This window comes from Stegostoma tigrinum, chromosome 10, assembly GCF_030684315.1.
Source record: "Stegostoma tigrinum isolate sSteTig4 chromosome 10, sSteTig4.hap1, whole genome shotgun sequence".
NCBI classification, from domain to species: Eukaryota; Metazoa; Chordata; class Chondrichthyes; order Orectolobiformes; family Stegostomatidae; genus Stegostoma; species Stegostoma tigrinum.
In genome coordinates, this window is record NC_081363.1 from 17,648,136 (window position 1) to 17,792,314 (window position 144,179).

Here is a 144,179-nt window from a genome sequence, read left to right on the forward strand (position 1 = left end):
TGGACATGTCATCTAAGGAATGTGAGGGGGAATTGAAATGGTTCATGACTGGGAGGCGCAGTTGTTTATTGCGAACCAAGTGTAGGTGTTCTACAAAGCGGTTCCCAAGCCTCTGTTTGGTTTCCCCGATGTAGAGGAGGCCACAATGGGAACAGCAGATACAGTATATAAGAGTATAAAAGTATAAAAGAGCATACAGTATAAAAGAAGACATCTGAGATGTTCGGAAGTGGAATGCCTCATCTTGGGAGTAGATGCGGCGGCAGCGAAGGAATTGGGAATAGGCAATGGCATTTTTACAGGAAGGTGGGTGAGAGGAGGAATATTCCAGGTAGTTGTGAAGAGTCAGTAGATTTAAATGGATATTGGTTTCCAGGTGGATGCCAGATTGGAAACAGAGATGGTCCAGGTAAACTTAAGGTTGGGGGTGGAAGGTGTTAGTGAAGTGAATGAACTGTTCGAGCTCCTCATGAGAACATAAGGCGGCGCCGAAACAGTCATCGATGTAACGGATGAAGAGATGGGGGATAGGGCCAGTGTAGCTTTGGAAGAGGGATTGTTCCACGTACCCTACAAAGAGGCAGGCATAGTTTGGGTCCATGCAGGTACCCATGGCCACCCACTTATTTATAAGCCTTGTCGTCACTGGACCCCGCAACTGAGACTTTTACAATTATGCAAAAATGGACAATTCATGCCACTTGTAGCAGCACTAGCTAGAGGAAATAACCTTGTACCTAACCTGTAAATGATTCATAACTCTTTAAATAACGTTAGTTGGGGAGTGTTGGTTCCTTTAGGCTGACAGAAGTTGAATTAAAGCATAGTATTGATAGCGAAGCTCTAACATAGTATTATTAGTGCATCATGATCTGTTTGTACGGTCTTCCAGGACATTATGTATGTATAAAAATTCCTCTTCACAAATATGGTTTCTGGTGCACTCTTATTGAAACTGAGTGTCCAAAAGTGTCTGGTGCAGAAAGTAGCGGGTCTCCCTTGTCTATTTTTATTTATTAAAAGATCTTGCTAATTCTGTAATTTTTTTTGTAATTTTCAAAGGGTTTAAGTAAAAAATTACTTATATCTTTCAGGAAGTCATCTGTAATTTATACCACGTAAATGATGTTCATGAAGGCGTTATGAACATACTTTCTCCTTTATATACCAGTGTGGGCCTGACTCCAAGTTTAGAGATATTTAACAGAACTTCCTTAGTTGCATTCAAGTTTGAAAGAATCTTGGTAAGACCCTATTTTGCATATAAATGTACAATTACGATCTTAATTATATTGGACAATGTAATGAAGGAAATTTGATCTTTAAGAACTAGCCAAATTACTCATATCAAAACTAATACAAACTTTATACAGTGGTATAATTGACTTGGGTCGGAATGGGGAAGTCCTGAAAGAAGATTTTGGGACATTGGTAGGAAATTGAAAGGCACAACCGCTAAAGCAGTAATCGTGGATTATACCTGGTTCCCTGTGTATTTGAATATAGAAATAGGAGAATTGAGCAACTAAACACGGGGGTGAAAATCTGGTGTATGAGCGTGCATCTGATTTCTGGGGTATTGTAATCACTTCTGGGCAGGTATATAGATCAGACTGTCTACATCCGAAGAGAATTGAGATACAAATGAGGCCATATGGTTCTGAATCAGAAAAGAACAAGTTAATTAGAAGAGACAGACAAAAGCAAGTCAGAGAACAAAGTAACTGAAAAATTAAACTGTGTTTATTTTCAATGTAAGGGGTCTTACACGTAAACCTAATGAATACAGGGCATGTATGGGAACATGGGACTGGCATATCTAGCTATTACAGAAACTTTGCTGATGGAAGGACAGGGCTGGCAAATGACTGCTCCAGGTTTTACATGTTATAGGTAAGATAGAAAGAGAGGCAAGAGAGAAGGAGTAGTGGCATATTTGATTAAGGAAAACATTACTATTGTAATTAGAGGAGATATTTCTGAGGAATCATTTCGTAAAAATATATGGATGAAATTAGAAATAAGGAAGGGATGTTCACTTTGATGGGATTACACTATAGGCCCCTAACAGTCAAGAGGGAAATTGAGAAGCAAATGTGGAGAGACATTTCCAATATATGTCAGAATAATAACATTGTAATAGTAGGGGATTTAAATTTCCAAACATTGAATGGGATTACCGTAGTGTTAAAGATTTGGATGGTGAAGCATTTGTTAAATGTGTTCAAGAAAATTTTCTTTATCAAGATGTAAAAACTTGATCTTCTCTTGGAAAGTAAAGCAGTAAAAGTTACTGAAGTGTTAGAAACAGAACACTTTAGGATTAGTGATCATAAGACTATTAGTTTTAAAATAGTTACGGAAAAGAATAAGTCTTCCATAAAAATTGAAGTTCTTAATTGGAGTAAGGCAAATTTTAAGGGTATGAAACAAGAACTTTCAAAATATGATGACAGTAGACTATTTGCAGGTAAAGGGATGACTGATAAGTGGGAGGCCTTCAAAATTGTGATAACGGGAATTCAGAAGCATTATGTTCCTGTTAGAGTGAAAGGTAACGCTGGTTAGAATAGGAAACAATAGATGAATAAAGATATTGAAGTTTTAGTCAAGAATAAAAAGAATCATATATAAGAGATCAACATCTGGGATCAACTGAACCTCTTGAAAAATATAAAGAGTATTGGGGCATTCTTAAGGAAATCAGGAAAGCAAGAATGGGATATGAAATTGGCTTGGTAGACAAGCTTAAAGGTAATCTAAACAATTCCACAAATACATTAAGCAAACAAAGGGACCAACTAGAAAAAGAGTAGGACCCCTTAAAGATCAATGAAGTTATCTTTGTGTTGAGCCTCAGAAGATAGGAGAGATATTAAATTAATATTTCATGTCTGTTTTTACTATTGAGTGGCTAGAGAACTCAGGTAAATAAATAATGATGTTTTGAAAACAGTTCACATTACAGAAAAGGAAGTGTTGGAGGTCTTAGTAAACTTGAAGTAAGATAAATCTCCTGGACCTGATCAAATGTATCCCATGTTGTTGTAGGAAGCTGGGGAGGAAATTTCAGGGTCCCTAGCGGAAACATTTTAATCATCTGTAACCATGGGTGACTTACTGGAAGACTGGAGGTTGGCTAATGTTGTTTCATTTTTTAGGAAACGCTGTAAGGAGAAGCCTGGAAATTATGAACGTGTGAGTCTGACTTCAGTGGTGGGTAAATTGTTGGAGGTGATTCTGAAAGATAGGATTTATATGCATTTAGCAGGGCAAGGATTGATTAGGGATGGTCAGTATAGTGTATCTCACAAACTTGATTGAGTTTTTAAATAACTAAAAATATTGATGAGGGCAGAATGGTAAACATTGTTTACAAAGACTTTACTAAAGCCTTTGACAAGGCTCTGCATGGTAGACTAATTAGCAAAGTTAGATCACATGGGAATCAGGGTGAGCTTGCCAATTGGATACAAAATTGGCTTTATGAAAGGAGTCAGAGGGTGGTGGTAGAGAGCTATTCTTTGGACTGGAAGCTTGTTCCACAGGGATCAATACTGGGTCCACTTTGGTTTGTTATTTGTATGAATGATTTGGATGAAAATATGAAGCATGGTTAGTAAGTTTGCAAATGACACCAAAATTGGTGGTACAGCAGACAATCAAGAAGGCTATCTAAAATTACAAATAGATCTTGATCAGTTTGGTCATTGGGCTGAGGATGGTCCAAGGGGGTTTAATTTGGATAAATGTGAGGTATTACATTTTGGTAATACAAACAAGGATAAGATTTATACAATTAATGGTTGGGCCTGGGTACTGTAGTTGAACAGAGATACCTAGGAGTTCAGGTACATAATTCTTTGACATTTGTGTCACAATTAGACAGGGTGGCTAAGAAAGCGTTTAGCATGCTTATCTTCATTGCTCAGACCTTTGACTGTAGGAGTTGGGGCATCATGTTAAGGTTGTGCACAACATTAGTGAGGCCTCTTCTGGAGTCCCGTGTGCTGTTCTGATCACTCTGTATTGGAAGGATAATATTGAACTGGAGAAGGTTCAGAACAGATTTACCAGGATGTTGCTAGGAATGGAGGGTTTGAGATATAAAAATAGACTGGAAAGACTGGGACTTTTTTTCACTGGAGTGAAGGAGGTTGAGGGGTGATCTTAATTAGGTTTATAAAATCATGAGGGGCATAAATAAGGTGAATGTCAAGGGTGTTTTTCCTAGTGTGGGGGAGTTCAAGATTAGGAGGGATATTTTTAATGAGAGAGGAGAAAGATTTAAAAATGACATGGGGGACAACTTTTTTTACACAGAGAGTGTTTGTGTGTGGAATGAACTGCCAGAGAAAGTGGTGGATTAGGTACAGTTAGAATGTTCAAAAGACGTTTGGCCAAGTTCATGAATAGAAAAGATTTGGAGGGATATGGGCTAAATGCAGGCAGTTGGGACAAGTTTAATTTGGGAACATAGTTGGCTTGGACTGATTGGACCAAAGGAACTGTTTCCATGGTGTATGACTATGACTCTATTTGGGTTGAATGCAGAAAACAAAGGGGCAGCTGCACTACTGTACTTTGAACTCCCAATAGAGAGAGAGAAGCAAACATGTAGCCAGATCCTTTTAGCCCTAATAACTAAATTTAATCCCTTTTTGAAAACATTTAATGTTTTGGCCTGAACTGCTGTGCAGAAAATTCTACAGGCCCACCATTGTCTGGATGAAGAAATTTCTCTTCATTTCAGTCTTAAATGGCTTTACCCCATATCTTCAAATTGTGACCCTGGTTCTGGACTTGCAGGTCATGGGGAGCAACTTGCCAGTGCTTATATTGTTTAATCATATTAGAATTTTAGAAACTTCTGTGAGATTCTCCTTCTTTCTTCTAAACTCCAGTGAATATCGTCCTAAGAAATATAATCTCTTCATAAGTCAGTCCTGCCAAACCAGGAATGAGTCTGATTGCAGCGCCATCATAACCTCCTGACAAAGACCAATATTCTGTTTGACTTCTTAGCTACCTATCTACCTGCCCTACTGCCTTAAAATATCAATGAACATGTACATCAAGATCCCTCTGATCCTCAGTACTTCCTAGGATCCTACAACTCATCATGTGCTCCCTTGCTTTGCTGGTCCCCCCAAAAGCATCACCTCACACTTTTCAGGATTAACTTCTATTTCCCACCATCAGGCCATCTGACCAGCCCGGCTATATTGTATTGATATCTAGGGCTTACCTCTTGCTATATGTCACACCACCAATTTTCCTCTAGGGTCTTACTGAACATATTTGCAACATACGCTAACATACAAAACAAATAGCAAGGGAACCAGCACCAAACCATGTGGTGTGCCACTGGACATGGGCTCCAGTCACAAAAACAGTCACCCTCTGCTTCCTGCCACTAGCCAATTTTGGATCCAATTTGATCACATTGTCCTTGATCATGTGGGCTCTTAGTTTCTTAGCTACTCTACCATGCAAGTTCTTGTCAAAAAGCTGCTGAAGTCCATGTAAACTACATCAATTGCAACACCTTCATCTCCACACTAAGTCACCTCTTTAAAAAATTCGATCAAGGTATTAGACTTGATCTCCCTTAGAAAGCAATGCTGACTATTGTTGATTAATGCTGCAAATGGAGGTTAATTTTGGCTCTCAGAATATTTTTCAATATTTCCCTATCACTGATGTTATAGAACATAGAACAGTACAGCATAGTACAGGTCCGTCGGCCCACGATGTTGTGCCAACCTATTATCCTATTCTAAGATCAAACTACCCTGCATACCCTACATTTGACAATCATCCATGTGCCTATCCAAGATTCGCTTAAATATCCCTGAAGTATCTGGCTCTATTACCACTGCTGGCAGTACATTCCACACACTCACCACTCTCTGTGTAAAGAACCTATCTCTGACATCTCATACTCCACATCTTGTACATCTTATACTCACTGGCCTTTAGTTTCCTGATTTATTCTTACCACCCTTCTTGAATAATGGAACCACATTAGCTGTTCTTTGACAAATAAATAAATAAACCAAATAAATAAATCTTTAGTGTTCTGGCATCCTTCCTATGCCAGAGTGAATTTGAAAATTAATTTCAGAGTCCCTGCAATGTCTTCCCTTGTATCCCAAAGTAGCCTGAGATACATTTAATCTGGTTTGGGAATTATCCACTTTCAAGCCTCTTAAAACTGCTAATACGTCCTTTTTCTTAATGTTTTCAATACATGATTCAAGTATATTTCAGTCCCCCTCCCTGATTATTTAGATGGAAATAATATGCAAGGGTATGGGAAAATAGGGAATTTGAACTTGGGAATTATATTATTTTAATGAAACTGTGCAGGCATGATAAACCAAATGACTTCCTTCTACACAGTAACAATTTTGTGATTATATAATTATGATTATTATGGAATTATCAAGGGTATTGTGGGACAAGGAGAACATTGCTGCATGGTATGTAATGTAAATATGATGAAGGACTTTAATGAATGTAAAGGAAGGTACAATGTTGATGTGGGTTTGGGATGGCAACAGGTTCAGAGAACAAACAACACTTCCTTTTGAATATAAAGTGCTATTCCCTTATCCAGTGCTGCACCTTCACATTGCTGCACATGCTGCAACCAGGGCTGTGGTGGAGCAGATGATAAGGCTGCCAATGGTATGCTTCTGTAACTTGGAGTGATATTGGAGGGACTTGGAATACTGCCCAGATTGAGTATGCCACACCATCCCAGTATTGCTGTGCTCAGGCACAATTGAAGCAGGAAACACGACAACGTGATAGATGCTGGGGAGCCAGGGGTACAGGAGCAGTCATCTAGGGATAAGGATGAAGAATTCAAGTTAGAGTAAGCTCTGCTTGGAAGATGTCAGACCTTAGCTACATCAGGTTCAACAAGGCAAACAGAACCTGATTGACTCTCAGTTCAGTAGACATTAGCTGGATGCAGAGAGGAACATGGACTGTGAAAGTCAAGAAGTCAACATTTGGTTTGCATTGTGGGTGTAAACTGTATCTTCAGATAGTAAGAACTGCAGATGCCGGAGTCAGAGATAACACAATGTAGAGCTGGAGGAACATGGCAGCCCAGGCAGCATCAGAGGAGCAGGAAAGTTGACGTTTCACGTTGAAACCCTTCTTCTTCAACTTTCCGCTCCTCTGATGCTGCCTGGCCTGTTGTGTTCCTCCAGCTCCACACTGTGTTATCTCATGCTTGGAATTATCTGAATTGTTGCTTGTCTGTAATGTTCCTTGACTGGACAATTACAGGATATTGGTAACCCTTGGGCATCGGGAATGAGTTGTGGATGTCGGAGAGGGTCTACAGATTGAATGTATCAAAGACCAGGCAAAGCATGTGACCTGGTGGCTTAGTGGTAGCTAGGGTTATCAAATATGCAAGGTAGCATTAGTCATTCCAGCGGTGTGCTGTTGTGTCATTAAGGGACAATGATGGATTGCTAATGCTTGTCTTAAAGCTTCTCAATGAAGGCCTGGGCACAAGGACACTGGTCATTCAGTGAATATTGATTGGGTGAGTGGCACACTGTTCTGGAACTGGTGCACGGTAAGATGGGGATAGAATTAACCTTAATGAGATATCATAGAAATGCCCAGGTAGTTAATAAGGCACATTTGATACGATAACAATAGAAATCTCACTGGACGTCATCGTGTGATTTCCTCCAAATACCATATTGCAACTTACATTTAGCCAACATTTTAAGGCCTGTATGTCTGTGTATCAGTGTGTGTTTGTAAATAAGGTATAAAGAAACTCTTAACCATGAGAGTTGAAACTATTTTGTCAGAATTGTTACTAAAATTTGTTGGACGAGTTTGTATTTATTTTAAATCTAATTTTACCTAGGTACAGAATATGGCTGCATGGCATCTGACTGTCCCTCGAGAAAAGATTATAATTCCTACAGGTGATTTTTGGGGATGATGCATTAATCTCAGGACAAGGACAAATTAGAAATTGAAATCACCTTTTACTTTTCGGAAACAACGCCTCTTAGTCCCTCCATTAAGGTTTTGGAGTATATTTGTAGCTCGGGTTGTGGGTGCTAAGGTTGGTTGGCTCGCTGACCTGGTTTGTTGTTCCTCAGACGTTTCGTTACCGTGCTTGTTAACATCCTCAGTGCAGCCTCCGATGAAGCATTGGTGTGTTTTCCCACCTGGTTTTTAAACTCTGGGGTCTGTTGCAATGGATTGCCTCACTTCCAGGTTTCCTCACTAGTGGAATGTATATGGGGTCGAGTTAAATGTGTTTATTAATAGCATACTTCACGGAGTACCATGCTTCCAGGAATTCTCGTGCTTGTCTCTGCCTAGCCTGTCCCAGGATCTTGGTGTTGTCCCAGTTGAAGTCATGGTTCTTCTTGTCCATGTGAATTGAGATGAGTGAGTATTGGTCATGTCTTTTTGTAGTCATTTGGTGTTCATGTACTCTTGTTAGTTTCCTTCCTGTTTGTCCGATGTAGTGTTTCTCACAGTCACTGCAGGCGATCTTGTAGATGACATTGGTCCTGCCCATGGTGGGGAGTGGGTCTTTAGTTTGGGTGAGCACTTGTCGTAGGGTTGATGTGGGCTTGTGTACCACTCTGATGCCCAGCGGTTGTAAAAGTCTTGTGGTGAGTTCTGACGCATTCCTGATGTAGGGTAGTGTGATGAGTGTGTTGGGGCATGTAGAATCTTTCTGATGCTGTTCCTTTAGGCATCTCCTTTGGATACCCATTATCCTTGAACACCTGAAAGAGACATTCCTCCTCCTCTTGGCATAGTTCCATGTTGCTGCAATGTGTTGTTGCCCTTTTAAATAGTGTTTGCACGCAGCTTTGTTTGTGTGTGCTGGGGCAGTTACTACTAAAGTTCAATACCTGGTCTGTGTGTGTGGCTTTTTGGTGTACTTTCATTTGCAGTTCCCCATTTGTCTTGCACTCTGCCATGAAGTCCAGGAATGGGAGTTGTTTGTCCTCTTCCTTTATTCTGATGAGGTTGTTGTTTATGAGTTAGCGTGTCTCTTCTAATTTGGTCCATTTAATGATGACAAAGGTGTCATCTACGTAGCGTATCCATAGTTTAGGTTGGATTTGCAGAAGAACAGTCCTTTTCAGTCTTTGCATCACTGCATCTGCGATGATTCTGGACATAGGTGATCCCATGGGTGTCCCATTGATTTGCTCGTATGTTTGGCTGTTGAAGGTGAAGTGGGCGGCCAGGCATAGGCCCAGTAGTTTAGGCATGTTGTCCTTGGAGATGGTTTCATTGGGGCTGTGTTCTTGTTCAAGTAGTGTTGTCATTGATTAGATTAGATTCCCTACAGTGTGGAAACAGGCCCTTCGGCCCAACGAGTCCACACCGCCCATTGAAGCATCCCACCCAGACCCATCTCTCTATAACCCACACACCCCTGAACACTATGGGCAATTTAGCATGGCCGATCCACCTAAACTGCACATGTTTGGACTGTGGGAGGAAACCGGAGCACCCGGAGGAAACCCACACAGACACGGGGAGAACATGCAAACTCCACACAAACAGTCGCCCAAGGCTGGAATTGAACCTGGGTCCCTGGCGCTGTGAGGCTGCAGTGCTAACCACTGAGCCACTGTGCTATTGTTTCCCTTGCTAGTGGTATGTCTATTGATGTGAATAGGGTGGTGACATCAAACGATATCATGGTCTCTTGAAAGATTTTACATGCCCCTACACACTTGTCTCACTACCCCACATCAGGAGCACTTCAGAACTCACCACAAGACTTCTATGACCGCTGGACATTAGAGTGGCACACAAGCCCACGTCAACCCTACAAAGAGTGCTCACCCGAACTAAAGACCCACTCCCCTCCATGGACAGGACCAATGTCATCTACAAGATCCCATGCAGTGACTGTGAGAAACACTACATCGGACAACAGGAAGGAAACTCACAACAAGAGTCCATGGACACCAACTGGCTACAAAAAGCCACAACCAATATTCACTCATCTCAATTCACATGGACAAGGAGAACCACGATTTCGACTGGGACAACACCAAGATCTTGGGACAGGCTAGGCAAAGACAAGCATGAGAATTCCTGGAAACATAGCGCTCCATGAAACATGCTATTAATAGACACATTGAATGCGACCCCATATACATTCCACTACAGAGGAAGCCTGGAAATGAGGCAATCCATCGCAACCGACCCCAGAGTTTAAAAACCAGGTGGAAAAACACACTGACACTTCTGCAGAGGCTACACTGAGGATGTTACCCAGCATGGTAACGAAATGTCTGCCAAACAACAAACCAGTTCGACGAGCCAACCAACCTCATCAAATCTCTTCATTATTTACAAATTAAGGAAAAATTCATCTCCTGCATTGTTATTTGAATCATTAGTTTGTAAACTGTGACATTGCATGCGATTGTGAACTTGAGAATGTGTGCAATTTTCCCCTATTGCAATCCCAATTGATAGCATTAAATGCCTCAGGCATAGGAAGATAAGCTGGCCATTCATCTCACTGAGTCTGTGTGCCAGGCAGTTATACCTTGGCTGATCTACATCTCAACTTCATCTGTATCCTTTAATGCTATTGCCTGTTAATATAAACATCAGTTTTCAAATTTAGTTGATCTAGAGAGGGAGTTCATGCCTCCATTAGGCTTTGTGTGAAAAAATGCTTTCTGATATCACCCATATGAATGGTCCAGCCGTAATGTTTGTCCTACAGAGGAAGTATGGCATCGTGATAACATTGCTAGCCTGGTATTTCAAAAACTGAAGCTAATACCCTGGATAACTCTGCTTAAACCTCATGACATATCGTGAAATTTGAATTAGATTAATATATTTGAAATTAAAAGCGAGTCTAATGGTGACAATAAATCCATTATCAATTGATGTAAGATCCTATCTCATTCATGAATGCTTTTTCATATTCATTAGTGGGATGTGGATGCTTCTGGCTGGGCCAACATTTATTATTTGTCCCTAATTGTTCTTGAGAAGGTGGTGATGAGCTGCCTTCTTGAACTGCTGCAGCCCATCTGCTGTAAGTTGACCCACAATGCTGTTAGTGGGGGAATTCCAATACTTTGACCCAGCAACAATGATGGAAAGGCGATATGTTTCCAAGTCAGGATGGTGATTGGCTTTGAGGGGAACTTTCAGTTAGTGGTATTCCCATGTATCTGCTCCCCTTGTTCTTCTAGATGGAAGTAGTTGTGGGTATGGAAGATACTGTCTAAGAATCTTTGGTGAATTTCTGCAGTGCATCTTGTGGATAGCACACACTGTCGCTGCTGAGTGTCAGGGTTGGAGGAAATGGATAGTCATGAATGTGGTGCCAATCAAGAGAACTTTCTTGGATGATGTTAAGCTTCTAGCGTGTTATTGGAGCTGCGCTCATCCAGGCCAGTGGGAGTTTTCCATTACACTGCTGATTTGTGATTTGTAGATGATAGACAGGTTTTAGGAATGAGGAGGTGTGTTACTCACCTCAAGCTTCCTAGCCTCTGATCTGTTGTAGCTACTGTTTTTAGATGGTGAGTCCAGTTGAGTTTTTGGACAATGGTAACCCCCAGGATGTTGATAGTGAGGAATTCAACTATGGTAACACCATTGGATGTCAAGGGATGGTGATTAGACTGTGTCTTACTAGAGATGGACATTGCCTAGCATTTGTTACTTGCCTTTTGTTGGCCCAAACCTGGATATTGTCTGGGTGTTGTTGCATTTGAACATGTACTGCTTCAGTATCTGAGGAGTTGCAAATGGTACTGAACATTTTGCAATCATCAGTGAATGTTCCTACTCCTGACTTTATGATGGAGGAATGATCAGTGATAAATCAGCTGAAGATAGTTAAGCCTAGGACACTATCCTTAGGAATCCCAGCAGACGTGCCCTCGAGCTGAGATGGCTGATCTCCAATAACCACAACCATTTTCCTCTATGCCAGTTGTGATTCCAACCAGTGAAAAGTTTGCCCCCGATATATGTTGATTCTAGTTTTGCCAAGTCCTGTTTTTTTGCCTGTATTTGAATCAAGGCTGTAATGTGTTCAGGAGCTGTGTGGCCCTGGCAGCCACAAACTGGGTGTCTCTGACAGGTTATTGTTGAGCAGGTGCTGCTTGAGAGCACTATTGATGATATTTTCCATCACTTTACTCATGATTAACAGTAGATTAATGGGGTAGCAATTGTCCAGATTGGATTTGGCCTGCTTTTTGTGTACAAAATTTACTTGGGAAATTTTCCACGTTGTTGCAGAGATGCATGTTGTAACTGTATTTGAACTACTTGGCTAAGGAAATTTAAAATTCTGGAGCGCAAATTTTCAGTACTGTTGCTAGAATGTTGTAAGAACCCATAGTCTTACAGTATCCAGTGCCTCCAACTGTTTCTTGATGTCATGTGGAGAGAATCAAATTGGCTGAAGTTGGTATCTGTAATGCTGTGAATCACTGGGGGAGGCCAAGATGGCTCATCCACTTGGCACTTCTGGCTGAAGATTGCTACGAATATTTCAACGTTATTATTTGCACTAATATGTTTGACTCTTCAATGATTGAGGATGGGGATATTTATGGAGCCTCCTCATCTAGTGAGTTGTTCATTTGTCCACCACAATTCTAGACTGAATGTGGCTGGACTATGAAGCTTAGATCTGATCCATTGGTTATGGGATCGCTTAACTGTGTCTGTCACTTGCTGCTTATTGCTGTTTGACACACAAGTAGTTCCATTTGGTTGCTTCACCAGGTTGACACCTTATTTTTAGGCATGCCTATTACTGCTCCTCGCATGCCCTCCTGCACTCTCCAGTGAATCAGGGTTCATCTCTTGGCTTGATGGTAATGGCTGAGTAAGGAATATGCCAGGTCATGAGCTCGTAGGATAGCAAAGTGTAGGGCTGGATGAACACAGCAGGCCAAGCAGCATCTTAGGAGCACAAAAGCTGACGTTTTGGACCTAGATCCTTGGTGTATAATTCTTCTGTTATTGGTGGCCTTCAGTGCCTCATGGATGCCCAGACTTGAGTTGCTTGATCTGTCTGAAGCGTTTCCTATTTAACAAGTTGGTAGTGCCACACAACCCGATGGCAGGTATTCTCACTGTGAAGGCAAGACTTTATCCCTACAAGGACTGTGCAGTGGACCATCTTACAAATATTATCATGGACAGAAGCATCTGCAGTCAACAGATTAGTAAGGAAAAGGTCAAGTATGTTTTTCCCTCATCACCTGCCACAGGTCCAGTGTAGCAACTATGTTCTTTTGGACCCAATGAGTTGAATTAGTAGTGCTGCTATTGAACCACCCTTGGTGGTGGACATTGAAATCTCCCACCCAGAGTACCTTTTGCATTCTTGCTATCCTCAGTACTTCTTCTCAGCACGATATTCAGGCAGGAGGTTTCCTTACTCATTTCTAACGTGACTCCATAAGACTTCATAGTAGTCATTGTTGAGGACTTCCAGGGCACCTCCTTCCTGAATGTATACCACTTTGCGGCCACATTTTGCTCTGTACTGCTGGTGGACTTGTTTCATTTCTTTGTTGAATCATATTGAGTAATACAACTGAGTGGCTTGCTAGGCCAGTTAGAGGGCAATTGAGAGTCCACCACATTGCTATGGCTCTGCAATCAGATGTATGTCAGATAGGGTGGAGATGGAAGTTTTCCTTCCATGAGGGACATTAGTGATCCAGATGTATTTTCCAATATTCAGCAATTATTTCATGATCATTAGTAGATTCTTAATTCCAGACTTTTTTATTGAATTCAAATTCCACCATCTGCTGTGGTGGGATTTGGATCCAAGTCCCCAGAATGTTAACTGAGTTTCCAGATTAATTAGCTAATGATAATACTACTTGATCATCACATCCCTGAAGGTCTACAAAGGAAGTAGTCACAGAGATTTTCCAGTTTGAGTTGGGTGAGGAGAATCCACTCAGTAGCTATGCAGGTCATGGTCACTGTTACATTCTTTATTTTAGAAAAGTCCTGTGGTAGATTTATCACTTTACCATTTAAAGTAGCTTCTGGGCAGTTAGAGAGGAACACTACAAAAGAAAATATTTCATCCTATTGTGTCCCAGGATGTTACAAAAGCATTTGTATTCAATAAGATAGTGGGATTTAAATGGATGTGACTCTGCCTCCCCTACCAACATCAGTAGGAAGTTGCTGCTGGGCCTGCTGTGTTCATCCAGCCTCACATTTCATTATCTTGGATTCTCCAGCAGCTGCAGTTCCCATTATCACTCAGTAGGAAGTATTATCATTGTTGCAGGGGACACCATTGCCTTATTGTGTGCTTGATGCAAGATCACACCAAGAAGCTCAACTTCTTGAATGTCTGCTATCCTGACAGCAACCTTCATACTTTTCTATTAAATCAAACCAAAATATCACTTATTGTCTGATCTTAAAGGTACACCTAGGATGGCTGCTTGGAAGTGAGGGCCAGGCTTCTCATGCAAGGTTCATGACCCCTTCTACGACTCCCACTATTTGATCCCAGAGGGACTTCAAAGAAGGCCACAAAACCACTAACAAAATTGTGGGGCATACGGTTGGTTTCCCAAAGCAAATGTTTTTCTGCTTCGACCACTAGAGATCAACTTGCAGCAGTACATACTCAAAAGGGTCTCCTATATTTGCAGTGATGTGCTCTCCACAATATTTCAATCCCGAGAAAATACTCACTACATTCAGGGATACACAGTCCACCTCATGAAAACCTGCAACAGTAAGGACAGGGAGGAAACTACACAAAGCATGTGAATTGGATTGAAGAAGAAAAATTCTTGAGCTTTGTTTTCATTGAATAAACATCCCCATATGAGCATCAACCCACAGTCAAAACAATGCATCCTATCAGATTCCCCATCAGAAAGTTGGCTCACATCACTCAATAGAGCCAACATTAAATATCTTTACTCAACAACTTTACCTCAAACCACAGAGTATGATGTCTAAAATTGGACAAAATACATCAATTGCAGTTTTATTCAACTAATTTTGATGTTTTATAAAGTGGCTAAATGGATAACAAGGAAAAAGGAATAAATGTTTTCATATAGTGTTCTTAATATGTGAAATGTTTTCAGACAAATTGGTTTTTCAGGCAGAGACCAATAAAATTAGATAAACTAATTATTTGAAAAGGATTAAAGCAAAGGGCAAAGAAAGATTTCGATTTGATGGATTTTTTTTTCTGGGGAGTTTGTTCCTCACCAGTACAAAGCAGAAAAGAAAGGTGTGTCAACCTACTACAGGAATTATGGTGTGTCCAATGTGTTTTTCTGGGGCTTCTTCACTGAGTCTGCAATTCCAATATGTGCCTCCAGTTTCTATTATCTTAAAGATCTAGAAAGGAAAATTTCCGGTCTGCTCTTTCATTTGACTTTGACCTTTCTCATGCGTTATCCAGCACAACAGTTTCCTTAAAGATCTTCCCTCATTCATTGACAACACCACAAAAGAATTATCTGGTCATTATAACATTGGTCTTTGCAAATGTTTGCTTTTTGCATATTAGTTCCTGTTTTTCCAAATGTGACTTTTTCAAAAACAGTGCATAATTGTCAACAAAACATTTTGAGATTCCAGTTTCTGGGAAAAGATCTATATGAGGAGTATACTGAGATTCACTTTGCATGACTGTTATTTAAATAGAGAGAGAGTCTAAAGAAGTGCAGCACAAAGGGATGTACGTGTTCTCGTGTAGGAAACAGAAAAACATAGCAAGAAGATGCAGCAAATAATTAAGATAAATAGAATGTTGGTTTTTATTGCCAGCGAATTGGAACTTAAAAATAAGGAAGTTTTGTTACAACTGTACAAGGTGTTGGTGCACCTGGAATATTGTGTTGTTTGGTCCCTGTATTTCGTAAAGAATATACCGACATTGGAGACATTCAAAAGAGTTTTACTGTTCTGATTCCTAGATTGAAAGATTGAGTATCACTTACAAAGGACAGCTAACAAGTTAGGCCTTTATTCATGAGAGTTTCTCAGAATGAGGAGAGAACTTACTGAAATTTATAAAATTCTGAGTGGACTTGTAAGATTAATATTGGGTCAGAGCTCCCTCGGAAGCTGGAATTATAATCCAGGTAGACAAATTGTAAATTTGAGTAAATTTGAACAGGAACACTTTATTAATGTCCTCACACTGCCACAGCCAGTTCTAGAATGGACCCAAGCTCTGCCCCTCCAGGTCACTTGATCAGCTCTCTTAAAAGGTCAGCACCTTCAACTAAATACATAACAAGTAGTTATTGAAATGTTTCTACTGATGAGAGAATCTCAAGCTCAAAGAGTAGCGGTCGCCTGGAACTCTCCACCCCAGAGTGTTGAGGAGGCTAGATTATTAAAAGTATTTAAAAATGGGACAGATAGATTTTTGAAGTATTGGGAAGTTAAGGGCTATGATGAACTGGTACAAAAGTGGATTTGGGGCAAATCAGCTGTGATCTTGTTAAATGGCAGGGCAGGTTTGAGGGTCAAGTAGCCTACTTCTGTTCCTGTTTCTTATGCCTGTATGATCTTATATAAATGCAAATCTTTCTTTATTTCAATTCTGAAAACTTCTTTACTTGAAGGATAGGAGGAGACTGCATAGAGTTCTGTTTGCCACATTACCAAAAGGATGTGGATGCTTTGGAGACGGTGCAGAGGGGTGTTCACCAGGATGTTGCCTGGTATGGAGGGCACTAGCTATGAACAAAGGTTGAGTAGATTAGGATTATTTACATTAGAAAGACGGAGGTTGAGGGGGAACCTGATTGAGGTCTGCAAAATCATGAGAGGTATAGACAGCGTGGATAGCAAGAAGCTTTTTCCCCTAGGGGTCACAATTTCAAGGTGATAGCGGAAAAGTTTAAGGGAGATATGCGTAGAAAGTTCTTTACGCAGAGGGTGGTGGGTGCCTGGAAAGCGTTGCCAGCGGAGGTGGTAGAGGCGTGCACGATAGCATCATTTAAGCTGTATCTAGACAGATACATGAATGGGCAGGTAGCAGAGGGATACGGCTCCATGGAAAATAGGCAACAGGTTTAAGTAGAGGATTGGCGCAGGCTTGGAGGGCCAAAGGGTCTGTTCCTATGTTGTAATTTTCTTTGTTCCTTGTTCCTTGTTCTTGAGACTACTGGGGCATCCTGTGTGTGGAGCCAGTGGACATGGGTGAGGTCTCAAATGAATACTTTTCATCTATATTCACAGAGGGGAAAGACATTGTAGCCAAGGTTATCAGTTGGGATGGTGAGATTCTACAACATGTTATGATTAATAAGGAAGAGGTGTTAGATTATTTGGTGGACATACAAGTGCATAAATCCCCAAGGCCTGATAAGATATATCCTAGGCTGCTTTGGGAGGCAATGGCAGTGATTACTGGTGCATATATTTAACACTTTGCAGCCCCAGGCAAAGCACCAGATGACTGGAGGATAACTAATGTGATTCTTTTGTTCAAGAGTGCAGCAGGCATAATCCAGTTAATTATAGACCAGGTAGTAATATTGATGAGGGTATTGCAGTTGATGTGGTTTACATGGACCTCGGTTAAGGCCTTTAACAAGGCTGTACATGGAAGACTGGTCCAAAAGGTAACAGCCCATGGAATCCAATGCAAGTTAGCAAACTGGATCCAACATTAATTTATAAGTAGGAGGAAAAGGGTGATGGTGGAGGGTTGTTTTCATAATTGGAAGCCTGTGACCAGCAGTTTACCACAGGGATTAGTGCTGGGACCATTGCTGTTTATTGTGAGTATTAACAAGTTTGATGAGAATGTAGAAGTTTCAGTTAGTAAGTTTGTAGATAGTACAAAAATTGGTGGGGTTGTTGATAGTGAAGAAGATGGTCTCGGGCTACAGTCTGATATTGACCAGCTGGTAAACCGGGCAGAGCAATGGCAGATGGAGTTTAATCCTGATAAGTGCAAGTTTATTTATGTTGGGAGGTCTAATAAAGAAGATGTACACAATGAATGGTAGGTCCTTAGGGAGTGCTGCAAGGCAAAAGGACTTCGGTGTATGAGTCCATAGATTGCTAAAGGTGTCAGCGTAGGTAGATAGGTGGTGAAGAAGGCATGCAGGATGCTTGTCATCATTAACCAAGAAGTAGAATATAAGACCAAGGGAGAGCACAGCAGGCCAGGCAGCATCAGAGGAGCTGAAAAGTTGATGTTTTGTGTTGGGACCCTTCTTCAGAAAATTTCTGTGCTCCTCTGGCTCTACACTGTGTTATCTCTGATTCCAACTTCATCAGTTCTTATTATCTCTAAGAGCAAGGAAGTCTTGTTGCAACTTTATAAAATATTGGTTAGGCCACAGATGGAATACTATGTGCAGTTCTGGTCTCCACCCTATCAGAAAGATATGATTGCACTGGAGAAGGTGCAGAGAACATTCACCAAGATGTTGCTTGGGATTAGAAGTCTTAGTTATGAGGAGAGACTGGTTAGTCTGGGTTTGTTTTCCACGGAGTAGAGAAGGCTGAGGGGTGGATTGAGGTATACAAAATTATGAAAGGCATAGAGGGAGAAGATTGTGAAAATCTCCTCCCCATGGCAGTGAGGTCTGAGACCAAAGGATATATGCTTAAGGTGAGGAGCAAGTGGTTTAGAAGAGATCTGAAAAAAAAATGTTTCATTCAAAAGGTGGTAGATATATGGAACGTGCTGCCTGAGAAGGCGGTGGACACAGGTACTCTAGCAACATTTAAGCAGCATCTGAATGAGTACTTAAAATACCAGGCCATAGCAGGCTATGGACCAGGTGCAGGTAAATAGGATTAGTGTATTTTGATGTTCGTTGGTCAGCATAGGCACAGTGGGCTAAAGGGCCTTGTTGCTTTCCTATGTGACTCTATGATTCTACATCCACTGTACACAACTGAATGAAGTGAGAGCCTGATTTCGGTTGAACAGAAATTCTGCACCCAAGCGTGGATTGCATTTCCGAGCGCATTCATTTTAGACTCCTCATCATCAAGTTCTCTTCAATCAATAGCAATAAAGACCATAGCAAATCTGTTCACTCGAAGTCTTTGAGGTACAAATGCAGACACAATTGCACCCTATATAAACAACAAAAGGTTCAATGTAATAAAAGTCATTAGTCGAAATAATTTTTCGAGTACAAGTCTTCAGGCTATTATGATTGTCATATTTCGTTTTGATTGTTTGACCCATGGAAACTGACGTTCATTATTTTGTATGATAGATGTATTCCCTGCAGATGAATGGTATGTGAGATTAAAACTGCACTACGGGACACGTTTGTTCTCAACAGAAGGAACCTTACTCGATGTCGTGAGAGGTGAGTTGAAAACTGAACCTATTGGACATTTAGTTTACAGACATCTGAATATGCAACTATTCCCACTAAATTGATGATTCTCAAAGTCCTCTTTCTGGTCCCCAGGTTAACTAATATTGCTCCCCAGGAAATATGTTGACTGTTAGGCTAGCTTTTCACTCCATATATTTATTAGATTTAAATCTACTGTGGCGAGATTTGAACCCTTGATCAACATGGGGTTCTGGATCACTAGTCAAGTAGTAAGGCCTGTGATCACCCAGAGAATTCTGCTTTCTTTCTCTGATGTTTAAAGTAGTTAGTGGTCACCTGACCTTTGGACAGAAGTCTAAACAGCTACCTTAAGTAATGCCCGAACAGACACTGACTAGTCTTTGATTCTAGAGACACTGGTTTTACACCTTGGGTTTCTGAGGATGCCAAACCTTTAATTTTCCGTAAACAAAATGCAAAGCAGAACCACACCAAGATTCCTTTGATAGTAGCTTCCAATCGACAGTACCTTCCGAATCCATGACATATTATTATCTCAATATACAGGAATAGCAAATACAACGGAATACCACTACCTATCCCAATATGGAACTATGTTGCTGGATTTTGGATAAGCATATGGACGTACATGGAATAGTGTAGCTTAGATGGGCTTCAGATCGGTATGACAGTTCGGCACAACATCGAGGGCCGAAGGGCCTGTACTGTGCTGTAATGTTCTATGTTCTATGTTCTATTATCATTCTTGGACAGCCTTTGAAACAGTATTGTAAATGTTCCCAAATCATATGGAAGAACCATGTTTAAAAATATTGTTCAGCACCACTTTCCCGAGGGCAATTAGAAATAGACAATGAATGCTGGCCTATTTAATGATGCCCACATCCAGTGAACAATTTCATTTAACATAAGGATCTGGAATGCATTGAGTGAAAATCAATTGGAAGCAAATAATTAGAGGTGTATATTTATCCTTCTGTTTCCAACTCATGGATGGTGAAATTCTGCCTGTAGCAGTGCCTCGTAAAGTTATATCTGAGTTTTCATTCAAACAATATACCCATAAACAAGGAACAGTTATTAACAATTGTTCTAGTGTCATGACTTTTTACCATTGTGTTTTTACAGAACCTCTTTTGCAGTGGGAGCTTGGTGTACATGTTGAAGTAGCTGATATATTTCCATTTCTACAACTTGCTCATACCCTGATAATTGTAAGGCGGCTTTGTGCTTCTGACATGGCCATTATTGCACCTGTATTCAGCAGACATGAATTGCCTAATTCAGGTATATAAGTTGCAGTTTTTTCGAATCAATAAGTCATACATGTTGCACTAAAAAAAGTGGATGCTGGATGCATTTGAATGTAGTTAGACAAGACATACGAAGTTGATGCATGCCGTGCTCAAGTTCTACAAAAGCCGACAGCGTTAGCCAGTGAATGATTTTAATTCAGCAGTATTATTTTACATAGATAATATGTAGGGCTTCACTGGTGTGTCTAAGAAATGTCAAAAAATTGTGTTACAAAATAATTACATTGACATAACTTACATAGGAAATGTCCATTTCAATGACCATTTTCCCCACTCTTTCTGTTTCCTATTCACTTTAGATATGTTTCCAGAAATGAAGAAAAGTGAAACATTAACAGCTTATGTTTTGTTAAGAAAGAGAATATTCTAAATTCATTTCAGTATTTCTTGATTTGTGTTCCTATTCAGGCCTTTACTTATTGGTAACCAAGAGTGCATTTAATTCAAATAATGAGAAGTGGTATGATGTCAAACCTAAACTCTGCACTATACTCAATGGAGGTAATTTGTATTAATTTGTTAACTGAAATACTAGTTTTTACATAGAAATTTCCATGATAATTTTGTAAAATTAAGCCAAACACCTCTTAGGTTTCTTCAGAGCTTATTTGGAGTAGAAATGTTCCTGAGAATTGGCAACCATGAGATTTATAAACATGAGATCTATAAAATCTATATTAGGTAAAACATTTAGAGAAATTCTACAGAAGAAATAATGAAATACCTGCAACGACAAGTATTAGTTGAGGACAGAAATATCTCAAATTTTCAAATGAAGATGAAAAATGTAAATAGAAATAAGCAAGATAACAGATATTTTGGAAACATTTTTAACAGGAGAGGTACAAGTTGAGAAGCTGAGAGCAGAGGGAATTAGGGTCGAAATTGGAATGATAAGGATATAGGGTCTAGATTGTCGAATGTTTTACTGCTGCTGCTGTGACAGAAAAGGATGGTGGGCAATTCATAAGAGACCAGAAAAGAAGTCTAAAATGAAGTGTGCACCAATAAGGCTTGCATGATATTTTGTAAAATTAATTTATGGAATGTGGACATTGCTGGCAAGTGCTGTATTTACTGTCCTCAGGCTCCAGTCCTTCGGGCAGTCTCCTTCCCAGATGCAGGCTTGGCTTGACTATTGCATGTGATGGGATTTAATAGTAGGGAGATGGAGGGGCTGGGCACCTATAAATTGTTCTGAGAAGAATTTTCTGATGCATGAGTGTCACTCCTTTTCCCTCCTACATATACCCTGTGGCCCAGGGCAGGACTGTCAGTAGCAATGATCCTTCCAGTGGCAATACAGCCAACTACACTTCAGCAAGATAACAAAGTGTGGAGCTGGATGAACACAGCAAGCCCAGCAGCATCTTAGGAGCACAAAAGCTGACGTCAGCTTTTGTGGTCCTAAGATGCTGCTGGGCCTGCTGTGTTCATCCAGCTCCACACTTTGTTATTAACTCTGATACACTTCAGCAAGGTTTGGTTGAGTGGCACCAGCAGCTCCAAGATTGTTCTGAGGGCGCCTTTATTTGGCTTCTCCAGCCTGGGTGCAGGATTAGCAGTAGGCTAATTGGCTAGCTGCTTCTGGAAGTGGGATTTCATTCCTTTAGGGGGTGAAAGCATTAACAGCAATTTAAGAGCTGCTTGATTGCCATAGAATGTGGTTTGGGATCTTGAAACAATAAAAGCTCCTACAACGTTCAGCTCACCGTTCACAGATCACACTGGCAGCATTATGAGAGGGGACTAGCACTAGAAATGTCGGTTCCTATCCTCACATCATGCAGATGCTGAGGTGGCTAGATGAATTTTGTCTCTTATTCATCTTGATTTGCATGGGTACACTTCAAACTGTTGCATCTGCCAGAAAATTTGGGCAATTGAATTCTACTACCCTAAAGTACTTTAGCTTGGAGATGGGTTTACCTCTTATAAATTACTAGTTTGGCTGGAGGTTTGTTTTCAGTTCTGAGCATCAGATGTTGGGAAGAATTTCAAATCCCTGTATCAACTCCCTGTTGGGAGAATATTTACTGGAATGACAACAGACACGGGTTGCTTCAGCTCTGTGGAGAAACTAGAGAACTTGACTTCCTTCTCCCTTAGAGCAGAGAAGGTCAGGGAAGAATTAATAGATGTATTCGCCAATAGGATGGATTTTGATAGAGCAAATAAAGCAAAGTTGTTTCCACTGGCAGAGGAGTTTCAGAGAGGACATACTTCTGAATTTAAGATAATTGCCTAAAAGGGTGGAATGGTGTTTGGGGAATTTGAAATAAAACTAGTTTTAGATGATGAGGTTTTGTGATCTAAAGCCTTAAATTTTTTTCAGTGGGATGAGTCATTAAACAAAATGAAATGAAGCTGTCACAGAAACAAAAGTGATGAACAACTTTACATGAACCTGTAACCAGTGAGTCAAATTTGGAGGTAAGATCTCAAACTGAGATCTGGATTGCTATACCTCCTGCTAAAGTTGTGGTACATTAGGGTAAAAATAGGAATTTTGGATGCACAACACAACCGCCTGCAAATGTTAGTTTGTAGATGATGCATGAAAAATTGCAAGGGATAAAATGTTAATTGAATTTCAGGGGAAATGATTTAAACATGCACAGTCAATGATTAGACATACACAGTCAATGATTAGACATATCTACTTGAGTTTCCTGACTTGAAATTAAACCTACATTGTAAGTGTTGTAAATATTGAAGAAATGCATTCTCTATTATGTGTTATGCTTAGCAATTAGTGCCAGTAGTAAATTCAGGTGAAACTATTTTGAATGTTTATACTGATATTCTTACGCTCTTCCAATTATTTATGCACTCATGCTTTTCCTCAAATTTACGTAATTTCATTTTTTTGGGGGGAACAAAATATTTCAGGGAAATATGTTTGTTCAATTAGTCATGTAATTTGTTATATTGAATCTTTAGACTGTGAAAATATTGCTCTGAGGAATATTGTACTGACTAATCGACATGTGATACTTTTGACAACGCATGGCCTTTTTGTAAGCCACAATTTGCTCGATGTAGGAGAGAACCCAAAGGTATGTGATAGCCAAGTGAAATGTAACAAGAGTAGAAGTGCAAGTATTGTCCATTTATACAAATCTAGGAGATGTGGCTTTGACCGAAAATTTCCAGAGCGATGCAGTTGAAATGTTCTATCTGTGGCTTTGGTTTTGTTTTACATTGAAAGTTGCGTGAAATTATGTCATTAAAGATTTAGATTGCTGTTAGGTGTACCTTAATTTCTAGGGACTTTTGTGCTACTCCACCAATACTTTTACTGCAACCAAAGAAAGTTAAGTCAAAAACAGCTGGATATTTTTTGGCTTTTGCCTTTTTAATCACTGCAATCATTAACTGAAACTCTAAGGTGTATGTAAGTATATTTAAGTCTGAATTGAAAATAGTTAACTAAAGTAAATAGGCCCCTCCTGCCTTTGCGTTGATATTTTAAAAAAACTTGATTAAAATCCATCAAAACACATATGAATCATTGCATTTATTACAAGGTTTAGGGAAAATTATGTGTACAGTAAAGTGCACTAAAGTGACTGCACATGCGAATGATAAAAGTAAGAATTTGGAAGAAATTTGTTTTTTGTTCTAAAATTGTGGTTACACTCTATGTTATAGACTCTCAACTAATTCACAATTCACTACCTCATTCATTTTCTCATCAGAATAATTCTGGTGAGCTATGCAGCCTGAGACACACTGTAGGTTTCCTTTCGACCAATTTGGACTAACTGTGAGATTGTTAGTATGGTAAAATGAGATTCATGTAAATGATAACTGATTACAAGACTCCAACTTCAGTAAGAGAGAAAACATCAGCCTATAATGGGTATGTGAAAGAGATCTTAGACATTATATGAGAGAGAATTTTCGATAATCTGCTATGAAGAGATGCAAATAAAGGACTGTTATAACTACATAAGGAGTTGAAGTGCCTTACTTAGAGGTAAAGAACAAGCAGTATCAGGGACAATGAATGTGCAAACATCCACAGCTTGAGGTAATCTAGACTGGAATCTCAATGTGCAGGTAACAGTATTGTCTTACAGAAAGAGATAATATTGAAAGAGATAACAAGGTGTAGAGATGGATAAGCACAGCAGGCCAAGCAGCATCAGCGTAGCAGGAAAGCTGACGTTTCGGGATGAGACCCTTCTTCAGAAATAGAGGAGGGGAGGGGGATTCTGAAATAGAGGGGGAGGCGGATAGAAGATGGATAAGGGAGAAGATAGGTGGAGAGGAGACAGACAGGTCAAAGAGGCAGGGGTGGAGCCAGTAAAGGTGAATGTAGGTGGGGAGTTAGGGAGGGGATAGATCAGTCCAGGGAGGACGGACTCTGAGATAATGTAGGAAGTTGACTTCAGGCCTGGGATCAAAAGTGGTGAAAGTGAGGGATCAAATGCGGTCTTTCTATGGAGTCAGAAGCAGCATACTTACACTTCACTACATTAAGGCTACTTACCTTATGAAAAACCTGATTTTTTTTGGCAATCTTCAAAATTCTCTTTCAGAATGGCTAGGCCACAGAAGGAACTGGAAAAGAAAATTTTGATTTTGATTTGATTTATTATTGTCACATGTTCTGAGATACAGTAAAAAGTATTGTTTTGCCTGCTAACCAGTCAAACTTAATGTAAATACATCAGGGTAATAGAACAGAATGCAAAGTATAGTGTTAAAGCTACAGAGAAGATGCAGAGAAAGATCAGCTATAATATGAGGGATATGTTTATAAGTCTGATAACAGTGAGGAAGAAGTTGTTCTTCAAACTGTTGATACATGTTTTCAAACTTTTTATCTTCTGACTGATGAAAGATGGTGGAAGAGAATATAACCAGGGTGGCAGGGGTCTTTAATTATGAGTTTGCAGATATCTGATTTATAATGTTTTCGGAAGCTCAAATTGTCCTTCAGCTGGACATCTCAGCAGATCCAGTTGGCATCCTCCATGGATTTCTATGGTTATTTGACTTCACTTTGCATAGAAACGTGAAAAGAGTCAGTCTGCTTTTCAGTCATCATTAGACTTTTGTGATATTGGTTACCTTTCCTCAATATGGATCCAATATAGATAGTATGAAGGCCTCACTTTGTTTCTATTCCTACCCAGAATAATTGTTTAATATAAAACAAAGAACTGCGGCTGCTAAAGATTTGAAACAAACACAAAAATTGCTGGTGAAATGCAAAGTTAAAGTTTCGACTCTAAGGACACTTCGTCACATGCGGCCAGACCTGCTTAGTTTCCCAGCAATTTGGTTTTTTTTGTTTCAGAATAATCATTTACCTTTCTTTGTAAATGTCCATTTCATTAATTGACGTAATCAAAAACCGTACAGTCACATTCCACAGTCTGTCAGTGTCATTGCTTATACATTTGCAGGTTTTAGTATTTGACTAAGTCAAAATAATTGATATATCTATATATATTTTATATATATATTAGAATGAACAGTAAATCTGGACTCCTAAATGATTCAACTGCACATTTCCTCCAGTTTCATAAACAACCAGTTGCTACAATCCAACTTCCTTTCTCTTGGAAATTATTTTGTCCATGCTATTACTGCTCTTTAACCACATGGACTTTAATTTTTGTGAATAATTATGTGGGACTTAAGTCTACATATTTGATGCTGATGTTGGGCTGCGGAAGACTGGATGCAGTTGGGATGTTGGATAAAACTGGGAGATGCTCAAACCAGCTTTTACTGCTATATCTAGAGATAGGTGATTGGAAGCTCATTAGACAATAAGTTTGCAAATGGTTTAGAATAACCTTCGCAATTTGCCAGGGAAAAATTTCCTAGGATCAAACTTTCAGCTGGGGACCAAAGGATTTGAGCAAGTCTTTACAAATTCAGTAATGGATGGTGGACATGCAAATTGACAATTTAGCAGCAGCAGAGGATTCATGATAGGTGGGAATAAAGTAGAAATGGCTTCATCAGTGTAACTGTGGCAGAATCACATAGGATGCAACTTTGATAAGAAATGTTTTGATATTGTGGCTGGCTGGAAATCTGATTTGAGGGATTCAGGTTCAGGGAAAGAAGGGCATGAATTTACCAGGTGACAATGTGATCAAGGCCTTTGGTAGGAAAAGGAAATTGGAAATGAAGCTGATGTTTGCATGGACAAAACGGTGCAGTTTTTTAAGTGGGCAGTGTGTGATCATATCCCTACAATGTGAAAGCCTCTACCTATAATCTCATATTTTCCATGGATAATCTATCTTGCCTGCACATCTGTGGGCATAATGGGCAATATAGCATAGCCAATCTACCTAACGTTCACATCTTTGGACTGCAAGAGGAAACCAGAGCACTCAGAGGAAACCCACGCGGACAGGGGGAAAGTGTGCAAGCTCCATACATTGGGTGGAGCTCGCCCAAAGATGCAATTGAACCCAGGTCCCTGGTGCTGTGAGGCAGCAGTGCTAACCATTGAGCCACCATGCTGCCTTTGTTGAAAGTTGTTTTGTTGAAGAAAGGCAGTACCTGAGGGAAAGAACTATTAATAACCTCAGTTAACATGGGAGCAAGAAAAGGAATCAGATCATCAGCTCTTTAATAAGAAAAGGATTAAGGAGCAGGAGGTGGGTGACAAAATAAATTCACAGAGTAGCTAAATGGGCTCAAGGGGCAGAATGATCTTCTCTGTTTTTAATTTCCTGCTTCTATCTCTAATAATTTGCTCCTTGCCCCTTTCTGAATGTATGCAATTGAATACGCAAAAAACATAAATCCTCCCATTTGCCAGCTGAGCAGTTTTCTCCTATGAAATCAAACAGTTTACAAAATTGCATTAGTGGAATCAAATCTTCTTAATCCAAATCTTCAAAATGATCAGAGGTATAGATAGAAAGGACAGCCAGAGACTTTTTCCTAGAGTGGAGGTAGTTGTTACGAGGGGGCATAGTTTTAAAGTGAATGGAGGTAGGTTCTTTCCTTCAGAGGTAGGTTCTTTACTCAGAGATTGATAGAGGCGTGGCATGCATTGCCAGAGAGGGTAGTAGAGTCAGCCTCATTAGGGGCATTTAAGCGGCTATTAGATATGCATATGGATGATAGTATAAGGTAGGGGTGGAGGTTAGATTGACCTCAGGTTTAGGGTAAAAGTTTGGCACAACATTGTGGGCAAAGGACCTGTTCTGTGCCGTCCTTATGTTCTGTGTTCCTATTCCCATTCATAAAGATGCATAACAGGTATTACAAGGATGAGAAAAGGGACTATGCAGATGTTGATCATCAGTGAGTTCCCAGAAGTTTTTCTAGGATAGGCACATGCTGCCGAGAAAGATAGCTTCCAATAAATATATAATATAGTGTACTGGGAGCAATGGAAGAGTGGAGAGAAATGAGTAAATGATTAAAAAGGAAAACCGCAGAATAGTATTAATGGTTATGCATTTATAATGCATAAAAATGAGTTAAAACAGTGGAATGCAGATTTTTTTCATCCAATCATTTCTAATTGGAACAAAATCCTGTGCACATTGCTGTCAACAGGGATTAAACCCTCTTTTTCATGCTGTACTCATAAATGCATACTATCACTTGAGTTTTTTCGAGGAAAGCATTTATAGTACTCTTTCAGATTATTCTTCAGCTAAGGCAGAAAATGGCTAATACAACCATCCTGAACACAGGCAAAATTCTGAAACTATTTTAGTTTTACAAAGCTAATGTTTAGGAGTAGACTGCCCTATGGCAAAGTTTCCTTCATCCTTGCACTCTCCCAATTCTCTGGTTCCCCATTCCTTCTTCTTAAAATACTCTGTCCCTCTCTGCTATCCTAATCACATTGCCAATCCTCCTGTCAATTCTTACTCACTTCCTTCTTCCTTTCTGTTTTCCATTGGTCTCTCACTCCTTACCATTACATGTCTCTTAATTCCTCCCTTCTTTCATTCTCCTAATTCATATTATCCCCTTCTCACCATCACCTTTTAATTTTCTCTATCCATCCTTCTTACATTTTCCCTTTCTCTCTTTTCTTCATTTACTCTCTTACCTTTCTTATTCTACATCATTAAGCCAAGTACCTCTCTGAACTCCTAAGTCTACCCCCTCTACACTACTACTAGGCCTTTTCCCTCCGATTCTATTTGTTCTGTAAGTGACCTTGGGATTTGACTGGTTTCATGCTTGTAAATTTTGATTTTGTTGGGGGGTTCTCCTTGCTCATGCAAAAAGCTCACGAGAAGATTCGCAGGATCCATTAAAAAAATGGCTGTTCACACAATTTCTCTGCAGTTCTGAACATTTTAGCAGCAGATCTAGTGAGTCCTAAGATCTTTGATAATTTCTTTGTATATATTTATATTTTCAAAATCTACTTGCAATTTTGGCGTAACTTTGTGTCACCTAGAACATTATCCATTTTGGTGTTCACATTTAAAATGGAGATTGCCAGAATTAATTGTATATGTGCAATTTGGAACTGTAAGATCTAAAAATTCTGAATCATTTCTCCTAGCCTGGACGTCAGATTGAATACTATAGAAGCAAGTTATTGCCTTCACCAGGACAAAGTTCTTCAACCGTATGTAGTTTTTAGAATTTGAAAATATGTCTTATTACTTGTGTACAGTGTGGAGAGTGAGCGTTAATGTAAATCAAAGAGATGTAATTAATAACGTAAGTATGAGTTTAGTAGAACAATCAGAGAGGGAGTCTGAAATGGAGACTATAAGAGCAACAGTAATCCACATTATACAATAGTAACATATGTAGCATAAATAAAGAGTTGGAATTACTTTACCGTGATTATGTCTGGATCGTGGCAGAGTATAGCATATAAACCCAGCCTGTAGAACCTATAAAATCCTCCTCATAATGTTTGGGAGATTGTGCCAAAATTGACAGCACTATCCCAAAAAATAGCACAGCAACAGCCTGGCTTGATAAATCCACAGAATTACACCTTACAGTCAATGCCCCAGGCACCAGCACCATCATCCCTAAGTGTGCCCTGTTTCATTAGCAAGATGGACACAGAGGTAGCAGCATGATGGTACACAGTGAGAGTCCTCAATGTTAACATGGGAACTCATGTACCTCTCACAGCATTGACTCAAACATGAGTTGCTGATTACCACCTACAACCCCTATGCTGCATCACTGCAATGCTGCCCTCAACACCCAATCTGGTGAATTAGTATCCCTCCATTTTAAACACGAATTGGAAGAAACAGTGAGGTTAGTAAGAGCACATATTGCACTGTGGGTAAGGAACTTGAGCGTCCATTAGTAAGAGTGGGTTGGAAATATTGACGAATATTGACCTATTGACCAAGTTGTCCCAGTTCTAAAGGACATAAAAACCAGGAAGTGCTAGAGAAACTCAGCAGGTCCGGCAGCTTCTTTGGAGAAATAAACAGGTTTAATGTTTTGAATCCAATAGAACTCTTCATCAGACAAGCGAAGGCATTCACAAAGATTAAAGAAATCCTTATTTCTTCTGATGTACTAACACAGTACAGTCCAAAAGAGCTCAGAAGCCATACTCTTGCAAGTTCGAGATGATGTCAAAAGAAAAACAATTTACTTCATATCTAGATCTTTAACAGAGATAAAATCATAATATTCAACCCAAAGGAAGGAAGCTTTGGTTGTATTATGGACATGAGAAAAAAATTCTGATTGTCTTACTAAGGTGCAATTTAAGATCCAGTCAGACCACAAACCTTTGATTGTATCTAAATTTTAGAGAAATTGCCAAGATGCAACCTTGACGGAGGTTAATCAGATACAAGTCAACATTAGCGTATGTATTAGGGAAGATGCAAAAAATTGCAGGCATTCTGTCATGAACTGCAGTTGACGTAGCTGCACAGCAAGATGTCACATGCATTTCAGACATGAAGCTAATTTTTTTGCATTAGCCAAAACTGTACCAGCTTCACAGAACATGACTAGCTAAAAGTGAGAAGCGCAAATGAAGATGTTGTACAAGTCAGTACATACTGTTAGCAGCTTGCTTGAATATGTTCAAAACGACAAAGCTTCAACTAATGCAAACACTTAACACTAATGGATAACATTTTAGTTTGCTGTGAGTGGTGATCCTAAGACTTATGAGAGACAAGATCCTCCAGAGATTCAATGGCAGTCATTTGGACATCACAAATTGCGGAGTAAAAGCACAATTTTTGGTATGATAGCCTGGAGACAACCATAGAAAATTTCATTGCAGAATCATATGACTATGCCATGGATAGTACAGTACCGGCTGAACCTTTGCTGCCATTAACCCTTCCAGCTAAACTTTGGGAGAAGATGCGCCTTGATTTATTTGATTCCAGGGGAAAATCTACCTTGCTGTTTATTTTTTTCCCTTTTGATGGAGATTAGTAGACTTCATTCCACAACAGCAGATGCCATGATAAAAGCAGAATCTTTATGTGACTGAGCAGCATAGTCTATGGTAGAATTTGTCACAGAAGTGGCCCAGAAGTCCAGCAAGGTCCATCTGGATCTTGTATGCATTTGTGGAGCAGAGTGGTGAGTTTCTCACCACGTAACATGGGGTTGTCGATTAAGGTAGTTTGTGGCTTGCTAAATGCCGTATTAACTCTGCAACTCACCTTATTAATTTTCAATTCCCTGTCTTAACTAACACATTGAACAAGCTGTGTTAAAAAGAAAGACTTGACATGGAAGTCAGAGCAGTTAGCTGCAACTTCCAGTTTGTCACTAGCTGCAAGAAACCTCCACATTTCTCAGCAACAAAACGGTACTCAGGGTTTGATTCATGTCCATTGAGCACGTGTACCCCTCATCCACTTACATTGGCATCTAACAATTACCACCCCATCTATTATCATGACACCCCTCCGATCCACTTGCATGTTGTTTAGGAAGCATAGGCCTGCGTTGCAGTTTGTGCTGGCAACTAACATTGAAAGACTGCTAAGGACTTTACACTCGTGCTGAGGTATCTGTCTCATAGATTGTCTGGTGAATGGCTCACTGCAAGAACTCTGCAGGAGGAAGAAAATCCCCAGGCTGCTGGAATTTGGAGGACTGCTCAACCCCAGGCTGGTGAGGACCCAGTGGCGATAATAATCAGAGACTTCATCTAGATGCACAGTCATGAACAGGAGCAGGATGTGACATCAAGGGAGTGATAGACGTTTGGAGAATAAACGTTTGTAACACCCTGCAAGCCCTTTGAATTCAGCTGTGATGAACCAGCCTGGGCCTTTGTAGCTGCAAGCTGAGTTTTGCAGAGAGTCATATGAACTTGAATAGAATTGACCAAACATTTTCAGGCTGGGCAGGGTGGTCCCTAAGGTTTGCAAACAGACTTGTGTCAAATTGATGCCATTCACCTTCATGTGCTTTGTCATCGACTGAAAACTGATGGCATACTTGCTAATTGCCTAAGAATTCCATATTACCTATCAATATGGAACCACTTTCATGTTTTAATATATTTTATACTTTAAATCCCAGAGACGATGGACATCAGGTATAAGGGTATTGAATCTGATATTCATTGTTCTTGAATTTCAAAATCCCAAATTAGTTTTTAAGTGTATCACAGCACATCATCCAATATGTATTGGAGATGATATTAAACTCATGAGAACTCAGGCATATCACAGTTCATGATCCAGTATGACTGCAATACATGATGGTTTAGTCACAATACTGTTAGCAATTTTACCTTCCCTTTCATGTATATTTATCACTAAACCACAATACATCAATAGATTAATCATTGTACAAACATAGAAGCAGGAAAGATGAACCTAATCTCTCCTAATCATTCCGTTATATGGCGACAAGTCCGTTTAGGTTCTTCAAGACACGGATGAAAAATTGTCACATGATCTAGGCTTTGCAATGCATCTGTGTTCAGCAGAAAATTGTGTTAACTCATCATGTGCTGATCCTGCAAACAACAGAATACATGCAAAGTTTGAACATGTAGTTGTCATACTCCATCACTCCATTTGTGTTATATATTCCATCAAACTTCTTGTGCTGCTGCATCATATTCAGCACCTGAATTCTTGGCAATGAAATTTTTGTCTTACATGGCAATATGACTCCCGTGCAGTATTTTCCACCATGCTGACTGCAATGCATTTACTCGCCCTGTGTCTCACCAAGTGCAAATGTCCCTGTACTCCCACTACTATCTATATAATAAATAGTGTTGTAGAACATAGAACAATACAGCGCAGAACAGGCCTTTCGGCCCTCAGTGTTGCGCAGACCTGTGAACTAATCTAAGCCCATCCCCCTACACTATCTCATCATCATCCATATGCTTATCCAAGGACTGTTTAAATGCCGTAATGTGGCTGAGTTAACTACATTGGTAGGCAGGGCATTCCACACCTTACCACTCTCTGAGTAAGGAACCTGCCTCTGACATCTGTCTTAAATTTATTACCCCTCAATTTGCAGCTATGCCCCCTCATACAAGCCGACGTCATCATCCTAGGAAAAAGACTGTCACTGTGCACCCTATCTAGTCCTCTGATCATCTTGAATGTCTCTATTAAATCCCCTCTTAAGCCTTCTTCTCTCCAATGAGAACAGACCGAAATCCCTCAGCCCTTCCTCATAAGACCTTCACTCCAGACCAGGCAACATCCTGGTTAATCTCCTCTGCACCTTTTCCAATGCTTCCACATCCTTCCTATAATGGGGCAACCAGAACTGTACACAACATTCCATGTGAGACTGCATGAGCATTTAGTACAGTTGCAGCATGACATCATGGCTCCGGAACTCAATCCCTCTCCCAATAAAATCTAACACACCTGTGACGGATAGTAATTGTTGGTAGGTGAATGATGGGGGTGCAGTATGCAGAGTGTATGAAATTAGTGGTGCAGTTGGTGCCACAAGGAGATCCACTGATTGAACTGGACCACTTATGTGAGGAAATTGAACTTCATATGACAATGCTACTTATGCCTTGGCGTTGATGACCACAATGATATGATTGCATTACCGACAGTTTGTCTGGACAGTATTCCTTATTCCCTTTGGACAGATGACTAGTCTCTTCCTTTGCAAGTCCTCAATCTCAGTGCCCAGTGAAGTCAGAAAATTTTAGAACAGTTTTTCTTCTGTTGTGTCTTATTTATTTTTCTCCCAGACCTAACCCACTTTTACAATGGACTGGCTTTTGTTATTGCAAATTAAACACTTTGCTCTCATTCCTCATATTTATGTAAAATATGGTGTGTTTGATCAGCAATCTGATGCCATTCTGCCAATCGTTGGTAATATGGAAGGCAAACTCACCAAAATTGCAAAGTCACTCACCATTTTGAAGAAGAAATATTTAGCAGACTGATATAAAAACAAAGAACAGAAAATCAAAAGCAGGAAGTACTGGAGAGTTCAGCATATCGGACAGCATCTATAGGGAGAAAAACAGAGTTATGTTTTGAGTTTAGTGATCCTTCATGTTCTGTGCTCTGCTCAGGTGTGTTACAATTCAACAGTATGCATACTAATGACTGCAGATAACAATCATGTAAACTACCTAACAGCAAGAACTTTGCAATTGTAAAGGAAATGAAGGATTGTGATCCCCTTTTACTTTTTGGTTCTTACTCAATTTCACTTCCTTGGAATGTGATGTGCATATGTGAGCTGGATTGCATTTGGTGTTGCAGCAAAAGATGTGTAACATTATCCCTGGTTCAAAAGAAGAACAATGCATTTTGAGGTGCAAGGAGTAACATAGATTTGGATTCCCCACAATGAGAACACCAACAGCAGCAAACAAGTAAGTCTGCCAAGTACATATAAATGAGAACAAAATGATACCAAATGCTCATCATATTACAAGTGGGAAGCACAGCATGCTGGGGTTGTGTTGGGGTGATTCGCTTTGGACAAATTTAATGAACACAAAGACAAGTCTTCAGATAATTGGAATGGCACCAAATTTAAAAATAATAATCAGACAGTACTTTGAAATAGAGTAGTATGAGAGATGAAGCCTTTCTGAAGTCCTTTGTAAAATGTATCATGATCTTTCCATTCATATAATTTAATTAATGATGCATGTTGCTTTAATTACATACTTTCGAGTCCATTTGTCACCATGTATGAAGATAAATGAATGAAATTTGTATAAATTTATTGTACTATTCTGATCTGGACTTAGTTATACTGCAGTGTAAAAAAAGTTCAATGTTTTTAATTTTCAACAGTCTGGTAGTGAACGTGTACGTTTATGGTTTACTCACTATTGCTTCACAGAGAATACAGATAATCCAGGTAATCCCTTTAATTGTTTTAATTTTAGAATGGTGGGATTTTGTGATTCATGAAAATATTACAGCTTTCCAAAAATTATTCTTTGAAATTCAATAGTGAATTATATCACAAAATGTATAATTAATTTGTATTCCCTTTTGATACACTTTGTTACAGCACCAAAACAATGGATGACTTCAAACACCCATTCCTTCACCACCAATGCTAAGTAGCAGCAGTGTGCCCTGTTTACAAGATGCACTGCAGAAATTCATCAGATCGTCTTAGACAGCATTTTCCAAACCTGTGACTGCTTCCATTTTGAAGAACAAGGGCAGCAGACACATGGGAATTTGCTAGTTCCCCTCCAAGCCACTCAAAGGGCAGCAGACACATGGCAATGCCACCATTTGCTAGTTCCCCTTCAAGCCACTCACTTTCCTGACTTAGAAATGTATTGTCCTTTTCTTTCAGTGTCATTGGATCAAAATCTTGGAACTCCCTCTCCAAATGCATTGTGGCCCCTTCTACATCTCATGGACTGCAGTGGTTCAAGAAGGTAGCTCACCAGCATCTTTTTAAGGGCATCTAGGGAGGGTAATAAATGCTGGCCCAGTCAGCAAAGCCCATAATTTGTGAGTGAATAAACAAGCCCTTTCAATCAGTAGAGTGTGTTTAACTAAGTAAAATATCTCAAGACACTACACAGGTGTGTAGTCAGGCAAAAATTGATATTGAGTTAAAGGAGGAGGTCTGAGAAGTAACTGAATGTTTGTCAAAAGAATTCGTTTTAAGGAATTGAAATACGTGAATAAGAAATTTAAAATGGAAACATTGGTGGATGATGGGCCATTCCACAGACATTACAATTCAATTTCCATCCACACACTCAAACACAAGCATACTTTGATCATTTTCCTTCTAATAAACTTCATAATTTCAGGTTGCTGTTTCTTGATAGATAATATAGCACCAACTCTTGAGCAAGCCATTGTACTTCTGAAGATGCATAGGTGGAAAGTTACATTTAGTTTGCAGTATAAGTAACTGTGTTCATTGTGGTTTTCAAAACATAACTGACTATTTCAGGTAGAGTGGAGATATTGGTATTTGTATTCTTTGATTTTTATGTATTATTTTATGTCTTCATACATTAGTAAATGGGAATAAAATTTTTAAATGTTGCCGGTCTCAATGAAGTTCATAAGAGCCTAATTTTCTCCTCACTCCCCTCTGAACCTTTTAGCCTGTATCTTACATTCCTATTGGTTTGTTTGAAGGCAGGACACTTCGTAAGATCCAATAGGCATCACCCTCACCACCTAGCCACCCTTCTTTGTTGATCTTCTTGTGGCCTTATTTCTACTTTCCTGTCTGCCCCATAAACCTTGATTCCTTGTATCTCTAGAATCTGTCTAACTCAACTTTGAATTTATTTAATGATTCAGTCTCTTCCAATCTCTTTGGAAACAAATTTCAACGACTAATGACCCTTCCTTTTCATCTCTTTTCCCTTGATCAAGATTCCCATATGAGGGGAAACATCCTCTCAGCAGCTATCCTGTCAAGCCCCCTCAAAATCTTACATGTTTAAGTACGATAAAGCCTGTATATGCATACCATTTAGTGTTAATTGTATTTAAGATGAGATTTGTAGTATGCAGCAGGTATCTCCAAAAATAGAAGTTTGTAACTGAATGAAGACTGGTTCTGGAATTATTCTTTTAACACTCAGCTCTTTGAGTTTTGACATCCATCATATGCACATCAACAATCTTTAGCAAACAGCACATCTTCTCCACGTGTTTTTTGCTGCTGCAAGTCGTACTCATATCTTACAACTTGCAAATATGTTCAGCTATTCAGCTATGATAGACACATCACCCAAACACAAAGGGCGCAATTTTCCCCTTCCTAGTGATGTAAAGGAAATTGCTAAATGAGTAAATGATTGGGCAGTTTGCCCTGGAGGGAGATACTCGTCGACTTCTCACTGTCTTAGCAATGAGTGCTGGGCCAGAGGTCTATTGGGGACCATCTTGATGCGACCAATGATTATGGCCCTAAAGTGATAAATTAACAGACCCTTGAGGGCCTCAACTCGCCTAACTTGTGTGGCCTAATTACCTTCATACATGGCAAGTGAGAAAAGTGGCTAGTTTTCTGACTAGGAAACTAAGGCAACCTGCTTGCAGGTTTGAAGAAAGAACCTCTATTTGCGCAGTCTGTGGGCACAAGACACTGATAATGATGATTGCACTTTGTGAGGGGAGGCTGTGTCATTTTCATTAGTGCTTTCCTCAACTCCTTGAGGGGAGGTGATAGTGCAGAGTAATGTCACTCAGTTAGTAATGCAGATCCCCAGATCAATGTTTGAGGACGTGGGATTGGATCTTACAATGGCAGTTGGTGAAACTTGAAATCAATAAAATTTGGAATAAAAGCTAGCCCAATTATGACTGTATAACCACTGTTAATTGTCATAAAAATTCATCTGGTTCATTCATGGCAGGAACTCTTCCAACCTTAAAAATGGAGGTAGACAAAAGGTGGGCAACTATAGACCCATTAGCTTAACTTCTGTCGTGAGGGAAATACTTGAAGTTATCATCAAGGAAGAAATAGCGAGACATTTGGATAGAAATTGTCCCATTGGGTAGATGCAGCATGGGTTCAATAAAGGCAGATCATATTTAACTAATTTACTGGAATTCTTTGAGGACATTATGATTGCATGATGTCTCAACCAGTGGATGTGGTATAAGTGGATTTTCAGAAGACATTCAACAAGGTGCCACATGAAAGCCTGCTGTATAAGGTAAAGGTGCACAGTGTTATGGATAATGTATTAGCATGGATAGATGATTGGTTAACTAACAGAAAGCAAAGATTAGGGATAAATGGGTATTTTTCTGAATGGCAATCAGTGGCTAGCAGTGTTGGGACCGCAATTGTTTATAATTTGCATGGATTTTTTTTCCTGTTTATTCATTCACAGGATGAGGGCGTTGCTGGCTAGCAGTTATTACCCATCCCTAATTGAATCAACCACAGAGCCACATATAGGCCAGACCAGGTAAGGATGGCAGTTTCCTTCCCCAAAGGACACTAGTGAACCAGATGGGTTTTTCTAACATTCGACAATGGATTTATGGCCAGAATTCCAGATATTTATTGAATTCAAATTCCACCAGCTGCCATGGTGTGATTCGAACCTGAGTCTGCTGAATGTTATCTAATCACACTAGGCCATCACCTCCTCCATGTGCAGGCTAGTTGAGTAAACTACGGAAAGAGCAAGATTACAGGGATGGGGTGAATCCAGGTGGGTTGCTCTTTGGATGGTCAGTGGGCCAAATGGGCTGCTTCTACACTGTGGGGATTCTTCTATGATAAGGGTCCTCCATTTTAGTAGGAATAATAGAAAAATGGACTATTATTTAAAATGGTGAAAAATTGCAGCATGCTGCTATGCAGAGGGACCTGGGTGTCCTTGTGCATGAATTCCAAAAAGTTGGTTTGCAGGTGCAGCAGATAATTAAGAAATTAAATGGAATATTGTCTTTCATTGCTACAGGGATGGAGTTTAAAAATGGGGAGGTAATGCTGCAACTGTATTGGGTGATGGTGAGGCCACATCTGGTGAACTGTGTACAGTTTTGGTCTCCATACTTAAGAAAGGATGTACTGGCACTGGAGGGTGTGCAGTTTGAGGTTCACTAGGTTGATTCCAGATTTGAGACAGTTGGTTTAGGAGGAGAGATTGAGTAGCTTGGGTCTATACTCACTGGAATTTGGAAGAATGAGGGGGTATCTTTATAGAAACATACAAAATTATGAATGGAAATAAAATAGAAGCAAAGAGGTGTTTCCACTGGCATGTGAAACTAGAACGAGGTGGCGTAGCCTCAACGTAAGAGGGACCATATTTAGGACTGAGTTGAAGAAGAACTTCTACATCCAAAAGATTGCTAATCTGTACAATTCCCTGACCAGTCAAGCAGTTGAGGCTACCTCAATGAATGTTTTTAAGGCAAAGATAGATAGATTTTTGAACAGTAAAGGAATTACGGGTTATGGTGAGCGGGCGGGTGAGTGGAGCTGAGTCTGTCTACAAAAAGATCAGCCATAATTTCACTGATTGGTCTAACAGGCTGGACAGGCCAGATGGTCTACTCCTGCTCCTATTTCTTATGTTCAAGTATATATGTTGGTCAGCCCACAGTCCTGGACACACCTGTTCCCTCTGTCAACACTTCAGACATCAGATCGGACTTCCTGGGAGTCAACCCAAGGAAAGTGACAGGCCCAGAGGGTGTCCCTGGCCCAGCTCTCAGATCCTGAGTGGACCAACTGGTGGAGTTTTCACTGACATCTTCAACCTCTCCCTCCTACAAGCTGAAGCTCAAGAAGACCACCATCATCTATTTTTGGAGACACCTGCTGCATGCTACAAATCTCATCTTAATGCAGTTAAAGCTGCTACTGTAGTCAGTGATGACAAGTCCCTGGTATTGCACATCACATACGTTTCGTGAATGCCAATGCATCAGTTCTGCGTTCACATGGCTCCGCTTGAGGTTGGCCACTTTTCAATGGAGGAACGTAATCCATTCAATTTCCTGAAATATGTAGCACAAATGGACTGAGTGGACTCCTGTAACTTCATGCCATGATCCCATGTTGCCTCACGGAACTCAGACATGTAGGCATACAGCTGCTGAGGTGGTCCAAGTAGTGCCTCGTTTCTTGTGGCAGTTTTAGCCCTGCATATGCACCAGCCTGTGCATGGCTGTGCCTGCCTTCTCTCTACAATGGGCCCTATGAAAATGCCTGTGCAGATCCCACTGCCTAATGGTGCTGTGTTCTTTATTCAATGGAGCCATATCTAAGTGCACATGAAAACCCATTGCAGTTAGCGTGTTTCATTTTAGAATCTGAATATTCATAGGTTATTAACATCACATTCCGCACTCACTTTGCTAAGTAATTGAAGTGTTTGTGGCACTGCAACCATTCATTTGGCAGTACAGTCCTGCTGCTTCCTGTTTCAACTACCTCCTGCCATCCAGCAATGCCTGTTTCATTTGCTTTGGCAGCCTTCATCTACCACCTTCTGAAAAGAAGATTTTTCACCTCTCCACCTTCATCTCCAAGAAGACTTCGAGATCAATATCATTAAACCAATGTTCAGGCCTATATCTCGCCTCCTGTTCATCTGGTGCTCAAGTCCTGCATTCAAGTGTGCTACCTCAGCAAGGCTGCTGTCATGCCTTTATATCAGGCCTATACTTCCGGCCCTGCCTCTATTCTACACCTATCTATCACTGCAATTTGGTTGCCGAATCTGACCTGTAGCCAAATAGCAAGATCCCTTCAAAAGTTGCGGACTGTAATCATTCATTCAAAGCCACAACAAAGACCCAAACCTCACCCCCCTCCCTGCCACCCCCCCACCCCCACTCCACACCACCCCCTTCTGCTGGTAAGTGTATTAACTGACTAAGAGCTCTGGACTTTTGGGCATCAAATGAATTCAGTGAATCGAGTGTAGTGGTGGCATTCATGAAAATGTTCAGATACGGCAATATTGAATGCTGAAGCAGAGCAACGGAAGAACGGGAATAGACCATTCAACTCTTAAAAAGTCTGTTCCACTGCTTAATAAGATCATTCCCATAAGATGGAGCCTAACTCCATAAAACTCATATCCATTAATACTTCTGCTTATCAAAAATTTATCTATCCCAGATTTAAAATCAACAACTGATCCTACATCTACCACCATTTGTAGAAGAAAGTTCCAAACATCTACCTCTTTTTGTGTGCAGAAGTGCTTCCTAACATCTCTCCTGAATCATCTGGCCCTAATTCTCAGACTATATCCTACTTCTAGAAATAGTTTATCTTTGTCTAACGCGTCATCTTCTGTAAATATCTTGACGACTTCAATCAGATTCCCCCCCTTGACCATTTAAATTCTAGAGAATTCCAGGCATGTCAGAATGACCCTGACCAATGCAGGAAATCCAGATATGATCTGCACAAAGCCGTCAGGGATGCCAAGAAGCAGTATCAGACCAAGTTAGAGGCCAAAACCTACCAAACAGACTCCTACCGCCTTATGGCAAGGTCGAACTGACATTATGGGACACAAAATAAAGCAGTACAAGGTAGCAGACAAGATAGCAGATAGCATCCCTCCCTAATGTACTCAATGCCGTCTATGCTCATTTGAGCAAAGTGCCAGCAGCGTAGTCATGTCTGCCCCGACAGCCCTAGACACACCTGTTCCTTCTGTCAACGCTTCAGATGTCAGATCAGTCTTTCTGGGAGTCAACCAAAGGAAAGTGACAGGCCCAGATGGTATCTTCGGCCAAGCACTCAGATCCTGAGTGGGCCAACTGGTGGAGGTATTCACTAACATCTTCAACCTCTCCCTCCTATAAGCTGAAGACTCCACTTGCTTCAAGAAGACCACCATTATCCCTATAAGTAAGAAAGCACATACAACATGCCTTTATGACTACCGTCCATTGGCTCTGACCTCAATAATCATGAAGTGTTTTGAGAGGCTGGTCATGGCCCACATCAATGCCAGTCTTGCAGTCTGCCTCGGCCCCCTTCAATTCACCTACTGATGTATCAGGTCCACAGAGGATGCCATATCCCTCGCCTTGCACTCATCTCTGGAAAATCTGAACATCAAAAATACCTACGTCAGAATCTTAGATAATAAAATGTGAGGCTGGATGAACACAGCAGGCCAAGCAGCATCTCAGGAGCATAAAAGCTGACGTTTCGGGCCTAGACCCTTCATCAGAGAGGGGGATGGGGTGAGGGTTCTGGAATAAATAGGGACAGAGGGGGAGGCGGACCGAAGATGGAGAGAAAAGAAGATAGGTGGAGAAGACAGTATAGGTGGGGAGGTGGGGAGCGGGATGGAATTTTTGCAGGAGGGTGGGTGAGGGGAGGTGTATTCTAGGTAGCTGTGGGAGTCGGTGGGCTTGAAATGGACATCAGTTACAAGCTGGTTGCCTGAGATGGAGACTGAGAGGTCCAGGAAGGTGAGGGATGTGTTGGAGATGGCCCAGGTGAACTGAAGGTTGGGGTGGAGGGTGTTGGTGAAGTGGATGAACTGTTCGAGCTCCTCTGGGGAGCAAGAGGCGGCGCCGATACAATCATCAATGTACCGGAGGAAGAGGAAACTACAGAAGGTGGTGCACATAGCCCAGACCATTACAGAAGTCAACCTTCCATCCATGAACTCCATTTACAGGGCGCCCTGCCTTGGAAAGGCTGCCAATATCAAAGACCCATTGCACCTCAGTAGTGATCTCGTACAACCTCTTCCGTCAGGTAGAAGACACAGAAACCTGAACACATACATGAGCAGGTTCAGAAGCAGCTTCTTACTGGCTGTTATTAGACTGATGAATGGTCTCTAGCCTCAAATAATGCTGATCTTGCTAACATTGATCTCGCCTAACCCACTCCCTGTGCAATGTCACCTCCATGCCTCTGTCTAAGTTTTTTTGATCTATACATCCTTTGCCTCCTATGATCTGCCTGTACTACTCGTAAACAAAGCTCTTCACTGTATTTCAGTACATTTGACAACAAAGTCAACCAATCAATAAATCAAACATGAGGAACTGTATGTCCTAGTTATGCTCCTCTTCCTTAGGTTCATGTGGTAATTTTTCTGAAAAAGGATTTCTTGTGAATATTCTTCTGTAACTTATAAAATATTTTATTTGTTTCTTCAGCGGATTTTCTGAGCCTAACAATGACGACATTTACATTTACAAGTGAACTGAGAAAAGTAAGTTTTCTTCTTATATTAACTCATCAAAATGTGACTTGCCAAGTGGAATGTTCAGTTTGAACCTGGAGTTTGACACGCATTGTGATGGTCAGAAGGAAGATGAAATTTAAAATTCCCAGGAGTGGCAGAGAAACATTACCTTCATTACCTTCTCTGTGCTTTCCATACTTCTGGGTTTTCAGGTCACTATTAACTGTCTCTGCTCCTTCCGACCTATTGTTTTGCAGTCAAGTGTTTACTTGTGTAGAACGGAAAATGAATCATTGTAAGTAACTCAGGTTATAATTCCACACATTCTTATAATTTTTCAAGAAAAGTTATCCAGTTCTGTAACTATAATCTTCCTACTTGATTGCTAGCCCTGAGCAGTTACTCTTTCGTCTTTTATGTCTTTCAGTTATTAAGCATAAACTACTCAGTCCTATGCAACTGTGTAGCAAGAGCCATTTAATAGTTTCATCCCACTATCTCCGCATTTTATCAATGGTACAGCGCGCCTTCGCCACAAGAGGAGACTGCCCATTAAAAGCTGCCAATATTTCTGTGAGCTTTTGGTACAGCCAGCTTAATGAGGCACACTTGGCCAGTAATTGAAAACTACCACTTACTCGAACATAAACCTCTTCCCCCACTAATGTACCTGCACCTCCTCCCATCTATCAGTTCTACCTAGAGACCCCAACCCCATTCACCTGCTCCTGGGGCCTAATCCATCTTGCAACTCCAGGCTGAGTGCAGTTCCAGTAGTGGCCTCCATTCCCTCCAACAAGCAGTTCTCAGAAGCAGGGTCACTGTCCTTGACAGCATAGCAACACGAGACCGGTATTTATTTGCGTGATAGACAAAGAATTATGTTGTTGTTTGTCCATCTCTCCAGTCTATCATCAGTGCTGATTCCTGTCTCCTCCCCCAGCATTATATTAGTCTCTCTGGAAACAAATAATGAATGTTTTCCTATTTATTATCTAGATATGATCTAGTTTGTCAAATATATGTATATATATATTTATGACTGCCATTGTATGTAACTACTGATAATAAAGTGTGAAGCTGGATGAACACAGCAGGCCAAGCAGCATCTCAGGAGCACAAAAGCAAGGGTACTGTGTACAGTTGTTTTTCCCTGCCATAGGAAGAATAGTATTAAATTCCAACATCCTATATCTCCAATCATTTCTTGATATCACATGGAATGGGTCAAATTGCCTGAAGTCTGGTGTAGTGATTATAATGAGATCATCCAGGTGGATCTCATAGCATATGAGTTATCTGATTGGGATTGTTAATCTTGTCCAATTAGGGAGCCCTGGCTGACAGATAAAGACAGGGTATCAGAGATTCTAGGTACTCTGACAGCTGGCTCTGATGGAGTAGGATCTGTATCAAGTCTGCTCCGCATGTAAGTAAAGGGTGACTTGGTGGCATATAATTGGGAAAGTGTCTGGGAGACCAAGTAGGAAAGCGGAAGCATTGAGCCACCCCTTGGTGGTAAATGCACAACTGGTGGTACCATAACTTGCAGAGTCTATAATGATTTTAACTTTTCTGGATACTTTTCCTGTCACAACTGACAATTTCAGACTTTGAATGTAGAAGGATCTGGTTCTGGCAAAACTGAAACAGCTGATGGTGATGGAAGAAACCAAAGGTCCATCACAAGCAGAATTAAAGGATTTGGACTCAGAAACACAGAGCACAGTAGAGGGTGCTGTCTTTTTATGGGGACCAACAGTGATTTGTCTTGAACAAAGCTGAATTCCATCAGGATCATCCAGGGGTTTCCAGAAGAAAGAGGCTGGTGAGAAATTATGTCTGGTGGTCAGGATTGGATGCAGGTACAGCTATGTTGGTGGAACAGTGTACAGTGCAGACAAGGGCAGAAATTACTGCCAAATTTAGGGGAATGTCTGGGTAAAACTGAATTTGGTTACATGTTGACCCTGCAGGCACTTTCATGGGCCCAGTGTTCTTGGTCGTTGTGGATACCCATTCAAAATGGCCACATGTGCATGGAGTTCATTTGCCAGACATGGGGACGATGATAGAAAAACTGCATGCCTCTTTTGCAATACAAGGACTACTGAAAGTATTGGTCACAGACCAACGGGCCATCATTTATCAGCAAAGAATTTGAGCTTTTCCTGAGGTTGAATGGTATTTGACATAGATGGTATGGAGCTGTCCGTACATAATCTAATGGTCTGGCAGAAAGCTATTCAGATTTTGAAGACAGCCTTAAAGAAATATTCTACAACTTCACTATTTACCAAACTATCATTGTTCATATTTGATTTTTGGATCACCCCTCATGCACCTTTAGGGATAGTACAGGTAGGGTTGCTAATGGAGAGAATACTCTGCATTAGGTTAAATCAATCTTCCTGGACCTGGAGGGGAGGGTGAAAAAAGCATCAGGAACTCCAATGAATACATAAAAACAGGCCATTCAACACACCAGTCCCATGTCATTATGTACTGTACTCAGTATAAGCATCCTTAGGAACTGACTGCAATGATGAAGAGAAGTAAGAAGGAATGCTCCTGTCAACACTACGTTTAACCCAGTTTCTGATCAGTGTTGACCCTGACAGGTGATCTCTTGTCCACTTTTTCATGATCCATAAACTGACATCCAGTTTGACCAATACCCTATATTATATTTTCTTCACTCATCACTCTCTAGATCTGCTTAATCTGACTTTCCCTACCTTTGCAGCAATGACCTGAGTTTGGTCTACTCTTCACTGGTGAGTTATTATATCACTTTGGCTCTATATAGAATCCATACAGTGTAGAAACAGGGCCTTTGCCCCAACAAGTCCACATCAGCCCTCAGAATATCCAACCCAGGCCCAGACTCCATAACCCACCTAATCTACACAGCCTGAACACTGTGGGCAACTTAACACAGCCAATCCACCTAACCTGCACATCTTTGGATTGTGGGAGGAAACCCAAGCAGACACGGGGAGGATGTGCAAACTCCACGCAGACAGTTGTCCAAGGCTGGAATCGAACACGGGTGCCTGGTGCAGTGAGGCAGCAGTGCTAACCACTGAGCCACTATGCAACTCTAAAAATTGTTGTTCACCAGTTATTTACACTAATTCATACTAAAATATTGTACCTTCCCACTTATCCTGTCTACACTATAGAACAAAATGTGTGGTGGCATGCTTCTTCCACCATTACCTTAAATGTAAACATAGGAAACTACTGCAATTTCACTTGGTTTTCTTACAATGGGATCTAAGGACCAATATTTGGGTCAGCTTGGAGCTTGCCTTTGAGGCATAGACAAAGATAGATGTAGCCTAAATTTCTAGGTCCTGTCTTATTTAAAAGATTTAGATGTCTATGAAAATTCCATGAAATATGCTACAAGAGATAAATGACTTTTTAAATATTTAATGCATGTAAATTCTTAACATTTTACATTTTTTTTCTTAGATCAACACCTGTTTTTACGGTACTTCTCCTTTCAAAGAGTGGAAAATGTGCTCGCCACCACATACTGAATATATTCCGGATATTATCACTGCTCTGTGGGACCAACAAAGAAACACACTTATTATTCTATCTTATCTGGCATTATCTAGCAAGGTCAATGCACTGTATTGTTTTAATCACAGTTTTGCACATCTATAAGTTGTAGTGCCTGAGAAGGAAATGGGAGTTAAATGAGTTTGAGTTAAAAAGTTAGGATCAACTCAGTCATTTGAAAGTTTTCTTCAATCATTCTTAATTTTTATCTTATGCTGTTGCAGTGGAACAGTGAAGATTGAAGTTATCTCCATAGTTTAAATTTAAACTTTATAAGTGAGAAGGAATTTCATGTGCATTCTGACTGCAGTGAAATCAAAAGGACAGCCTTTATAAATTTGTTTGCAGTTTCTTTCACCTACAGAATAAAAGGCTTCTGTACTTTATCTATATCTGCAAAATTACCCAAAATGAGTCACCCAAATTATTAGCCACTACTATAAAGATAAGGTAAAAAGATTTCTTGCAACAAGATTCCACAGACAGCAATAAAATGAGGAGTAATCCCATTTTCAGTTGAAGTGTCAAATGAGTTTTGTGTGTTTGGTCTGCCATTGTTCGCTGCAATATTTTGCTCTCCAACTGATTAGCTTGGAAAGTGGGCTCTTTCTTTGGGATTTCATGGCCAGAGAGTTGGAAAATTGGTCAATGCCGAAGTCTTCCAGAATTTACAATGTTGGCACCAGATGTAAAGCCCAACTGCACCCAACTACAATTAATGCAAGCCAAGAATGATCTCATACAGAGAATTGCTTAAACTTTGACATTGCAGAAAGGCCTGGAATAAAGAAAAGCTTGTGCCTGCTTCTTGAAAGTGTCCTGGAAATCTTGGTGGATAACGTGGTGGAGAGGAGGATAGGCCTTTTTCCTATGGTCTGCCACAGGAGCTCATGCTATCAGATCAATCCAACCAGGACCCAGATTGCAGCCCACATCAGTGCTGTATCCTGGTGAAGCACAATGCCCAACAGTGCAGGAAGGACATCAATGACCTTCTGTGATCCACAAGGGTACCTGCCACTTTATTCTCTTTCCTACCTCATACTGGCAGGGTTATCACCCCCTCTACCTTTGTCATTGCATGTGCCCCTCACCAAGGTCATTGACTACAACTTTCACTTTTCCGTGCATCATCGGCCCTCATCTATTTTATTCTCCTGGACTACTAACCTTACTGCTATCTGTGCTCCGACTTATTTGCTGAGTACACTTGGCCACTTCTGCTGCTTGTGTATCACCATTAACTAATCTTCCTTCAATTTTTTTTTCAGTCAATCCCTCCCTCTGTCTTGTTGCAAGAAAACCTGGCCCAATCCCCACCAAGACTGATGTCAACCTAGTCAACATATCTGTGACCCCTGAAAGGTTCTCCATCTAACACTGCTTTTCAGCGCTTTACACCCTTGCCAAATGACCTGACCAACCTGTCCTTGGGTGTTAAAAATGATATATGGGGGGGTTTTGTTCAATTTACTTAAACTAAAATGAAATATTTTCTATTTATCCTCAGTTTCGGGCTAAAGTTACTTTACGGAAGTTCAATGAAGATTTCACTTTGCGTAAAATGAAAGCATTTCCAGAATTTTATTTCTCAGATGAGCACTTTCTTCCAAATGGAATGTTTATGTACCCAAACACATACACTGTGTATGTGTTTGGATCACAGGTAAAGAATATGTATAAATTTAGTTTTTTTTTGTTTGGAGCTCTAAAATTGACAGTTATTTTCAATAATTGATCACATTTGATAGGGGAAAGATTTGTTTCATTTACACCAGTGTATCTTCTGTGGCAACATAAATTGAATACAGTTGAGAACCTATTAAGAAACAGAGGCCATTAATAGATGAAAATAATATTTAAACAAAGTAATGGCTAGAAAATGGCTGAAAAAAATCAAAAATTAAGACAGGAAATGCTGGAATGCTAGAAATACTCAGCAAGACTGAAAGTATCTTTTGAGGGAGAAACAGTTAATATTTCAGGGTGATCATTGAAAAGTTTTCATTTTGAAGAAAAATTGAGTTGGCTTTACAGATTAAAATCTGTGTTGAAGCAACATTTTGAAACAGAATGCTGAACTGAGTTGATGGAATATAGGAAAGGAAGGTTTTAAATTCAATCGTAAGAGTACATAGGACAATTGAGCTAAGGTAGTTTTAAAGATTAGGCTTAGGTGACGGTAGATTTTCTGGGCATACAACAATTTTGTGAGTAGAAGAAGCATAAATGAAATGGCTCCACAGAGGATGGCTTCCCATCACTAACTCACCCTTTATTTACATGTGGAAAGTCCTTGTCATTGATCCAGTTCCTCAGAGCCAATTCGCAGCATGACCAGAACCTCTGACACTCCTTTTTATATCTGGCAGCCAGGGCTCCCTGATTGGACCAGATTAACAGCCCCAACCAGAGAATTCATATTCTGTGATACAATAAGAGAGTTAAACAGTTAGAGTTAGGACAATGGCTCAGAAGTTGTTGAAGTAGACTTGATAGTTTTATCGAGTGGTATTTGGGGGAGTGGTACGTCTATCTATGAACCTGCAGCTGTGTTGAAACATGAAAACAAAACTTTACAGCAAAGGAGATGGTAATTAGTTTCTTGCAAAAAAGTTTAAAATTCTTACATGGTGGCAGGAGCTGGAATGAATCCATGATGCAGGAAGTTTCAGCCTTTTGAAAGGTGAAAATGGGTAGCATTAGCAGACCCTTAGGTTTGGACATGTCAAAAAATGGAAGAGAGTGTGGTTGGAATAAATATATCTGTGAGGAGACTGAGAATTTTTTAAAAAGGGATTTAAGTCAGGCTGCGTATGTCAGGCAGAGAAGAAAAGCTTTTACCAAGTCAAGGCTAGAAACCTGTTGAATGGGAATGCTGCAAGTGTTTGTAGTTGTAAATATGATTGGAACAGCAAAGAAGTGAATATGCATGGCCTAAGTGCAGACAGTAGGAAATTAAAAGAAGCAAAATTTATTGGGCAAAGATAAGCAGGAACAGGCCTTTAGCTGACCATATCTGTGCTGACCGTGATGCCTTTCTAAACTAATTCCATCTGTCTGCACATGGTCCATTTCCCTGTATTCTGTCTGTGGATGTGTCTGTGTTAATACTTCCAAAACAATGCTATTGTATCTGCTTCTACCATCTCCCCTGGCAGTGTCTTTCAGGCAAACTGTGTAAAAATTCTGGTTCACACATCTCCTTTATACTTTTCCCTCTCACCTTAAATCTATGTCGCCTAGTATTTGACAATTCCTGCATTGTTTGTGTCATCGGCAAACTTACTAAACAGATCACCGACATTTTCATCCAAATCATTTAATATATATTACGAACAACAGATATCCCAGCACTGATCCTTGCAGAACACCACTGGTCACAGACCTCCAGCCAGGAAATAAAAATCCTCCACAAATACCTTCTGTCTTCTACGACCGAGCCAAATGATGTATCCAACTGATCAATTCACAGTGGATCCTATATGGCTTAATCTTCTGGACCAGCTTATCATGAAGGACATTGTCAAATGCTTTAGTAAAGTCCATGTAGACAACATCTGTTGACCTCCCTATATTGATCATTTTCATCACTTCCTCAAAAAAAATCAAAATTGTGAGACAAGGCTTTCCTTGCAGGAAACCATGCTGACTGTCCCCAATAAGTCTGTTCTTTTCAGACGTGAATAAATTCCATCCCAACCAATCTTCTCCAACAAATTCGTTACCACTGATGTAAGACTGATCAGCTTATAATTTCTTGGCATATACCTGTTGCCCCTCCTAAAACAAAAGAACAACATTGGCTATTCTCCAGCCTTCTGGAGTGTCACTTGTGACGCACGGTGATACAAAGGTCTCCGTCAAGGCCGAAGTAATCTTCTGTCTTGTCTCCCTCAATATTCTGGGATAGATCCAGGCCCCAGGGACCTATCTACCATAATGTTTTTCAAGTCACCTCTTCCTCAATATCTACATGCCCTGGAATATCAATATACCTCTCCCTAATTGTACCATCATCCATGTCCTTTTGCTTGGTGAATACCAATGCACAATACTCATTAAGGACCTCACATGCTTCCTTTGGGTCCATGCATAAATTCCTTACCCTTAAGTAGATTTACCCTTTCCCTAGCTACCACCTTCTTCCAAATATATATCTAAAATGCCTTTACATTCTCCTTAATCTTACTTGTTGAGGACATTTTATGTTCCCTTTTAACCCCTTTAATTTCTTGTTTAAATTCTTTCTTGCTTCCTTTATATTCCTGATTGCCTTATTACAGATTCCCAAATCTTACATATGGTTCCGTTTTTGAAATAACTGCGCGAAGGCCAGTATCATGACACCCTTTATTTTCTTAGAGTCATGGAATCATAGAGATATATAGCACAGAAAATAGACCTTTTGTTCCAACTTGTCCATGCTGATAAGATATCCTAAAAAAACTAGTCCCATTTGCCAGCAGTTGGCCCATACCCTTCTTATTCAAACACCCATCCAGTGCTTTTTTAATGTTGTAATTGTACCACCCTCCACCACTTCCTCTGGCAGCTCATTCCATACATGCACCACCCTTTGCATGAAAAACCTGCCCCTCAGGTCTCTTTTAAATCTTTCCCCTCTCTCCTTAAACTTATGCCCTCTAGTTCTGGACTCTCTCACCCCAGGGTAAAGATCTTATCTATTTATCCTATCCATGTCCCTCATGATTTTATAAAGTCACCTATCAGCCTCTGACACTCCAGGGAAAGTAGCCCGAGTCTATTCAGCATCTCCCTACAGGTCAAACCCTCTAACCCTGGCAACATTCTTGTACTTCTTTTCTGAACCCTTTCAAGTTTCACAACATCCTTCCTGTAGCTGGAGAGACCAGAATTGCACTTCTGTGCAGTACACTGCTTGTGGCTGGCCAGCCATCTCCGAGTCAATGCCCTGAACTGAGGAATTTCTGTATCTCCAGTTTATATTGATCAGCCAGGGCTTCTTGATTGGCCCAGGCTAACAACTTCATACAAGGATTTTGTAGTCAACAAGATCCACTAGTTCAAGGATGTAGGCCTGGTCTTTCTTTTGTAGCTTCTCCTACTACATTTTCTCCCCAGGTCCGGGTCCTCTGACTTCGACTCTGACACAGGTGGTCCGGAGCATCTTGGGACAGTTTCCTCCCCTTCTTCCAGAGATAATCGTATTGAAGCTGCACCCTTTTTAGACTCAGGTTTCCTTGACACTAGATGGAGGGGGAGAATCTATGGTTTCTGATAGGCCTTCTGGATGTTCTGAGGGGCCAGGTATGTTTTGCTCCGGATCCGTTTGCAGTTAACAGATTTCAGGCGATCCACATGTTGTTCAGGATTGCCTAATGTACCCAAACTTTGAAAGTTCTACCTGACCTTGCATCAACTTCGCCTCATACAGGGCTATTTCTACAATTCTGACACCAAACTTCATTCTCTGAATTAAATTATCTCTTTTGCATGTGGCCAGCATTGATGTTCCTGCTGCCATTTCAACATCTGCCACCTCCCCCACCCCACTTCCCAAGTCTGTAAATGTCAGGTTTAACCTGGTGCAGAGTCTTTTCTGTATCCTAGATAAATCTAGTCCTATTTGTCAGCATTTGGACTATATCTCTATAAACTCTTCCTATTCTTATATCCAAGCAGGTGCCTTTTAAATGTTGTACTTGTACCAGCTTCCACAACCTCTTCTGGCTTTTTTGTTTTTGAGAACTGATTGCTGACAGTTGCAAAAGGATGGAAAATTTCCAGAGCAGATTTTAAAGGGAATGTCTACTGACAGCTCCAAAATGCTCTCAATGCACCTGTCAAAAATGCATTTATAACATACCACTGCCTGTCCTTGGCAATGATGCTATTCTGCACCATTTATTCATATTGGTTGTCCTTCTTTGGGTGTTGCCATGTCTTCCTCAAAATGTGCACACACAGAATTCTGATACGCATTGTGGACCTTTTCAGCATGTCAGGAGGCACAGCTGACCACAGATTTTGATGGGCAACAGTTAGGATGTATGATATTTGAAGCATTATCAGTTTATTTTGAATCATTTAACAGTGAGAAAGTACTTTTAGGTGGTTTTGCTTTCAGGTCTGGTCTCTCCTTCACCTTTCCTTACAACCCTGTCCACAATTGCCACTTGAAAAAACCTTTAGTTCTAATGCTGTTGCTTGGCACCCTTCGCAAAGATCCAAGAGCTTTTCTAATTCTGTTTCTCCAACAGTTAACCCATTTGTTATCTCTTCCTAAAAGATTTGTTGGACACTCTTTCCACAAAGTCAGTTGACTTTTGCAAACAGTGAATAAAATGTTTTCTGTCTGACCTTTTTAAACTTTTAATTAAAAGTACAAAAAAAGCCCCTCTTCAATCCAATAATGTCAAATCAGTTCCTTATTCTAATTTCTCAAAGTCTAAAAATAAATATGTATTTCTAATATGCTTCCAACCAATGTGTTTCATTACAATGTAAACATAATACATATATAACAAAATAACAGAATATTACATTCATTCATCTTCATTCACTTCTTACACGGATGTAAATAATTTCTTGCCACCTTTTTAAATATTCAAAGTATTCTAGCATCATCACACTTTTTTGATGGAGTGTCTGCAATTATATTATGCATTCCAGTTACATAAACAATTCTTTATACTAAAGATTATATAAACAAATTCCCATGAAGTAATCTAGCAATTTGAGTTTTAAATTTCTCTATAAAGGCCCAGGGATTATGGCCTATGTAAATTAGTGTTCCTTTGTGGTTATGACGGACAAAAACTTCCAAATGTTTAATAGCCGGTAGTAATCCCAGTTCCCTTTTCCACTCTAGAGCATTTATTTTGAGACTAATTCAGTTTCTTTGAAAATGGATTGTCTTTGCTCATTCATCATCTGACAATAAGACCACATCTACCCCCAAGTTTTTAGTATCAATCGCCATTTTAAAAGCATCTGTGAAATCAAAGGTGGCTAACACTATTTCATTCTTTAGGAAGGATTTCACTTTGTCATATTGATGACCAGAGTGCTATTGCATAGTTTCATAATAATTCAATTAGAGTTACAACCACTCTGCGGTTTGTGAATTGTATACATCTCCTTCTATCTCACTCACTGCTACTGTCATCCTCCAGTATTCTTGCCACCTACTCTTTCTCATATTCCACTCTACAATGATATCATTTTAACATGTTTACAAGACATTACCTTATATGGACCATTGAATCTGATAACACTTAATATTTCATTCCATTTTGAAATGCTCTAGTTTCAGGATATTTGTCTGCCTATTTTTCCATCTTTGTCTGTGAAATTTTTAAATGCCTTGGTGTTACTTTGTGCACTCCAGTGAGTATTTCTAGAAACTTGAACTTGTAATCAACAGTGAGGATTCAACTTTCCACCTTAAAAGCCTTTCCTTGATCAATTTTGGACCAATATCATAACAGATGTCCTGCCTGGTGACCATAGATTAATTTGAATGGACTGAATCCAGTAGATTCTTCTGGGAATTACTGATAGCAAATAACAGTTAATACAAACCTTTACTCCATCCTGTTGACATCCATGAGAATATCGTATAATCATTGTCTTGAGAATCCAATGTTATGTCACTAAAGCTCCTCATGTTTCTGAACAATATGCTACGGTTTTGTCTCCACGTGTTTTGTACCTAAATTACTTGTCATACCTAAAAATATATTTCCCTTAATAATGCATAACAAGCAAAAAAATGGACTTAGTTTCTCAACCAATATTTTAACTGTAATTATTCTCAAAGGAACAGCTTCTCAAAATTGACTTGACATGTCATAATAAGATACATTCTGCCATCTCATTTTGTTTTTGGTAATACTTCTGCACAGTCCACTAATAGTCTGTTAAATGTTTCTTAAAAAAAAGATTTATTAATGACCCTGGTTTGATTATATGGAATCATGGAATCATAGAATTTTCAGTACAAAGGAAATAATTCAACCCATTACAGGCTCTTGAAAGAACTAACCAACTCATCCCATTCTGTAACTCTGTCTCTGTAGCTCTGCTGCTACTGAATTTTTTCCACTACCTTACATCTCTGGCATGTTCTAGAGATGAACATTAGATTAGGTCCTGAAACTCATCCCTTACAAGAATTGGCCAGGTAAAATACTTCTTTATCACTGCTTCATTTTTCCATTTCACTGCATGTCTTCTCACAAGAATTTCACATGCTACCTGAAACATTTCTTTATGATAAATCCACTTCCTCAGCAGAATAATATTTTTCATGTATTAACAGCTGGAAAGTCTTCAGCTTAGCTTCACTTTCAGTATGGCTTGATTATGCTAACTTTCTTAACTCCTGCTTTCTGAGTCTCAATAAAAGAAGAGTTCCAAAATTACTTCATTTTTGAATTATCCACATCTTTAAAGAAAGTCATAGCTGCTGCAACATCTGCTTGCGGTATCACTTTGACTCTGGTGATTGACTTCGTTTAGCTATTGCAATGAAAAATACCTGGAACTTGTTCTTGTAGCTATTCCTTCTCTTTAACGTCATTTCGGACTTTCTGTGATTATGGGCAAAACCGTGACCTGCACTCTTGCTCAGTCATTAGATAAAAATTCAAGTAATTTCTGAACAACATCAACTGTTACTGTTCCAGACATTAAGTCACTTCTAAATGCACTTTACACAAAAGAACTCATATATACTTTCCCCTTAGAGACATAGAATCATACCGCAAGGAAACAGACATTTCGGCCCAACAAGCCTGTGGCAAATGTAATCCCAAACTAAACAATTCCTTCTGCCCGCTCCTGCCCCATATCCCTCCAAACCTTTTCTATTCATGTACTTATCCAAATGTCTTTTAAAATGTTATAACTGTGCCCACATTCAACAGTTCAGCAGGAAGTTTATTCCAAATGCGAACCACCGTCTATGTAAAAATATAGCCCCTCATGTTTTTTAAAATCTCTCTCCTTTCACCTTAAAAATGTGACCCCCGTCTTGAAATCTGCCATCCTAGGGAAAAGACACCTACCATTAACCCTATCTTTACCCTTCATTATTTTGGAAACTTCAATAACGTCACCTCTTATGCTCCAGTGGAAAAAATCTCAGCCGATTCAGCCTTTCTTTATAACTCAAACTCTCCATACCTGGCAACATCCTGGTAAATGTCTTCAGAACCATCTCCAGCTTAATTATATTCTTTCTATGACTGCGCAACCAGACTTGGACACTGTATTCCAGAAGAGGCCTCACCAATGTCCTGTACAAACTCAACATGACTTCCCAACTCTTGCACTCAAAGAACTGAGCAATGAAGGCAAGGGTGCTAAAAGCCTTTTTTAACCATCATGTCTATATGTGACAGAAACTTCAAAGAATTATTTACTAGATACCTTTGCTCAATAATACTACTGAAGGCCCTACCGCTAATTGTATAAATCCTTCCCTCTGTCATTGTAACAAATGTAATATCTCACATTTATCCAGATAAAACTCTATCTGCCATATTTCAACCCATTGACCTATTCAATCAATATTCCTTTGTAATCTTAGAAAACCTTCTTACTGTTTACTATGCCACCAATTCTGGTGTCATCTGCAAACTTACTAACCATGCATTTTATATTCTCATCTAAATAATTTATATAAATGACAAACATAACAGAACCCAGAACGGATTCCTATGGAACACTGCTGGTGACAGGCCTCTAATCTGAATAAACAACTCTCTACCATCACTCTCTGACTCATGCCATTAAGTGAATTATGTATCCAATTGACAAGCTCACCCTGAATTCCATGTGACCTAACTTTACTAATTAGTCTACCATGTGGAATGTTGTTGAAGGTTTTACTAAAGTCCAAGTAAACAAAATCTACTGCTCTGCCCTCATCAAACTTTTTTGGTAACTTCTTCCAAAAGACTCAATCAAGTTTGTGAGATACAATTCTCCCCATACAAAACCGTACTGACTATCCCTTATCAATTTTTGCCTGTCCAAATGCCCATAAATGCTATCTTTTAAAATCACTTCCAATAATTTACACACATCCAAAATCAGACTCACAGGTCTATAGTTCCTTGGTTTTTCTTTACAACCCTTCTTTAACAAGGGTACAACCTTAGCCAACCTCCAGTCATCAGGTACCTCACCTGTAGTTGATGATGCAAATATTTCTGCCAGGGGCCTCACAATTTTCTCCCTTATTCCCCACAACACTCTGGTATACATTAGACCAAGTCCTGGAGAATTATCCACCTTTGTATTCTCTAAGAGCTCCAGAATGTCCTCTTCTGTATTGTGAACTGTTTTTAATCTTATTCCACCTTTGAAAACTTTGACTTTCATCAAAATCTTTGGAGGAAAACTTCTGAACTTTACCAGCAAAAAAGTTTGAACAGTTCCCGTAAAAACTCATCTTGAGAAAATAGGGTTCCCTTCCCTTTCACCAAAAGTTGTTTATATCTCTCATCTACCTTATTCACCTCTCTTGCACTCTCAATAATGTTTGCCTTCACTCTCTTAGTTGTGGTTAAAGCTGTGAACTGTAAGGGAAAGCCTGTCTGGTTCACTGATGTCCTTTATGGAAGGAAACTTCCATCCTTACCTGGTATGGCCTGAATGTGACTCCAGACCCACAGCAATGTGGTTGCTTCTAGGCAGTTAGGGATGGATAGCCATTATGTTGGATTAGCCATTATGACCTTCACCTTATGAATAAATAAATAAAATCAAGTAAATTAACATTATCCAGTATAAATGCACATATTGCACATTTTTTTATTCTCGCATATGCATATCAGAAAGACCAGCCATCTCTTAGTATAAAATGATCTTTGCAATTGAGCTTATCACTGCTATTGCCTAATTGATATACTGCAGTCATTTTTATCAGTAAATACCTCTACCCTCCAACAAGACTCCGTCATCATGAATGGGATGTAAGCCTCCTTTCACTGTGGGTAGGAAGGAACTAGGTTTATGCCATTTCAGCTACTTTCAAGCCTATATGAGACAAAAAGCTAAACCCAGTGCTCATATTAAACTGACTGTCTGTCATATTCAGAAATATTGTAAAATTGGTGATAATACAGGGATGCATAGTAAATCATTTCTAATGGAGTAGGTGGTGTTCTGGAAGTATTTAATATGGTGCTGCAATTTTCTTAGGATTGGATTATTCTATTTTATTACATTTGACTCCAATGACTTATATTAAGAACCTGCAATGTAATTAAAAAATCCTCAAGACACCTCACAGGAACATTATAAAACAAAATATAACACCAAAGCCTATAAAGAGTTATGAAGTACAGTTACCTAAGTGATGGTCTAATTGCTAGGTTTTAAGGAGCGTTTTAAAGAAGGAAAATGAAGTCACAAGATGAGAGGCATGTGGAAAAATCCCATACTTAGAAACTGGACTACTGAAATTCAGTCACCAAAGTGTAGTTATTAAAACCAGTGATGTTTAGGAGGCCAGATTAAACTCTTGGGGAGCTGTTGGGCTGGAAGGAATTACAGGGATAATGTGGATGGAGACCATTTATGGGACTTGAAAGGAAGGATAAGAAATTTAAAAGTTATCAGCTACTTCTTCTTTTCAGGTGTGGTTTTCAAATGATGGTGGCATTTCATTTGAATTGCTGTTGAAATTGAAGAACGATTTTGTGGAAAAGATAATTACATGTCCTCGAAATAATGCTGTGATCTTCATAACTATCTTACAGAATGTCTATTACACCAGACCAGGTAAATTTACATTTAAATGCCCTAATTTGTAACCAGTTTTGCAAGGTTAACATGTCCTCTTGACTGTTTGAGGAACATTAGGCTTTTGAATAGTGAAGGGAAAATGGAGATATAGACAGATTACATTGCACCCATAAATCCAATCCTGATGTATAACTCTCTTGGGCTCCTCAAACTTACTCTACTAGAGTTAAGACAGGCCTATCAGTTAGCTTAGTGAGGGAATGGGGATGCTTCCTGCTTTCTGCATTCCTTTCTAAATGCACTCCACTTTCATATCATAATATTTTAGGGTTTTTTTTTACATGTAAATTTTCTGCAGAACAGCATTTGTTCACACCAATGCATAGCTTTGTTGTTGTTTACATGACACTGGTTCTGCTATATTTCTGTTTTGCACCAAAGGTTTGGCCAGATATGCCTCACTGCGTATTTTTAAAGAAGGGCTGTCGACTCTGCACTGTGATCATTTGGGAATGTTAATGAAGATAACTTTATTGGAAAATAGCCCCACTGGTCTGAAAATACATTTTCTCGACCTTCTAGATTTAATATCTGTAAGTTTCCAATTCTATTATAAATGTCTTCGTTTTCATAATTTAAAAAGCACTGCAACAAAACTAGCACTATTAGGTTTCAAGTAATTGGGATTCAGATGAACATTCTGGCTTCTCTTCATTTTTATCTTCATTTCTTTGGTAATAAGCTTATGTTTTGCTAAAACCAAATAAGCAACAGTATGTGAATGACCACCTTATCAAAACCGAAAAAAAATGATCAAGCTAGGTTTCAGTCTGGGATCTGATTTATCTAGTAGTAACATCCACTGGGATCATAACACAGATGAAACCCAGCATTTCATTTCTGAGTTACTTGAGCTTATAGGCCAATCAAATGGTTGGTCCAGTGATGAGAGATCATTTCATTTCCAAATATTGACATTGCTCCTGATTTATTACACATGATGTTGTGAAGAAATGCTGTGATTTTAGAAGCTGAATTTTGGATATTTTGTTTCTGATATACACTTCTGATGTTTTGTTGTGGTGCACTTCACTTGCAAAAAGAAGACAAGGAGCAGAATGGTTAACTTCCACAAATAATATTTGGATATCCTACCATGGCAAGTCTTAAACTGTCTTTGTGTAACAGTAGACTACATCCAGTAACTCTGGCCTATCACTGTTTACTGTTTTATTTAGTTTACTTAATACACCTCCTCACCCTACCTTATCAATATCTCACTGCAACTTCCTTTGTTTCGTAATTCAGATGCAATACCACAACCCACTTCTATCTCATCGGAATAAGCCCATTTAAGTGCTAATTCCAGTTTTCTTCCTTCAAATATCTGGTTACTTAAATTTGTACCCTTCCCCTAATTTCATACTGTTCTGTAGTAATCTGTTGTGTATAATTTTGTCAAACGCTTCTCGAAATCTACTTACAATACATTTAGTGCATTGCAGTCTCCCCACCTCCTACAACCAAGTCTATTCCCACTGCAAAGCATTCTATAAGATTTATCAAGCTGAATCATCCTTTTTGAAATTCACGCTGGATACTGCAAATGTATACCTTTTTATCCGGGTGACTGGTAACTTCATCCCGAATTAAAAGTTTCAAGATTTTTCTATCGCAGCACCTCACCGCTCTCTCAGGACCCAAAGTTGTATCTCATTGGGTCCTGTTGCTTTATTCCTTTATCTTAGTGCGTCCAATTAAAAATTAATGACTATCCACTATCTGTGTCACCATTAATTTTAGTCAAAAATGGAAATATCAGATATAATATTAGTTGTATATAATTGCTTAACAAACAACAGCATATTCTAGGTGGAACATTGCCGACTTAATCTTGGTAAAGTTCGAAATTCTCTTATGAATTTGTTAGACGTAACCCATCTTGGTGCAGTTGCTAAGTTTTTTTTTGTCTTGTAGCTGCAAGCACTACTTTGACTTACAAGTGGAATATTGATTTGTCAAGACATACTCAAAACTACTGCTGCTCTCCATCCAAATTGCGAGTACCACTTATTGTTAGCAATGATGTGTGTTTTCAACTTTCACTAAATTGGCTGGCCTGGAGCAGTTACTATAATTAATCAAAATGAGCAAGATGACAATTTCCCTTCAGTGTTTCTGGTTTCATCAATCCATTTGAACAGATAATTAATAAGCAGGTATCAAGCAAATAAAGTGCACACAATCTACTCAAAGCTTATGCATGCTTGGTTTTACCTCTTAATTATTTGTCCACAAAAACCGTGTAAATATGAGTATTGTAATCACATGGTGTTAATTAGTAAAATTTCATTTATTTAATTATCCTGCCTAAACATGTTATGAGTACGTACAACTTGAACCTAGGCCTTTCAGTTCAGAGGTAGGGGCATTGCTGCTCTGCCACAAGACCCTACTCCACATTTTATTTAGTGTGTTTTAATCAGAGATATGCCCCAAATCAATTTAAAACCACAAACTTCCTTTTTTAGATGTGTTCTATCAACCTGTTCAGACATGTTATTACACACCTCAGGAGATGGACCTGAACCGAGACCTTCTTGTGCAGATGTTAGAAGACTACCAGTGTGCCACAACAGTCCTCCCCGCATTTTCTTTTATTTTTAAAATTTAACCTATTTTCCTAATCAACCTGTTCAGAGATGTTGTTACACATTTTTGGAACAGGTGGGACTTGAACCCAGACCTCCCAATCTCGGGGTAGGAGCACTCCCACTGTGCCACAAGAGGGCCCTTCCCATGTTTTCTTTAATTGAAAATTAGCCGCATTTGGATTCCCAACTGCAACGAGCTGTGGTGGGGAATAGAGGGTGCAACCAGCAAGACATGCATTACACCCTCTGATGAAGGGTCTAGGCCCGAAACGTCAGCTTTTGTGCTCCTGAGATGCTGCTTGGCCTGCTGTGTTCATCCAGCCTCACATTTTATCATCCAGACATGCATTACACATTGCCTGTGCCAGAACGTGGCGACATTGTACACTTTTTGCTGTACCTAGGCACAAGTGACAATATTAAATAAATCTAAATCTAAAAATAAATCTAAATCACATGTCTTGGAGCCAGTTATCAGACATCTATGACACCATGAAAAGCTGGTGACCTTTAGAAAGCAACACTTCTTTAAAGGCTCACACAGCCTCTAATGTCACCTCCAGACAATAGTCAGAGAACCAGGTTGCAGTATTCCCACATCTCAGTTCAATACCTTTGCTTACAGAACTGTTCAGTACGCAGCCACTTTTACCCTTGTCAGTATCACATTAAATAAAGTCATTAGAAGTCTGCACTCTGTGATAGGTTGAGAAATACAATGGTGGGATGCTAATACATTGGCTGAATTAAATTGACACAGTAAATTCAAATGTTGTTTTGTGACTTGCGATAGTGTTCGTAGTGTGTGCGAGCACTCCCTGCTGTTGTTATTGTAACAAGGTCAATCAGGTGGACATCATACAATATGTCTTAATGTTTTGGGTCCAGTGACCCTTCCTCAGAACACCAGATTTCTGAGCAAGGTTCATTAGGCCCGAAACATTAACTCTGATTTCTCCTCACAGGCCTGCTCAGCTTTTCCAGCAATTTCTGTTTTTGTTTCTAATTTCAAGCATCCTCACTTCATTTGGGTTTTTTATAGAATATGAGTTCCTGATTGGGACTGATAACCTGGTTCGATCAGGGAATCCTGCCAGACAGATAAAAATGAGCGTGTTAGAAGTTCTGCTCAGTCTGAGAGCTGGCTCTAAGGAAGCTGAATTAGGATCAAGGACTCTCTACATGTAAATAAAGGATGACTTGGTGATGGGACACCAGCCTCTGTGGAGATATTTCACCCACCCAGTCAGCTCCATTGAAATTCTGCCCAAAGGTTCAATTTTAGATCTTGAGTTAGTTTCGTGTTCAAACTTACTATCTTTCAACTAGCTGATTTGTTTAAAACAAAGTAAATATTCAGACAGATCCAGAACATTGAAGCTGCTACTTAAGGATTTGGTCATTTGTTTTTATTTTTTTTTCTAGGAGGACGATGCAAGCTTTTCTAGACCTCTTGCTCTGCAGTTTCTCACCAGCACCAAAGCAATGTTTTTTGAGTACATTTCCTGGATTGAAAATGAAGAAGGCGCTAGGCCAATGTTTTCTAATTACCACATTGGAAAAATGTTACAACAGAGGTAATTAAAGTGATTTACTTTTATATTGCAATACCTATAAAAAATATCCTTCTCTAGACATATTAGGATGGATTTTCTGACTCGCAGTATTGCTTTTATGGGCATGAACTGGGAAAGCAGGACCTTGGAATTTGGTGACTGGTGCTTTTGTTGGCCCTATGCCTAATCTACATTATTGTTATAGTTCATTTTAAAATTTTCTCTTAGACTATAATGTTAATATTTACCAATTTGTCCTTCACCATTGCCTATCCTTACCAACACCCCCATGATAGGCAGGAAGGGATTTGAGGGTGAGGTTAAGATTCATCAAATTTGTGAAGACTACCTCTAAGCACAGAGATAGCAAGAACTGCAGATGCTGGAGGCAGAGACAATACAGTGTGGAGCTGGAGGAACACAGCAAGCCAGGCTGCATCAGAGGAGCAGGAAAGTTGATGTTTGGGGTCCGAGATAATGGAATTGCAGATGCTGGAGAATCCAATATAACAGTGTGGAGCTAGATGAACACAGCAGGCCAAGCAGCATCTCAGGAGCACAAAAGCTGATGTTTCGGGCCTAGACCCTTCATCAGAAAAGCTTTTGTGCTCCTGAGATGCTGCTTGGCCTGCTGTGTTCATCTAGTTCCACACTTTGTTAAGTTGATGTTTGGGTCGGGACCCTTCTTCAGAAATGGGGAGGGGAGAAGGGAGCTGAGAAATAAATAGGAGAGGAGGTTGGGACTGGGGAATGTAGGTAGGATGGTGATAGGTAAATGCAGGTCAGGAGTGGTGGGGTTTGGTCAGTGGGATAGTGGCGTGATAGGTCCGAGAGAAGATAGGTGGGTCAAGGAGATGGGAGGAAGGATGGGTGTGGCTGGCGAAAGGTAGGTGGGGTGGTGATAGGTTTGATGTGGGTAGGGTGTATTGGGATTGGTCAGCAGAAAGGGTAGAGCGGATGGCGGGGGAAAGAAGATTGCACACATTATGTCAGGTCAAGAAGGCGGGGATGATAGGGAGGATTGGATATGGGAAGAGACCGGATGTGGGGAGACTTTAAAACTGGTGAATTCTACATTAAGGCCCTCGGGCTGTAAGCTCCCAAGGCGGAACATCAGGTTGCTCCTCCAGTTTGCGTGAGGTGTCGTTGTGGGACTGGAGGAGGTCCAGGATGGACATGTCACTCAGGAGCAGGGAGGGTGAGTTAAAATGGTTTGCGACTGGAAAGTGTTGTCGTTTGTTGCGTACAGAGTGCAAATGCTCCACAAAACGATCCCCAAGTCTATGCTTGGTCTCGCCGTTATAGAGGAGGCTACATCGGGAGCCATTGATACAGTAGGCCAAGTTGGAGGATATACAGGTGAATCCCTGTTGGATATGAAAGGTTTGTTTTGGGCCTTGGACAGAGGTGAGGGGGGAGGTGTAGGGGCAGGTGTAGAACTTCCTGCGGTTGTAGGGAAAGGTGCCGGTTGTGGTGGGGTTTGTGGGGAGTATGGAGTGCATGAGGGATTCGTGGAGTGAGTGGACCCTACAAAAGGGAGATAAGGGTGGGGAAGGAAATATCTCTTTCATCGTGGTGTCGGTTTGTAGGTGGCAGAAGTGGTGAAGAATGACCCCACCAACCTCTGCATCCAGCGTGTCATTCTCTGCCACTGACCAATCCCCACTACTCCCTACCTGCATTCACCTCTTCCCTAGCCCCACACCCCTTCTCTCTATTTATTTCTCAGCTCCCTTCCCCCTACCCATTTCTGAAGAAGATTCCTGACGCAAAGCATCAACTTTCCTGTTCCTCTGATGCTGCCTAGCCTGCTGTGCTCCTTCAACTCCACAGTGTGTTGTCTTTATACCTTGTTTTATGTTTTGACTGTGAAAGATTTTGAATGGCCCAAGAAACCAACTCTGGAAATGCAAAAGAATTTGGCAGACGCAATGTTTGCCAGAGTTATGTAAATCTTTCAATAACCAGAAGGAGCAATCACATAGATTTGGGCCACTGGCTGCCTTCCCAGGGTAACATAATGACATACATGATAATCTGAGCACTTCAGAACAATAAGGGTTATGCAAGCACAAGGAATTGATTCTGTAGTGATTATAATGAGGTCAGCCATCTCGACATCATAGAATATGAGTTTCCTGACTGGGACAGTTAATGGTCCAATCAGGGAGCCCTGTCTGACATAAAAGGATGAATGTCAGGGATATTGTGGCCCTGAATGCCATTGATAGGCAGTACAATTGTCAAACATCATGCATTTGTAAATAAAAGGTGATTGGTGATGGAATTCTAGCCTCTGAAGAGTTATTTCTGATTCTATCGATGCTAGGTTGTTGGGAAGCCATGAAACTTCTAGATCTGGGATGGGTTTCATAGGAATTTCCATTGTACATTTCATTGCAGCAGTCCCAGCATTCCTGGCTTGTTCACACTTTTCACACAGATGGGGGTAACTGGACAGCACAGAATGACTTAATCAAAATTGGCATATGATACCTCTCTGCAAAACCACCAATGGCCATTAGGAACATTATATTACAAGCCATATGATGACAATATATATATTTAAACAAACCATTGTCATGCCTGATCTCCATAATGGTGCAGGTCCTGCTACAATTGCCAGGACACACCGCCATGCAAAAAGCCCGCTCTTGCCACTGTCGCTGCCTTACCAGCTCGCTGTCACTGCCGACTGCTGCTACTTCACCAGCCTGTTCTTGTCATTGACTGCTGCTGCCTCACCAGCCTGTTTTGCTGCTGACTGCTGCTGCCTCACCAGCCCGTTCTTGTCATTAGAGATAATGGGAACTGCAGATGCTGGAGAATCCAAGATAATAAAATGTGAAGCTGGATGAACACAGCCTGGTTAGTTCTTGAGGCACCCTTCAGTACTAATCTGTAAAGGTAATTAGGATTGTGTGGTGTATGGTTCTGCACAGCATAGTACAACAGTGAGGAGTAGGGATTTGATGAAGAACAAGTTGCTCAAAACTTTATCATTTGAGGATTGTAGCAGAGAGGAGAATAGACCTCAAATGCCAGCCCAATTACAGCACACTCAATTTGCCAAGATCATTCCAACATTGAGTCAGCTACTCACACTGTACCATTTTATAATCACACCTCAAAATCCTCCGCTATCGATTGTGCAGTTAATCCTGAAACTAACCATTCATGTGTTGTTTACGCATTAATTGGTTTTACTTATTTAATGTCTTCCTAGTTTTCACCAAGCAACTGAAACTTGAGTTAACACTTACTTTGTAGGAGTAATGACATGGGAAATGGTGAAAATGAACAAATTTTATGTTTTAATAATTTGAGGAATCTGCTAAAATATTTTAATGAATACTTTCAATATGCATACATTGAATAAACTACAAAGCTTTTCTTTTTCTTTATCTAGCGCCTCTACATGGTTCAACTGCTTTATTAAAAGCATTAGCAAGCTTAATGTTTTAACTAAGAACTGTAGCTTAGGTTGTAGGGGGAGTTTTTGGTTTGTTTGCTGAGCTGGCGAGTTCTTGTGCAAACGTTTCATGTCCCTTCTAGGTGACATCATCAGTTCTCTGTAACCTCTGTCGAAATGCTATTGTTCTGTCCCGCTCTGAATTTATATGCGCCAATAGTGCTTCAGTGGAGGCTACGCAGCACTGACAATGTCACCTAGAGGGGAGTTGAAATGTTTGCATGAAGGCCAGTCAGCTCAGCGAACCAAACAACGATTCTGTTAGAAAGCTCCTTTCTTCAAGTGGCCTTCTTTAGTGATGGTGGTTGATGAGCTTTGGATGCTGGAGTCCATCAACACCTCACCCCTTCCAAAGACTGTATCACCTGTGTCTGTGCAGTGGCAGACTTGGTCAGATGAGGAGGATACAGTATGTTACACATTAGTGGGAATGGTAGGTGGCAAGAGGTGAGAGGTAGAAATAGTTTCAAGGGAGCTCCCACTTCCAATTGCTGCTCTCCTGAGTCAGTCTACCTCTCTGCAGAAGAAAAAAAGTTGGAGGATTCAGAGATACTTTTAAAGCCATGGTATTATACATGCTTTCTTGCTTACGGTGACAAAAAGTTAGCATCCATAGTTAGCACATTGGTCATCAGAGTCTGCATGATTGACTAGTGTAACTTTGTAAGAGGAAGGAAGGTGCAGAGTATTTCTTATTTGGGTAGAAATTGAAAATTATTGAGATCCAAAGGGATCCAGGTCTATTCATTCCAGTCACTGCCAGCTAGCATGTAGGCACAACTGTAATTAGGAAAGTCAGTGGTAAAATGATAGCCTTTGTAACAAAATGATTTGAGTGTTGGAGCAAAGAAGCCATACTTTAATTGTTATGAACAAAGATGAAAGAGAATATTAGGGTACACAGTCTGCCTGAAGAAGGGCAATTATACCACAAAGATAGTGCAGCAAGTATTCACCAAACTGATTTCTCAAATGAAAGGTCTGGCTTATGAAGAGTGATCCAAGAGTTTAGGCCTGTTTTCTGTGGATTATAGAAGCATGACAGGTTGTCGGTGGAGGGTGCGGTGCGTGTAGAACCAGACGTACAGAGTCTCAGAATAAAAGGCAAGCTGTTAAGGACTGAAATGAGGAGGAATCTGTTCTATCAGAGGGTGGTGTATCTTTGGAATTCTCTACCTAAGAGGGCTTTGGAAGTTTGGTTGTTGATTAAATTCAAGGCAGCAATTGAGATAGGTTTCTCAAAACTACTCAAGGGATATGGAGATAGCAAAAGACATAACATTGAGACAGATAATTTGTCAATACCTAAAGTGGCAGAACAGACTTGAGGGGCTGAACAGCCGACTTCTGCTCTCAAAAGATTCAGATTCTGCAGACATGGCAACAATTTCCGTGACTAACATCCTCGAAATGCTTGAGAAGTGACATTTCCCACAAACAGTTACATTTTGATCACATCATATCTGATGGAGGACTGCCAATGCCTTGTGCATTTGCTGCTGACTTTTTAATCATCATCCATTTCATTAGGGAGTTCTGAATTCGGCATTGCTTTCTAGGTAAGCAGAACATGGAGAGGATGGTGCTGTCCAAGGCAGATTCTCCACAATTGTTCATGACACCAGTCTCAGTTTGTGATCACTTATATTGTCCTAAGTGACCCCCTATCAAACTTTCTAATGGTGCTTACTAAAGTGTACATATCGCTGTTGGTGCTAGATTTGCCCGTGTTGATGCAACCTCAGAAGGAATCTTGTTCTTCATGTGATTATCCTGGAGGCAAGGAGAATTAAGATGTAGTCATGGAATTGTAAGAATTTTGAAATGTACATGATTTGAAGGATCCTATTTCATTTGGTTGCTAAATTGAAGTTAACTTAAAATAGGTGGAGAAATGATGGTTGTTATTTATAATTAATTTTGTTACCTTGCCGCAATGAAGTTTTAAATTTCATCATTTTTGAGTATCTAATGCTGAGGTGCTATACTCGGAATCTGGGTCAAATGGGAATTCAATTGGTATATCTTTTGCATGTTTAATTATTGAGTACAACTCAAAATGGCACAGTGCTGTAGTGGCTAACATGACTGCTTCACAGTGTCAGGGATCAGGATTCAACTCCAGCCTCGGACTAGTGCCCATGTAGTGTTTGCATGTTCCCCCTGTGTCTGTGTGGGTTTCCTCCCACAGTCCAGTGATGTGCAGGTTCGGTGGATTGCTATGATGATTGCAGTGTCCAGGAATGTAGAGGCTAGGTGGATTAGCCATGGAAATGGTTGGAGGAGGTGGGTCCAGGAGAGAGCTCTTCAGAGAGTTGGTGTAGCATTGATGGGCTGAATGGCCTGCTTCCACGCGGTAGGGATTCTGTGAGAATTAGATCTAGAAGTAATAGCCTTTAAGGAAGTTAAGATAATCCATTTAAACAGGCAGCTTCTTGATAGTGGTAATTATCTGTTGAACACCTGAAATTCTTCTGCCTGACCTAAGTGTGGATTACTGTAGCAGGAAATTAAGAATGGCAAGGAACTTGTCAGAGCCCTCCTTATAAGAAGGACTTATTCAAAGCACACAGTCAGAATCAACCACATAGCCAAAACAAGGGTTGCCTTGCTGGAGTGAGTAACTGATAATTTGGGTCATAGGAATTTGGGGCCAAGGGGGAAACTGGTGCTTTGGTTAAGATCTACTGTAAAATTAAGTCTGTAGAGCAGCAGGTGAGTGGGAGAAGAAATAAAGTATGGATATAGAGGCCTACTTGCATTGAGATTAATGGTGGCATGGCATCACAAGTGCAAGGAAAACAAGTGATTGATGAGTTGATCTGTTCACCATTTCTAATCTTTAAAGTGAATGTTGGCCATTTAATTTGTTTTAGGTTTGTAGCTTGGGTTGTGGATGTTTGATTGGTTGGCTCGCAGAGCTGGTTCATTGTTTTTCCGCAGACGTTTCATTACCCTGCTGGGTAACATCATCAGTGCAGCCTCCGATGAAGCACTGTTGTGTTTTCCCGCCTGTTATTTTAATTCTGGAATCCATTGAGCTGGATTACCTCACTTCTGCTTTTCATTTGCAGTGGACTGTAAATGTGGTCAAGCTCTGTGTTTGTTGATGGCTTTCTTCGTGGAGTACCAGGCTTCTAGGAATTCCTGTGCTTGACTCTGCTTTGCTTGTCCCAGGATCTTGGTGTTGTCCCAGTTGAATTGGTGGTTTTCCTTATCCACGTGGATAAGAAAAACAACATCTGTGGAGAAACAATGAACCAGCTCAGTGAGCCAGCCAACCAACCACAACATTTAATTTGTGTTTAAGATTCCAGACCTATTTTTTCCCTTTTCCTGAGAGGTAGCTTGCCAAGTTTTCATTGTAAGTTCATCTTTCTTCTAAAGATAACCAATAGTTTTCAGAGTTGCAGGATGGCAGGTCAGAAAAGCCAAGTTGAGTGTGAAGGCTAGGATGTACCATGTAGTGCAGGCAAACATATCTGCATGAAGTGTCACCAGCTGCACAACCTTGAGTTTTGGACTTTGGAGATTAGACAACACCTGCATTCACTGTTGCACATCCATGATGGAAAGGACAATGTGGCTAGCATAGGGAAATGCTTACACTGTAGATTACAAGCATACTGTCAGAAACAGACTGCCAAGCAATCTAAGAAAACGTAATAAGCTGTGTCGTGAAGAAGATGTAACAGCTATCAGAAGGTTTGGTGAGGCTCATGTTCTTAGCCAAGAACATGACAAAATGGAATATTACATGGAAAAGTGAGAGGTTATCTACTTTGGTAGGAGAAAGAGTTCTGCAGAGTATTTCTTAAATGATAAGTGATGGGCAAATGCAAATATTTAGATTTATTTTAGGTTTATTAATTTGTCACATGTACCAGGTATAAGAATACAAAAGTACAACGAAAAGTGCACAAAGTCACCATTTACTTATGCCCACTTGGTTACAAAACCCAGAATTAAAAGTCTTAACAAAGCCAAAGTGTGAGCAAGAAGAAAGAAGTCCAGATTTCAGAGTCACAAGTCCGATCTCCATAATGGTGCAGGTCCTGCTACAATTGCCAGGACACACCGCCGTGCAAAAAGCCCGCTCTTGCCACTGTCGCTGCCTTACCAGCTCGCTGTCACTGCTGACTGCTGCTACTTCACCAGCCTGTTCTTGTCATTGACTGCTGCTGCCTCACCAGCCTGTTTTGCCGCTGACTGCTGCTGCCTCACCAGCCCGTTCTTGTCATTAGAGATAATGGGAACTGCAGATGCTGGAGAATCCAAGATAATAAAGTGTGAAGCTGGATGAACACAGCAGGCCAAGCAGCATCTCAGGAGCACAATAGCTGACGTTTCGGGCCTAGACCCTTCATCGTTCTTGTCATTGACTGCTGCTGCCTCACCAGCCTGTCTCGTTGCTGACTGCTGCTGGCTCACCAGCCTGCTCTCGTCGTTGACTGCTGCTGCATCACCGTCCTGCTCTCACTGCTGGCTGAAGCTGCCTCAATGGTCTGCTCTTGCCACCGAAATGGCACACTCTTGATGCACCGCCGTTGCTCCGGCCCATGCTCAATCCACTGTCACTGCAGGACACGGCCCGCACGACCTAGGAGCCTTTGATGATAAGCTTCTGGAGGCTAACACATAGGTGCAGGAAGCTATTAGGAAAGCTAATAAATGCTAGCCTTTAGGATTTGACAACAGGAGAAGAAAAAAATCTTCCTTCCATGCATAACAACTTGGTTAAATCGCAATAAATACAAAATACGGCACTTCATGAAAATTTGTAGCTCAGTTTGTGGATACAGTTGTTTTTTTTTTGCTCACCAAATCGGTTGTTCAATAGTGTGCAGACTTTTCATTACCATTCTAGGCAACATCATCACTACAACCTCTGATCGAGGCGTTGGTGTTTTATTCTGTGCCAAATTTAAACGAACCTCTGGTGTGCTGGGTCTTGTCACTTCTGGGGTTCTGTTTTTTTTAGCAGGTGTCAATTTTTATGTGATAACACGGTGTGAAGCTGGATGATCCCTGCAGGCCAAGCAGCATCAGAGGAGCAGGAAAGCTTGACGTTTCGGATCGGGACTCTTCATCCAGCTTCACACCGTGTTATCTCAGATTTTCCAGCATCAGCAGTTCCTACTATCTCTATTTTTATGTGTTTGTTAATGGCAAACAAACGAACAACTGCATCCACAACCCAAACTACAAATTTTCACCAAGACCTTAAAAACCTAAGGGCACAGCACACTAAAACAGGCCCAACAATGAGAGCCTATGCCATCCAACAAAGTGCAGCCTACAAACAACTCCATTTCCTACATGAGTGCCTCAGGAACTGCCTCGCAGAATAAAATACAACCAGCACTAAACAATCCAAAAGCAAGAAGAGCAGAGCAAAATGACTGCAAAATGCTATGGGCAATGGTTACCCACTGAGAGCTACTTCCACTGATACAGGTGGGAAATTGCGTGTTAAAAATCTTTGTACCAGAACCCGACCAACCAACAGTGGACCACAATACTGGAACAAGCCGTTAACACTAAACAACAGAAAACCAGAAGAAGGAAAAGACTCAGCCTACAGGGGAGTTTAACTGGACTAATCCACTGGGATGATATGAACAAAGCAGACACATGGGTAAAGAACCTATCTGACAGATAACTCACAGACATAGAAAATGCCATCCTGATACACAAACTTAACTACAACCAGAGGAATGTAAGTAAAAAGGACTTCTTAGCAGTTTTAGAGTCAAGGCTGAAAACTAACACTCTCTGACATAATTTGACAAGCCATCAGTCAAACAATAGTCCCAGCACTTAACCATAATTACAGATCAGATACCTTGAGCACAGTGGAGAAAAAGGCCCTAGAAGGACTGAAGCAGGATAGAAGCATCACCATCCTACCAACAGAAAAAGGACGAATAGCCATGGCTCTGAACAGAACAGACTACATCGAGAAAGTGCCGGTAGTACTTGCGGATACAGCCCCATACCAACAGGTGGCATCAGACCCCAACCACAGTGAGAGAACCGGATAGCCCAGACAGTCAAGAAACTTAAATATGCCGGAGAGATCTCTAACATCAACTACATCAGAATGAAACCACTTGGCTCAAATACTTCCACTTTTTCGGACTGTCCATGATACACAAACCCGGAATCCCACGCAGGCCAATAGTTTCCTTACCATGCACACCTGCACACAAGCTAGCCAGGAAATTACAATGGAGAATCCAAGATAATAAAAAGTGAGGCTGGATGAACACAGCAGGCCAAGCAGCATCTCAGGAGCACAAAAGCTGACGTTTCGGGCCTAGACCCTTCATCAGAGAGGGGGATGGGGTGAGGGTTCTGGAATAAATAGGGAGAGAAGGGGAGGCGGACCAAAGATGGAGAGAAAAGAAGATAGGTGGAGAGAGTATAGGTGGGGAGGTAGGGAGGGGATAGGTCAGTCCAGGGAAGACGGACAGGTCAAGGAGGTGGGATGAGGTTAGTAGGTAGATGGGGGTGCGGCTTGGGGTGGGAGGAAGGGATGGGTGAGAGGAAGAACAGGTTAGGGAGGCAGAGACAGGTTGGACTGGTTTTGGGATGCAGTGGTTGGAGGGGAAGAGCTGGGCTGGTTGTGTGGTGCAGTGGGGGGAGGGGACGAACTGTGCTGGTTTAGGGATGCAGTTGGGGAAGGGGAGATTTTGAAACTGGTGAAGTCCACATTGATACCATTAGGCTGCAGGGTTCCCAGGCGGAATATGAGTTGCTGTTCCTACAACCTACGGGTGGCATCGTTGTGGCACTGCAGGAGGCCCATGATGGACATGTCATCTAAAGAATGGGAGGGGGAGTGGAAATGGTTTGCAACTGGGAGGTGCAGTTGTTTGTTGCGAACTGAGCGGAGGTGTTCTGCAAAGCAGTCTCCAAGCCTCCGTTTGGTTTCCCCAATGTAGAGGAAGCCACACCAGGTACAGTGGATGCAGTATACCACATTGGCAGATGTGCAGGTAAACCTCTGCTTAATGTGGAATGTTACCTTGGGGCCTGGGATGGGGTGAGGGAGAAGATGTGGGGGCAAGTGTAGCATTTCCTGCGGTTGCAGGGGAAGGTGCCGGGTGTGTTGGGGTTAGAGGGCAGTGTGGAGCGAACAAGGGAGTCACGGAGAGAGTGGTCTCTCCGGAAAGCAGACAGGGGTGGGGATGGAAAAATGTCTTGGGTGGTGGGGTCGGATTGTAGATGGCGGAAGTGTCGGAGGATGATGCGTTGTATCCGGAGGTTGGTGGGGTGGTGTGTGAGAACGAGGGGTATCCTCTTTGGGCGGTTGTGGCGGGGGCGGGGTGTGAGGGATGTGTTGCGGGAAATGCGGGAGACGCCTCCGCCGCATCTGCTCCCACATTAAGACATTCCACTCCCGCACATCCCAGATGTCCAAGTTCTTCAAGGACCGCAACTTTCCCCCCACAGCGATCGAGAACGCCCTTGACCACGTCTCCCGCATTTCCCGCAACACATCCCTCACACCCCGCCCCCGCCACAACCGCCCAAAGAGGATCCCCCTCGTTCTCACACAACACCCCACCAGCCTCCGGATACAACGCATCATCCTCCGACACTTCCGCCATCTACAATCCGACCCCACCACCCAAGACATTTTTCCATCCCCACCCCTGTCTGCTTTCCGGAGAGACCACTCTCTCCGTGACTCCCTTGTTCGCTCCACACTGCCCTCCAACCCCAACACACCCGGCACCTTCCCCTGCAACCGCAGGAAATGCTGCACTTGCCCCCACACCTCCTCCATCACCCCTATCGCAGGCCCCAAGATGACTTTCCACATTAAGCAGATGTTCACCTGCACATCTGCCAATGTGGTATACTGCATCCACTGTACGCGGTGTGGCTTCCTCTACATTGGGGAAACCAAGCGGAGGCTTGGGGACCGCTTTGCAGAACACCTCCGCTCGGTTCGCAATAAACAACTGCACCTCCCAGTCGCAAACCATTTCCACTCCCCCTCCCATTCTTTAGATGACATGTCCATCATGGGCCTCCTGCAGTGCCACAATGATGCCACCCGTAGGTTGCAGGAACAGCAACTCATATTCCGCTTGGGAACCCTGCAGCCTAATGGTATCAATGTGGACTTCACCAGTTTCAAAATCTCCCCTTCCCCAACTGCATCCCTAAACCAGCCCAGTTCGTCCCCTCCCCCCACTGCACCACACAACCAGCCCAGCTCATCCCCTCCACCCACTGCATCCCAAAACCAGTCCAACCTGTCTCTGCCTCCCTAACCTGTTCTTCCTCTCACCCATCCCTTCCTCCCACCCCAAGCCACACCCCCATCTACCTACTAACCTCATCCCACCTCCTTGACCTGTCCGTCTTCCCTGGACTGACCTAACCCCTTCCTACCTCCCCACCTATACTCTCTCCACCTATCTTCTTTTCTCTCCATCTTCGGTCCGCCTCCCCCTCTCTCCCTATTTATTCCAGAACCCTCACCCTATCTGCCTCTCTGATGAAGGGTCTAGGCCCAAAACGTCAGCTTTTGTGCTCCTGAGATGCTGCTTGGCCTGCTGTGTTCAGCCAGCTTCACATTTTATTATCTTGGATTCTCCAGCATCTGCAGTTCTCATTATCTCTCAATTACAATGGAGACTTAACCATCCACATTCAATCCATTCGGCCCAAGAACTTCTCACGCAGCTCAGGGACACAAAACTTGACGGGGATGAAATCACAATTTTCTTCAATGTTACAGCACCGTTTACGTCCATTAGCATACCGTTAGCCAGAGAGACACTAGCCATACTACTAGAAGGACCAGGAGCACTGACTCTGACACCAGCCACAATATTAGCAATGACATCTGACTGAAATACTAGATTTATGCCTCACAATGCACTTCATATTCGGCCAAATATACAAACAGATCAACCACACTGATGGGATCACCCGTCTCAGGTCTCATCGTGGCAGCACTGATGCAGAGGCTAGAACACACAGCCCTTCCTAGAATCCAACCAAAACTGTGGATAAGATACGTGGATGCGACCTTCGTAATAATCAAACGCACAAAAGTATAAGAAACTCTGGATGTGAGTTTGCTCGCTGAGCTGGAAGTTTAGTTTTCAGACGTTTTGTCACCATCATCAGTGAGCCTCCGACAAAGTGCTGGTGTTATGTCCCACTTTCTATTTATCTGGTTAGGTTTTCTTGGGTAGGTGATATCATTTCCTGCGTTGGTGATGTCATTTCCTGTTCTTTTTCTCAGGGGATGGTAGGTTGGCTCCAAATCAATTTGTTTGTTGATTGAGTTCTGATTGGAATGCCATGCTTCTAGGAATTCTCGTGCGTGTCTCTGTTGGCTTGTCCTAGGATGGATGTGTTGTCCCAATCAAAGTGGTGTCCTTCCTCTTCTGTATGTAAGGATACGAGTGATAGTGGGTGATGTTGTTTTGTGGCTAGTTGATGTTCATGTATTCTGGTGGCTAGCTTTCTGCCAGTTCGTCCAATGTAGTGTTTGTCACAGTTCTTGCAAGGTATTTTGTAGATGTCCGTGACACCACCCACGCCCTCCACCTCCTCCAGGACTTCCAATTCCCTGGCCCCCAACACCTCATTTTCACCATGGACGTCCAGTCCCTATACACCTGCATTCCGCATGCAGATGGCCTCAAGGCCCTCCGCTTCTTCCTGTCCCGCAGGCCCGACCAGTCCCTCACCACCGACACCCTCATCTACCTAGCCGAACTCGTCCTCACCCTCAACAACTTCTCTTTCGATTCTTCCCACTTCCTACAGACTAAGGGGGTGGCCATGGGCACCCGCATGGGCCCCAGCTATGCCTGCCTCTTTGTAGGTCACGTGGAACAGTCCCTCTTCTGCACCTACACAGGCCCCAAACCCCACGTCTTCCGCCGGTACATTGATGACTGTATCGGCGCCACCTCTTGTCCCCCAGAGGAGCTCGAACAGTTCATCCACTTCACCAACACCTTCCACCCCAACCTTCAGTTCACCTGGGCCATCTCGAGCACATCCCTCACCTTTCTGGATCTCTCAGTCTCCATCTCAGGCAACCAGCTTGTAACTGATGTCCATTTCAAGCCCACCGACTCCCACAGCTACCTAGAATACACCTCCTCTCACCCACCCTCCTGCAAAAACTCCATCCCCTATTCCCAATTCCTCCGCCTCCGCCGCATCTGCTCCCACGATGACGCATTCCACTCCCGCACATCCCAGATGTCCAAGTTCTTCAAGGACCGCAACTTTCCCTCCACAGTGATCGAGAACGCCCTTGATCGCGTCTCCCGCATTTCCCGCAACACATCCCTCACACCCTGCCCCCGCCACAGCCGCCCAAAGAGGATCCCCCTCGTTCTCACACACCACCCCACCAACCTCCAGATACAACGCATCATCCTCCGACACTTCCGCCATTTACAATCCGACCCCACCACCCAAGACATTTTTCCATCCCCACCCGTATCTGCTTTCCGGAGAGACCACTCTCTCCGTGACTCCCTTGTTCGCTCCACACTGCCCTCAAACCCCACCACACCCGGCACCTTCCCTTGCAACTGCAGCAAATGCTACAATTGCCCCCACACCTCCTCCCTCACCCCTATCGCAGGCCCCAAGATGACTTTCCACATTAAGCAGAGGTTCACCTGCACATCTGCCAATGTGGTATACTGCATCCACTGTACCCGGTGTGGCTTCCTCTACATTGGGGAAACCAAGCGGAGGCTTGGGGACCGCTTTGCAGAACACCTCCGCTCGGTTCGCAATAAACAACTGCACCTCCCAGTCGCAAACCATTTCCACTCCCCCTCCCATTCTTTAGATGACATGTCCATCATGGGCCTCCTGCAGTGCCACAATGATGCCACCTGAAGGTTGCAGGAACAGCAACTCATATTCCGCTTGGGAACCCTGCAGCCTAATGGTATCAATGTGGACTTCACCAGTTTCAAAATCTCCCCTTCCCCTACCGCATCCCAAAACCAGCACAGTTCGTCCCGTCCCCCCACTGCACCACACAACCAGCCCAGCTCTTCCCCTCCACCCACTGCACCCCAAAACCAGTCCAACCTGTCTCTGCCTCCCTAACCTGTTCTTCCTCTCACCCATCCCTTCCTCCCACCCCAAGCTGCACCTCCATCTCCTACCTACTAACCTCATCCCACCTCCTTGACCTGTCCGTCTTCCCTGGACTGACCTATCCCCTCCCTACCTCCCCACCTATACTCTCCTCTCCACCTATCTTCTTTTCTCTCCATCTTTGGTCCGCCTCCCTCTCTCTCCCTATTTATTCCAGAACCCTCTCCCTATCCCCCTCTCTGATGAAGGGTCTAGGCCCGAAACGTCAGCTTTTGTGCTCCTGAGATGCTGCTGGGCCTGCTGTGTTCATCCAGCCTCACATTTTATTATTTTGTAGATGACGTTCATTTTGCTTGTTGTCTGTATAGGGTCTTTTAAGTTCATTAGCTGCTGTTTTAGTGTGTTGGTGAGTTTGTGGGCTACCCTGATGCCAAGGGGTCCGAGTAGTCTGGCAGTCATTTCGGAAATGTCTTTGATGTAGGGGAGCGTGGTTATGGTTTCTGAGCCCGTTTTGTCTGTTTGTTTGGGTTTGTTGCTGAGAAATCGGCCGACTGTGTTCATAAGGTACCCATTCTTTTGGAATATGCTGTATAGGTGATTTTCCTCTGCTCTTCGTAGTTCCTCTGTGCTGCAGTGTGTGGTGGCTCGTTGGAATAATGTTCTAATGCAGCTTCGTTTGTGGGTGTTGGGATGGTTGCTCCTGTAGTTCAGTATTTGGTCCGTTTGTGTTGTTTTCCTGTAGACGCTGGTTTGAAGTTCCCCATTGACTGTTCGCTCTACTGTGACATCTAGGAATAGCAGTTTGTTGTTGTTTTCCTCCTCTTCTGTGAATGTTATGCCAAGGAAACCTAACCAGATAAATAGAAAGTGGGACATAACACCAGCGCTTCATCGGAGGCTCTCTGATGATGTTACCTAGAATGGTGACGAAACGTCTGAAAACTAACCTTCCAGCTCAGCGAGCAAACTCACATCCAGAACCTCAACCTGAGCTACAAATCTTCTCAAAACTCGCTAGTAGAAGAAACTCACCAACTTGTTAACAACATCTTCGCAAGCATAAAATTCATTAGAGAGGAAGAAAACAACAAACATTTCCCGTTCTTAGATGTAATGGTAAAGAAACTAACAAATGGCAAATTCTGGACCTGAATGTGCAGGAAAGCCACACGAATTGACCAAATCCTGAATTTCAACAGCAACCACGCATCATACACAAAGACAGCTGCATTAAGACACCAATTAAACAAGCCATTTCACACTGTAACACCCCAGAACTCTAGAGAATGGAAGAGGAACACCGACCCAAGAAGTTTCATCCACTGATGCCTACAAAACAAAGGATAGCCAGAGGACACGGTACAACAGAAGACACTAGCAATGCTACCCTACATCAAAAATATATCAGAAATGACAACCAGACTCTTTGGACCGCATAAGATCATGATGGCACACAAACCCACATCAACACTGCATCAAAGGCTAACAGAGACTAAATACTCCATCCTGACAGTGAACAGGACTAATGTGATATACAGAATCCTATGTGGTGATGCATTAAACATTACATTGGACAAATGGAGAGGAAACCAATGACCATGGTACATGAACACCAGCTGTCAGTAAAAAGACACAATTAATATTCACTTATGTCGATACACACAGACAATGAAGGCCATCGGTTTGACAGGGACAAAGTGACTATACAGGTCAAGTGAACAACACAAGTGCAAGGGAATTTCTGGAGGCCTGATTCTCAAAATGGGACTCCATTAACAAACGCATAGAACTAGAACCTGTACACAGACTGCTGCTAAAAATCAGAACCAGAAGTGACAAGACCCACCTCACCAGAGGATCATATAAATTTGGAATGGAGCAGAAGACTGATGTTTCAATTCAAGGTCACACTGATGATGTTGCCTAGAATAGTAATGAAACGTCTACATACTACAGAACAACCAGCTCAGCAAGCCCATGAAAAAATACAAAATACTAACTTGTGGAAATCTGAAGTAAACTAGAATTATGGATGGAAGGATACAAGGTAGTTCAGGTACTTTCAAAAAGGAGTCATAATCGCTCAAAATATTAACTTTGTTTCTCAGATACTGCCAGACTTGCAAAGGCACCTGGGTATCCTTTTGCGTGAATCACAAGAAGTTTGTTTGCAGATATAGCAGATAATTGAGAAGGCAAATGGAATATTGTCCTTCATTGTTACAGGACTGGTGTTTAAAAACAGGGAAGTTATGCTGAAGCTGTATAGAGTGATGGTGAGGCCTCACCTGGTATACTGTGTACAGTTTTGGCCTCCATACTCGAGAAGGCACTGGAGGGGATGCAGAGAAGTTTCACTAGATTGAGTCCAGGTTTGTGACAGTTGGCTTATGAGAAAAGATTTAGTAGATTGGGACTATGCTGATTGGAATTTAAATGCATGATGGAGGACCTTATAGAAATGTATAAAATTATGAAGGGAATAGATAAGATAGAAGCAGGGAGGTTGTTTCCACTGGTAGGTGAAACTAGAACTAGGGGTCACGGCCTCAAAATAAGGGGGAGCATATTTAGGACTGAGTTGAGAGCAATTGAAGAATGTAAGAAAATAAGAAAGAGGAGCAGGAAAGATGATGGTCCCTCTCCCCAGGGTTCATTGCAATTATTCTTTTGATTTGCTGATTAGTGATCACCTTCTTCTAGGTGCCTTTGTTTATTTACAGGAGATGCAGATCAATTGGGCCACACTTATAAAACCGAACAACAATGCTTAAATGTAACAGTTCGCAACAAACTGGTGGAGAAATTATTGATAATGGGAACTGCAGATGCTGGAGAATCCAAGATAATAAAATGTGAGGCTGAGATCTCTGATGAAGGGTCTAGGCCCAAAACGTCAGCTTTTGTGCTCCTGAGATGCTGCTGGGCCTGCTGTGTTCATCCAGCCTCACATTTTATTATTATGGTGGAGGAATTAAACTGGTTTGCTTCAGGCTTCTGGTGGGGTTTATTGCAAAAGCAACTGTCAAGGAAGAGCACCACAGAAATGTGGAGATTGTTTAAGGAATGTATACTGCATTTGCTTGATATGTTAGCCCCTAGCATGCAGAGAAGATGAGGTCGAGTGAGGGAGCCATGGTTCTTGAGAGAGGTCGAACGACTGGTTAAGAGGAAGAAGGAAGCTTGTGTAAGGTTTAGGAAAAGAGGATCGGAAAAGGCTCTAGACGGAGACAAGTTAGCCAGGAAGGAACTGAAGAAAGGGCTTAGGAGAGCTATAAGGGAGCATGAGAAAACTTTGGCGGGTAGGATCAAGGAAAACTCCAAGGCCTTTTACATGTATGTGCAGAACAAAAGAATGACCAGAGAAAGGGTAGGCCTGATCAAGGATTGTAAAGGGAATTTGTAAGCAGAGCCTAAAGAGATAGGAGAGTTCCTTATTGAATGTTTTTCTTCAGTATTCACAACTGTGAGGGACCTAGTTGTACAGGAGGACAGGAGGAGTTGTACAGGCAGGTAGGCTAGAGGAGGTTGGTGTTAGTAAAGAAGATGTGTTAGGAATTCTGATAAAGTTAAAGATAGATAAATCTCCTGGGCCTGATGGGATTTATCCAAGAATTCTAAGGGAAGCGAGGGATGAGATCGCAGGGCCTTTGGCGATAATCTTTTCGTCCTCACTGTCCACAGGTACAGTGCCGGAAGATTGGAGAGAGGCAAACATCATTCCCTTGTTCAAAAAAGGGAACAGGGATAACCCTGGAAATTATATACCAGTTAGTCTTAGATCAGTGGAGGGAAAATTATTGGAAAGGGCTCTGAGAGACAGGATTTATGATCACTTGAAAAGGCACCGTTTGATTTGTGATAGTCAGCACGGATTTATGAAGGGTAGATCATGCCTCACAAACCTTATTGAATTTTTTGAATAGGTGACCAAACACATGGATGCAGGTGGAACAGTAGATGTGGTATACATGGATTTAAGTAAGGTGTTTGATAAAGTTCCCCATAGTAGGCTCATGCAGAAGGTGAGGAGGCATGGGATAGGAGAAAATGTGGCAGATTGGATTCAGAATTGGCTGACCCTTAGAAGACTAAGGATGGTAGTGAACGGAAAATATTCAACTTGGTGCTCAGTTATGAGTGGTGTACCACAAGGATCTGTCCTGGGTCCTCTTCTATTTCTGATTTTTGTAAATGATTTGGATGAAGGAGTAGGAGGGTGGATTAGCAAGTTCGCAGACGATATGAAGGGTGGATCACATTGTGGACGGTGTGGAAGGCTGTTCTAGGTTAGAAAGGAACATTGATAGGAAGCAGAGCTGGGCTGAGAAGTGGCAGACGGAGTTTAAGCCTGAAAAGTGTGAGGTGATTCATTTTGGAAGGACAAACTTGAAAGCAGAATGTAGGGTTAACAGAAAGATTCTTGGCAGTGTGGAGGAGAAGAGGGATCTTGGGATTCATGTTCACAGTTCCCTGAAAGCTGCCACCCAGGTGGATAGAGTTGTTAAAAAGGCATAGGGTGTGTCAGCTTTCATTGATAGAGGGATTGAGTTCAAGAGCTGTGAAGTTATGCTCCAGCTATACGAAGCCCTGGTTCAGCCACATCTGGAGTATTATGGCCAGTTCTGGTCACTTCATGACAGGAAAGATGTGGAAGCGTTGGAAAGGTTGAGAGAGCTAGGGCTTTTCTCTTTTGAACGACAAAGGATGAGAGGTGACTTGATAGAAGTGTACAAGATGATCAGAGGTATAGATTGGATAGGCAGAGACTTTTTCCTAGGGTGGAGGTAGCTTTTATGAGAGTACGTAATTTTATGTGAAAGGATATGGATAGCGTGGAGATGTCAGAGGTAGGTTCTTTACTCAGAGAGTGGTAGGAGCATGGAATGCATTGCCAGAGAGGATAGTGGAATTGGCCTCATTAAGGGCATTTAAGCGGCTATGATAGGCATATGGATGATAGTATAAGATAGCAGTGGAGGTTAGATGGACCTTAGGTTTAGGGTAAAAGTTTTGCACAACATCGTGGACCAAATGGCCTGTACTGTGCTGTAGTATTCTATGTTCTGTGTTCTAAGCAAAGACAGAACCTTCTTTTCTAGATGTCTGAAAACTTCTGCCTCATCATTCACATCCACAAGCTGTTGAGCTACCTGTTGACAATCATATCATTTTAAATAGGCTGAAGGCTGTTGTCATTCACTTCAATCACCCAATTCATTAATATATTTATTGTTAATAATTGTGGACCTAGTACTCTTCCCTGTGGCACTCTACTGCTGAAAGGTTGGCGTCATGAAATGCCCCTTTATCTCAATTCTCTGCCTTCTAATAGTAGTCAATTCTCTATCCATGCTGATATACTACTCCCAATATCAGGGATGCTTATCTAATTAAGCAGCCTAAAGTATGGTACTTTCTCAAAACCCCTAGAGTTTGTTGGCTGTAGAGGGCCATGGAAAATTATACGTTCTGCTATCTTTTGAAGGGCTCTGTGAACAGTATAGCTTGGGACATCAATGGTGCCTTAGGAAACTGACACTTGTGGTTGAATGTGAGGCCCACAGCCTGGAAATATCTCATCTCCATTTGTATACATCACTACGGAGCCATGGATAGCAATATCATCCAGACAACATGTGACTTTTTGAAATTCTGTCAGATTCCAGTCATGGTGCGTTAGAAGATTTTGGGTGCTAAGGCAGTTCCAGAAGGAAGACGATTAAATAGTATTTATCTCCTCCCCATTCTTAGGGGGAAGTGATGGCTTCATAGTATTATAGTGAGACTATTAGTCCAGAGATCCAGAGAATGTTCCAGCGACCTGGGTTCAAGTCCTGCCATGGCAGAACTAAGAGTTGAGTGATTGCTGGAAAAATCCATCTCATTTGCTAATACCATCAATGGAAAGAAACTATTGTCCTTTCCTGGTCAGGTCTGCATGTGACTTCAAATCCGTAGTAATGTGGTTGACTCTTAATTGCACTCTGGGCAATGAGAGATAAGCAATAAATTCTGGCCTAGCCAGCAATGCCCACATCCTGAATAAATAAAGAAAACCATATGCCTGAAGGGAGTAATGAATGTGATTAAGTATTTGGACTGTAGTGCCAGGGGTTTCTCCTTGGATTCCAGTTCACAGCTGTCAATATTCAGAAGCCAAATAGTTTGCCAGCAATTAACAATGTTGTTTTTAATGGACAAAACAAATTATAAAATATTTGGGACTATCATCAATAATATTACAGGGTCCTGACTGGAAAAAAATCTAATGCAGATTTTTTTTTAAAAAAGGCAACATTAAGAGTGCAAAATCAAGGTTCTACTTTGTACTAACCACAGACCCTGTGTTCCTACATTTTGAAACAATGTGATTATGGATGCAATATTGAAAGTTTAAAGAACAGAAATCATGTCTTAAAATCAAGAAATATTTACAAGGTGGATGGGGTGGAGAAAACAAACATCACCACCTTTGACCTGGAAGCAATGCAATGAGGAAAACTTGTAATCTCCAATTAAACTTTTTAATTTCTCAGCTCCTTAATTAATATTGTGTCCTAGCTTATAATCCCCAACAGATCATCTATTACTTTTCCCCAAATGTCACATTAATTTTCTTTTTTTCAAACTTACTCACCCTGACTGCCCACTACTGCTTTTAACCGTATTCTTTCAATGTTATTCTATTGCACCCTGTGCTTTAGAATATGCAGGAACTGAATATGCAGGAAATGATGCATGGTAAAATCACTCAAAGTCCAATTTTGTGAAGGGACATGAACCATCCATGAGACCCTTATATATATATATATATATATATATACACACTCACTCATATAATATATATATATATAAAATATGAAATGGACCTAATTTTAGCTTCAGTTGTACATGCTGGGCTCCTATTGAACTACCCTAACCAATACGACAGGCAACGTATCTCAATCATGAAATGAGTTTTACCTGCTGCCTACCATGCTGGACCCATATGCTATGCTTAATGCCTGGACAACAGCAAAGCACAAACCAGCTTCTCAGGAGTAATCTTGTAAAGATATATAAATATGTTGTAAACTTTGTTTAAATTTTTTATTAAACAATATAATGGCATAGAATCATTGACTTCTTAAATAGTCTTCAACCAATGTTTTACCAAACTAGCAGTTAAAACTGATGGGAAAGTTATACATTATTGTTAACAAGCACCTATTTCTGATATTAGAGCAGGTGGTGTAGCAGAAATAACAGAGATTTACCAGAAGCATCCCACTGTGCACTTTTTGGCCAATGCCATTGTAAACATCGAATTGCCATTTGTTGCAGAACCTTTTCGAAGAAGGCTCTTTTCAAACAAATTGCTTATTGTGAGGAAAGAGAATTTATTTCATCTTGAACTGTTGGATGCTGGTAAGCAAGACAGTTATAATTAAAATAATCAACTCTAGCTTATCTCAAAATTTTATTTCCATTGTTTGTGTCCCAGTTCCTGTCCATTTAAGATTTTCTAATCCTGTGAACTAGGGCCAGCCAAGTAACTTGCTGCTTGTTTCCATCAGCTTCTGTATAAGTGTGCTAGAGTAATTTGTCCTGTCTTTAACTTATCACTGTTATCATTTTCGTGTGTGAAAATGATACCTTGTTAGGTTGCAAAACTAGGAGTGGATTCATTGTGTCTTCCGCTCTCAGTTTATTTAAAAATAATCAATTTATTGTGAGAATAAGTTATGACATGAAGTCCATATCACTACATTGTGCGGGTAACTTGCTCTACCATTATCCTTAACAAAAAAAGGACCTTGTTATCAATCTTCCCCTAGGGTTAGCACAGCTAATACATTTTCTTAATATTAAACTTATGTTATATCATTTTGTGAGGCACCACCATGCTGTTAACTGGACCGATTTCAAACACTGGACATCCATGAGGCACTGTACTGTGCAAACCACTGCAGCACCAGTATATTCCCAACACCATCTGCAATGTCATGACTTGGCATATGCCCCACTCTGACAAAACTATCAGGCCAGGGAATCAATCATGGTTCAAAACTGCAGGAGGGCAAGCTAGAGCTGCATCCATAAAAATACAATTAGAAGGTTAAGATATGACCTGATCAAAGTCCTTAAGACAATAGCAGGAAAAGACAGTTTAGATAAAAATAAACTATTTCCAGTAGTTGGAGATTCTAGGACAAGGAAGGCACAGTCTTAAAGATCAAGAGATATGTTAGGAAGCACTACACACAAAATAAGAGGTGGTAGATGTTTGAAACTCTCTTCTACAAATAGTGGTAGATGCAGGATCAGTTGTTATTTTTAAACCTGGGATAGATCATTCTTGTTAATCAATTATATTAAGGGACAAGGGTCAAAGGTAAATGGAGTTAGGCCACAGATCTTCCATGATCTCACTGAATGGTGGAACTGGCTCAAGGAGGTGAATGGCCTATGCCTATTCCTATGTTCCTATGAACAGCTTGCAGCAGGAGCAAAACACTGAATCTTCTGACACTGAATATTGTAACTACTGTTGATGTATTTCTCCCCATTTGCAAGTTTCCTCTTGTAGTGGTGAGCAGAGAATTTTCTTTTATTTCTATTTTTCAGGGAGTGGAATTCCTGAACTCATTCATTCCATGCTCTGTTAGAATTTGTTGTACACTGTCATCACACATCTAGGCCACATATGTAGCAAGGTTTCTCCACTGTAACTTGCTGGAATATTCATCATCCTTCTGCTCCTTTTTGTCTTTTCTTACTTCAATTTTTGTACATGTGTCTGCAATTAAGATATTTTCTCACTTCACTATTAGTTTGATGCTTAAAGTAAGCATCCGCCTTAAAGTAAGCTGCATTCATCCTGATGTTATAAACCACTCTCCATTTGGTATGTGTGAAATTTGAGATATTTAATGAAGAAATCTTTTTGCTAGTTCTCCGCTCAGCTTTCCTTTTCTTGACATGGAGCTTGAGATAGTTCCTTTTTATCTCGCATTATGTTACTTTAAAAAAATAAGCAACTGCTTCAACTCAATGTGAAGATGAATTGAAATATATAATAAAGCTCAACTTCTCAAATAGTAATGATGCATGTTTAATAAGTGCAATATTTGATACTTTCATTGACTAGAGATAGCATATTAATATTTTTTAAAAAGGCACATTTCCATCTAAATTTGGAGCCTCTGAAACTTTGCTGCCATATGTGACTGTCCAATTTTCACACTTGGTTGAGCCAGCCTTGGTCCTGAGGGTGAATATGGTAAGTATGAACATGAAACAAAACTGTGTTAGTGGCTGAAGTTTTGGCCCATGAATATCTTATTTGCTGATTCATTCAATTATGCCGTGCTGGATGGTGGCTGTATCTCAATCATGTTTAGCATCGATTGGCTGAATAATTATTTGGAAACCCTGGACTAAACAGACAAAATTAGGGTCAAAGAATAGGAGATGTCTACCTTCTTTTGATTTAGGAATGATAATTTGTTGCCATCTTTAAACCGAATGGTTCTCCTCCATAAAATTGTATGGCTGCATTATAAAAGAGAGACATGCCATTATTGCTAAGTAAATTGCTGATGAAGAAAATTACATTTAGACATGGAAAATTATAAAACATTTCTATTTGTTGAAGTGGTAAACTTGCAATTCACAGAATCTGGATGTTATATTTCATTGAGGAAACCAGGAGTTTCTTGTCAAGAGGTTCAAGAAGTACTATTGACTTCTGCAGCTTGGCGTCTGTCTGATAAGAAGAGGATTGTATAGAAATTGCAAAAGCAATTTGTTTGTCCTTCCTCACGAGAAATAAAGCAAAATTGTGAGTAGAGACTACCAATCCCTCATAATGTGGAATAGTCCAGACCTGAAATGTCAGCTTTCCTGCTCCTCTGATGCTGCATGGCTTGCTGCTTTCATCCAGCTCTAAACCTTGTTATCTCAGATTCTCCAGCATCGACAGTTCCTACTATCTTCCTCACACACAGTTGTAAGTGTTTCTTTAGCCCAGGGATTTAATGCATTATTAGCTATGGGTCTCAAAATATGGGAATGAGCGATTCCAATGCCTACCTATTGCATTTTGTAGATATTGTAACTAGGTTTAACATATCCACAGCAATAAATAACTAGAACAGACTGTAATGGACAAAGTCACAGAATTGTAATGATGCAGAAGGAGACCTTGCTGCAAATAATGCCTGCACCAGCTCTTAAACAGGCATCATTACCTGGTGCCCATCTCTTACTTCTCCCCAAAATCTTACAAACTATTCCTATTCAAATAATCATCCAATACCTTCTTGAATCCTTAAAGTGAATCTGCCTCCACCGTATTTCTAGACAGTGCATCCCATACCCTAACTGCTCACCATGGGAAAAATGTTTTTCTTATTTGAATAGAAACTGAAAAAAAACCCCACAGCTAAGTAAATCAGAAACAAAAGCCAAAATTGCTGGAAAAGCTCAACAGGTCTGGGAGTATCTGTGGAGAGAAATCAGAGTTAACATTTTGAGTCAAGGAAGGGTCACTCAACCAAAAAAATTAACTCTGGTTTCACCCCACAGATGCTGCCAGACTTGCTTTTCCGGCAATTTCTGTTTTTGTTTTTTCATATCACCTTGCTTCTTTTGCATATCATTTTAAAGCAGTTCTCTTTCATTCTTGTTCCTTTTAAGAGTGGGAATATCCTCTACTTGTCTACTCTATCGAGCCCGCTTATGACATGAAACCTTTATTAAATATCTTTTCAGCCTTCTTCACCCAAAGATTAACAATCCCAACTTCTTCAATCTATCTGCATAGCTGAATTTCCTCATTTCTGGAATCATTCTTTTAAGTCACTTCTGCACTCTCTCCAATACATTCACATCTTTCCTATAATATGTTCCCACAGCTATACATATGAGGCCAAGGACAGAAAGGTCACTGTGGGCATAAGATGACAAATTAAACTGACAGGCATCAGGAAAGTCAGGGTCGTGACTGTGTATGGAGGGGAGATGTTCCACAAAACAGACACTAACTTTGGCACACACAGCTCAGTCAAACCTGCAAAATTCTCCTTGTTAACATCAAATAAACTTCACAAAAATTGAGAAATTAATTAAGCAACTATGTGATATAGATGTACTTATAGAATCCTACTTTTAAACAATATCTCAAACATTTTCTTATCTGAAATAACAGATATACTATTCTGTCCATGTTCATTTCTTTTTGAAATGACTTGCAAGATGAAATATTATAGAAATAATGCATAAATTCACATTTATTTCAAAACAAATCAAGGCTTGAGAATAGTGCCCCTTCCTTTGCACTTTTTAGCTCAAAATCCCTCTCAGTGTTGTTCTGAATCTTCAGTCTGGGTGTTCTACAAACAAGCATAAAATTATTTCCTTCATTGAGAGGATAATATTAGAATTAATCTGTTTAGAGGTTAGACAAGATTTATATTTATATAAAGCCTAGTGGAAATCTGGAACTCTTTCCCTAAAGTGGCTATTGAGGCAAAATGAATTGAAATTTCAAAACTCAGATTGATCAAATTACATTACTCAAAATATTAGAAAAGACACATGATGGTAAAATCTTTCATCTTTCACCGATCAGGGCAAAAGCAAGAGTGCTAAATTTCAAACTACCATAACAATTCATACTACAAAAGTAAGGCCATGGGTCTGTTGGCAAATTGACACTGTTCCAAATTCCTTTCACCTCAAGCAGTCACAGCTTAATCTCCTATCATGTCAAGTTTGGCATAAGATGCAAATGTGTTGAAAGTTCTAATGAAAGAGCACTAAATGTGAATTCTACTGCACTCTCCTCAGGTGCTGCCAGACTTGCTGAGTTTTTTCCAGCAATTTTCAATTTCCATGCACCTTTTAGATGGTACACACTACTGCTACTGAGTGTTGGTGATGGAAGGAGTGGATGCTCTTGCATGTGATGCCAATCATTGTTCCACTGCTGATGCTTAAAAAAACATCTGGAGCATTTTCCTTTGAAATCACAATACTATATTTAATTGCATCAATCACTTTGAGGTTGACTTGCATACAATTTTTCTTTTGTTTTCATTGTAGTTTTTATTTACAGCAGTGTTCATGAAATGTAAGATATTTACAAGATAATGATAGAAACTTCATCAGATGTACTGTAGTTTTGTAAAATCTCATTTATGAGAAAGATTTCATTCTAAACATAATTATTTAATTTGACTGTACAGATTAACATTGGAATAGGTTGTGTGAATTCAAACTACTAATCACAGTGTATAAGCATATCAAGAATTTTTATTCTGCTACTGATTCTGTCTTGCTTTGCTTCCAATGTTTCTGCTTGCTCTTAGCCTTTCAGACATTGAGTTGTGAGTAATGGTACGGAAGAAGTGATAATAATTTGGACAACCTATTTGTTTCAACAGATTATGGTTTTGAAGCTGATGATTTTGAGAAGACGCTCGTTGTTCCTGGGTACAGTAGTTTTCTGATAGTTAGAGTAAATAGCAGCAATCTTGTCCTGGCGTACGCTACAATGCCATTGCTAACTACTTACTACGTGTTAATTGAAGAAAGGAATTGGTTCCTTTATGACTTTAGCTCCCGAAATGGCACGTGGGGTATTTTTGAAAATGAGTGTTACACCTGGACCGAGGATCCCAACAATGTACATTTGAATCCTTTTGTACTTTTGGATCTTAATGATACAGTCAACTTTGAATTCAAATTTTCAACCAACAAAGCAGGTTAGAAATTTTAGTGGAATTTGTCATATTTCTTAAACACTGAAAAGTGAAACAAAAGTTTACTGAACTCCAGCTGTGTTCAGCCATTTATATTTTTCTGTTTTTCTTTGAAATCTGTCTTGATAAATTTGTTGAATTTCAAACTGCATTGAAAACTGATAACAATGTATGTGTAAGAAAATTTAACCTAATAGTGCCCATGTTTTAAAGTGTAGCATTTCTTTTACATAATATAATTGTTTTCAATGATAAATGACCATGTAACGTTAGCAGTTCACAAGATAATCATGTTACCATCGGTCTGAGCAGGGTGTGACTGTAGCTTTCCCAACATACTGAAGTTAGGGGGAGGAAGAAAAGTGGCTTCTTTAAATAAGTCTGTTTTTGTGCATAAGTGGGCAAAAGTGGGCAGCACATTTCTAATGACTGCCCGGACATTTTGCCTTCCTGGGAGTAAAGGTTGACTCTCTGATCTTAGTGGCCTCCTGTGTGCTATGTTTAAAGTGTTGGTTATTAAAGTAATTTTAACTATAGAATTTCAACAATTGCTGTGACATAGTTTATTTAGAATCAAAGAGCTATAGAATGGTCACCATGCAGAAGGAGGCGATTTGAGTTGGCATATTTATGCCAGGTCTCTGCAAAAGTAACTTAAAGAATAAATATCAATGAAGCTCTTGGTGCTGTTGAACTGTGAAGATGATATTAATCAACTGTGAATCAACATAGACAGGCTAACAAGGCAGCCAAGTGGCAGAAGGAATTTAATACAGAAAAAATGTTGAGTGAGGCATTTGGTGGAACGGATAGTGAGAGGAATAGCGAGATTACACTTAATGACACAATTCTAAAGAATAAGCAGGGACAGAAGGACTTGGGCATTCACTCTTTTAAGATAGTTGAAGTTGGCAGAGCAGCTTGAAGGGTTAATTATCAATGGTTCAAAGAGGAACGTGGGAGAGCAAGCCAGGAACAACACTAGGCATACCTCAAGCTGAGGTATCATCCTGCTGAAGCTGTAACATGGGACAATGTGCATGGTAACAGTAGAAGGAACAGCTGATTAAGGGAGATAAGTAATCACACAGCCAAAGGATCAGATATAGAGGAGATGGTGGCTTGGTAATAGTGCCATTGAAGCCAACAACCAAGATGCCCGGACAATGTCTCAACTGCCACATCCTCAAATTGCACAATGACAAATGGTGGATTTTAAGTTCATTTAATTAATAAAAATATTAACTCTTGAATTGGAAGCTAGTTTCAGTATTGAATTTATTTTTATAATGCCCTTCATAAAGGGAATCTGCTATCCTTAACCAGGTCTAGTCTATATGTGACTCCAGATCCTTGACAATGTGGTTGACTTTTAACAACCTTCTGAAATAGCCTAGTAAGCTACTCAGTTGTATCGAGCTGTTGTAAAAAAGTCATACCTCCACTGGTGCAATGGAGGACTTTAGGTAGCTGGGCATTACAGGGGATATTCCTCTTAGGAACACTGCAGCCCATGGTATCAATGTGGACTTAACCAGCTTAAAAATCTCCCCTCCCCCTACTGCATCCCAAAACCAGGCCAGATTGTACCCGCCTCCCTAACCTGTCCTTCATCCCACCTATCCCCTCCTCCCACCTCAAGCCCCACCCCCATCTTCTACCTACTAACCTCATTCTGCCCCCTTGACCTGTCCATCCTCCCTTGACTGACCTACCTCTTTCCTAACTCCCCACCTACACTCACCTTTATTGGCTCCATCCCCGCCTCTTTGACCTGCCTGTCTCCTCTCCACCTGTCTTTTCCTCTATCCATCTTCTATCTGCCTCCCCCTCTGTCCCTATTTATTTCAGAAGCCCCTTCCCCTCCTCCACTTCTGAAGAAGGGCCTAGGCCCGAAACATCAGCTTTCCTGCTCCTCTGATGCTGCTTGGCCTGCTGTGTTCATCCAGCTCTACACATTGTTATCTCAGATTCTCCAGCATCTGCAGTTCCTACTATTTCTATGAGGTCCAGCTGGCCGACCTTATTACAATCACTACAAGGATGATTAATTTCCTCTCCTCCTGTGGTTCCAGCGTCAAAGGGATCGACTTTCAGCAAATTTCATTCATTACAGATGTTTCCAGCAAACAGCTGAAGTTAGTGGATACAGCAAATATAGATCTTGATAACATGCCAGCTACAATACTGAAGATTTGAGCTCCACAACTGACCACACTCCTGTTCCAAAAATAGTTACAACTTGGTTACAACACAAACAATGTGTAAAATTGTACTTTAGTTATGTCAGTAAAAAGCAGAACAAATACATTCTAAACATTTATTGCCAAGTCAATCCAAGGTCTTTCATCAGTAAGATGATGGAAGGAATCTTGAAAATGTCTACATAGCAATATGAAATTCATTGAGATGGAGTTTGGTTTTTATCAGGGTGTTTTGAATCCTGACCTCATTATAGTCTTCGTCAAAGAGTTGAATTCCAGCAGTGAGATGAGAGTGGCATAAGGGTAGTATTTGATTGGTTGAATTAATGAGACCTAGTAAATTGAAGTCAGTGGTAATCAGTAGAAAGAATTCCACTGGTTAGAATCATAACTGCTACTGATCTGGATAACTGCAGTTTTTCGAGGCTAGTATAATTTCAGCTCTGGAACATCACAGCAAGAATTTGATAGGTAGTATTCCGGGATATTCAGCTGCTTTATTGATTACATTTCCTGTTGTATTTGCTTGTAACAATATCTGGACAACATTCATGGTGGGATTAACGAATGGCAAGTAACAACTGTGCCACACAAATGTTAGGCAATGGATATTTCCATCAAGAGAAAATCTAGTCATCTGTCCCTGATATAACATGGCATTATCTTTGCTGAAATCACCACCTTCATTACCCTAGGTCTTAACACTTGCAGAAACCCAACTGCACCAGCATATTCATCCTGTGGCTACAAAAATAAGTCAAAGGCTGGGAATTCTACAGCAATTAATTCACCTCCTGACTCCCCAAAGCCTGTCCACCATCCACAAGGCACATATCAGGATTACATTATGACACTGAGACAGTCAGTTAAACCAAATCAACCTGCCTAGATCTGTTTTCATAACAGAATGAAATTGAAACTTTCAAAGACCGTCAAATTGACCTGACTCTTCAAATAATCAATTCCAGACATCACTTATAGAACATAGAACATAGAACATAGAACATAGAACAGTACAGCACAGAACAGGCCCTTCAGCCCACAATGTTGTGCCGACCATTGATCCTCATGGATGCACCCTCAAATTTCTGTGACCATATGCATGTCCAGCAGTCTCTTAAATGACCCCAATGACCTTGCTTCCACAACTGCTGCTGGCAACGCATTCCATGTTCTCACAACTCTCTGCGTAAAGAACCTGCCTCTGACATCCCCTCTATACTTTCCACCAACCAGCTTAAAACTATGACCCCTCGTGCTAGCCATTTCTGCCCTGGGAAATAGTCTCTGGCTATCGACTCTATCTATGCCTCTCATTATCTTGTATACCTCAATTAGGTCCCCTCTCCTCCTCCTTTTCTCCAATGAAAAGAGACCGAGCTCAGTCAACCTCTCTTCATAAGATAAGCCCTCCAGTCCAGGCAGCATCCTGGTAAACCTCCTCTGAACCCTCTCCAAAGCATCCACATCTTTCCTATAATAGGGCGCCCAGAACTGGACGCAGTATTCCAAGTGCGGTCTAACCAAAGTTTTATAGAGCTGCAACAAGATCTCACGACTCTTAAACTCAATCCCCCTGTTAATGAAAGCCAAAACACCATATGCTTTCTTAACAACCCTGTCCACTTGGGTGGCCATTTTAAGGGATCTATGTATCTGCACACCAAGATCCCTCTGTTCCTCCACGCTGCCAAGAATCCTATCCTTAATCCTGTACTCAGCTTTCAAATTCGACCTTCCAAAATGCATCACCTCGCATTTATCCAGGTTGAACTCCATCTGCCACCTCTCAGCCCATCTCTGCATCCTGTCAATGTCCCGCTGCAGCCTACAACAGCCCTCTACACTGTCAACGACACCTCCGACCTTTGTGTCGTCTGCAAACTTGCTGACCCATCCTTCAATTCCCTCGTCCAAGTCATTAATAAAAATTACAAACAGTAGAGGCCCAAGGACAGAGCCCTGTGGAACCCCACTCACCACTGACTTCCAGGCAGAATATTTTCCTTCTACTACCACTCGCTGTCTTCTGTTGGCCAGCCAATTCTGTATCCAAGCAGCTAAGTTCCCCTGTATCCCATTCCTCCTGACCTTCTGAATGAGCCTTCCATGGGGAACCTTATCAAATGCCTTACTGAAGTCCATATACACCACATCCACAGCTTGACCCTCATCAACCTTACTAGTCACATCCTCAAAAAACTCGATAAGGTTTGTAAGGCATGACCTACCCCTCACAAAGCCGTGTTGACTGTATTTGATCAAGCCATGCTCTTCCAGATGGTCATAAATCTTATCCCTCAGAATCCTTTCTAACACCTTGCAGACGACAGACGTGAGACTTACCGGTCTATAATTGCCGGGGATTTCCCTATTTCCATTCTTGAAGAGAGGAATTACATTTGCCTCTCTCCAGTCCTCAGGTACGACTCCAGTGGAGAGCGAGGATGCAAAGATCTTCGCAAGTGGCGAAGCAATTGCATTTCTCGCTTCCCAAAGCAGCCGAGGACAAATCTGATCCGGGCCTGGCGACTTGTCAATCTTAATGTTTGACAAAATTTTCAGCACATCAGCTTCCTCTATCTCTATCCATTCCAGCATGCACACCTGCTCTTCAAAGGTTTCATTCACTACACAGGTCGTTTCTTTCGTAAAGACAGAAGCAAAAAACTCATTTAGGGCTTCCCCTACCTCCTCAGGCTCCACACACAAGTTCCCTATGCTATCCCTGATCGGCCCTACTCTTTCTTTGACCATTCTCTTATTCCTCACGTAAGTGTAAAATGCCTTTGTGTTTTCCCGGATTCCTTCTGCCAAGCCTTTCTCGTGCCCCCTCCTGGCTCTCCTCAGACCATTTTTGAGCTCCTTCCTTGCCTGCATGTAATCCTCTCTAGCTGAACTTGACCCTAGCTTCCTCCACCTTATGTAAGCTACCTTCTTCCTTTTCACTAGAAGCTCCACCGCTCTCGTCATCCAAGGTTCCTTTATCTTACCCCGTCTTGCCTGTCTCAGAGGGACATATTTACTCATCACTCCCAACAACTGTTCCTTAAACCATCTCCACATGTCTATAGTTCCCTTACCATGGAACAACTGCTCCCAGTCCATGCTTCCTAACTCGTGTCTAATCGCATCATAGTTTCCTCTTCCCCAATTAAATATCCTCCCATTCTGCCTAATCCTCTCCTTCTCCATAGCTATGTAGAATGAGAGAGTGTTATGGTCACTATCACCAAAATGCTCTCCCACCACAAGATCTGATACCTGCCCCGGCTCGTTTCCGAGCACCAAGTCTAGAATGGCCTCTCCCCTCGTCGGTCTGTCAACGTACTGCGTTAGGAAACCCTCCTGAACACACCTTACAAAAACAGCTCCATTCAAATCTTCTGCTCGAAGGAGGTTCCAATCAATATTAGGAAAGTTAAAGTCACCCATTACAACAACCCTACTGCGTCCACACTTTTCCAAAATCTGTCGACCTATGCTTTCTACAATCTCCCTGCTGCTATTGGGGGGCCTGTAGTAAACCCCTAACGAGGTGACTACTCCCTTGCTGTTCCTAATTTCCACCCATACTGACTCAGTAGGCAGATCTTCCTCGACAATGGAAGCTTCTGTAGCTGTGATACCCTCTCTGATTAGTAGTGCTACACCCCCTCCTCTTTTTCCCCCCTCCCTATTCTTTTTAAATGTTCTAAACCCTGGAATATCCAGCAACCATTCCAGCCCATGAGAAACCCATGTCTCTGTTATGGCCACAACATCATAGCACCAGGTACTGATCCATGCTCTAAGTTCATCACTTTTATTCCTGATACTCCTTGCATTAAAGCAAACACACTTTAACCGATCCCTTGGTTCCTTCCCAGGAAAATCCTTCTCACTAGCTGGTCTACCTCTTGCTACTGCCTCACCTGCATCAACGCTCACCTCTGGTATAGCTCACCACTTGTATCTTAAACAAAAGATATAAGAAATGTTTTATAAATACAATAATTATAGCATAAATTCTAATTGATCTAATTGGGCTATGCTATAAATATTTGTTTTCAGCTCCACCTGCACAAAAAAATGAACAGACAAATGAAAATAGTTAAGGAGTAAATCAAAGAAAATAACAAATTTGGTCAGATTCCTTGAATTGTCATGATATATTGTTCAATAGGTCTAAATGACGCTTTCTTGGTTGATTTTCTGAAGAAGCCGAATAGGATTACCTTTGCAGTTTACAGAGATAAAGCCATGATATGGCGGTGTCGGTATTCGACTGGGGTGGACAAGGTCAGAAATCACATGATACCAGGTTTTAGTACAAAAGGTTTATTTTAAAACACAAACGTTTGGAGCCTTACTCCTCCTTCAAGTGTTAGTGAGAGAGATGGCATCAGACACAGAACTTATAAGTAAAAGTAAATGGCGGGTAGAGAGAGCGTGTGTGTGAGAGATACAGGTGGCGTTGGGAAGAGAGAGAGAGAGAGTGAGAGTGTGTGTGTGTGTGTGTGTGTGTGTGTGTGTGTGTGTGAGAGAGAGAGAGAGAGAGAGAGAGAGAGAGAGAGAGAGTGACACACTCTCTCTGGTGTTTTATAAACTCCTACTTTAGAAATAAAAGCAATCTGACTCCAAACGAAAACACAAACAAATTCTAATCAAGGCATCACACCTAACATGCATTTTCTGATCTAAAATGTCACTTCTTCTATAAACTGAAAAAACCTTTAGTTTTCACAGGACAGGGACTTGAAAGGAATTCGGGGATTTACATATATGTAGAACATTAGAACAATACAGCGTAGAACAGGCCCTTCGGCCCTCGATGTTGCAAATATATATTAATCAATTTAAAAGTTCTAACTGATTAAACATTTAATAGCATCTTAGGTTTGTTTAGTACATCCTTATCAATGGTATGACCCTTTACCCTTTTACATATAAATTCTGTGTCTGATACTGCCTCCTTCACTAACACTTGAAGGAGTAAGACTCTGAAACCTGGTGTTTGCAAATAAACCTGTTGAACTATAACCTGCTGTCATGCGATTTCTGACCGTACATAGATAAAAGCAATAATAGTTATGACTTAGTTTTCCAATCTCTGAGCTTCCAAGAGCTGCTTCTAAGAGATTAGGCAAGAAGTTTTCAAATCGCCATGATATTGCACCAATAGACAGGCTCCTTTATTCAGAAAAAACACATTCCAAAACACGAACCATTCTTTGGCAGACTGATCACTTCCTCCACGAGGTTCCAGTCCGTTCAACATCCAGCACCTGTTTGAGGATAATGTCTTTTTCAAACTTGCTGGAACCAGGTATTGACCCCGCTAGTAGCCAACATCTGCTATCTGTTCAAGCATAATGCTCTTTCCCAGTGATGAAGCATCTGCAGAACCTTTTACTCAGGAACAAACCTGCAATTAATGTCTAGGCTTGGCCTCAGGAATTAGCAACAGCTTGTTTGTTTTGTTTTCCTGTTAATGTAAGAACATAGAGCTGTACAGCACATTGCAGGCCCTTTGGCCCTTGATGTTGTGTCGAATTTTTATGCTAAATCTAAAGTCTATCTATCCTAAACCCCTACTTTATACTATCATCCATATGCCTATCTTATAGCTGCTAAATGCCCTTAATGTGACTGACCCCACCACCTCCTCTGGCAATGTATTCCATGCCCCAACACTCTGAGTAAAGAACCTACCTCTAACGTCTCCCTGTATCTACCTCCACTCACTTTAAAACTGTGCCCCTCATAATAGCTACTTCAACCCTATGAAAAAGCCTCTAGCTATCCACTCTATGTCTCTGATCATTTTGTACACCTCTATTAAATCACCTCTCATCCTTTATTGTTCTAAAGAGAAAAGCCCTAGATCTTGCAACCTCTCCTTGCAAGACCTTCCTTCCATTCCAGGCAACATCCTGGTAAATCTCCTCTGCAGCTTTTCTAAAGCTTCCACATCTTTCCTGAAATGAGGCAACCAGAACTGGACATAATATTTCAGATGTGGCCGACCAGGGTTTTGCACAGCTGGAGAATAACTTCACGGTTCTTGAACTCAATCCCTCTATTATTGAAAGCTAACACACCATATGCCTTCTTAACAATCTATCTACCTAAGTGTGGAGCTGGATGAACACAGCAAGCCAAGCAGCATCTCAGGAGCACAAAAGCTGACATTTCGGGCCTAGACCCTTCATCAGAGAGGGGGATGGGGAGAGGGTTCTGGAATAAATACAGAGAGAGGGGGAGGTGGACCGAAGATGCAGAGAAAAGAAGATAGGTGGAGAGGAGAGTATAGGTGGGGAGGTAGGGAGGGGAGGTCAGTCCAGGGAAGACGGACAGGTCAAGGAGGTGGGATGAGGTTAGTAGGTAGGAGATGGAGGTGCGGCTTGAGGTTGGAGGAAGGGATAGGTGAGAGGAAGAACAGGTTGGGGGGGGGCGGGGACAAGCTGGGCTGGTTTTGGGATGTAGTGGGGGAAGGGGAGATTTTGAAGCTGGTGAAGTCCACATTGATACCATTGGGCTGCAGGGTTCCCAAGCGGAATATGAGTTGCTGTTCCTGCAACCGTTGGGTGGCATCATTGTGGCACTGCAGGAGGCCCATGATGGACATGTCGTCTAAGGAATGGGAGGGGGAGTTAAAATGGTTCGCGACTGGGAAGTGCAGTTGTTTATTGCGAACCGAGTGGTGGTGTTCTGCAAAGTGGTTCCCAAGCCTCCGCTTGGTTGGCCCAATGTAGAGGAAGCCACACCGGGTACAGTGGATACAGTATACTACATTGGCAGATGTGCAGGTGAACATCTGCTTAATATGGAAAGTCATCTTGGGGCCTGGGATAGGGGTGAGGGAGGAGGTGTGGGGGCAAGTGTAGCACTTCCTGCGGTCGCAGGGGAAGGTGCTGGGTGTGGTGGGGTTGGAGGGGAGTGTGGAACGGACAAGGGAGTCATGGAGAGAGTGGTCTCTCCGGAACGCAGACAAGGGTGGGGATGGAAAAATGTCTTGAGTGGTGGGATCGGATTGTAGATGGTGGAAGTGTCGTTGGATGATGCGTTGTATCCGGAGGTTGGTGGGGTGGTGTGTGAGAACGAGGGGATCCTCTTGGGGTGGTCATGGCGGGGGCGGGGTGTGAGGGATGTGTTGTGGGAAATGCGGGAGACGCGGTCAAGGGCGTTCTCGACCACTGCGGGGTGAAAGTTGAGGTCCTTGTAGAAAGTGGACATCTGGTATGTGCGGGAGTGGAATGCCTCATCCAGGGAGCAGATGCGGCAGAGGCGGAAGAATTGGGAATAGGGGATGGAATTTTTGCAGGAGGGTGGGTGGGAGGAGGTGTAAACAACTGCATCTCCCAGTCGCGAGCCATTTTAACTCCCCCTCCTATTCCTTAGATGACATGTCCATCATGGGCCTCCTGCAGTGCTACAATGATGCCACCTCACGGTTGCAGGAACAGCAACTCATATTCCGCTTGGGAACCCTGCAGCCCAATGGTATCAATGTGGACTTTACAAGGTTCAAAATCTCCCCTCCCTCCAGTGCATCCCAAAACCAGCCCAGCTTGTCTCCGCCTCCCTCACCTATCCTTCCTCTCACCTATCCCCTCCTCCCAACTCAAGCCGCACCTCCATTTCCTACCTACTAACCTCATCCTGCCTCCTTGACCTGTCCGTCTTCCCTGGACTGACCTATCCTCTCCCTACCTCCCCACCTATACTCTCCTCTCCACCTATCTTCTTTCCTTTCCATCTTCAGTCTACCTCCCCCTCTCTCCCTATTTATTCCAGAGCCCTCTCCCCATCCCCCTCTCTGATGAAGTGCCTAGGCCCGAAATGTCAGCTTTTGTGCTCCTGAGATGCTGCTTGGCCTGCTGTGTTCATCCAGCTCCACACTTTTTTATCTTGGATTCCCCAGCATCTGCAGTTCCCATTATCTCTATCCACCTTGGTGGCAGCTTTCAGGGAACTGTGGACATAGACCCCAAGATCCCCCTGCTCCTCCACATTGTGAAGAATCTTTTCGTTAAGCCTTCCTTCTGATCAAAGTTGACCTTTCAACCTCACACTTTTCAGGGTAAAACTCCATCTGCTACTTCTCAGCTCAGCTCTGCATCCTATTAATTTTGCTTTGAAACCTAGAACAGCCCTTCGCACTATCCACAACTCGACCCACTTTTGTATCATCCGCGAACTTACTAATCCACCCTTCCACTCCTACATCCAAATCATTTACAAAAAAATCACAAATAGAAGAGGATTCAGAGCAGATCTTTGTGGTTCACCATTCATAACCGAGCTCCCTGTTGAATATTTTCCAACCATTACCACTCTTTGTCTTCTAAGGGTTAACCAATTCTGAATCCAATCTGCCATGTTTCTCCCTATTCCATGCCTCCTTACCTTCTGCATGAGCCTACTGTGGGGAAACCTTTCCAATGCCTTACTTAAATCCATGTATACCACATCCAGTGCTCTACCTTCATCCACATGTTTGGTCACCTCTTCAAAGAGTTCAATAAGGTTTGTGAGGCATGATCACACAAATCCATGCTGACTATCATGAATCAAACGGTGCCTATCCAAGTGATCATAAATCCTATCTCTCAGAGTCCTTTCCAATAATTTGCCCATCGTTGAAGTAAGATTAACGGGCCTATAATTTCCGGGGTTATCCCTGTTCCATTTTTTGAACAAGAGAATGATGTTTGCCTCTTTCCAATCCTCCGGCACTATACCCATGGACAGTGAGGATGAAAAGATCATCGCCGAAGGCCGTGCGATCTCTTCCCTCACTTCCCATAGAATCCTTGGATAAATCCCATCAGGCCCAGGTGTGTTATCTATCTTCAAGTTCCTTCAAATTCCTAATACATCTTCCTTACTAACATCCACCTCCTCTAGCCTACCAGCCTGTTTCACACTGTCCTCCTCTACAACTAGGTCGCTCTCAGTTGTGAATACCAAAGAAAAGTATTCATTAAGGACTTCTCCTATCTCGTTAGGCTCCATACACAATTCCCTTTACAATCCTTGGTCAGCCCTGCCCTTTCTCTGGTTATTCTATTATTCCTCACCTATGTGTAAAAAGCCTTGGGGTTTTCCTTAATCCTATCTGCCAAGGTTTCCTCATGCCACCTTATTGCTCTCCTAAGCCCTTTCTTCAGCTCCTTCCTGGCTAACTTGTATCCCTCTACAGCCTTTCTGATCCTTGTTTTCTAAACTTTATATAAGCCTCCTTCTTCCTCTTAACCAGTCGTTTGACGTCTCTTGACAACCAATGCTCCCTCACTCAACTGTATCTTCCTTGCTAGGGATAAGCATATCGAGCACACGCAGTATACATTCCTTAAACAATCTCCACATTTCTATAGTGCCCTTACCTGATAACATCTGTTCCCATTTTATGTTACCCAGTTTTTGCCTAACAGTAAGCTGTTACTCAGTCCAAAAGTCATCTTTAGCTCATAGCTCCCATTTCACAGATCCAAACTGAAATTGATAAAAGTATAACACAAAAACTATGAAAAATTAGCAACGGGTCTCACAATTCTGATGGAATTCTCTACATGTGCATAAATGAAGACAAGTTCAATGCCATTTAAGACGCTCATCAATATCCAGTACAAAACAGCTCCAATGGAGGGTAGCAGACAGATTTCACTAAGGAACATTTTCTGAGATATTGGCTCGAATTGTGGATGAACGCAGTGACAAGGAACAGTTGGATTGTAATTTAAGTAAACAGTTGATTACAAATTAGTAAAGTATCAGGGAATATAACAATAGCAACCAGGCCTGAGGCACAACTGTCTGCTATATAGCAGGGTCAGGCAAAGTCAAAGCAAGTGATAGTGGTAGGAGACTCGCTAATTAGGGGCACATTTCTGTGGCTACATTTGAGACATAAAGATGGTGTGTTGACTCCCTGGTACCAGAGTCAAGAATGTCTCTGAAATTCTTAAGAGAGAGGGTGAGCAACTAAAGTTCATTGTGCAAATTGATACCAACAAAAGAGGTAGAAAGAGGGATGACGTCCTGCAGAGTACAGGGAGTTAGGAAAGAGACCGAGAAGAAGGATCTCATCGGTAGTAATCTTTGGATACTACCAGTGCCATGGGCTATTGGGGCAAGGAATATAAAGATTCAACAGATGAATGTGTGGCTGAGAAGATGGTGCAGGGGGCAGGGTTGCAGATTCTTGGATGATTGGGACCTCTTCTGGGGCAGGGCTGACCTACACAAGAAGGACAGGCTGCACTCAAACTGAAGGGGAACCAATATCATCACAGGGAAGTTTGCTAGTGCCATTCAGGAGGGTTTAAACTAGACTGACAAGGGCTGAGAACAAAGCAACAGGTCAGCAAGTGGGCGAATTGAGGGGAAGGTAGATGTTAGGACCAATAAGTCTGAATAGAAGGGCAGGCAGAGACAGGTAAATGAACGTGATGAGACTGATGGGCTGAAGTGTGTTTATTTCAATGCAAGGAATATTATGGGTATGACAGGTAAGATCAGAGCCTGGATCCATACATGGGATCATGATGTTGTGCCCATTACAGAGATTTGGCTGAGAGAGAAAGTCTTGGCTGCTCAATGTTCTAGGGTTTCGTTCTTTTAGATGAGATAGAGAGGGAGGTAAAAGAAGTGGAGGACTTGCATTACCAAATCAGGGAGCATGTCACATTTGCAGTAAGACAGGAAATACTGGAGGGCACATCCGCTGAGGCAATATGGGTAGAGCTTAAAAATAAGAATAGCCCAATCACCCTGATGGGATTATATTATAGGCCCCCAACAACCGCTGAGACATGGATGAACAAATATGTAGGCATATTATGGAAAGATGCAATGATCTTAAAGTCATAGTGGGGGACTTTAAGATCCCTAATATTGATTGGAACCTCCTTAGAGCAAGAGGTTTACATAGGGCAGAAATTTTTAGCTGCATTCAGTAGGGTTTCTTTAAAAAATAAATGGATGGTTCAACCATCCAGAGGAAGGGCCACATTGGACCATGGATTGGCTAATGAGCTTGGCCAGGTTACTGATTTTTCACTGCATTTTGGAAACAGTGATCACAACTCTTTAAGTTTTAAGATAGCAATGAAAAAGGATAAGTCAGGAACTTGCGAGAAGGTCCTGAATTGGGGGAGGGACAGTTAGGACTGTATTAGACAGGAGCTAGTGAGAGTTAATTAGGAGCAGCTGTTATTGGGCAAGTCCGCATTTGACATAAGGGAGTTGTTTGAGTTTAGGACAAAGGCAATTAGGAATGGACAATAAATAATGGGAATGCTAGAGAGGCTACACCACATGGTAATTTTTTTTAATGAATCATATTTATGAGGAAGAGTAAACTCTGCATCAAGGCGAGATAAACCTTGAGCTGCGTGTACTTGATCTTGTATGGAAAGCAACCAATATCCTACATATGCATCCTCTGTGCCTATCTTAGCAGGCATGTAAAAGTCATAAATTTGCATATCATATATTGTTTCTTATACCAGGTTCACAAGTATTTAAATTTACTGTTGGAAATCCACATCTGGTGCAAATAAACTCTAAAAATAGATGGGATGAATCTGGTGTCAGTATCTTAAACCTTGTTATTATCAGCAACTTCAACCATAGGGTAAGGATATTCTATTGAAATAAATTGCAATTAGTTAGGCTTGTCTTAAAGCACTGTTTTCATTTAATAGCTTTTTGCACAGATAGATGTTGCAATTTGTCTGGAATTTATATATTTTGGGGTAATGCTGTATTGATGGAAATGAAAGATTTTAAAAACATGAAAATTTTGGATGATGACGTTTCCAACAAGATGAGAGATTTTAGTGATAAAGCTAAGTTAGAGAAATTGGGGTTTTTCTCCTTGGAGCAAAGGAAATTGAAGGGACATTGAGATGTGCAGGGATTTCTAACAGATTAGAAATGATTGACAAAGAAAATATTTTCCATTAGCTGATAATTCAAGAACTAGAGAATATCAATTAAAGTTTTGGGCCAAAGAGACAGAAGGGACCTGAGGAGGAACTTCACACAGCAAGTCTTAATGACCTAGACCTCACTGCCTTTGTGGAAGGTGCAAGTAGCAGTAAACAATTATTTCGATATGAAATTGGATGAGCACTTGAGGGAAATAGAATTGCAGAGCTTTTATTCACATAGGGATTGTCCCTGTTCGGCTCTGTCTGGCACTGGTTCCCTGGCCACATGGGTGTTTTTCCTGGTAGTGGAAAATATTGAATGAAATTATTTTGCTCATGGTCTTTTTATTGATTCTTGCACTTATACATACACGACACAGGTGTTCTGGGGAAGAATAAGCACTATTGCTGCAAGGCAGAGGTAACACAGTGTGGACCTGGAGGAACACAGCAGGCCAGGCAGCATCAGAGAGGCAGAAAGTTGACGTTTCAGTTCGGGAACTTTAGTGTAAGAATGTAGATAAAAGAAAAAAAGAATAGAATTGCAAGGCTATAGTGATGGAGTGAAGAATGTGGCTGAATGGTTTTCTCTAAAATCATGAACTTAATAGAGCATTTGTCTTTTTGTGTCATAATGATTCAATGATTATGACAATCTGCCCACTTGCATCAAGCTGCGATCAGGCTCGGATGACTTAGAATGGCTTTACTTGAGTCATCCTCCAGGAAGGACACATTGAATTAGATTTTAACATCACGTGTACACGGGAGCACATGAGTATAGTGAAAAGTGTACAAAGTTGCCATATTCTGGCACCATCAAGGTTTCAAAGCAACAATAAAAAAAACAAAAACTAATTTAAAAAAACAAGAAGCTAAAAAAACTTCCAGATCTTCATTGATACTTGCAGATGACTCAGCTGAAGCTACCCAGTTACAAGTGTCTGTTTAACATCAGTTTCTGAAAACTAACTTCTATTCCCACTATTTTAGGGATATACCACAGTCTTAATATCTATGCCTGAAGCATCACTACTGTGTCCAATCACTTGCCTCGCCATCATTGTGCAATGTAGCTGTCCAGCTGGAAAAGCAATAGTCTATTTGTCAAATAAACGTGTCAGTGATGATGCATGGTTGCATGGATCACCTGCAAATTCATCAGCTGACCCTCCTTTGAAGGAATTACCTGTAAGTAGAATGCAGAAAATTATTTAGTTATTGAAATGATTGTGTAGAAAAATAGCATTGTTAAAATTCTTTCATGTCAAATTTCCTGTTATGAGAAACACTGTCATTCTCTAAACCTTAAATACAATGGCCCAGCTTTCCCAAGGAATGCAAGTTATGAAGAAGTGAAGTTGCTTCAGGGGAATTTGGATGGGCTAAATGATTGGCAAGAACATGGAAGATATAATATCTTGTGGAAAAATGTGAAGTTAGCTACTCAAGGAGGAAAAACAAAATGCAAGAATTTCTTAAATAGTGAGAGATTGGGAGGTTTTGATATATGAAGAGATCTGGGTATGTTTGTGTTTTAAAGTCACTGAAAGCTAACATACAGGTCATAGACTCATAGAATCATATTGCATAGAAACAGATCCTTTGCCCCAAATTGTCCATGCTGACCAGGTTCCTAAACTGAATTAGTCCCATTTGCCGGCATTTGGCCCACATCCCTCTAAACCTTTCCGATCCATCTACCTGTCCAAACGTCTTTTAAATGTTGTAATTGTACCCACCTCTACCAGTTCATCTGGCACTTCATTCCATATACATGCCATCCTCTGTGAGAAAAAGGTGCCCCTCAGGTTGCTTTTAAATCTCCCCTTTCGGTTAATATTATGCTCTTTTGTTTTGAACTCCACTACCCTGGGGAAAAGGTCTTGACATTTTATCTCTCATGATTTTATAAACTTCTGTAAGGTCACCCCTCAGCCTCCCACACTCCAGGGCATAAAATCTGAACATATTCAGCTTCCTTTTAACTCAAATGCCCCAGCCTAGGCAACATTCTTGCAAATCTTTTCTGCACCCTGTCCAGTTTAATAACATCCTTATAACAGGCCACTGAGAATTGTACGCAGTACTCCAAAACTGGCCTCACTAATGTCTTATGTAGCTGCAACATGATGTCCCAACTCCAATACTCAATCCTCTGATCAATGAAGGCAAGCGTGCCAAATGCCTTCTTCAATACCCTGTCTACCTATGATGCTACTTTTGAGAAAATATGTATCTGCACCCCTAGGTCTCCCCATTCGACAACACTTCCCAGTACCCTACCATTAATTGTATAAGTCCTGGTTTGTCACATCAAAATCCAACATCTTACGTTTATCTGCATTAAACTGCATCTGCCATTCTTTGGCAGTTGACCATGTGGGAACTCGTCGAAGGTCTTTCTAAAGTCCATATAGACAATGTCTACCACCCTGTCCTCATCCATCTTCTTGGTCCCTTCTCCAAAAAAACTCAATTGTATTTGTAAGACATGATTTCCCATGCACAAAGCCATGCTGACTATCTCTAATCAGTCCTTGTCTTTCCAAATGCATGTAGATCCCGTCTCTTAAAATCTCCTCCAACAACTCACCCACCACTGACATCAGGCTCACCAGTCTGTAGTTCTCTGGCTTTACCTGCAGCCTTTGTTAATGGCACCACATTTTGTTGTTGATGTCCATTCTAAAGACATCCAGTCTTCTGGCACTTGACCCATGGCTGTTGATGACACAATTATCTCTGCTGGGGCTGTGTAATTTTGCCCCTAGCTTCCCACAATGTCCTGGGAATTACTTGATCAGGTCCCAGGGATTTATTTATCTTTATACTTTTTAAGACCTCTAGCACCTCCTCTTCTGTAATGTGGGCTCTTTTCAAAGCATCACAATTTATTTCCCCAAGTGCCCTAGCTTCCATGATATGGAATATTTAGATTAGATTGATTAGATTCCCTAAAGTGTGGAAACAGGCCCTTCGGCCCAACAAGTCCACATCACATTTTGAAGCATCCCACCCAGACCCATCCCCCTATAATTCACACACCCCTGAACTCTACGGGCAATTTAGCATGGCCGATTCACCTAGCCTGTTCATCTTTGGATTGTGGGAGGAAACCAGAGCACCCGGAGGAAACCCACGCAGACACAGGGAAAATGTGAATCGAACCCGGGTCCCTGGCGCTGTGAGGCTGCAGTGCTAATCACTGAGCCACCATGCCGCCTCACTTGTTTTGGATCTTACCCATTTTCTGTGGTTCCACACATAGATAGCTTCAATGGTCTTTAAGGGGCTTTATTCTTACCCTACTTACTCTTTTGCTCTTAATATACTTGTAGAATTTCTTTGGATCTCCTTAACCTTATCTGCTAAAGCTATCTCATAACCTCCTTTCTTCTCTCTGGACTAGGGATAGGCAATAAATGATGCCGAGCCAGCAATGCTGTCATCCCGTAAATAAAGAAAAACAAAAATCCCTCTTAAGTGTACTCCTGCACCCTCTATTTTCCTCAAGGAATTCACTTGATCCCAGCTGCCTATAGCTGGCATCCCTTCACTCTAACAGGCACATGTTCTCCCTGACCTCTCATTATCTCATTTTTGAAAGCCTTCACTTGCCAGATGTCCCTTTACATGCAAACAAACTCTCCCAATCATGTAATTTGAAAGCTCCTGTCTAATACCATCAAAATTGGCCTTACCCTAATTTGGATCTTTAATTTGTGGACCAGACCTTTTTCCATAACTATTTTAACACTCCCCTGCCAGACTAGTTTAAACCCTCCTGAGTGGCTCTATCAAATCTCCCTGCCAGGATATTGGTCCCCCTCCAGTTCATGTCCAACCTGTCCCTCTTGTACTGGTCACTTCTGCCTCACAGGGGATCTAATGATCCAAATATCTGAATCCTCCTTGTCCCCTACACCAGCTCCTCAGCCACACATTCATCTGTTTATCCTCTTATTCCTATTCTCACAAGCAAGTGGAAACCAAGAACAATCCAGAAATCGTGTTACATATTGGCACAAATGATATAGCCAGAAATAGGTTTGAGGATATAAAAAGTGATTTCAGGGAGTTAGGATGGAAGCTGCAGAGCAGGACGAACAGAGTAGTGTTCTCTGGTTTACTACCGGTGCCACGAGATAGCGAGGTGAGGAACAGGGAGCGGGCGCAGCTGAACACGTGGCTACGCAGCTGGTGTAGGAGGGAGGGTTTCAGATATGTTGATAATTGGGATGCCTTCTGGGGAAGGTGGGACCTGTACAAGAAGGATGGGTTGCATCTGAACTGGAAGGGGACCAATGTCCTGGGTGGAAGGTTTGCTCGAGTAGTTCGAGAGGGTTTAAACTAGTATGGCAGGGGGGTGGGAACCTGAGCTGTATACCAGAGGTGAGCGTTGATGCAGGTGAGGCAGTAGCAAGAGGTAGACCAGCTAGTGGGAAGGATTTTCCTGGGAAGGAACCAAGGGATCGGTTAAAGTGTGTTTGCTTTAATGCAAGGAGTATCAGGAATAAAAGTGATGAACTTAGAGCATGGATCAGTACCTGGTGCTATGATGTTGTGGCCATAACAGAGACATGGGTTTCTCATGGGCTGGAATGGTTGCTGGATATTCCAGGGTTTAGAACATTTAAAAAGAATAGGGAGGGGGGAAAAAGAGGAGGGGGTGTAGCACTACTAATCAGAGAGGGTATCACAGCTACAGAAGCTTCCATTGTCGAGGAAGATCTGCCTACTGAGTCAGTATGGGTGGAAATTAGGAACAGCAAGGGAGTAGTCACCTCGTTGGGGGTTTACTACAGGCCCCCCAATAGCAGCAGGGAGATTGTAGAAAGCATAGGTCGACAGATTTGGAAAAGTGTGGACGCAGTAGGGTTGTTGTAATGGGTGACTTTAACTTTCCTAATATTGATTGGAACCTCCTTCGAGCAGAAGATTTGAATGGAGCTGTTTTTGTAAGGTGTGTTCAGGAGGGTTTCCTAACGCAGTACGTTGACAGGCCGACGAGGGGAGAGGCCATTCTAGACTTGGTGCTCGGAAACGAGCCGGGGCAGGTATCAGATCTTGTGGTGGGAGAGCATTTTGGTGATAGTGACCATAACAGTCTCTCATTCTACATAGCTATGGAGAAGGAGAGGATTAGGCAGAATGGGAGGATATTTAATTGGGGAAGAGGAAACTATGATGCGATTAGACACGAGTTAGGAAGCATGGACTGGGAGCAGTTGTTCCATGGTAAGGGAACTATAGACATGTGGAGATGGTTTAAGGAACAGTTGTTGGGAGTGATGAGTAAATATGTCCCTCTGAGACAGGCAAGACGGGGTAAGATAAAGGAACCTTGGATGACGAGAGCGGTGGAGCTTCTAGTGAAAAGGAAGAAGGTAGCTTACATAAGGTGGAGGAAGCTAGGGTCAAGTTCAGCTAGAGGGGATTACATGCAGGCAAGGAAGGAGCTCAAAAATGGTCTGAGGAGAGCCAGGAGGGGGCACGAGAAAGGCTTGGCAGAAGGAATCCGGGAAAACACAAAGGCATTTTACACTTACGTGAGGAATAAGAGAATGGTCAAAGAAAGAGTAGGGCCGATCAGGGATAGCATAGGGAACTTGTGTGTGGAGCCTGAGGAGGTAGGGGAAGCCCTAAATGAGTTTTTTGCTTCTGTCTTTACGAAAGAAACGACCTGTGTAGTGAATGAAACCTTTGAAGAGCAGGTGTGCATGCTGGAATGGATAGAGATAGAGGAAGCTGATGTACTGAAAATTTTGTCAAACATTAAGATTGACAAGTCGCCAGGCCCGGATCAGATTTGTCCTCGGCTGCTTTGGGAAGCGAGAAATGCAATTGCTTCGCCACTTGCGAAGATCTTTGCATCCTCGCTCTCCACTGGAGTCGTACCTGAGGACTGGAGAGAGGCAAATGTAATTCCTCTCTTCAAGAAAGGAAATAGGGAAATCCCCGGCAATTATAGACCGGTAAGTCTCACGTCTGTCGTCTGCAAGGTGTTAGAAAGGATTCTGAGGGATAAGATTTATGACCATCTGGAAGAGCATGGCTTGATCAAATACAGTCAACACGGCTTTGTGAGGGGTAGGTCATGCCTTACAAACCTTATAGAGTTTTTTGAGGATGTGACTAGTAAGGTTGATGAGGGTCAAGCTGTGGATGTGGTGTATATGGACTTCAGTAAGGCATTTGATAAGGTTCCCCATGGAAGGCTCATTCAGAAGGTCAGGAGGAATGGGATACAGGGGAACTTAGCTGCTTGGATACAGAATTGGCTGGCCAACAGAAGACAGCGAGTGGTAGTAGAAGGAAAATATTCTGCCTGGAAGTCAGTGGTGAGTGGGGTTCCACAGGGCTCTGTCCTTGGGCCTCTACTGTTTGTAATTTTTATTAATGACTTGGACGAGGGAATTGAAGGATGGGTCAGCAAGTTTGCAGACGACACAAAGGTCGGAGGTGTCGTTGACAGTGTAGAGGGCTGTTGTAGGCTGCAGCGGGACATTGACAGGATGCAGAGATGGGCTGAGAGGTGGCAGATGGAGTTCAACCTGGATAAATGCGAGGTGATGCATTTTGGAAGGTCGAATTTGAAAGCTGAGTACAGGATTAAGGATAGGATTTTTGGCAGCGTGGAGGAACAGAGGGATCTTGGTGTGCAGATACATAGATCCCTTAAAATGGCCACCCAAGTGGACAGGGTTGTTAAGAAAGCATATGGTGTTTTGGCTTTCATTAACAGGGGGATTGAGTTTAAGAGTCGTGAGATCTTGTTGCAGCTCTATAAAACTTTGGTTAGACCGCACTTGGAATACTGCGTCCAGTTCTGGGCGCCCTATTATAGGAAAGATGTGGATGCTTTGGAGAGGGTTCAGAGGAGGTTTACCAGGATGCTGCCTGGACTGGAGGGCTTATCTTATGAAGAGAGGTTGACTGAGCTCGGTCTCTTTTCATTGGAGAAAAGGAGGAGGAGAGGGGACCTAATTGAGGTATACAAGATAATGAGAGGCATAGATAGAGTCGATAGCCAGAGACTATTTCCCAGGGCAGAAATGGCTAGCACGAGGGGTCATAGTTTTAAGCTGGTTGGTGGAAAGTATAGAGGGGATGTCAGAGGCAGGTTCTTTACGCAGAGAGTTGTGAGAGCATGGAATGCGTTGCCAGCAGCAGTTGTGGAAGCAAGGTCATTGGGGTCATTTAAGAGACTGCTGGACATGCATATGGTCACAGAAATTTGAGGGTGCATCCATGAGGATCAATGGTCGGCACAACATTGTGGGCTGAAGGGCCTGTTCTGTGCTGTACTGTTCTATGTTCTATGTTCTAATCCAGAGATTACTACCCTCAATATCATGCTTCTTAACTTATGGGGACAGAGCCTATATTCTCTAGATTTTAGAAGAATCAAGATGATCTGTTTGAAGAATTCAAATTTCCTACAGAGGTCAACAAGGATGGTTCCTATGCCAGAGGCATAGCCAGGGGATATAGTGGTAAACAGTCCACACCTTATTCTGCGATTGTGTCCCGTGATCCTCTCTGGGTGAAGTCCTAAATGGTCTGCCTCTTATTCTAAGACTGTGATGAGGAGGATGTTTTCAAGAGTATTAAATGTTTAGGATTATGAATCTCAGAGGGCTATGGAAACTTAGTTATTGAATATTCCCTCTCTATTGGGCTCATGGGTCGACCTACAATGAACTCCAGTCAATTAAGAAAACAGAACGCCATCACCTTCTCAGAGCAACTAGGGATGGGTCATTAATATTGGCCCAGCCAGCAATGCTCACACTCCATAAGTGAATATGCAATATATTCAAGATAGACATCAATTGACTTTTAGATGTTAAATACATCAAGGGGATGAGATGGAAAGTTAGCATCGAAATGAAAGATTGCAGGGGTGAGCTATTTCTTTCATAATCTCAATTCTCCACTTGTCGTGACAAAATTTGAATTTATAAAAGGTAATGATATTGTCCATTATATAGGCATCAGACTATTGGTTGAGTATCAGGAACAGGTCAGAAATGTTTATCTAGTTAATAAATGATAGTTAGTTTATTACAGAAAAACATTTACTGATGCAAAGATTGTTAACAACTGGATTAGACTGTGTAAAATATATATGGAACTACCCATCTTGAAAACTAACATAGACTCATAAACTCTGCAGAGGATTATCTTCAAAGTACTTTGGCCAGTTGACAGTTAAACTGTTTAGAAAAGAATCATTGTCTCAGATGTTGGATCTGCAGTTGAAGTCGCGTTGCATCCATAAATTGCTGACTTTAGTGGCTTCCTGGATCAGTTGTCTGATTGGTTGGCTGATTTCTCTTCACAATGCTGCCAGAACCGCTGAGCTTTTCCCAAAACTTCTGATTTACAGCATCTACAGCTCTTATGGCTTTTATTTTGTATTGAGGGAGTAATTTTTCTATGTGGTCTTGCGTTTCATAAATATAGTTATAAACAAGGAATTTATTTTGAACATTTATAAAAACAACTAAAGCATTGCATCCTTTGCTGACAACTTTGCTTTGTGAAGTACACAAGGATCCTTGAATCCTTGAAGATGTAATTTAGAACAAGGGTTCCAGAGATTAAGAGTTTTAGCAATGAAGTTAGGTTCCAAAAGGTGGGGCTTTATCCTTTGAACAAAAAGAAATTGAGAGGAATTTTGGCTCTGGTGTGCACTTTGAGTGATTATAATATTTATGATCCTAAATGTTCTCAATCGCCTTGTGGGTTAGCTCAGAATTAGAGGACACTTTTTAAAAAAATTATGAGTTGCCTTTTCTGGACAGAGATGAGGAGATGTTTATCTGGATGTTGTGTGATGTCGGAATTCTCTGTTGCAGAAGGCAGTGGAAATAGGATCAAAGAAACAAAGAAACCTACAGCACAGGAACAGGCCCTTCGGCCCTCCAAGCCTGCGCCGATCAAGATCCTCTATCTAACCTGTCATCTATTTTCTAACAGTCTGTGTCCATTTGCTCCCTGCCCATCCATCTACCTGTCCAAATATATCTTAAAAGTCGCTAACGTGTCTGCCTCTACCACCTCCGCTGGCAACGCATTCCAGGCGTCCACCACCCTCTGTGTAAAGAACTTTCCACGCATATCTCCCTTAAACTTTCCTCCTCTCACTTTGAACTCATGACCCCTAGTAATTGAGTCCCCCACTCTGGGAAAAAGCTTTTTGCTATCCACCCTGTCTATACCCCTCATGATTTTGTAGACCTCAATCAGGTCTCCCCTCAATCTCCATCTTTCTAATGAAAATAATCCTAATCTATTCAACGTCTCTTCATAGCTAGCACTTTCTATACCAGGCAACATCCTGGTGAACCTCCTCTGCACCCTCTCCAAAGTATTCACATCCTTTTGATAATGTGGCGACCAGAACTGTACACAGTACTCCAAATGTGGCCGAACCAAAGTCCTATACAACTGCAACATGACCTGCCAACTCTTGTACTCAATACCCCACCCAATAAAGGAAAGCATGCCATATGCCTTCTTGACCACCCTATTGACCTGTGTTGTCACCTTCAGGGAACAATGGACCTGAACACCCAGATCTCTCTGTTCATCAATTTCCCGAGGACTTTTCCATTTACTGTATAGTTCGCCCTTGAATTTGATCTTCCAAAATGCATCACCTCGCATTTGCCCGGATTGAACTCCATCTGCCATTTATCTGCCCAACTCTCCAGTCTATCTATATTCTGCTGTAATTTCTGACAGCCCCCTTCACTATCAGCTACTCCACCAATCTTAGTGTCATCAGCAAACTTGCTGATCAGACCACCTACACCTTCCTCCAGATCATTTACATATATCACAAACAACAGTGGCCCCAGCACAGATCCCTGTGGAACACCACTGGTTACAGGTCTCCAATTTGAGAAACCCCCTTCTACTACTACCCTCCGTCTCCTGTTGCCCAGCCAGTTTTTTATCCATCTAGCTAGCACACCCTGGACCCCATGTGACTTCACTTTCTCCATCAGCCTGCCATGGGGAACCTTATCAAACGCCTTACTGAAATCCATGTATATGACATCTACAGCCTTTCCCTCATCAAGCAACTTTGTCACATCCTCAAAGAATTCTATTAAGTTGGTAAGACATGACCTTCCCTGCACAAAACCATGTTGCCTATCACTGATAAGCCCATTTTCTTCCAAATGGGAATAGATCCTATTCCTCAGTATCTTCTCCAGTAGCTTCCCTACCACTGACGTCAGGCTCACCGGTCGATAATGACCTGGATTATCCTTGCTACTCTTTTTAAACAAGTCATTAGCAAGTCTCCAGTCCTCTGGGACCTCACCTGTGTCTATGGACACTGCAAAGATATCTGTTAGGGCCCCGGCTATTTCCTCTCTCGCTTCCCTCTGTAACCTGGGATAGATCCCATCCGGACCTCGTGACTTGTCCAACTTTATGTCTTTTAGGATACCTAACACTTCCTCCTTCCTTATGTCAACTTGACCTAGACTAAGCAAACATCTATCCCTAACCTCAACATCTGTCATGTCCCTCTCCTTGGTGAATACCGATGCAAAATACTCGTTAAGAATGTCACCTATTTTCTCTGACTCAGCGCATAACTTTCCTTCTTTGTCCTTAAGTGGGCCAATCTTTTCTCTAGTTACCCTCTTGCTCTTTATATATGAATAAAAGGCTTTGGGATTTTCCTTAACCATTTTTGCCAGCAAGATCTCACGTCCTCTCTTAGCCCTCTTAATCCCTTTTTTCAGGTTCGCTCTACATTCCCGATATTCTTGCAAAGCTTCATCTGTCATCAGTCGCCTAGACCTCATGTATGCTTCTTTTTTTCTCTTGGCTAGTCTCACAATTTCACCTGTCATCCATGGATCATTGAATATTTTTCAGTCAAAAGTGAATAGATCTTGTTAGGCATAGGAATCAGGGGATGTTGGGGATAGATGGAAATGTGGAATTTAAAATGCAACAGATCAGTCATGATAACATGGTATAGAGCTGGATGAACACAGCAGGCCAAGCAACATCAGAGGAGGAGGAAAGCTGGAATTTCGAGTCGAGACCCTTCTTCAGAAATGAGGTAGGAGAGGGGCTTCTGAAATAAATAGGGAGAGAGGGAGAGGCGGATAGAAGATGGATGAAGGAGCAGATGGGTGGAGAGGAGATAGACAGGTCAAAGGGGTGGGGTTGGAGCCAGTGTAGGTTAATGTAGGTGGGGAGTTGGTGGGGAGGGAGGGGCAGGGAATGTAGAAGCCGCAACAAGAACAGCAGATACAGTGGCCTTCCCTACATCAGGGAAACCAAGCGGAGGCTTGGGGAGCGCTTTGCAGAACACCTATGCTCAGTTCACAACAAACAACTACACCTGCCAGTCACAAACCATTTCAACTCCCCCTCCCACTCCTTGGACGACATGTCCATCCTCGGCCATCTGCATTGCCGCAATGACGCCACCCGAAAGCTGCAGGAACAGATTCTCATATTTCTTTTGGGAACCCTGCAGCCTAAGAGTATCAATGTGGACTTCACAAGCTTCAAAATCTCCCCTCCCCCTACCGCATCCCAAAACCAGCCGAGCTAGTCCCTGCCTTCCTAGCCATTCCTCCCACCTCAAGCCCCACCCCATCTCCTACCCACCAACCTCATCCTGCCTCCTTGACCTGTCGGTCATCCCTGGATTGACCTATTCCCTTCCCAACTCCCCATCTACATTCACCTTCACTGGCTCCAACCTCACCTCTTTGACCTGTCTATCTCCTCTCCACCTATCTTCTCCTTCATTCATCTTCTATCCACCTCCCCCTCTCTCCCTATATATTTCAGAATCCCCTTCCTCTCCCCCATTTCTGAAGAAGGGTCTCGAACCAAAACGTCAGCCTTCCTGCTTCTCTGATGCCGCTTGGCCTGCTGTGTTCATCGAGCTCTATACCATGTCATATCAGATTCTCCAGCATCGGCAGTTCCTTGTAGATCAGTTATGATGTTATTGAATGCTGCAACAGACTTCAGGAGCCGAATGATCTGCTATTTTATACACTCAAATGCATGCCATTTCTAAGAAGGTATATGTCTTCTAATCAGGTCTGTAGCAGTACACATGTGGCATTAATTGCTGAAGAATTTACAAATTAGCACTTCTGTGACATGCAGAGTATACAGACCGGGGGCTACCAGTTTTTGAGTTTAGCTTGGAATCAGGTTTCAGTTCAGGAGAATAGTTTCACCCTGGCAGAAAGGTTTTAGTTTGTGAAGTCTCTAAGCCGTGCAAGTTTGTAGAGAAATTTTCAAGCTGTCAGGACTGAAAATAAATTTAGGCTACTGAAGCTGGAAAGAAGTCTCTTGGCCATCAGAAGTGGGAAGAATCAGTTGAGTAAGAAATTACAAAGTTACAATCAATGCAGTAATTCAATGGGATTGAGTACCTGGAAAGAATGTTACTGGATCAAAGGTTGCATTTTTCTTTTTGCTGCTGATGATAAGAACTTTATCCCTTTTAAAAATTCCAGTTCACACATACAGACAGACATGACATGAATATTATGGGTAGAAAAAAAAATTCAGGGAAACAGAATTTGACAGCAACAATGAGTGACACCACTGATGCCAATGAATTGTTTGCTTTCAGTTACTTATGATTTCTTCAGACTCTTTGCTGAAAGTGTGGGGTTTCCTCTTTCCCCCTTCAACAGGGCATTGCCTGGAGATAACAGCTTACAGAGGAAAGATGATGGACAGTAGCTAAATACTAGGAATTTTTGTTTACTCTTCCATGTAGAAAAGACACAAAGATAGAATGGATGTCTTTCCTTCATAGCCTGATTGTTTCTGCCGTGTTACCAGACACAAAATTGTAGCTACCTGTTTGTTATAATACTGTGTTCTCCTGAACCTACAACAAATTGTACCAGTTGAAAGGCCAATCAAAAGGCTGTCTTTGTCTCTGGGCAGAACTGTTCTGAAAACACACACATACATACAAACACACAAATACACACATACACAATTCGTCTCGACCTCATTTTCATGGTTCTGAAAGACAACATTCTGTACTTAACTTATAATGTGCTGTCGTAACATTCTTTTTTAAAAAAAGCATCTTCTTGCAAAGTGTCTTTGGTTTAAAATAGCATCTTTCCCCACTTTTAGTCCACAGTTCAAACAAAAATAAAAATAATATTTACAGTATTTGAAGATATGAGGGAGTGGAAACTGAAATGCTAAGCTAGGAAGATTACTGACTGAAAACTGAAAGCAGAGCGTATGGAAAACCCATGTGTTTGCTATGAAGGTACAAGAATATTCTTAGAATTAATAGATTAGAGTCAGGAAGAAGAAAGCCAGAAACAGGAGGTTGTGAAGATGTCAGAGATAAAGATATCCTTCAGCAAGGCTGTTGAAAACATGAGGCTAAGGAACTTATGTGAAATAAGAACTGAGGTAAGTTGGCTACTTGTTAAAAGGTATCAAGGAGAGAACTTTAAGTTATTTAGGAAAACAGCATCAAGTTATCCAGAAACTTGCCAAAAGGAAACCGATTACAGCCATGTCAGCTGAACAAGTGTGGAGACTTTGGTAATCCTTCACTGAGGTTGGGTGCCTGTAAGGTTGTGTTGGGATAAAAAAAAAATTGATTTTCTTTTCCTGACACTTTCAAATACTCTTATATATTGTAACATTGGGAAGTTTGTTTTAATCCTCTCTGGTGTGACAAGAGTATTGATGAGAAAGGTGGGAAAGTACGATGAGAATCACAAAGACATATGATTCAATATCAAAAAAATTCTGGATTTTCCCCTCAAGTCTCAATTAATGACTTCACAATTTCCCCCTTGAGTAATGGCTGCTTTATTTCTATGCATTTGCATTTGATTAAAACCCCAACTCAATCTATTTATGTACTACTTCCGATTCTCCATCTTTCATTGAAAATTAGATAGACAACATCCCAACAGGTAAATCTGAGCAGGTACCTGACAACTATAGCTTGGCAAATGCTTGTTCTGGCCATTATGTAACTGTATTTTAAAAACAATGTGCCTACATGATCCATGAGCACCATACTTCCGGAGCCTTCATCAAACCAACATCACAAACCACCAGCATCACCATATACCTACTCTTGGATCAACTTCACCATCCTTTTTACCCTTCAGAAGTCTACTTGGGAACTCAGTGGCTCTGTGGACTCAGTCTCGATGGCTTGCAATGCTCATTAATGCAAGTAGCAGGCAGCTTACGAAGGTTGGGAGGACTGAATAGTCAGTCTATCTGTCAGGTATGGGGTAGGTATGTTGCTGCACCGTACTGTGTTATGTCACATTTGCCAGCAGTTTACAAGGCAAATATACTGCATGTGCATTAAGCAAACTGCAGTGTGTTAAAAATCAAAGGAGATAGTCAACGGGCTTTTCCAATTACATGGTTGACCATGGTCTGACAGGTGCTTGATCCTGCCAGAGTCTGAGAATCTCTGTCCTCGCAGACTGGGATTGGTTCATGGTCACTCCTGTAGGTTAGATGCAGGCAGTCCAGGGGTTATAGTTGGTCGTTTGAGGTGTTTTTGAGACATTGGAAGGTAGGCTGTTGGATTGAAGATGGATTGAAAATCTAGTATGCATAAAGTAAAGAAGATGCCTGCAATGCATACTAAGTGGCTGGAGTAAGTCATTTTTTTTGTGTGGCAGAATAAAAATCTTGAGCTTTGAGGACTTGGTAGGGCAATTATTGTATTCATGCCTCATGATTAAGAAATGCCTTTAATTTTCATTTTATTGACAAGTCATTCATTGTCCAAGAATACAGATTAAAAATTATGTTTTCAAGCAATCATCTCAATCAAACATTGTGTGCGCTATTTGCTTCCTTGTCATATCAGCTGAACTGGTGTAGTGAGAATATTACATGTCATTTTCTAAGGAGTTTAAAAAATGGAACCTGAAATTCCCATTTCACAATCACATTCTTTTTTTTTCAATCAAACTGTTCAGCGATATTATGACATGGCTCTAGAGAAGGTAGGACTTGCCACACAATCTCAAAGATCCCTCAAGAAGGTCGAAGAGAATGACGAGTGCCAGATCTACAGGACTCACTGTCATTTCTTCAATTGTCTAAAAGATAGTACAGGAGCTGATTGTGAATGTCCCACACCACCAGCTCCGAACTCATCGCCTGGAGCAGGATTTGTATTCAGAAAGACTAGGTGATAATTCTATTCCAGTAGCCATCACGGTCATTGTTACCCTGTATATTTATGTCAGCAACTCAGTTCAAGGAGCAAATGGGGACCAGGGTGGCATCTCTCAAACTCCACATCGTCAATGCACCCTTGATGTTATGGGATCAGTTTCTTCTGAGCAAAGCTCCTCATATCCTTCTTCATGATGATGAGTCAAGCAGCTATGGAAGTGGGATTCTCCATTATCACAGGCTTTCCTCAGGTACAAAGCACTATCAGCTACACCCTGCAGAGTTTGTCCACAGAAAAGGCTTCCACTTCATTCGTGTTTGAATTAAGCGTGACTGTCAATGCCAGAACTAGGGGTCTGCGCCAGGCATCCTGAGGTCTACACACTGGAGTACTCATTTGTTCCTGCCTCCTTCCAAGGTTCTTGGGTAATGTAGGGATGGCTGCTGAGTGACAAGGGATATTCCCTCCAAACATGGCTTTGAAACAATACACTCAGCCAAATACAAAACAAAGGTACAATACTGTTTGTGCTTTGACCAGAGGTCATAGTGGAACAGACCATGGGCCTCCTTAAGATGGAATTTTGATACTTGAACCACAATATAGCCCTGAAAGGTGACCCATTTCATTGTGCCATGCTGTCCCCTCACAGGGAGCTGTCCTGGATGTGGAAAAAAAATAAAAGGGAATGATAACAATCGCCTGAGAATGAAGATGAAACAGAGAATCAGGACATGGACCAGGAGTGTCATCTAAAAGAGCATGACAGAGTGATGCACTTTAGACCCTGTGAGGTCAGACAGAATTGTATTGTTATCCACTTCCAGAATGAATTAAACTGGGTTTTGGCTTAATTTGGCAGATTCTGTTATTAATCTGGCAAGCAGCACCTGCTTAGTGCAAAAGACAAATGGACTTTATCATTTTTGTGGAGCTTGTTACTTTTAGTTCTTGACCTTTTTTTAGATACTTATGTATACAGCAATATATGTAATGGTATGTTTGATATCTTCCTGTCGTTCCACATTAAGGTATCTAAACGTATCATATTCTACACTACCAGTTGGGGGAAAGCAACAATGATGCAATGCACTAACCTCACACGATGCTAAGGTTAGGTGGCTCTTACAATGTTTTTCAGGATATAATATCTGAATATTGCGCAGTGAAGTCGGATTGCGAGGAATCCGGAGGAATCTCCTTTTGATCCTTCCAGTGTAACCCCTCAAAGTTTCAGAGTGCACCAAGTTCCCTTGAAATGCTTCAGCACCTCCAGGACAGTATTAAACATGCAAGAGACAGCTCACTGCACTACGCGGGAGAGCAAACATGTGATCTGCCCATGGTGCTTTTCCCAGCCTTGAATGACAGTATACTCCCTTGAAAAGCTGATACTTAGAATGAACAATTTGGGGGCAGCACGGTGGCTCAGTGGTTAGCACTGCAGCCTCACAGCACCAGGGACCCGGGTTCGATTCCAGCCTTGGGCAACTGTCTGTGTGGAGTTTGCACATTCTCCCCGTATCTGCGTGGGCTTCCTCCCACAGTCCAAAGATGTGCAGGCTAGATGGACTGGCCACGCTAACTTGCCCGTAGTGTTCAGGGGTGTCTGGGTTATAGGGGGATGGGTTTGGGTGGGATGTTCCAAAGGGCAGTGTGGACCTGTTGGGCCAAAGGGCCTGTTTCCACACTGTAGGGAATCTAATCTAATCTAAACAATTTCATGGGTGGTGTGTGGAATAACTGCTGATTCTGTAAATTTTGAAAGATGGGTGCCGACCAGGCACTGGCAAAATGCCTATGTATAGTCTTTTATCTCAGTGTTGTCCACGTTAAATTATGACATCTTGGCTACAGTCCTCAATGTCAAGCTAGGAGTATCCATGATGCCTGAGATTATCTGTAGTTTAGGAGTGGTTGCTTGTGAGAAATGAGCAATGCTTTAATTGGTAATTGCAACTTTTTTCATTCTTAGGAAGCCATAAAAGGCCTGATCTCTCACATGGTCCAACTTTGTTATATCCAATGGCAGAAATGTACAGTATAGGAGACATTTTAACAGTGCAATGAACATATATTTACAAAAGTGAAAAGCTATTCACAGTGATGTCATACCTGTGCCACCAGTGTACATTCAGTATGTTTACTTCCTCCTCTGCCTCCCATTGTACCTAGGTACAGTGCCAACTACCACATTTAGTGGGAGCCTGCTCTGTTTTCTCTGCTTTGTTGCCCCATACCTTCAGGCCTTGAAGATCCAAGCCTGCTGAGTCTCCTGCCCAGATGCAGGCTCACCCTCCTCAGCTTGGGATCATAGGCAGAGGGGAGATGAAAGAGTGGCACTTCTGGACTGTACAATGAATAAGCTTTTTGGGGCTCTGTCAGTTGCTCCTCTTCTCTATAGATACTGCTAGCACAATTGTCCCCTTTGAAAGAAGGGTCAGCTGGCACAAAATCATGCTGCTTCATGCCTCTCTCATCTTGCCACAGGTGCTAAAAAATCCTGACTAAAGTGATGAAACAGGTCCGTATGCATATCTGACACAGAATATGCTATACCTTGGTGATCACCACCCTTTCCAGGGAAAGAGCCAGGCACATGCACGCCAGATCCACAAAGTTCTGATCACACTAGTGGACTACTTGATCCTCATTCCAGTTTACTGAGTGTTGCCAGCAAAGCTACTTGGTTTCCCTGTGTCTGTTTCTGCAGGCTGACCAAATCATTAGTGGCTGAGAAAAGGAGTACATTTTCTACCTGGTATCGAGCTGGTGCCTAGATTCTGACAGTCCTCTGAGCACTTGGCCATCTCTGGAGATATTTCAATGATGTTTTTTCCAGATTGCGCTCCTGAGTCTGATTTAGAAAGAGTGCCCAACAAGGTGGAAATCTCTGAACCAGTTGAAAGTGCAGGTGAATGCCTTGCTCGTGCATCATCTGATGGCTCACTGGCATCCTTCTCAGGGATGGAGAGTGTCTGGGGTTAGACTCATTGTGTTGGGTTTGGCTGAAAGCCGCTAGTGCCTGCATGTTCGGATTAAAGAGTTATCACCGGTGGTAATGAAACAGCGCACAGCACAGCTCAATTATGCATTCTGGATAGGTTTCCTATTAAGGACACTCCATCAGTATATGAGTGAACCTGCACTTCACCAGGCAGATCTTTTATTTCTCCTTATAAGGATTAAGGGATCTGATATGCACCAAGCCCCTCTAACCAGACTTGGATCACTTGGTCTGGTGATAGGCCAATTAGTTTTATTCATATGTGGGATGTGGCATTGCTGGCTGGACATCATTTATTGTCTGCCCCTACTTGCCTTTGAGAAAGTGATGGTGAGCTGCTTTTTTGAACAGCTGAAGTTCAAGTAGATTAATCCACAATACCGTTAGGAAGGGAATTCTAGGATTTTAGCCCAGAGAGAGTAGAGGAAGGATAATACATCTACAAGACAGGATGATGAATGGCTCAGAGGGAAACTTGCAGTTAGTAGTGTTCATGTGTATCTGCTACCCATACCGGTCTAGATGGAAGTTGCCACGTGTTCGGAAGGTGCTGTCGGAGAATCTTTGGTGAATATCTGCAGAGCATCCTGTAGATAGTACCATTCTGCTACTGAGTGTCGGTAGTGAAGTGAATGAATTCTTATGGATTTGGTGCCATTGAAGTGGGCTGAGTGGTGTCAAGCTTTTGGAGCGTTATTGGAGCTGCACCCATCCAGGCAAACATGGGATATTCCGTTACAGTCCTGACTTGTACATTGTTGATGGTGTACGGGCTTTGAGGAGTCAGGAGGTGAGTTATTCGCTGCAGTATTCCTAGCCCCTGACCTGTTCTTGTAGCCACTGTGTTTATGTGGCAAGTCCAGTTGAGGCTCTAGTCAATGGTAATCCCCAGGATGTGGATTATGGGTGTGTTAAATGATGATTACACCTTTGAATATTAAGGGGTGTTAGATCTTCTATTATTGTATAATGTCTTTGCTTGGCATGTGTGAGGTGGGAAATTATTTGCTACTTATCAGCCCAAACCTGGATATTGACCAGATTTTGCTTCGTTTGAACACGGACTGCTTCAGTGTCTGAGGAGATGCATATGGTGCTGAACATTTGTGCAATCATCAGTGAATATTTCTAACTTTACATGGGAGGGAAAATCATTGCTGAAGATGTTTGGACTGACGGCACTACCTTGAGGAACTCCTGTAGAGGTGTCCTGGAGCTGAGATGACTGTCCTCCAACAACCACAACTGTTTTCCAATGTGCCAGGTATGACACCAACCAGCAGATAGTTTGCCCCCTGATCCCCATTGATTCCAGTTTTGCTAGAGTTGCTTGCTATTGAGGGCTGTAACTCTCACTTCACCTCTGGATTTTGTCTGCACTGAGACAAAAGGGAGGGACTGAGTATGATGGAAGTGATTGTAAGTGGAATTAGTGGTGCTGCATGAACGAGAAAGTTGGCATGATGTCCTCAGTGAGTGAATGGGGAGATGTGCAGATGGCAGAACAGATTTCCGGTTTAAGACCATGAAATACATGTGCAAAAATAGGCCATTCTGTCCATCAAATATGCTCCACCATTCAATGAGATCATGTCTAATCTGATAATACTGAACTTCACTTTCCTGCATTTTCCCCATGGCCCTTGATTCCCTTACTAATTAAAGATCTGTCTGTCTCAGCCTTTAATATACTTAATGACCCAGCCTCAGAAGCTCTCTGTAGTAAAGATTTCACAGATCCATTACCCTCTGACTTAATCTCAGAACAAGGGGTCTTATATTTATGTTCTCTGCTCCTGGATTCTCAAAAGGGTAAACAAACTTTCCACATCTAGCTTGTCAACAAGAGCATCATAGAAAATAGGTGCATGAGTAGGTCATTTAGACTGGCTCCATTATTTAGTCTGATCATGTTAGTGTGGTCAACATTAGCTCAGCAGAGAGATGGGAACCTGTGGTGTAGTTCCAGTACACAGAAGGATGAGAGTAGGGAGGACATGGACAGGATTTCACTGTCACAGGAGTGCGCTAGCAGACAGCAAGCTGGTTTGAAGAAGTGTGTCTACTTCAATGCCAGGAGAATCCAGAATAAGGTAAGTGAGCTTGCAGCATGGATAGGTATCTGGGACTTTGATGTTGTGGCCATTTTGGAGACATGGATAGAGCAAGATCAGGAATGGATGTTGCAGGTTCCAGGGTTTAGATCGTCCATAAAGATCAGGGAAGGTGATAAAAGAGGGGGAGGTGTGGTTTTGTTAGTCAAGGACAGTATAACGGTGGCTGAAAGAACTTTTGATGAGGACTTGTCTACTGAGGTGGTATGGGCGGAGATAGGAAACAGGAGAGAAGAGGTCACATTGCTAGTTTTTTTTTAAAATAGGCCTCTGCAAAGTTCCAGGGATGTGGAGGAGAGGATTGGCAAAATGATTTTGGGCAGGAGTGAAAGGAACAGGGCAGTCATTATGGGAGTCTTCAACTTCCCCAACATTGACTGGAAATGCTATAACTCTAGTATGTCAGATGAATCAGTTTTTGTCCAATGTGTGCAGGAGGATTTCCTGATACTGTATGTCGAAGGGCCAACAGGAGGGGAGGCCACACTAGATCTGGTACTTGGTAATGAACCAAGCCAGGTGTTTGATTTAGAGGTAGGTGAGCACTTTGGATAGAGTGACCATAATTCGGTTGTGTTTAGTTTAGCAATGGAAAGGGGTAGGAACATGCCACAGGGCAAGAGTTATAGATGGGGGAAGGGCAACTATAATGAGATTAGGCAAGACTTAGGAGGCATAGAATAGGGTAGCAAAGTTCAGGGGATGGGGACAATTGAAATGTGGAGCTGGTTTAAGGAACAGATATCGCATGTCCTTGATATGTATGTCCCTGTCAGGCAGGGAGGAAGTGATAGGTAAGGTAACCGTGGTTTACTAAAGAAATTGTATCTTGTTAAGCGGAAGAAGAGGGAGGCTTATGTGTGACTGAGACGAGATGGTTCAGATGAGTCGATGGAGAGCTACAGACTGGCTAGGAAGGATTTAAAGAGAGAGTAAAGAAGCGCAAGGAGGGGACATGAGCAGTCATTAGCAGATAGCATAAAGGAGAACCCTAAAACTTTCTATATGTATGTGAGGAATAAAAGTATGACTAGGGTAGGAATAGGGCCAGTCAAAGACAGAAGTGGGACGTTGTGTGTGGACCCTGCGGAGATCGGAGTGGTGCTAAACGAATATTTCTCATCTGTTTTCACTCAGGAAAAAGAATATTGCAGAGAAGACTGAGTTACGGGCTACTAGACTTGAAAGGATTGAGGTTAGTAAGGAGGAGGTGTTATCATTTCTAGGTGTGAAGGTAGATACATCCCCTGGGCCGGATGGGATTTTTCCAAGGATTCTCTGGGAAGCTAGGGAGGAGATAGCAGAGCCTTTGACCTTGATCTTTGAGTCATCATTGTCTACCAGTTTAGTACCAGAGGACTGGAGCGTTGCAAATCTTGTGCCCTTGTTCAAGAAGAGCAATAGAGATGACCCAGGTAAATGTAGACCAGTGAGCCTTACCTCTGTTGTAGGAAAAGTTTTGGAAAGGATTATAAGAGATAGGATTTATAATCATCTAGCAAGAAATATTTAATTGGAGATAGTCAATATGGATTCATCAAGGGCAGGTCGTGTCTCACAAATGTCATTGAGTTTTTTGAGAAGGTGAGCAAGCATGTGGATGAGGGTAGGGCAGATGACGTGGTGTACATGGACTTCAGTAAAACCTTTGATAAGGTTCCACGTGGTAGGCTATTGGAGAAATACAGAGGCACGGGATTGAAGGAGATTTAGCAGTTTGGATTAGAAACTGGCTTTCTGTGAGAAGGCAACGAGTGGTGGTTGATGGAAAATATTCAGCCTGGAGTCTAGTTACTAGTGGTATACCACAAGGATCTGTTTTGGGACCACTGCTATTTGTCATTTTTATAAATGACTTGGACACAGGCATAGGTGGATGGGTTAATAAGTTTGCAGATGACACTAAAGTCGGTGGAGTGGTGGACAGTGTGGAAGATATTACAGGTTGCAGGGCAGGGGCAAACCACAGAAATGGGCTGAAAGGTGTCAAATGGAGTTCAATGCAGATAAATGTGAGGTGATAATGGGAACTGCAGATGCTGGAGAATCCAAGATAATGAAATGTGAGGCTGGATGAACACAGCAGGCCCAGCAGCAACTCAGGAGCACAAAAGCTGACGTTTTGGGCCTAGACCCTTCATCAGAGCTCTGATGAAGGGTCTAGGCCCAAAATGTCAGCTTTTGTGCTCCTGAGATGCTGCTGGGCCTGCTGTGTTCATCCAGCCTCACGTTTCATTATCTTAAAATGTGAGGTGATTCACTTTGGGAAGAATAATAGGAAGGCAGAATACTAGGTCAATGGAAAGATTCTTGGTAGTGTGGATGTGCAGAGGGATCATGGTGTCCATGTACATTGATCTCTGAAAGTTGCCACCCAGGTTGATAATGCTGTTAAGAAGGCATACAACGTATTAGGTTTTATTGGTAGAGGGATTGAGTTCCGGAACCATGCTGTCATGCTGCATCTGTACAAAATGCTAGTGCAGTCTCACTTGAAATATTGTGTACAGTTCTGGTTGCCCCATTACAGGAAGGATGTGGAAGCATTGGAAAAGGTGCAGAGGAGATTTACCAGGATGTTGCCTGGTCTGGAGCGCAGGCCCTATGAAGAAGGGCTGAGGGACTTGGGTCTGTTCTCCTTGGAGAGAAGGAGGCTGAGAGGGTATTTAATAGAGACATACAAGATGATCAGAGGATTAGATAGGGTGGACAGTGAGAGCCTTTTTCCTAGGATGATGACGTCAGCTTGTAGGAGAGGGCATAGCTGCAAATTGAGGGGTGATAGATTTAAGACAGATGTCAGAGGCAGGTAATTGAATTAGCTACAACCCACCATTTGTGGAAGAGACTTGTAAATCCAACACACTTTGCATTTGGAAGTGCTTTCTAACATCTTTCCTGACCGACTTGATCTTAATTCTTAGATTATACCACTGGTTCTAGAATCTTCATCCAGTAAAAATAGTATATCTTTATGTACCCTGTCTTTCCCTGTTAATATCCTGAAGATGTCTATTAAATCATCCCGTTACTTTCCAAGTTCAAGAGAACAAAGGTCTGATTTTTCAAATCCCTCCTCATAACCCCTGAAGTCCAGGCATCTTTGTAAACATGCATTCAACTCCTTCCGATGCCAAAGGTGTGGTGCCAGATCTACTCATTGTACTCTGAGTGGGGTTTAACTAGGGTTTTGTATATAATGCAGCATAACCTTGCATCCTGATACACTAACCCTTTAGATATGAAGGCCAGCATTCCAATAGCCTTTTTGACTAATTTCTGCACCAGTTGTGACATTTTAAAGAGGTCCACACCTGAACCCCAAAATCTTGGACATCCGCTTATTGCCTTCTAAAAAATATCCTGATCTATTCTTTTTGAATTAACATTAATATAAGCAAGTGTGGTGTTATCAAAATCCAGCTGCCACAGCTTTGCCCAGTCACCTAAAATATCAATATCCCAATTGTAATTTCATGCTGTTGTCAAAACTGGGTCATTAGACTGGGTGTTGTGTAATGAGAAGAGAATCATTGCTAATCGAGCTGTGAGACACCCCCTTGGGGAAGTGCAACCATAACATGATAGAATGTTTTATCAAGATGGAGAGTGAGGCTGTTGATTCAGAGGCTAGGGTACTGAACCTTAATAAAAGGAAACTACGAGGATATGGAGGCATGAGTTGGCCTTGATAGATGGGGAATAGTTACTTAAAGGGATGACAGTGGATAGGCAATGGCAAAAATTTAAGGAACACATGGGGCAACTGCAACAACTGTTTATTCCTGTCTGTTGCAAAAGCAAAATGGATAAGAGGGCCAGTCCATGGCTTACAAAAGAAATAAGTGATGGTATCTGATCCAAGGAAGAAGTGTACAGATTGGCCAAGAAAAATAATAAATCTGAGTAGTAGGAGCAAGTTAGAATTCAGCAAAGAAGGACCAAGGGATTGATTAAGAAGGGGAAAACAGATTATGGAAGTAAGTTTGCAGGGAATATAAAGATTGACGGTAAGAGTTTCTATTGGTATGTGAACAGAAAGAGATTGGGAAACACAAATGTAAGCCTCCTACAGATAGGAACGGGGGGATATATAGTACGGGACAAAGAAATGGCACTGGAACTGAATGTTCGAAGGGCCAAATGAGCTCCTTTTGCTCCTATCTTCTATGTTTCTATGTAGCACTCTCTACAATGCTGCCTGATTCTGTGTCATCGACAAATGTGGATATTTGCCAATATTTAAGTCATTAATGAATGTTATGACTATTTGAGGCCCCAACACAGTTGCCTGTGGGATGCTACGAGTCATGTCCTGCCAGGTTGAGTACTTTTCATTTTTCCTATTCTCTGCTTCTTGCCACCCAACCAATTTCCTACCCATCTTGGTATTGTGCTTCTACCATGGCTAACAATCTCTTGGGTGTGTAGGGCTTTATCAAAAGCCTTTTAGAAGTTCATGTAAACAATATCCATTGATTTACTGCTGCACCCCACTTTTGTTACGTCTTCAAAAAACTCTATGAAGTTCATCAGACAAAATCTACTCTTCAAGGCGGCATACTGACTCTCCTTGATTAACCGAAATTTTTCCAAGGTGACCCTATCTTTGACTATGGACTGCAAAAACGTCCCCTCCACAGATGTCAAGATAACTGGTCTGGGTTCCCTTTATCATCCTTCTTAAAAAGCTGAGTGACATGAGCAACTTTCCAATCCAAAGATACAACGCCTGAATCTAGGGAACTCCACAAGGTTATGTTAGGGTATCAGCAATGTACTATTCTACCTCCTTTAACATCTGTGGGGAAAACCCATCAAGTCATGGGCATTTGTCATCTTTCACTTTCATTTACTTCCCTATTAAGTTAAGTTTTCTTTAGACCCTGTCCCTGATCCTCCATTCATTTCTTTGGGACTACCAGCAAACTATTCTTTACAAATACTGAAGCAAGATAATTGTTCAGCATGTCTGCCACTTCCACATGATCATGACAATATCCCCACTCTCATTGGGTCAGTAGTACTCTTAACCAGCGACCTTCCATTTATATAACTTGCACCACGCTTTAACTACAAATGGAAAACTTAACCATTATTTCTGTGTATTTTATTCTCTTGTTTAAAAATATATTTGTGCCACTTAATATATTTAGAATGACCTCAATGGTAACTAGAAAGAAAAATGAAACTCAGTCTCTCTAGTCAGATCTCTCTCTGGGATCTGATTTGTCCAGTATTACTATCAGCTGCGATCATAATACATATAATTGTTCTATTTTGTTAAAAATGTTCTTTATGTTTTGCTACGTGAATCTGGTCACTCATCACTGTATTCTAATCAAAATGATTGAAGATTATGTATAAATAATCAGTTATGATCTTCCATTCAGTAAATACTACCTTGGCGTATGGCCAAATTCAATCTAGGTTACTTTTTGAGAGAACAAAGTGTGGAACTGGATGAACACAGCAGGCCAAGCAGCATCTCAGGAGGCTACTTTTTTTATGGATGACTTTGACCTCTAACGTATGAGTGCACTTCCATCCTTACTTAATGTTTAACAATAAAGAAACACTGATATTTGTAGTCCTGAGAACAGGATAGGGAAACCAAATCTGAATGAATTTTCAAATTTCAAGTCAAATTTAGGACATGTGAGTAAGTCAATCTTTGCTTAGAGGGTGATAAACAGCAGATTGGGTTGAGATAGACAATGGGCTCACTTGAAAAATAATAAGTTGATTCTGAAAGAAAGAGGGAAAATGTCCCAACAAAAGTCTTATTTTTACTTTGTTTACACCAGGTGAATTACAGACCACCATCCACATTTGGAATAAACCTTCCTGTGTCTGAAAATATTTATAATGCTGATCCAAGTAAACCAAAATACCGAGATTTTTATGAGCTTTCAAAAGTAAGTATTTTGTTTAGAAATATGATTTTAAAATAAGACATTAATAAATAAATTGTTAGTTATCTGTTTAATATTATTTAATAATGACCATTTGCTAGAAATAAGTGATAAAAAAATTGGGTGCCCTCTACATCAAGAATATGCATAAACAGATCGAGCAATTGTTTTCAGTCACATATAATCAGTTTGAAGTATTATGGGTTGAATTTCACCAGAAACATGCAAGTTTCATGAAGGATTTCTCACCATGATGTCTACTGAGTTTTCTCACACTGTTCTGAGACTCACCTCATTACCTAAGCACATACCTCTGTGGTGCTAGTTCACATGATCTTCCAGAGGCAGAAATTCTCATCACTGCTAGGATTTTAAGGGATTCTTCTCCCTCCCCTCATATACCCTTTGATCCTTTTAGCCTTAAGAACTATATTTAAATCCTTCTTGAAAACATTCACTGTTTTAACCACTTTCGTGGCAGGAATTCCACAGCTTCACCATTCACTGAGTGAAGACATTTCTGATCATCTCATCTGTGAGAAGTATCCTTTGTATTTGGCATGCCCTGGAAGAACATCATATTGGACAACGAAATTAAATAGACAGGGAGAGACAATTAGTATTTTTTTGACTTAGGAATACAGTGGCCTTTGTTGGAGTGCTTTGACAGCAACATGTAGGATCCATTTCCTTAGATGCTACCAGACCTGCTGAGGTTCTCCGGGCATTCTCTGTGTTTACTTTAGTTTCAGTGTTTATTGCACTAAGCCTGAGATTGATGTAACATTTATGTAGATATAACAGCAAGTGTCATTATCACCACCAATATTTTGATAGATAATTTGGGACCATACAAGCTAACATGTGCTTGCTGCACTACTAAGTATCTATAAGTTATCTATCCTCTTCATTTGGATCTATTATTCCTTTAACATTGTTGAGAACATCATCCACTGCTGCAATTCAACAAAGCTGTTTCACAAGACCTTCTAAACCTGTGACTTTTAACACCTAGGAGGCCAAGGGCAGCATATGCTGCCAACAACACTGAAAACTTGTGCACTAGAAATTGTTGTATCCCTAGCTAAGCAATTCTACTATATTGGCACCTATCCATAATTTTGTCTTGTACACAAAAGCAGGATAAATCCAACCTGCCTAGTTCCTGCCATTCAGTCTATTCTTGATCATCAGTGCAGTGATAGAGGGTGTCATCAATAGCACTATCAAGCTGCACCTGCTCAGCAACAACCTGTTCAGTGACGTTTAGTTTGGGTTCTGCCAGATCCACTCAGCAGTTTTCCCCATTACAACCTTTGTTCAAACATGGTTAAAAGAGCTGAAATCCACACGTGAAGTGGGAGTGACTGTTCTTGGCATCAAGGCTGCGTTTACCGTGTGTGGTATCACTGACAAAACCGGACAATAGACAATAGGCACCCGCATGGGCCCCAGCTATGCCTGTCTCTTTGTAGGTCACGTGGAACAGTCCCTCTTCTGCACATACACAGGCCCCAAACCCCACCTCTTCCTCCGTTACATTGATGACTGTATCGGCGCCGCCTCTTGCTCCCCAGAGGAGCTCGAACAGTTCATCCACTTCACCAACACCTCCACCCCAACCTTCAGTTCACCTGGGCCAACTCCAGCACATCTCTCACCTTCCTGGATCTCTCAGTCTCCATCTCACGCAACTAGCTTGTAACTGATGTCCATTTCAAACCCACCGACTCCCACAGCTACCGAGAATACACCTCCTCCCACCCACCCTCCTGCAAAAATTCCATCCCCTATTCCCAATTCCTCTGCCTCCGCTGCATCTGCTCCCAAGATGAGGCATTCCACTCCCGCACATCCCAGATGTCCAAGTTCTTCAAGGACTGCCACTCTCTCCCCTCCCCCCCCCCCCAACAGTGGTTGAGAACGCTCTTGACAGCATCTCCCGCATTTCCCACAACACATCCCTCACACCCTGCCCCCGCCACAACTGCCCAAAGAGGATCCCCCTCGTTCTCACACACCACCCCACCAGCCTTCGGATACAACGCATCATCCTCTGACACTTCCGCCATCTACAATCCGACCCCACCACCCAAGACATTTTTCCATCCCCACCCCTGTCTGCTTTCCGGAGAGACCACTCTCCGTGACCCCCTTGTTCGCTCCACACTGCCCTCCAACCCCACCACACCCGGCACCTTCCCCTGCAACCGCTGGAAATGCTACACTTGCCCCCACACCTCCTCCCTCACCCCTATCCCAGGCCCCAAAATGACTTTCCACATTAAGCAGAGGTTCACTTGCACATCTGCCAATGTGGTATGCTGCATCCACTGTACCCGGTGTGGCTTCCTCTACATTGGGGAAACCAAGCAGAGGCTTGGGGCCGCTTTGCAGAACACCTCCACACGGTTTGCAATAAACAACTGCACCTCCCAGTCGCAAACCATTTCCACTCCCCCTCCCATTCTTTAGATGGCATGTCCATCATGGGCCTCCTGCACTGCCACAATGATGCCACCCGAAGGTTGCAGGAACAGCAACTCATATTCCGCTTGGGAACCCTGCAGCCCAATGGTATCAATGTGGACTTCACCAGTTTCAAAATCTCCCCTTCCCCCACCACACCCCAAAACCAGCCTAGTTCGTCCCCTCCCCCCACTGCACCACACAACCAGCCCAGCTCTTCCCCTCCACCCGCTGCATCCCAAAACCAGTCCAACTTGTCTCTGCCTCCCTAACCGGTTCTTCCTCTCACCCATCCCTTCCTCCCACCCCAAGCTGCACCTCCATCTCCTACCTACTAACCTCATCCCACCTCCTTGACCTGTCCGTCTTCCCTGGACTGACCTATCCCCTCCCTACCTCCCCACCTATACTCTCCTCTCCACCTATCTTCTTTTCTCTCCATCTTTGGTCCGCCTCCCCCTCTCTCCCTATTTATTCCAGAACCCTCAACCCATGCCCCTCTCTGATGAAGGGTCTAGGCCCGAAACGTCAGTGTTTGTGCTCCCGAGATGCTGCTTGGCCTGCTGTGTTCATCCAGCCTCACATTTTATTATCCACCTGCTGGAGTGGGCCATTCAGCCCTTCGAGTCAACACCACTATTCATTATGATCATGGCTGATCATCCACAATCAGTATCCTGTTCCTGCCTTATCCCCATAACCCTTGATTCCTCTGTCTTTATGGAATCAGTAGGAGCCAGGGAAAAATGGTCTCTACTGGTTGGTGTCATTCCTGGTGCAGAGGTGGATGGTTGTGATTGTTAGTCAGTCATCTCAGCTTAAGGTCATTCCTGTAGGAGTTTCTCAAGGTAGCGTTCTAGGCCAAACCATCTTCAGCTGCTTTATCAGTGGCTTTCCCTTCAAAATGTTAGAAATCAGATGGCCACTGTTGATTATACAATGTTCAGCTCCATTCATGATTTCCCAGAAACTGAAGCAGTCCATATCTGATGCAGCAAGATCTGGACAATATCCTGGCTTGTGTTGAAAAATGATATGCAAGACTCATGCCATACAAATGCCAGGCAATGACTACTTGTACAAAGACAGAATCTAACCACCATCCCTCAACATTAACTATTACTAAACCCCAACTATCCTGGGGGTTACCAAAGACCAGAAGCTTTATTGGACTAACCATGTAAATACAATGACCACAAGAGGAGTCAGAGAATAGGAACACAGTGATGTCTAACTCATCTCCTGACTCTCAACACTTGTCTGTTATCTTCAAGACACAAGTCAGGCATGTGGTGGAATACTCCCAAATTTCCCAGATGAGTGTGGCTCCAAAAACACTCAACAAGCTTGATAACAGCCAGGACAAAGCAACCTGCTTGATTGGCACCACATCCACAAATGTCCGCCTCTTAATCGCCGAAGCTCAGTAGAAACAGTGTATACCATCTACAAGATAGACTGCAGAAATTTACCAAGACCCCTTAGACAGCATCTTCCAAACCCATGACTACTTCTATCTAGAAGAAGAATAGCCTGCAAGTTCCACCACCTACAAAAGGTACACATTATCCAGACTTGGAAATATATCACTGTTCACTGTTGCTGGGTCAAAATCCTGGAATTTCCTCCCAACAGTATTATGGTCTATGTACACCAAAGGGACTGCAGTAATTCAAGGCGGCAGCTCACAGCTTACCACCACTTTCTCAAGGGAAACTAGGGGTGGCAGTAAAAACTGGAGCAGCCAATTATGCCCTCATTCTTGAATGATATCTTAAAAATGCTGGTTTTTAAAAAAGGCTTGTATGTAGATCATGATTCGAGATCAATTGAAAATAAATTGCATATTTGCATATTGATGATGTATTCCTCAACTGTTGATTGTGAGACTTTGCTAAGTCCAATTTTGACTGCTGTATCTTTTACATTTTACTTCAAAAACTATGTTATTGTTTGCCAATTAATTCAGAGTGACCTGTGGATTTGAAACATATTTTATGAATGTAAGTCAGTTTTTCAAGAGAAGTGGGAGAAAGAAATTGGATTTGAAAAGAAAAAGAAATAATTTAAGCATTAGTCTGTGCTGAAATTACGTATTCAAATGAACAGGTTTCATAACATGCTCTATTTTACTTACAGAAAACCGGACATTACAAGCAATGTGCAAAGAAGAAAACAAGAGCGGAATGTGGCTGTACTGATGCAATGAAACTATCCTCACTTGTTCAATACTCAGACTGCAAAGAGAGGGTAAGGTTGGGCTCACCAAGGAGAAAATGAGTTCATCTCTGCTTTGCACTGTAGCGCAAGCTTATAGGTAATGGTGCAGAAGTGGGAGCATAAGGTTATTCGTTGGTTATGACTGGATAGATCAGAATGAAACCGAAAGAGTGCAGTCCTACTCAGTTGGTTTTAGTCAGAATAATCCATTGAATCTACATTCATCAGTCTTTATATGATCAGTATGTAATTGCCAGATGATGGTATTCCAATCATAAGTTTAAGCTGTTCAAGGAGGGAAAACTGAATATTTCAGTCACAAAGCAGAAATAGTTGACTGATCAGCCTTAAACAAATCAATACGGTTTTGGAAAAATTTTAAGTTCAAAGCAATAGATCTTGATCAATTAATATTGAATTAATCATTATTGACTAATTTTGTTGTGATTCTCCTGGGAATACAAAAACAAAAATAACCAAAGTCCTGTGCCTTTTCTTTGAGGACTTTACTGATTCTCCACTAGCTGCAATGCCCATGTAAAATGGATGCTAGCCACGTAATCCTCCTTAAAACTGCAATCTTATTTTTGGATCTGAAATCCTCTCTTCTCTTGGGCTTTCTTTCTTCTTGTCTGCCTGCCATATGGCTTTTGCACGTTAGGTACTTCCTTGTTACTACTTCTTTCGGTCAAGGGTCACAGACTGATATTTCTTATTTTCCCAAAAAAAGCTATTGTTTATCTTTCTACAAATGACAAATTCTTGAAAGTTATTTCCAATGCTAAAAAAAAGTTCTCCAAACATTTTAAAGTAATTGTGGAATGCCTTTGCTGTTAAGACAAAGGCCATCACATAATCATAGCCTTTTCTGCGGAAGGGTCCCCATCTGAAACATCAACTTTTCTGCTCCTCTGATGCCACCTAGCCTGTGTTCCTCCAGCTCCTCACTATACATCATCAAATCCCTACAGTGTGGAAACAGGCCCTTTGACCCAACAAGTCCACACCAACCCTCAGAGCATCCCACCCAGACCCATCCCTAAACACTATGGGCAATTTAGCATGACCGATCCACCTAGCCTGCACACCTTCAGACTGTGGGAGGAAACCCACACAGACATGGTGAGAACATGCAAACTCCACACAGACAGACACAGTCACCCGAGTATGGAATCAAATCCAGGTCCCTGGCACTTGAGAGGCAGCAGTGCTAACCACTGAATCACCATGCTGCCCATGATCTTCTACATTAGCGTTGTTTAGGTTAAAGGATATAAGCAACTCTTCCACCTTGCGATTTTTGTTTGTAAAGTAAACCATTCCAAACACCAACAACCACAAAAAGAAAAAGCAACATAACAAGGGCTAATAAATAATCCTTGATAGGTGTTTGAATTAATGAGAAACCTGCACTAATTGTGCAAAACTGAGACAATTAACTTAGTATCAATCGTGTGAAGGCCTGACAGCATACATTTCCCTATTCTAAACAAATGGGCAAAATGAAATACCATAATATCTTTACCAAAGCAAGGAACCAAAGTAACAGATATCAACTAGAATGAACAGCAAGATCCTATCAGTAAATGGCAAAGAGAGCCTATCATGAGATGGTGGAAGGCAAAAATCAGTCACTGTCCATCACCCTTAAGACCGATCTCAGATTGATCAGGCATCCCTTGAGCCAAACAGAAATGAACCTTTCCTCATCAAGGCCAATCAGATTGTAATAATATTGATTAACCTGCAGATTGTGACTTGGAAAGAGTTAATAAGCAACAATTTTCAGGAACAGACTGCACCAAGCTTGAAACTGAAATTTATAGAGCCTGCTGCCCAGTGGAAGCAAAAGACCTGAGAACAATTGGAGAGACACAGAAACCAAACATTGCCATTAATGCCCGAATCTGAACCAGGAAGAAAGAACTGCAGTGAACCCATTAAGTTGCTACCCTAATTTCAGTTTTATTTTGCAACTTAAATAATGTCCTCAAGTTGCCTGACGAGACTGCCTCCTCTGCTTTGTGGTTACAGCTTCAAATAAAGCAAGTTATTGGGATCAGGGTTTAAATTGTAAACTAAAATCTATAGGCAAATATCACAATTAGCTAGACATTACTGCAGATATCTTGCTCAGAATATTTGGCTTTTGGTATAGATAACTCCATCCACTAATTATAAGATGAAAATTTACATCCTATCATTCATGGATTTTGGCTACAACTTCATTTTACAGTCACTGCAGTGTATATTCAGGTGGGCTGCATTAATGTCTAGTGTTTAGTTGTACTAACTGATTGTGTCTACATTTGTGATTGGTTTGAAGTTTACAACAATTCGTGCGTGCGTGCGTGCGTAGAGGGTGGCGTGGAGTAAACAAATACCTATCATTGTACATGTGTCTTTGATGCTTTGGGGCTCCCTACATTAAGACAGATGGCCTATTTTCTTTAAAGATGGTAATCACTGTGACCGGTCAAAGCAGTTCCCTGAGAAATGAACCCAAATGGTTGTCAACAGTTTTGTTGGGTTGAAACAGATGCATATGTTTTCTATCTGCAAAAATAATATTCTGTATATTAATACCTAGACTGCAGCCCACCCAAGTGCTCCACATCATGAGCCTGAAGGTCCTAAAATGATTTTTAGAGTGCTTCTTTGCATATTCAAGATTATCTCTGACTCCAGCATTTGCAGTTCTTACTATCTCTTGGAGAAAATAATGTTTACTTTACAAAGCACAGCAAGCTCTTAACATATAATGCAATTTAACAACTAATGAATTGTATTTTACACAATTGATGATATTTTAAATGTAAGCTTCATGATAAACATGCAATTTTATTTTGCAATGTTATAAACCTCATTCATTCATCTGCCATAAGACATTGTTAACATCCATCGTTCTTTAAACTCTTGAAACAGCATTCGTTTCACATTGTTTGAGATGGCAACATGCACAATTGTCGGTGTAAATAGCTGTAGCATCCAACTTCACTAAAACAATCCTTGGATTTTTGTTTTGAACTTTGCTAGGAACGCAGTACGGTTATTATCTATACTACAAACTAATACTAGAATTGATGAGGATTCTCTTCTGCTATTTGTCTCATTTCTCCATGAAACAAACTCTTGGCAATGTTATAAAGCACAACACCTATCAAAATCAACCTACTTATACACATGTAGGTCCCAGATCTTATGGTCTTTTAGATAGATGGAATTGTTTAAAAGTCCCAATATACTGACTCTGGGGTAATTGCCCAGAAAATTTAAACTTTTGGTGGGTAATTACATGGAATCTGGAAGAATCCAAAATCATCCCCAACTCTGTTTTAATTAGTGACACCCCATGGTTCCAACTGACTTAACCGAACAGGTAGCCATGAAAAATAGGTGAATTAAAAACCTGTTCTAGCTCCTGGCTAACTAAAAAGCAAATCTACCCAATTCCTCAAACAAACACCTACATGAACACCTGACCAACCCATATCTCACTTTGGACCTGTCTCAACTTGACTGCTCCCTACCATCCCAGGATTCACAATCAACCCAGTCTGAACAACTACCTGCTACACTACCCTCTGTCTCCTAACATCAAGCCAATTTTGTATCTAATTGGCTAGCTCTCTCTGGATCCCATGCGAGTTAACCTTTCCAACCAGCCTACCATGCGAAACTTGTCAAAGGCTTACTAAAGTCCATGTAAATAATGTCTACATTTATCTTCTTTGTCACATCTTCAAAAAACTCCCTTAGGTTGAGACATGATTTCTCACACACAAGGCCATGCTGCCTATACTTAAAAACAAAGTTGCTGGAAAAGTTCAGCAGGTCTGGCAGCATCTGTGGAGCAGAAAACAGTTAACGGTTCAGGTCCGGTGACCTCTTCCTCAGAACTGACTACACCTAATCCATCCTTGCTTTTCCAAATGCACAAAAACTCTCAAAATCCCATCCAAAGAACTTAACCACTGCCATCAGGTTTGTGATCAGAGATAATGGGAACTGCAGATGCTGGAGAATCCTAGATAACAAAGTGTGGAGCTGGATGAACACAGCAGGCCAAGCAGCATCTCAGGAGCACAAAAGCTGACGTTACGCACCGAGACCCTTCATAACATCAGCTTTTGTGCTCCTGAGGCGCTGCTTGGCCCGGAGGACCCACCCACAGCCTCCAACCTGATTATTCCCCAACCCCATATGGCCCGTTTCTATCTCCTTCCCAAAACCCACAAACCCGCCTGCCCTGGTCGACCCATTGTCTCAGCCTGTTCCTGCCCCACCGAACTCATCTCCACCTATCTGGAACTCCATTTTCTCCCCTTTGGTCCAGGAACTCCCTACCTATGTCCATGACACCACCCACGCCCTCCACAACTTCCAATTCCCTGGCCCCCAACACCTCATTTTCACCAGGGACGCCCAGTCCCTATACACCTGTATTCCGCATGCAGATGGCCTCAAGCTCTCCACTCCTTCCTGTCCCGGAGGCTGGACTAGTCCCCCTCGACCGACACCCTCATCCGCCTTGCCAAACTCGTCCTCACCCTCAACAAATTCTCTTTTGATTCCTCCCACTTCCTACAGACAAAGGCGGTGGCCATGGGCACCCGCATGGGTCTCAGCTATGCCTGCCTCTTTGTAGGTTATGTGGAACAGTCCCTCTTCCGCACCTACACAGGCCCCAAACCCCACCTCTTCCTCCGTTACATTGATGACTGTATCGGCGGCGCCTCTTGCTCCCCAGAGGAGCTCGATCAGTTCATCCACTTCACCAACACCTTCCACCCCAACCTCAAGTTCACCTGGGCCATCTCCAACGCATCCCTCACCTTTATGGACCTCAGTCTCCATCTCAGGCAACCAGCTTGTAACTGTGATAATGGGAACTGCAGATGCTGGAGAATCCAAGATAATAAAATGTGAGGCTGGATGAACACAGCAGGCCCAGTAGCATCTCAGGAGCACAAAAGCTGACGTTTCAGGCCTAGACCCTTCATCAGTTTGTAACTGATGTCCATTTCAAGCCGACCGACTCCCACAGCTACCTAGAATACACCTCCTCCCACCCACCCTCCTGCAAAAATTCCATCCCCTATTCCTAATTCTTCCGCCTCCACCGCATCTGCTCCCAGGATGAGGCATTCCACTCCCGCACATACCAGATGTCCAAGTTCTTCAAGGACTGCAACTTCCCCCCACTCCGGATACAACGCATTATCCTCCGACACTTCTGCCAATTACAATCCGACCCCACCACCCAAGACATTTTTCCATCCCCACCCTTGTCTGTTTTCCGGAAAGACCATTCTCTCCGTGACTCCCTTGTTCGCTCTACACTGCCCTCCAACCCCACCAGCACCTTCCCCTGTAACCGCAGGGAGTGCTACACTTGCCCCCACACCTCCTCCCACACCCCTATCCCAGGCCCCAAGACGACTTTCCATATTAAGCAGAAGTTCACCTGCACATCTGCCAATGTAATATACTATATCCATTGTACCCGGTGTGGCTCCCTCTACATTGGGGAACCCAAGCGGAGGCTTGGGGACCGCTTTGCAGAACCCCTCCACTCGGTTCGCAATAAACAACTGCACCACCCAGTCGCAAACCATTTCAACTCCCCCTCCCATTCTTTAGATGACATGCCCATCATGGGCCTCCTGCAGTGCCACAATGATGCCACCCGAAGGTTGCAGGAACATCAACTCATATTCCGCTTGGGAACCCTGCAGCCCAATGGTGTCAATGTGGACTTCATCAGCTTCAAAATCTCCCCTTCCCCCACCGCATCCCAAAACCAGCCCAGTTCGTTTCCCCCCCCACCCCCACCCACTGCATCCCAAAACCAGCCTAGCTTGTCTCTGCCTCCCTAACCTGTTCTTCCTCTCACCATCCCTTCCTCCCACCCCAAGCCACACCTCCATTTCCTACCTACTAACCTCATCCCACCTCCTTGACCTGTCCGTCTTCCCTGGACTGACCTATCCCGTCCCCACCTATACTCTCCTCTCCACCTATCTTCTTTTCTCTCCATCTTCAGTCTGCCTCCCCCTCTCCCCCTATTTATTCTAGAACCCTCACCCCATCGCCCTCTCTGATGAAGGGTCAAGGCCCGAAACGTCAGCTTTTGTGCTCCCGAGATGCTGCTTGGCCTGCTGTGTTCATCTAGCTTCAAACTTTGTTATCTTGGATATTCCAGCATCTGCAGTTCCCAGTCTCAGGGATTCTATGATAGTCTGGCTAGGCTGGGCCTTTATGCCCTGGAGCATAGGAGGCTGAGGTGACCTTAAAGAGGTTGATAAACTCCTGAGATGCATAGATGGAGTGAACAGCTAAGGCTTTTACTCCAGGATTGGGGGCAAAATTAGAGGGCATATATTTTAGGCTGAGAAAGAAAAGATTTAAATGGGACCTGAGGGACAACTTTTTCCACATAGAGGGTGTGTATTTGGAACAACCTGCCAGAAGGTAAGAGGCATGGATACATGCAATATTTGAAAGGGATTTAGACAGGTACATGAAAAGATTTAGAGGGATATTGGTTAAGCACAGGCAAATGGGACTATTTCTGTTTGGGAAATCTGTTCGGCCTGGATGATTTGGACCAAAGGGTCTCCTTCCATTTTGTATGACTGTGTGGCTCCTCCCCATGCCATTAATACAATGGCAGTCTCAGTCTGCATTTGGAAAGTTAAAATCCCCTACTATTACAGCCCCATTAATTATGCAGCTGTGATTTTCCAGCATATTTCCTCCATAATTTCTTGCTGACTACTGGGGGGTTCAATCCCATTGTTCCTATCCTATAGTGCAATCCCATCAAAGTGATCACATCCTTCTAATTTCTCAATTCCACCCATATAGCTTCACTGGACAAACTGTTAGGAATATCCTAAGTATTGCCGTGATGTTTTCATTGATCAAAAGCACCACTCCCAGTCCTCTTGCCTCACCTTCTATTCTTCCTATCGCATCTATCCCCAGAAGATTGAATTGGCAGTCCTGTCCCTCCCTCAGCCATGTTTCTGTAATAGCTATGATATCCTAGCCCCATCTTCCCAACCATGCCATGAGTTCATCTGCCCTTACCTGTCAGGCCTCTCGCAGTGAGATAAACACATTTTAATTCATCAGTCTTCTCATTCTCTGCCATGCTCTTGCCTGCCTTGTCTATTAACTTTTGTCTTTAACTTCTGTATCAGCCTCAATCTTCTCCCTTGTCTCACTACTACTTAGGGTCTCCTTACACATTGTTTTAGATTTTAAGAATGCAAAAGACTAAGTTTTGTACTCCTAAAATCCAACACTTAGCTGAATTCCCTCTCTTGGCACTCTCCAGCCACAGGCAAATGTCTTTAACCCTGTCACCAGGAAACCGGCACAAACTTCAGGTCTCTTGATTGCAGCTGCAGACAGCAATATCTATTCCCCTGATTATACATCCTTTACAACTACTAAGTCCTTTTCTACTCTCTATTTAAACAGCATCCCATGCTGTTGTGCTACAGTTTGCACATCCTTTCTACATTCTTCATCCTCATCCACACAGGTAACAAGTATCTCATACCTGATCTTCAAAGTCTGGGCTGAGGCTCTTCCGTCGCCACACATTTGATCCCAATATCTGCTTCACTCAGTTACATTTTCCCATTCCTGTTTGCTGACAACTCTGAAGTTCCTAAACAGTGTGACTGATTTCTTGAATGCACAATCATACAAATACAAGTTTGGAGCTGAAGTAAGCCATTGGACCTTCAGGTCTGCTGTACCATTCAATAGGCTCATGATTTATCTCATGTTCTGAATTCCTGATTTCCACCTATCTGATAGCCTTTGATTCCCTTGCCTAACAAGAAACAAAATTTCCTGGTGACAGTTTTCATCCCTGAGATTGCAAACATTTACAGCTTGGATTCTAACTCATCATTTGAAGTTGCAAATGCTGAAGATGACTTCCTGTAGCCACATTTGTTTTGGACTGGAATGCTTTTAGTGTTGCTGTTGGGGCACTAACTGCCCTGCTAAGTCTGTATTTATACAGTGGCTTGACTAGTTGCTAAGTTAAAGTAAAACAAATTTCAGTTTTGTAGCCAAAAGATAAACACTAAGTAGCTACTGGAGGTAAAAGAAAAACAATAAAAAGCATCTCTTCTTCCATGGACTTTATAGAATTACATAGAATTACATAGAACATTACAGCACAGTACAGGCCCTTCGGCCCTCGATGTTGTGCCGACCTGTCATACCGATCTCACCCATCTAACCTACACTATTCCACGTACGTCCATATGCTTATCCAATGACGACTTAAATGTACCGAAAGTTGGCAAATCTACTACCGTTGGAGGCAAAGCGTTCCATTCCCTTACTACTCTGAGTAAAGAAACTACCTCTGACATCTGTCCTATATCTTTCACCCCTCAATTTAAAGCTATGCCCCCTCGTACTCGCTGTCACCATCCTAGGAAAAAGGCTCTCCCTATCCACCCTATCTAACCCTCTGATTATTTTATATATTTCAAGTGAGTCACCTCTCAACCTTCTTCTCTCTAATGAAAACAGCCTCAAGTCCCTCAGCCTTTCCTCGTAAGACCTTCCCTCCATACCAGGCAACATCCTAGTAAATCTCTTCTGCACCCTTTCCAAAGTTTCCACATCCATCTTATAATGCGGTGACCAGAACTGTACGCAATACTCCAAGTGCGGCCGCACCAGAGTTTTGTACAGCTTCACCATAACCTCTTGGTTCCGGAACTCGATCCCTCTAATAATAAAAGCTAAAACACTGGACGCGTTCTTAACAGCCCTGTCAACCTGGGTGGCAACTTTCAAGGATCCGTGTACACGGACACCGAGATCTCTCTGCTCATCTACACTACTAAGAATCTTACCATTAGCCCTGTACTTTGCCTTCCGGTTACTCCTACCAAAGTACATCACCTCACACTTGTCTGCATTAAACTCCATTTGCCACCTCTCAGCCCAGCTCTGCAGCTTATCTATGTCTCTCTGCAACCTACAGCATCCTTCGTCACTATCCACAACTCCACCGACCTTAGTGTCGTCTGCAAATTTACTAACCCATCCTTCTACGCCCTCATCCAGGTCATTTATAAAAATGACAAACAGCAGTGGACCCAACGCCGACCCTTGCGGTACACCACTAGTAATCGGTCTCCAGGATGAACATTTCCCATCAACTACCGCCCTCTGTCTTCTTTCAGCAAGCCAATTTCCTATCCTTTCAAAAGGGATCACTGCCATGACCAAAGTCAGTTAACAGGTAAGACTCAAACTTTTCTTAATTGTATTACCTGACTACTCTTTGTAGATGGGATGAATCACTTTGGTCAAGTCTCAAAATAAGTTTCTTTATACTCACCTGTCCATGACATCTGGATGTTCCACTCAAAGAAGAAAATCAGTTTTCCTTTTCTGTTATTAATTGAAGCTTCACCATCAGTCTTGGTCACCTCTGTCACTGTGCACATACCCTCTT

At 41.8% G+C, this 144,179-nt stretch overlaps 1 protein-coding gene across 1 annotated transcript; it reads left to right on the forward strand.

Moving 5' to 3' along the window:
* The first annotated feature begins 3,108 nt into the window (after positions 1 to 3,108).
* On the forward strand, positions 3,109 to 89,345 carry LOC125455527 (cation channel sperm-associated auxiliary subunit beta-like). Its single transcript, XM_059649413.1, has 14 exons — positions 3,109 to 3,198; positions 18,713 to 18,836; positions 20,496 to 20,654; positions 21,092 to 21,184; positions 23,627 to 23,742; positions 29,202 to 29,267; positions 34,915 to 34,981; positions 42,730 to 42,785; positions 46,239 to 46,391; positions 47,842 to 47,997; positions 57,968 to 58,112; positions 58,518 to 58,669; positions 62,156 to 62,307; positions 89,296 to 89,345. Exons 1-14 carry the CDS (start codon positions 3,109 to 3,111, stop codon positions 89,306 to 89,308), a joined length of 1,542 nt encoding a protein of 513 aa, XP_059505396.1. The 3' UTR covers positions 89,309 to 89,345.
* Positions 89,346 to 144,179: the final 54,834 nt, after the last annotated feature.

Coding starts and splice junctions, on each gene's coding strand:
- LOC125455527 (XM_059649413.1), top strand. CDS start 3,109: ATGGGTGACTTACTGGAAGACTGGAGGTTGGCTAATGTTGTTTCATTT. Junction 18,837..20,495: donor AGGCTATGGACCAGGTGCAG/GTAAATAGGATT, acceptor GTGTTTTTACAG/AACCTCTTTTGCAGTGGGAG. Junction 47,998..57,967: donor TGTATGTGTTTGGATCACAG/GTAAAGAATATG, acceptor TCTTCTTTTCAG/GTGTGGTTTTCAAATGATGG.